We start from the raw sequence: 144179 nt of genomic DNA on the forward strand, positions 1-144179 counted from the left end.
GAATGTGCTGGAAAAGTCAAAATGGTTTCATTAGCTTAATAAACAATTTAGCCTAATTTAGACTTTTGGTTTCTGGGGGAGGAGTTAATGGATGTGATGCACGTCGTCTGCAGCTGTCTACCCGTTTCACCAGGAACTATGCATCCTCACTGTATATGCAGGCTGCAGTGCAGGCTCGGACGACATCACAGCTGACCTTTTGTTGCCAGTAGTCGTTTCTTGAGTGTTTTTCGGGTGTTTCTGTACCTAAAGGCTTTGCACAGCCTGGCATGCAGGGGCAGCAAGTTGAAAGAAGCCGATACCAACAGACTGAACAAACTCAGACGTCTGGCCGGTGGTAAGGACTGAAGCTGGACTCTGACTGTAGAGCCAGAACGGAGGATGTTTTCTAAGCTACAGGCCATCTCGGACAACATCTCCCACCTACTCTCCACTACCTGTGGAACATCAGACTTGACAATTTCTCCCTCAGTGTGAAATAAACTAAGTGCAATAATCTTTTCTGTTCAATAGAGTGCATCTATTAAGTTATGTATTATTGTGTGTGTATATTGTCTTGTTTATATTTAAACTGTGGCTTAATTGTGACGAACCCAATTTCCCACAAGGATTGAAATATATTTCTGATTCTGAGATACGTATGTAGTTGAGGACAAACAAGATGCAGAATCAACTCGCCAGTTCTTTGGCTTTTCCCAAAGAGCCTCATAGGTCACTAATTATGCCATCTCTTACTGTTTCCTGACAAAGCCTAGACCCTCCTTCCTGAGTCTGAGTTGAACAAAAATATCACAGCGGTCCTCATCTTGCAGTTGAGTCAGATGTCCACTACAGGATAGATATTAAAACAATGAGAAATGTGAACTATTGCACACAATGAGCATAATCCAGCTGAAACTGTGTGCCAGCATTAAATCATTTATTCTGTTCACTCACTTGCTTTCAGAGACACTCAGTGACGCTGATCTTAATCTTTAAATTACTTTTAAGAGGAAATGTGATACAGCTGGATTATTCATCAGGATTACTGCAGCAGCAGTAAACGCTGGCTATTTAAAATCACTTGAATGTCTTTTGTGAGTTATCAGCTGTATTCATATCCGAGTTTCTTTCTCCGTGCTGAATGAAGGATCTTAAATCTTGTTAAATGATATTTGATAATGGATTATTTCCTGCTGGAATTTCTGCCGTGTTTTTAATGTTGCTGCCCACATCGACATTGGCTCCATCATTTCAAACACGACTTGTTGTTTTGCTACCACCATGCTCTAAACTTGTCACCTGATGTTTACCCCACGTGGGGCAAGGTTGTGCAGAAATGGTGGATTTATTCCAACAAGTCTGTTCTGATTGAGGCATTTTGATGCTAATCAAGCTACTCCTATTATAATGTAGAGTAGTGGTGTCCGTGTTGACGTAGCAGGTGTTTCAGTTGGAGCCAAAGGGGTAGACTGGCTGCTCAGGCTGCAAAAGCGAAAAATATTAGACCCTTGTATTTGTAAATGTGTGCTTCGTTTATGCATCCTGCAAACTTTCAGGAGAAAATTAAGGTTTGCTGCCTAGCTATGTAGGCAAAGCTACTCATCCAGTTTTATTGTGTGCTGCAGAACTACTTAATTCAAGAACTACTTACCATCAAGTCCACACTGAGAGGACTCTGATGGAGTACCTGCTATCGGTGTTAAGTTGTTTGGTGAAATCTCATCTGAGCTTCATGGTGTCACAGAGGGACAGTGGTGTGTGCTGGTAAACAGCTGCTGTCAATCATCCATTTCTCTTTCACTCTGTGCACATTAGATGGATTAACACATGGAGGCATTTCCTTCATTTCCAGGTGTTAACATCGGAACGTGTTTACATCACAACCCTGTCTGTATCTCAGATTATCTTTGTGTCTCATTCTCATCAACCCTCTGCTCCACAATCCACCTGTCGGATCGAAGCGGATTAGCGTTTTGAAAACACATCAGCTGCCTCTGTGTGCAGTGAAGGAGGTGACAGACGGCCACAGTTTTATGGAGTGTCAGCTGCTGTCGGTGTTAAAAGCTTCGCTGTTCGAGACGCATTAAGAGGGGGGTCCCAGCAGGCGGTGTGCAGCAGGGAGGAGGAGGGAAGTTTTTAAGTGGATGTAAAGGTTTGAGTGAACCACACATGACAGGGGCCTCAAAGTCTTTGTGTCTGTTTTGTTTCGATAAACTGAATGTTTAGTGGCTTGACTGTAGCTCAGACGGTAACAAAGGCTACTAATGTTCAGGGGAAAAACTATGTTGCATAAGACTGCTGAGTCAGCTGTTATAGCTTCAGATACAGTCAGTTTTAATTAAAACTAACTGCAGAAGTGTATGTGGGGATCTCTAAGGCCTCACGTCAAGCTAAATATTAAAATGTTCTTTTGAACTTGATTGAGTCGGAAGTTGCTCTGCGAACGCTTTGGTGCTTAAAGATTACACAAATCAGGCGTAACATTATGACCACCATCCTAATATTGTGTAGGTCTCCCTTGTGCCTCCAAAACGTCAGAGAATGGACATGGGCCTTCTGAGGGTGTCCTGTGGTGTCTGGCAACACAGTGGTGTTAGTGGGGGGTCCTTTGAGAGGAGGGGCCTCCGTGGATCATCCCACAGATACTTGATCAGTTTGGGATCTAGTGAATTTGGAGGCCAGGTCAACACCTTGTGCTGCTCTTAATTTTTTTTTGTTTTTGTGTGTGTCTGTGTCAGGCTGCATCCTGCTGGGGATGGCTGCTGCCATCAAGGAGTGTCATTGCTATGGGGTGGGGGTGCCTGGTCTGGTCTAGGTGGGTGCTACATGTCTAAGTAACATCCACATGAATGAATGCCAGCTCCAAAAGTTTCCCAGCAGAACACTGAATTGTCACAAGATGGTGAATGTTATTTACTTCTACTCTCAGTGGTTTTAATGTTGTGGCTGATCGGTGTATAATACTTAAGATTAACATTAAAACTTTGATGCCATTTATGGTATGCACTTTTTTTCAGTAGTTGTCAGTGTTGGTGGGGATTAGAGTCCATCCAGAGTCCCTCAACCAAGGACTGATGTTGACGACGGTTAATCTTTACACCATTGACAATCATTCATTTGTGTCAGAGTTGTATCCATTCACTACATTTTCTTTCGCTCTATTTTCCCACCATCTGAGGGAAATATCTCGTCATTTAGCTGCTACATGTTCACCAGAACAGATGCTAACGGTGTCGTCTGCTTAATCTCCGTGTCGGCTAATCACCAAAAGGTAAAGTTGTCAGCACGCCGGCTTAATGAGCTGAAAGTCGCTGCAGATTCAGGTGATGGTTTCCACATTGTCATTTGGAACATTTTTATTATCAACAATACCGATTACAGCTTTAAGGTTTGATTTAGATCCAAGACCAAGCTCACAATTTTGAAAATTTTTGTCAAATGATTGGAAATGGAAACCTGTTGTTCACGGAGCAATTGGTGCACACTGCATCTTCAGACCACAGATCTCACACACTTCAAGAAGAGGGGTTCAAAGGAAAATAATATAAAATATCCTTGGACATTCTGTGGGTGATCTTGTAAAATGCAGGTAAAACCTCCCAAAGGAAATAAAAGTCACATCCCGCCAATTTGGATTTCCTCTCCATCCCTCCCTGGGCAGAAACCCAACCACAAGAAGACACCGCTTCACATTTCTTCCTGCCGATACACGATAAAATACTGACACCTCCATTACTTTCAACATGACAAAGTGACACTTAGCCAGAGATTGTTACAAAGACATTATTCAACATTTACATTTTAGATTATTTACAGATGCAGAAACGAGTATATCAACACGTTTTAAAGTCCAACATCGCTGCCCGTTTTCGGTGTGTATTTACAATTTCCAGTAAAGCGACAGAAAGAAAACACTGAACTGTTCATGTTCGCCTTCCACATGCTGTAGAGCCTCATCTGCCAGAGAAGTGTCCGAGTGGCTCTTAAGTGCACTGCAAAGCCCTGAGGTGTGTCAGGACACTCCCGTCCACCCAGGCTAGGCTGGGCTCCGGGAAACCGTCGGGTCATCGGGCGTCCGCTTAAATGAAATACTCCTTTGGGTTTTCAGTGGCGAGGTTCTGGGAGTCGGCCTGGTTGTTGAAAGGAAAGTCTGGGCTGTCCTCCTGCTTGACTCCCTTTACTTCCTGGTTCCGGTACGTGTCCTTCCTCTGGTATAGAAATCTGGCGGTTATCGCCAGGGCAGTCAAAACCACGAAGATGACGACGGCAATAACACCTGCAAGGTAGAGGGATTTCAAGATTTAAGATTCGTCTGATCAAATTTCATTCTGTATGAACGATTCAAATATATCAAGCCACTGCTCCAATATCTGCACAAACTCTTTCCCCTGAAGTACAGTAATGTTTCACGTTCAAGGACATTAAACGCCATTTTAAATCTTTTGAATCTCTTCTGTTCGGTTTAGCGCATGTGGGAATACGAGAGCAGGTTTCATCTAATTGGAATTTCTGAATCCGTCTGAAATCTATTTAAAACCACTTTACACTGTAAAGAGAGTGTGCTTTGATAAGATAAAAGCAAAAAAAAAATCAGCAAATTTCTGCCGAGGTTTAATTGGGGGAGCCACCCTTTGTGTACTGGACAGTTTAATGGCCAGTTGTAAATGGCTTCTCTCTGGGCCTCACCTCTCTCCTATCGGCACAATTATAGATTGAACCTCTTTTCAGTCTTCACTTTGAATCAATCTGTGCCGGCAGAGCAGCAAAGTTTTAAATGAACTCCTGCCTGGCACATCACTTTACTTCAGTAAAGTTCAACACCCGTCCTTGGCTTTGTTCTCCAGAGTAAACCTTTTGTAAATGTCCTTTAAAATGGCACAAATGTCTTAATATATATATATTTTTTTTCTAGATGAAAGGCAGTATGATTTAAGAATGAGTTTCCAAAACGGCGAGAGATGGTGAAAAAGTTGAGTACCTCCGATCAGAGCAGAGTCGGTCCTCATGGCATTGACTAAAGGTTGACCTGAACCCACTGAACCAGACTGGTCTACAGCAGAGAAGGTGGAGAGAAGGGAGGAAAAAGAGTAGGTAGCAAAAGAGGAGAAGCAGAAATTGTAAATAGGCATTGACGGAGAACAATGACAGAATATGTGGGAACAAGATCAGAAAGGGAATACTGCATTAGCTCTCCAAAGCTGGATGAGAACAAACTTAGAGGAAGGAAATCCCAAGAGAATCTATTTGTGTCCCAAATTAATCATCACGCTCTCAATAGCCTCCCAAAGATGAGGAACACAGTGTACGCCGTGTGATCAATGAGCCATTTGAGCTGGAAAAGTGGCTTTCCGTCACTTCACACATCAACACTGACAGACGATGGAAATATTATGTGCTGTAATGGCTTTGCAAATAAATCTCTCCCAAGTGGTACAACTGGTCCAGCTGTAATAAGAAGCAAAGATGGCAGCTGGTCTGAATGAGTGTCATGCTACATAATGAGGATTTTTAGATTGAAGTTAAACCTGAGATACTTTAATGCACATCTGTTGTTTCTGTCATCTACAGTGAATGGAGCTTCTACATGGCCTTCAGCCTTTTAACGCGCCAAATTAAATGTTGAATCAAAGTCCTGTCTTTTAATTGTGTTGTTCCAGGTATAAGATTACATTCAGGCAAAGGTTTCTCCATCTCTTACCTGACAGGTGGTGCGTGTTCTCGGCCGCGTAGGGATTGGCTGAAGCTGCAGAGCCGCAGTTGGACCAGACTAAAGGTCCGGTGATGACGACGGGGCTGGAGTCCGGGTGGAGCAGGGCAGCTTTCAGAGGGCTGATGGTGTTGAACTGAACCACCGAGAGACAGCCGGTAAAACCCAGAGACGCCAACCTGGCCAGGTCTGGATCCAAGTCATCAGACTCTGGAGAGAAAGAGTTGAACATTTATCAATGTTACAGCAACTTTGTATAATCTGGTGTTTGCCCTTGAGGCCTAACTCTGTCCAATCCTAGTCCTCATAGTACCACATCACCCAATAGACCACTTTAACGTATAATAGGAGGTAGAGCCTTCAGCTATCAGGCCCCTCTCCTGTGGAACCAGCTCAACAATTGGATTTAGGAGGCAGACACCCTCTCTCTACTTTTAAAGTTAGGCTTAAGACTTTATTTTTTTTGATAAAGCTTATAGTTATGGGCTAGCTTCAGGTCTAGGCTGATGGGGGACTTCCCATGATGCACAGAACACCTTTCCTCTAATTTCTTCTCCCTTACTACTCATGCTAAACAGTAGTAGTAGCACAATGCATGTTATTAGCTGTGTGTCCCTCTCCCATCTGCGGGCGGCTGTGGCTCAGTAGGTAGAGCGGGTTGTCCACGAACCAGAGGGTTAGCGGTTCGATCCCCGGAATGTGCCACATGCCGAAGTGTCCTTGAGCAAGACACTGAACCCCCAGTTGCTCCCAGTGCGTGGCACTGGTGTGTGAACGTGTGTGTGCTTGTGTGAGCGAATGGGTAGATGTGTCTATGACTGTAAAGCGCTTTGAGTACCAATAGGTAGAAAAGCGCTATATAAAAGCAAGGCCATTTACCATTTACCATCTCCCTTTACGTCCCCTCCTCCACATCTTCTTGCGAGTGTCTGTGGGCTGGACTACTTATTTGTGGTAATGACCTCACAAAAGCACAGACTGTTCCCACAAGGACAGAAAGTAAGGAGAAGGAGCGAGAACATATGGAACATGTGGCTCCAAACTGGGCTTTTGTCAAAAGCACAAAAAGACGTCCCAGAATGAACAGAGGAGTAGACTAACAAGAGGAGAGTGGCTGGAGTATCAGAAACTCGGGAAATTTTTCAGAAAACACTGCCTTCCTGTTCACCTTAAACCCAGTAACACACTGACACAGAAACTTGTTCAGCCCAAAGACAAAACACCCTGGAAAAAACAGAGCAGTGTAGTTCATGCTGTGCAGTCCAGTGAGAAATTTACAGACTTGCACAATGGGGGAAACAAATCAACCCATCCACAAACCCATGTCTCAACACAGAGCCAGCTAACAACCCACTTCTCCTCCTGGGTATCCAGCCGAATGGTGGCAAGAAACCAAAGGCCTAAAGCTCAATCAACTGGAAAATGTCTTAGCCAAAGGACTGACCTAATCATTAAGAACAATTTGACTAACACAGAGGCGGAACAACTAAGGTCAAAGGTACTGACTGCCCACGACTAAAGCGCTTCCTTGCAACCTCACTGTTGAATAATGGAAGGCAATGGTGTCACTTCAGAGACACTTCCATCTTACTGGCCGAGAAAGATGTACAGTAGTTCTAATTAAGGTTGATTACTCACTCCAAATGGACCAATCTTCTCTGTGACAACCCCACATTAGACAGTGAGGCGAGAGCCCACCAACACAAACGACAAAAAAATGATAAATTACCTGCAACAACTAGAAACGGAAAAAGGTCAATTGTGCAACCGGTTGTAGCCTGGGGAGGCCACCACCTTCATTTATATTTATAGGCTCTCAAAGATACACAAGGAAGAAGCCCCACTCATGACATGTAACATTGCTAAGCACCTAGCCACGGTCCTGTTAGTGGGTAAAGCTCCACACGACATCCCAAACTGTCAAGACGACCAATCAAAATGGATAAAACCATTGTGTGCCATGTCACCTCACTCTTTACAGGTATTCCTGCCCCAGAAGCGAAAGGAAAAGACTACTATAGGACAACACTGTGGCCAATAAACCAACCTCATCCCAAACCATATCATTGTTTTATTTGACTTTTACCTGACTACCACCTATTTCCAATTTAACAGGGGGTTCTACAGGCAGAGGTATGCCTGTGTCATGGCATCACCTATAATGGCCAATCTCTATTTTATAGCCATGAGAAAGTAGAGCCCAGGCTTTTGTCGAAACCACAAAAAGAAACCTAGAACAGACAGAGGAGACCAAAACGTCCCATATGTGGCGTTGGCTGCAAGCAGGCCTTTCTTTGTCTTCCGCATGAAGCATACGAAGCCCAACCAACATTCGGCGCCATCAATAACTGCCTGGTACTCTGCTTTGAAGTCTGAATCCATCAATCCGCTAGACAGATGCACACTCTCCACCTATTTCTGTCCATTTTATTGATCTCAATCCCTTCATCATTCACCCCCGCTCCTTCACAGCGGCGTAAACAGCAGCTGTGAAAGCCGACATTACGGCTGTAAGCAGCTGCATCAGTGTCAGTGTTCGGATGACTGAGAGGTGACCGTGGCTTTTACCGGGACACATCTGCATGCTGATGGGAGCAGCAGGAAACATTACTGCAGCTGGTGAGGTCCTCTCAGCTGATCCATCACCCCTCTACCCCCCCTGCTCTCAGCCTCTATGTATTCCTCCTGGGTCCATTAGTTAGGGCTGATGGATGACGGGGCAGGAGGGGAGCGACAGAAAATTCACTTTCCTGCTGCTTTTCTGATCATAATCTGACTCTCTGCCCTCTCTCGTTTGACAGAGGGTTGACATGCTGACATGATGGGGTTGAAACACTGAAACATTCTGCTTTATAATGTAGAATTTAGCTTTTAGAAATGTAGTTGATTTAATAGTAAGTAAAATTGTTAATATGAAGACTTGCAGTTGAATGCAAAATGAATCGTTTCCTTATATAATATAACTCGATAGTACTACAGTCAAGCTGGTATGAATAGATTGCCTCTTATCTGTGTGCTGTGACGGCAGCCTCTCAGACCCTGATGCTATTCACAGCTTATAGCTCAGTCCGTCTTTGATGGAGTCGGTCAGAACATAAATAAGTCAAGGCACACTCAATTACGGTTGTCACTTTAACCCTTATACTGCTCCCCATCTAGGAATTACACAGTTAAGTGGATAAATCGTGGCTCTAGATCTACTGAATGGAAAGGTGACGAGGAAGAGCCGGTATGTGATGATGGTAGCTGGAGTCTTACTAAATAAAAGTCTCAAATGTAATGAGGCAATAAACCATTTGGGGGCAAAAAAAAATGAGGATTTGGACTGAAACCTAATTATGCATCATCTTGCTTTAATACACCGTCTCCCACTACAAAAAAAAATACAAGTAGCTTTGTAACTTAGTTCATGAGATATAAGCCGGAGGTACTCTCTTAAGCCCCTGGCTATTTTTTTTTCCACCTAGAAAATATAGGGGGAAACAAAGATGTCCTCCAATTCAGTCGGTAAGAGCTGAAACTCTGTAGGACAAAACTGAACAACCTTGGGCTCAATGAATAAGAGGCACTTGGAAACGTTTTGAAATGCAGCGAGTGTCTCTTTATAACCAAAATAGAGTGACATTTGAAACACTAAAAAATTGATGGACCGAATAAACTCAGTATAATAACCCCCCTCTGAATAAAAATGCATCATGTAACCGCTTCAATCAGACTAACATGATCTATGTTTCAGATTGAGAGGGGGTGATGTGGACCTTTGATAATCCGTAACAATAAAGGAATTGACAATCAAACACTTTAGTTGTTTCTCTATCGGGTTAGAATAAATCCATTCTTTTTGTGCAGGTTTGAACAATGCGGGATTAACATCAGGCGACGTCTGGGACAGGAACATGAAAATAGGAAAACGAGTTGTTGAAACATGGTTGAAAAGATGGATGAAGCTGGACTTGATATGGGACACCACATTGTAAAAGAGGGTCCATGTTGATCATCTTCTATTGAATGAATTCAGTTTTGTCAAGAAAACTGGGGAAACATCTTCTGTCACACGATGTTGTACAGCTGACGGAACTAAACTGTATCTGATCAGACTATTTTAGCATCTATAAACGGTTTAGTTGAAACCTTTGAAAGACATTTGCACACTGTAAACATAACCAGCGACAATGATATTATTCTCAACCACAACTTGAACACATCTGACGCAACAGGAATGAAGCACAACTGATGCTTCACCCATTCTAAATCATGGTGGTACAGGGTGGCCTCTTCAGATGTTTTAACGAATACATGCCGGTGCCTGCACAGTTGAAAGGGAAATGCTGTTTTACAACCTGGACCTTATTTCTGGCATAAAATATGATCGTTTACTCACCCATATAACCTTGGTGACATTTTTTTGTCATTCGAACGACATTTACATCTGCATATATCCATATAGTGGGAGTGAATGGGGCACCCAAACGCAGCCTCTAAATAACGCATTATCTGCCGCGAAACTCATTAATTTCACCAATATTTTGTTATGATAGTTTTATTCCCCGTTGAGTCCAGAGTTACCTGTTATCATCATCCGGGGTCTGTAGATTGACCTACTAACCTCTGACCTGGATGATGTCATCTCCGAGCGCCCGTTTATCTGTAATTTGCTACTGCTAGTTTTTTGCAACATGGCTGAATATTTTTCTGATTCTGAGGTTGTGGACGACGACTTTTGTTTTTTGATGGACGTCTTCCCCTTTAAGACGAGGGAATCTGTTTTCACAAAAAGAAACTGGATTAAGAATAAACTGACCTTTTGAGCTAAGGTATGACGTCTGGTGTGGCTTTAAGAACTGACTGAAAAACGGACAGCTGTAGGGAACACAAGATGTATCTGCCCACAGGATTGTGCTAGGTACACTTGGAACGGAGGCTCTCAAAGGTCTTTACTATCGAAGTACTTCCATTTTTTTACATTTTGCCTCAATTGAACACTCTGCATGATGAAGTGATATTTTCATATTAGTCCTAACAGCATTTACTCCTGTAGATTCTCCCTAATAAATCCCCTGCCGAGTGTCAGATGAGGCCAAACGTCTCTGAGTTGTTATTCAAATATGTGTCTGAGAGCTCGCAAACCAAAAAGGCCTTCTCTCCGCTTTTACCGCCTCCCCACTTACCGTGCAATCTACCCAACCCCAGCGACTTGATGGCGTTGAAGTCTCTGTCAGATGTCAGGTTGAAGTCTTCTCTGGCATTTTGATCAATCTGAAAGGGAGGGAGAAATGTTTTAATTAGTCTGGGTGAAACGAAATATTTAAACCAACGGACTAATCACATTTTCAAAACTTTTGTTATTAACCAGCTGTTACCTTGATGTCAAAAACTGCCTGGACACAACAGGTCAGCTTTGCCTTTGTTTCATATCAGTGGGAGAAATAAGTGACAGTACTCCAGGGTGAAATTCTCCACTGGAGTTCATTTTAACGAGGGCTGCTCAACAGACTGCACCATGGGACGGTGAAGCTAGTTGGATCCAAAATGGAGATTTTCCAACGAAACTTTGTAGCACAAAACCTTTTTTATGTTCAGCTACCTTTAGAGTCATTTCTGACGCTGAGCGGTGACATGTAAAGATCAGGAGCTGCAGATTAAAGTAGCCGCAAACAAAAGCCTCTAATAAATGGGGTTTATAAAGGAACGTTAAAGTGGGTGGAAGATGCCCCAAAACATCCCGTTGATCCATGAATGTCAAACCTCCATCCATCCATTTCAAAACTAGTTGAATCGCCTTAGATGTGCAGACCAAAACTACCATCACTAAAGCGTCTACAATCATTAGGCTTCCTCCCACCGTCCAAAGACATGCTCCTTAGGTTCATTGGTGATTCTAAATGGTCTTGTCTGTCTCTCTGTGTTAGCCCTGTGATAGACTGGAGACCTGTCCAGGGTGGACCCCGCCTCTCGCCCAGTGACAGCTGGGATAGGCTGCAGCCCCCACAGATTAAAAGTCAGATTAGCATCGACTCTAGAGGCTCCTCACGGATCAAGACCCTGCAGTGATGCTCGCATACACAGCCGAATACCTGGTTATTGCACCACGTCATCAGGTCTTTTGGCTGTTAATTTTGTTGTAATTTAATAAATTGCAGCCAGGTTTAGGAAATATGTACCAAGTAACCACAATATAGTCCCGGGTTTGAATCCATGGGCCGACTGGGGCCTTTCTGTGTGGAGTTTGCATGTTCTCCCTGTGTCTGCGTGGGTTCTCTCCAGGTACTCCAGCTTCCTCCCACCATCCAAAGACATGCTGGTTAGGTTCATTGATGATTCTAAATTGGCCGTAGGTGTGAGTGTGAATGGTTGTCTGTCTCTCTGTGTTAACCCTGAGATAGACTGGAGACCTGTCCAGGGTGTGCCCCGCCTCTCGCCCAATGACAGCTGGGATAGGCTCCAGCAGACCCCGCGGCCCTTCACAGGAACAAGCAGTTACAGAAAATGAATGAATGAACCAGAATATAACTCAAACAAGTATTTTCTGGAATTTGACACCGAGCCACAACGATTGAAACTAATCTAGGACCCACTTGGGTTTTTGAAAATTGATTCATATCAAAATGCTGGCATGGTCGAAGCTCTAAACCAGGGAGGGCAGTAAAACGCCCCCTTTTAACCTGGTACTCGGTTGGGTTGGATGCAGTTTGCTGGAAATATATTTCCACCACATAAAAATGTATTTCTACAGTAAAAAACGCTACAAACGGCAGAACAAGCAGCTTCATTTGTCGTACAGTAATATGATTTATTTTACAATTGCTTAACACATATAATAACCTGGAGTAGTTTTACTCTGTCTATACAGAAAAGACTCTCGATTAGGTTCAAATCACAGAAAAAAAAACTCCTTGACTTATTTAATATCAAACATCAGAGTTTGAGGAATAATGATGGAAATATCTAATGGATTGTTGTCGGGGAACCTTAACACTGGCCTCTGATAATGCCACAGACACAAAGACACAGCAGCCCGGAGTTATTCAGGCTACGATGAGTCATTTTTCAACAGGACACCTGCTCAGATGACAGGATACGATGGTATCTACTTGTTAGAGCAGTGTAGAGGCCGTGGGGAAACGGCTGGGTGAAACTCTGGTCTAAGTTCACCTGATGGTCCCTGGAGCATGTTGCTAACAATGTAATGATTCAAGGTGATGGAGACCAAAGGGATGAGATGCAGCTCATATTTCACTAGAAACCACACACGGTGAATCCAGACAGGGTCACCTTCTATTTCATCTCAGGGTGTTAGTCATGGAGACGTTCAGGCTGAAGTTTACCTCGTACATCATTTGAGGCCGTTGTTAGATTCAGATATGATCAGGTCGCTTCATATTTCATCTGGACTTGTTTTTTAATCTGTAGTTTGTTCCCGCTTTGCTGTGAGCACTGAGGCTTTATTATTATTGCGTCGCTGAGAGGAGCAAGGCTCTGATTAAAATGACACACTTGATCTTCCACGTGTCATCTTGTGGTGACAATCAGCAACTCATTATCTCATGAGTGGGAAAACAAATCGCTTTCAACGTCCACCGCTGTCACGTTTGTGTGAAACGTCTAAAGTGTTGACAGAAGTGGCTAATCACCATGTTTCCACTAGTGCTGAAGGAACGGACTGCACAGCTGTGTTAAACCACAAATGACCATATTCACTATAGAACTTGAATATGTCAAAGTGAAGACCATCGGCTTTGAGGGTATTTTACATTCAAATTGTATGAAAGGTGTAGGAATTATAACCATTTATATGTGCAGTCCCATATTTTCAGGGGCTCAAAAGTGATTCTACACTTTTAAACTGGATGTTTTCTGCTACAGAGACTCAACACATTAACCCTATATACTGCTATAACTTCAGTATGTTTTCATAAACAGCTAAAATAACAAATGCCAGTGTCCAGACATGCTGTAAACATCGATCAGCCACAACATTATGACCACTGACGGGAGAAGTAAAGAACATTGACCGTCTTGTGATAATTCAGTGTTCTGCTGGGAAACTTTTGGACCTGGCATGCATTGATGTGGATGTTACTTAGACATGTAGCACCCACCTAGACCAGACCAGGCACCCCCACCCCATAGCAATGACACTCCTTGATGGCAGGAGCCATCCCCAGCAGGATGCAGTCTGACACAGACACACACACAAAAACACTTTAGGAACAACTAAAAAAAAAACAAAAAAAACCCAAAAAACATGAAGAACAGCACAAGGTGTTGACCTGGCCTCCAAGTTCACTAGATCCCAAACTGATCAAGTATCTATGGGATGATCCACAGAGGCCCCTCTTTCCCTCAAAGGCCCCCCACTAACAACATTCTGTTACCAGACACCACAGGACACTCTCAGAAGGCCCATGTCCATTCTCTGATAAGGAAGACCTACACAATATTAGGAAGGTGGTCATAATGTTATGCCTGATCAGTGTACATGGAACTTGCTGTATGACAAGATTTCGAGGTTGCACAAAATGAGTTAAAGTGCTTGTCTGAAAGTTTCAAATCCACTTTACGGGACACGTCCACTGCACACTGGGAAAACCAGTCTGGTAGAAACTGCCTGAAATAAGGCCATATGGGAAATTCTGTTTCAACATATGAAGAATAAAGTATATATCTCTATATTACTCTTACTTTTGATTTTGATCTTCTGGTTTAGTTTGTTAAAGTTGAAGGCATCCAACAGGATGACTGTTGAAAGTGCTCTTTGATAATTATGAGAGAAGACTGGTTGTGAAGACGGAGTTACTTTTGTGCATGAGTGAGTGTAACAGAGGTTTTGAGGCAACAAATATAAAAGAATAGTTTAGTGTCTTTCATAATAAATCCTGAATTAGTTTTTGCTTTTCTTCAAATCATCGTCCTGAAATGTATGGAAGCAAACAGGGACACAGTGTCACGTATTCATCTGTCCATACCGTGTACGTAAGTGTTTCCTGTTACCTGCACAGACACGGCGTCCGCCAGCCTCCTGACGGTGACGGCGTGCAGCTGTCCGTTGGCCAGACCCCTCACGCCGCTCCTCAACACTTCAGCGTTCCTGCTGCTGTCCAGTTTGTATCTCACCTCCAGCTTATCTTCACACACAGAGAGAAAGTTTCACCAATTTAATCTTTGTTTTGTTTTGTTTTTTTCTCTTTGTCTCTCGATGAAAACATCCAAGTCTTTAATCTTCAGGATTTATTTTTCACCTCGGCATGAAAAGCTTTATTAACTCGGATGCTCATCAGTCTGATTCATCACTAAGAGGATTAGGAGATAATTCCCTATCGATAACAAAACTCCACATCTAATTAATTTTGCTAATATTCAGAGCATCAAAAGAAGACTTTAATGAAAGCGCTTTTGTTTTTTTTGAGGGGGTTTTTAAGATTGCAAAGGAGAAGAATTAACCTGCCATCCTTCAAACGCGTCACACTATTATGATTTTTCTATCTTGATTAATCCCAACATGACATTTCATGATAATGATTCACCATTTATTATCACAGAGTTGTATTGAGCAGAAGGAAATCCACCCACTTGGTCCCTTTTAGTCTTGTTTTTGAGAAAGGTAATCTTGCATATTTTATCAAAAAGAACTCAAATGCAGAAATTTAAGTGCTGCAGAGGTGCTAAAGAAATAAGTGGAACAAGGTTTAAAAAAAAAAAAAAAAAAGCTCAACTCTGAAGGCTGGACACTCTGTTTTGCATTAATGCCCTGCTGGGAAATATATTGTGGCTTTTAACAGTTGAAGAGATGCTTTAAATTAAGAAATATAATTAAATGACGTAAAATTTCCGTGCATATTGAGCAGTTGTTCAGTGACGAACCGGCCGGACACCATTTCGAATTTTTCTGCAGTGTCACTCAGGTCTCAGCAATGAGGAGCAATTTTTATATATATATATTTTTTTTTTTTTCCTCTCGAAACTTAACAGCCGACCCAGCTGGATGGATTAAAAGGCAGCAGAGGCCGACGAGGTGAATCGAGAGAAGAAAGGTCTGACGGATTCTGATAGATCTGCTGCAGCTAAAAGGCAGAGGAGGAGGAGAGGTCGATATCAAGAGGAGATGACACGAACGGGGGGAGAGAATGATGGGTGGGAGGAGACGAGAGGATGGCAGAGTAATTGGAAAAAAAGTTGCGAGAGGAAGGGTGTCCAAAAGGAACTTGAAGAGATTTTGATTTTAGGTGTAAAAAATGATGTAAAAGAGGAGGGAGCAATAAATAAGATGGAGACGACTGAAGGGATAATTAAATGGGAATGAGAGGATGTTCTGAGCATATGAAGTAAAAATGAAAAGAGGATTTTTATAAATAATAGAGGACATTAAATCTCGATGTCTCCTCTCCTTTAGCTCATTTAGACTCTTAATCAGAAATGATGGAATAAAACCAATAGGATGAGGGGTGGAAAAAGAAATAAAAGCTCTTCATATGAAGTGATAGCTTAACCTGAAGCTAACAAAGTAAAAGCCTGGCGCGCTCCTCCTCACCGTGCTTGTTGATGAGCAGGGCCAGGTACTCTCTGTAGTAGGAGCTGACGTAGAGCAGCAGAGCCGGACTCTGGCTGGTCCTGAAGCTCAGGGAGACGTTCTCTCCCCTCAGCGTCACGTCGGAGTAGATGGAGGACGGCAGGGCGCTGCTGTTCCTGCTCAGCTCGTAGGGCTCCTTGAAGGTGTAGCTGACGGACGTTCCCGACTTGAAGCTGGCCGACACCTCTGGAAGAAGACGGGAAAGGAAAAAAATGAAAATAAACGCGGAGAAGTTCTGATACAGACGCTGGAAAGGAATCTTGAGAATTGAATCTCATTGTATTTACTTGGATTTTTCAGGATCTAGCAAGATGATTGTCAACACACTTTGTGAAAGATGCACAGGAGGGCTTGAACCTATCCCACCAGTCATTGGGTGAGAGGTGGGGGACACAGTGGACAGGTCACCAGTCTGTCTCACTGTGATAAACAACTATTCTCACTTGGGTTAACTGGCGATTCTAAATTGGGCGTAAGTGTACATCTAAGAAGATGCACTTATGATTTCTGGGAATCTGGTAACCCATAATCCATCGCCTTGATGATTCAAGGATTCAGCATCTGGGCGGAACAATGGCCAGCGTTTTATGAAGGTAACGGAGTATGCAGACGATCCATGAGCCGGTCAAATTCCTTATAAAGTGCAATCATCGACCCACTCCCTTGCTTGAAAACCATTTATATTTCATTTTGTTGCATCTGTTGCTTTTCAACATTACCAGGAAAACTAATTTATATTCACAGTAACTTGTCTCTATTAATATTATAATAAACTGCTCAAGGTTCTTTAACTCGGTAAGATATTTACAGCTCCCCACACGGCCTCAATCGGGTAAAACTGCGCTGGCATTTTTGAGAACAACCTTTTCACTTTCAGTTCGTTTCCCATCTCTATCTATTCAGTCTCTTCACTTATGCATCAAAGCAATTAAAAAGTGCTGTCTCAGCTTCAGCCTGCTGAGGTAAATGCAGATAACTTTGCAGTAGATGCCAGCAGCTATGGATGGATGCCGAACAGAGTCCTCTGGAAAGACGCTTGAACCCGACACAAAGTTGATGGTGCATTGAAACGAGGTTGATTTAACATCAAAAAGAAGACTGACCGAGTCTAAGACATCAAACATTGCTACAATGAGACAAAGCTTTCATGCAAAGTACCTTTTAATGAGAGTTAAGTGCAGCAAAGGTATTTTTTTTTTCTAAATTCTCAATGCCTGCCTCTAAATACTGTCTCGTATTTATAATTTTCTTCTATCCTTTGGACTTTTTGAAGTAAAGAAAGTAAAATATGCCGACTGTCTACGTGCTCTAAAAGACTAGACATCTTGGAGACATGTCTGCGTCCAATCAGACTGACGGACTTTGGTTGCACAGTTTCCTGATGACGCTCTCTCACTCTCGCTTCTTAAGGAACTGCAAGTCAACAGCTTTAACCTAGTCTGAGATATACAGTATATGAGCTAATGAAGGCACATGTAAAGCTGAGGGAGGTGGCACTGTGCAGCAAGTGGTGAGAGGGGTCAATGCCGTTTAAGCCATTTAATGCTTTTATATACTAGGAGAGAAGTTTGTCATCAGATTGTAAACTATTCCTGCAGCTTGCTTAAGTCTGTTTTTTGGGTATGACTCTCGGGAAAGTGTTTTAAATCCAAACAAACCTAAAACTGACTGGATTTCCCCAGCCAAGTAACGCCTTTACAGTTTGTAGACGCAGCATGAGGCTCACTACATGATACTGCGGTTTAATATATAGATATATAGATATATAGATATATAGATGTGTGTGTGTGTGTGTACCTGTTTGGCAGAAGACTCCGGTGTACGCCGACCGGCTGCAGTCGCACTGGAAGCCGTTCTCTCTCTCCACACAGCGGCCCTGGTTCTGGCAGAGCGACCCGTAGCTGCTGCAGTGACCGGGGCAGCCGGGTCGGACCCCGGGTGTGATCCTCGCCCTCTCCTCCAGGTCCAGGGTGACGCCGTTGAGCTGCAGGGAGCGAATGCAGCCCCGGAAGCCCTTCTGTCTGGACGCTGTGCCTCCTGGAAACAAAGAAGTTGCACCGTATTTTCCACATTTTTGTGTAGAACTAGCTGTAGCTGCACCAGAAGATGGAACACACATCCCTCCATATGTCTCAAGCCTTCATTTATTTTTTCTGTGTGTTGACAGGTTTGTATGTTTTTTCTCTCCCCCCTATTTTCACTTCTCCTCCTCCCGTCATCTACAGCAGATCCAGATGTCGCCTCTTCTACTCCAGAAGCGCCAAACTGTCAACACTGCTCTCATAAAACAACACAATGATGAAATGGTAACAAGCTGTAGGTGGAAGACTGATGACTTTAATCAGCTGTCTTTTTTTAGATGGCATCATTCCAGCTGTAGGTGTTTGGGGTGCAGGAGAGCAGATTTCCTCCCCTATCCAACACATTTTCTCCATTACCTCACTTGCACTTAAGATTTTATTTGATGGCCACAAACCTTGAGATGGAGCATCTGATGGACAGTCGAACAAGCCGAAGTGCATGTCTACCACCCACACACATCCCATCTGTCACAAACCACCATGTCTGCAATGATCATGTCTTAAAATCTCATAGTTCAGACGGCACTTTGCTCTCCGTGTTCAAAGCTAAAAACACTTCCTACGGTTCAGCAGCAGGGGCTTTTATCACCAATAAACCCCAGAGCTATTAGTCTGCTTTCTCTGCTCTGATACAAGTCATTGGCTCTGACTTGATTTTTCCTCACAGAAAACTAAACTGACTTGCCAGTTCATTAGGTACACAGAAAACAAATGCATTCTAATACTAATAACGGCCCTGGAGTAAAATAAAGGTTGCAGCATTCAGCATTTGTTTAAATATAACAGAGCTGTTAATCTGTGCTGTGTTGTACCGACACGCGTTTCTATTATTTTGACGGCCGCATTTTTGTCAGTGGTCTAGGCTAAATAACAGAAATCTATACGCAGTGTTTAATTCAATAAAGTTTAACTGCACCACAAACTACATCCTCCAAAATAATCATCCAATATTTTGGCTAGTGAATGCATCTCACTATTTCAGCCACATTTCCAGCTGCACACCATCACTCGGTGTAGACAGATTTCCTTGTCTCAACCGAAGACGGAGCTTACGGGAGTCCCTTCTGGGACTGTGGGATCATTTAGAAGAAGCGTAATAACGGATCTGTGGAGTTGAGATCAAAGAAGAGATCAAAAAAGCCAAATGCAGACAAATTCCACCTCCGACCGGAGGAACATCAGAGGATTTCAGCCTCATATACAACTCTAACAAGACTGCTACACGAGATCACAGCCTGAGAGCGTACAGTCGGAGACCTCGGTGTGAATGGAAAAACAATTTGCGAAATGAAGCTCAAAGAAATCATCAGAGACGTGAGTACGTGCCTCAAAATACAAAGAGCCTCGACGTGAAAGGCTCAGGTGAGAGGGTGAAGTCAGAAGTAAAAGGAAAAAAACAAACTCTGCAGCAGCTGAGCCTCTCTGCTGAGCAAAACATATCAGTGTATTATGCAAAGAGGATGGAGTGATCAGTAGAGATCGAAAAATGATTGCTAACTAATCACTAAATAACAGCAGGACTTGTGATACTCAATAAAATACTTAAATGTTTGTAGAAGTGTTCACTGCAAGCCAAAGCGATATTTAGTCAAGCTTGAAATTTAAGTTCCTAGAGGAAGAATCCAAATGACTCCAAAAAAGAAAAATAATCCAGATGTCAAACATTTTTAGATATAATGCCTTGAAATTTGGTACAACCATTCATTTCCACTCCAAGATAAAATCCAGTAACTTCCCATATTAAAACTTTGACTTGATGAAGGGTCTTGGAGAAAAGTGTTTACGTTCATAGAAGCAAATCTGCTAAACTGGTGGCATTTCCATGTTAAGAGGCAACTTGTCGCCCACTATTGCTTTTGTGTTTGTTTGGTTTCCTTTTCTTTTTTTCTTTTTTTGGCTCAGGTGTGCAGAGTTGAGCTGTTGCTGGTCGTTATGCTGGGGCTGGGCTGCCATCTCACCTGCTTCTCATCATCCAATCAAACTGAACCCTACTTGAGGACGTTCCACTCTCCCACATCATCCCCAGTTTTCTTTGCTTGCTCCAGATGCAGCTCACGCTCAAGCCTTAATCACCAGCCAGCTACTCCTGATCTTTTGGTGTCTATCTGGAACTCCGCTCGAGTTTTGTTTTCATTAACATCCCGTCCTTGAGCCTGAACCCTTGAGTCTCGAGCTTGGGTTCTTTCCTTCAAGTCGTCCACACCGTAACATTCCAACATCCTCAGCACTGTGCATACTGTCAAACGTTAACGCTTGCAATGCCAGCTCTCTAAGCTAAATGCCAATGCAAGCATTGCGGTGTCTAAATACAGCCAAACACTCTGAGCCTCGACTGTGGCTGTAGACTCCTACTCCCGTTACACTGGATCAATTGTCTAATCTACAAAATTATGGCCAGTCTAAATTGAAATTTTAGACAGTCTTAGACAACAAGCAAAGATATTCAGTTTACAAGATAAGCAAACCAAGCATTTTTGATGAAAAGGTACCTACACATTTTTTAGACTAATTTATGCTGTGTTCAGTGTTGCACATCTTCTCAGTGGAAGCCAAACAAACATCAATGCCTGCAAATTATTTGTAGCAGGAAGTTGTTTTGGAGTCTCTCTGCTGGGAACTGATTATGCTCCGGCAAAGATCTGTCAGGCCATTGAAATCATGTGGGCGGGGCTTTATATGGCAATGGACAGAAGAGTAATAGCAACGCACTCGTCATCTGAGCGCCGAAAGTTTACAACAAAATATATCTGATTGGTTGGAGGACTATTCAATAGGCGTCTAACCAGTCTCATATTCTGATAAGAATCGAGTCTGACTACGCTAGGCTACAGTAACACACAAGAAAACAAGAATATACAATCTATCTACGAGCAAGCATGATTAGATCAACAGATTTAAATACGATTTCTCTCTGGGACAACACTGAGCATTTCACGAAATCAGACTCATTTGATCACACCATTTCCGCTGCTAAACAAAAAGGAAAAGCAGGCACTCTCTGTGAAAGGAACCACTCGCTGGACGCAAAGCACAAATATATGGGCTCGCTGATGCCTACGCAGCACCAATAAACCACGGCTTATCTGTCCAAGCCAGGCAATACGACAAATAATGTGAAATGCAACTGCCGATGAATGCGGGAAATCTTTCACCTGAAACTGCTGCGTGTGGATATTTGTGCAGCAACAAATGGCAATAAAGAGAGCTTGGAAAGGCCAGCCTGTGGCTTATGCAAAGGCAGTAACAAGGGTTATTAATCGAAACAATGCAATTTGCTGCCTTATAAATCCGTACAAGGAATAATTAAGGCTCATAAATACACAAGTTATGGAATCATGGCTTATGAATTTAAAAGACGACGATAACTATGTCCCTTATTAATTCGTGTAACTAAGTGCTCATAACTCTGTGTGCTGCGTGTGATGAGATTATTTATTCAAAAGGCATACGAGGCTTAGGAAGCCAAACAAGTAAACATTTCTCCTTATGAATTTGTCCAACGCAGGATTACGGTTCATAAAGAAGCCGTATATAATCGTATAGTCTCTGCAGCTCTGTTGTGGCTTATAGCTGCATACATGCCTGGCTGATATGAATGCTTATTTCTACATGTATTGTGTGCTCTACATTTATTTCTCAGGCGCACAGCCGATGAGCCGAGCGGCTTTCTCAAGGACACAATGGATTACTGTTCTTGGACTAAACGACATTTTTGACAAATCATTCCATAAAAACGCACATTCAGACATACAAATCTGTCACATTTATTCCTGCGCGCCGTGCTTATTAATTATAGCAAACACGTATGGGCTTATGTGCTGACGGTGGCGACTTGCCGGTTATTCAGAGTGGATTATCGGCTGAACACACTGAGCAAATCAATATTCACCTCTGCTGCTGCGGCGGCGGCGGCCTTCGTCCAGTCTCATCAATGTTTGGTGGTTTGTTTTCCTTCCAGTGTGTGTTTACTGATACGAAGTGACATGCATAATATTTAGAGAATGATAAAACCTGATGATAATAAATGATGGATTTTTATTTTGTCCTTCGCCGGTCTTCAAACTAACTCGGGTCAAACACTGACCTGATGATGAGATAAACAAGGCTACAGTATCAATGAAGATTTGCAGCCTGCCTAACGATAAACCTGCAGGTTCAGATTCATTTACAGATTAATACTAGATGTGCATCACTGCTCCTTGCTGCACGCCTACACACTGATTGTGAATGTTGCTCAGCAGGCAGGAAACCACCGTCTAAGCACTTTCTGGTGGAATTCAGCCAAAGCAGTTTAACATTTTTAGCACCGTTTAAGAAAACTTCTCAATTTTCTAAATATTCCATCATGTACTGGTCTCCTTTACCGTCTTTAAATGCCACTCTATCAGGAGTTTATGCTGTACAACTGGGAATGAAGATGTAGCAGAGGCCCCCTGTACAATAAATGTGCACGCACAGCACATTTCATGTCCAATACAGCTGAGCTAGACGACGGGATTCAGGCAGCAGTCGATTTAACACGTGTGGGGGAAACGCACAATTGTTATCCTGCTTGGGGATCGATGAGGAAAACGTTCGATTGTGGAAGGAGGGGTGTGTGACCTCCTGTAAAACTTGTCAAATTAGAATGTGGAGTCAATAACGGTGCAACACAAAACAACAATGGTTTTAATAGCAAAGATGTCGGCCTCTCTTCGGTAGAAGCTGAACACAGCACATGTTGAGGGGAAACGTTGTTTTTAGTTAATTTCTTCTTGTAAGTTCATTAAAATCGAGCCTCAACTCCAGGTTCATATCTCGACTTTGAACATGCATGAAAAAAAGTTGCTAATTGGCGTTATATAAGAAGGTTTCTGGGCAACGGCAACCGCATTAGCTTGGTTTAACCCTTTACAGGGCACTCACTGAAATACTTGGTACCTAATAAAGCAGTTATGCTCGGCGTTCATGCAGAGGTGGACCTTGCAGACCACATTTGACCTGAGGATGTCGCCTTGACCTTCTCTGATTGGCTGGGTGAAAACCACATGATTATCAAACTCAGAAAGGCACAGGGACACAATTTAAAATGTCTCTTTGCAGACATATCACTCTTTAAAACGGTCTAGCTGTGAGGATCTTTCAGATGCGTTTCCGTTTTTTTTGTAACGAGCATTTGGCGGCAGCCCTGTGCCAAGGCAGGGAAGAAAAGAAAACAACGGTTGCAGGAGCCTTATACAACATGCTCTGCTAAAGTTTTCTTTATTTATCATAATTTTGTCAGGCCTTGAGGATGCACACATCATGGATTTGATGAGAGACGGTGGATGTAAAACAATGTTTACCTTTTAATTGGGACAGAATTTAATTGTTTGTTTTTTCCTTGTAGATGCTTTTGAGAAGTGCTTGTGTTATACAGTAAATAAACTCAACCTGGAACATTTGTTAGCAATGTACTCCCTGGTACCAAGGGTTGAATGCTGATGCAGAAGCAGAACTGTACTAATGTTTCCATGAGTCTTACTTGGAAATTTAGTAATCATTTCACTGAGAGAAATCCAGTCATGCTGCTGACTTCGGGAGGGTAAGCAGACACATAGTGGTGGTGGGTTCAAGGCCCTTTCATGTGGGACTGAGACTGAGGTAAAAATTCGAACAAAATACAAACTAAATCCAACACCATCACGCCTCACCTATGAAGAGCTGGCTGTTGAGCTGCAGGTGGAAGTGCCCGTCGGCTGGCGCCTCCCGCGTGGCGACGGGGAGTTCGTCCAGCCGCAGGGTCGCCTCCTTGACGTTCCGCTCGGCTCGGACCCGATGCCACCGGTTGTCATTCAGCGGGACGCTCGAGTCCACGTGCACCTCCAGCGGGCCGTTGCCGACGTCAAAGGAGAAGAGAACCTGAGTGGAGGCTTGACATGGGAAGAATGGGAACATATATTTAATATGGTGTTGTGTTAGCCAGTTTCACCAGACGACAAATCAAATGACTGTGATGAAGATGCATTTGAATTCCTGTTGAAGAAAGCAAAGCGGCAATTCTAAAGATATGAAGGTTACTAAATTTAATTAAGGAGATAAACTTGTGTTAAATTTTTTGAAATAAAAAAAAAACAAGTAACTGTCTTTTTAAATCCTTAAACAAAAAAAAACAATATTTAATGACAACTAAATGCAGACCTAATGACCATAAGTCTGCAAGTGTCTACTGAACGCTCATTAATTGCTGCTGTCGAAGACAACTGCATTTAATTTTCCTCCCTTCCCGCTGACAGACCGACCATCAGCATTTCATCTATGCAAACAGGGCACAATCACTGCGTCTCAATTAATGGAAGATGGCTCAAACTCCTCTTTTTTTTTAGCTTGAGGAGACGGGTGTTTGTTGCCAAGCGCAGGTGGAATCAATCGTTTCTCATAGCTGCGTGTTTCCACAGTCGGAGTACGGCCTGCCAGCGCTACGGATGGGAATAGAAACGGGGGCTTTTAACAAGCAGGTTTCAGTCCAGTGTGTGGAAACAAAGCAGGCAGGCAGGCAGCAGGGATACAGGGCTCCCTGGAATGAAGTTTAATTACTCCTCTCGCAACAAAACAACAAACACAGAGGCCAAGAGAGCCTCTAACTACGCAGACTGGGAATAAGTTCAGACAAAAGGAAAAACAAACTGGGTTTACATGCTGATTAGATGGAAGAACTAGACAATGGTCTGTATCTAGATTGTAATAAACTTTGTCGATTGCTGAGGCAAAAAAAAAAACATACACAAGGTCAGACGAGCAACGTTTCAGGAAGAGGTAATGAACTGACTTTAAACTTTACTGATAATGGATTAAAAAGTGGATAATTATCATCAGACTATATCCAATCTGAAGCAACAGCTGCTTACTACCTAAACTGTGGTGCTTTTTGCTGCTGCGTTATTTTATTGTTCATATCGGAACACTAATTGTGTATTACTGCTTGTTGAGTACTTATAAACAACCAGAGGTGGGTGTTTTGTTGGCAGCAGACCGTGGCGAACAAGAGAGTGTCTATAAAAGTAAAATGACTGCAGCAAAATTGAGGCGTCAGAAAAACCTGATGCAGAATAAAGGAAACCTGTGATTGTTCTCCAGTTCATTACGAAGCCAAACAAATAGTTTAAAAAACAACCGTTCTGTGACACAAGACCTTAATCCAGTACTAATAATTGTTTGAATTTGAAAAAGATTGACGAAACTTGAGCTCTTTGGCGAGGCAGGAGTCCAAAATGTGCACAATGAAGACTAACAGCTGCCGTCAACTAAATGACATCTTAGGGAACGAGTGCAATTTACGTTTCGTATTTGCAGTGAATTTGAAATCATTTAACCTTTTTAAGCGGTATCTCAAAGCAGGTGGGCCTCTTTTTCTGCAGCATGAAAATGAATTAAAACATCAGCAGATTTTCAAACAATTCCTGAAAGTAAGACAAAGGGAACCCAGTAAAAGCCTGTTTTGTTTAAAATCAGGGCTGTCAAAATTCAAAACGCAGATCTTCATGATTAATCTGATAAAAAATTTTAACACAATTAACCCATCTGCAGCGAGGAATGAGTCTGAACATCTCTGGCAACGCTTTTCAGGCAATTTGTCCAAGTAGAGTTACCACTGCGCATGTGCAAATGGGCAGTTGATCCGGTAGTGACATTGCAATATGTATATTGTACACATATAGATATGAGTATCTATGACAGATGTATGCTTATCTTGCTGTTCTCTTCTCTCTTTCTTCTGTCTGTACCTGGCTGGCCTTAGGCAGATGGGTCCCTCCATATGAGCTGGGTTCTGCTCAAGGTTTCTTCCTGTTAAAAGGGAGTTTTTCCTTGCCACCGTCGCCTTCAGGCTTGCACTGGGGGTTTCAGGCCGGGTTTTTGTAAAGCGTCTTGAGACGATTTGTATTGTTATTGACGCTATATAATGAAATTGAATTGAATTGAATTGAACCAACTGATAACGTGCCGTTTGTCTTTACTGGTTGGTCAAATACAAATCGAATAAAATAATATATAAAATTTACAGAGGTAAAATGGTTACAAATAATTATAAAAGAGTACAAAGTGTTAAGAGTGACCAGCACTCGGCAGGAGGAATGACCTGAGCAGTGACCTCCTGAGGCGTTCTGTGGTGCATTTGGGAAGGATGAGTCTATTACTGACGGTACTCCTTAGACTGGCCAGTGTGCTCCTCCTCTCTGATGCTGTATTCAAAGAGTCCAGCTCCACCCCTACAGCGTCACTGGCCTTGTGGATCGGTTTGTTGAGTCTATTAGCTAGTGCATTAGTCATACTTTCATGTTGTATATTGCAGTATCATGACGCAGGACCAGGGCCTGCACCTCAGCCCTGCTTCAGCACCACGGACAGCGCCTCAGTCCCGACCGTCTGTATTTAATCTCTCCAGCCCGTCGCCTCTGATCTCTCTGCACCGACGGAAGATTTAGGAGAGTGCAGACGAAGCAAACCACCATCCTTCATGTTCTGCCGGTAGGAGGGTTCGGGGTGCATTACTGTGGGGGCGCAGCAGAACAAGATGAAACAATATCCCAGCACCCGGCTGTAACTTCATTTAGCGAGTGTTCTCGGCTCACTCCGAGCGCCGGGTTTTACAGAGCGATCTGAGGCAGCGGCGCTCAGACTTAGAACAATCACACTGACAGTGATTTCCCCCGAGTAGCGACGACGCTGGTTAGTGTCCCTGATTCTGTGTGTCCCTTTTTCTATATAATTTCTAAACCAACTTCCTTTAAGTTGTGTAAAAGTGAAGTGAGGTCAAAGAGACTGATTCAAAAACAGATTCAAGATGGAGTTCACGTGCTTCATGCCATGCCGCAGTACAGCCCGTAATCATACAGGCACAATTACAAGCAATTTTAAGCGACACAATCTATGGTTGGTTGTAAAAAAACACATCTGGCAAGCAGCCACAGTTCTGTGGCATCCATAAACTAAAATAAGACCCTATTGGTTATTAATGTCAAAACTCAGATGCCCATAAATGTGTACATTGCACAAGAGGCAGGAATTAATGGAAGGTCAGTGTGAAAGAGCCCCCAGAGAGTTCATAACACGGCTGTAAAAAAAACAAGGGCGTCTGAAAAGCCTTAGGTAATTATGAGTTCCCTTTTTTATGGCTGTAATCATGTTCACATTTTAGTGCTCTGTGGTCAGTGTAGTGCTGTGTGCCAGCATACAGCCATCAGGCATAACATTATGGCCTAATATTGTGTAGGTCTCCCTTGTGCCTCCAAAACAGTTGTGATTCATCAGAGAGTGGACATGGGCCTTCTGAGGGTGTCCTATGGTGTCTGGCAACTTTGAGGGGGCTTTGAGGGGAGGGTCCTCTGTGGATCATCCTACAGATACTTGATCAGTTTGGGATCTAGTGAATTTGGAGGCCAGGTCAACACCTTGTGCTGTTCTTCATGTTTGTTTTTTTTAGTTTGTGTGTGTGTGTCAGGCTGCATCCTGCTGGGGATGGCTGCTGCCATCAAGGAGTGTCATTGCTACGGGGTGGGGGTGCCTGGTCTGGTCTAGGTGGGTGCTACATGTCTAAGTAACATCCACATGAATGAATTCCAGGTCCAAAAGTTTCCCAGCAGAACACTGAATTGTCACAAGATGGTCTATGTCGCTCCCTTCTCCTGTCAGTGGTCATAATGTTGTGGCTTATTGGTGTACACAAATGGTGGAGAGGTACGACTGCAGAAAAAAAATATTGAAAATGCACAAGCAGCATTAGAAGAAAATACAACACAAGAAGGATAGAAGCAGTAGAGAAAAGACCCACTAATAGAAATAAAATGTTGTAAATAAACTCTTCCTGTCATTGATTTGGACTCAGCGTTTATCATCCAGCTCCTACTCACAGCTCAGCTCAATCCGGATGAAGTCTCTGATGCCCAGGTTTTCCAGGAACACGCCAGACGAGGCCGTGGTTTTAAACAGGAAGGAAATGTCGGCGCTGAGCTCTGCGTGGAAGGTGGGGAAGTGGAGGTAGGACGTCTCCTTGTCAAAGAACGCGGCGTTCCAGAAGTTCTCTGAAAAAGAAAAAAAAAGGACTCTTTGAACTAATGAAATGAAAAAATGCACAGTAATTTTGATTTTACTTTGTAATTTTAAGTTGTAATTACTCCCGGTTTTGACACAATGCCAGTTTGCATAAAAGAAATAATTACTTTTTTCCACTTTCAGACATTAAAGGAATAGTTTGAACTGTGGAATAAAATGCTTTCCCCTTGTTTTGTTGTCTTTATTGTAAGCTACTGTGAGCTGTCAATTTACAATAAATGGAAAGTAATTTGCCAAAATGTTGAACTATTGCTTTCAATGTGTTTCCGAGCCGACTGAATCACACTGTCACGGGCGGACTGAAAATAAATGCTGCTACGCGTTTGTTCCGTCACACTGCACGACTAACCAAAAACATTTAAAAGAACATTTCTATCATTTCAGAATTACGTGTAACCAGCAGGCTTCCTACACAGTCTGATTTTTAAAATCACACTTTTCCGACAAGATTAATATTTGGATATTTGTGATGCTGTGCGTACATGCAATCCAGAGATATTGCCTTTTCTCTGTCGAAATGATTCAGTTGGGGATGTCTGGATTTGAAACGGTTATCAAGCACTTTGGGAAGAGATGCTTTCAGATTGGGAGGCCAACTGTACGCTTAGCCATATTCTGATAGGTTGTAGGTAGGGGTGCACGATAATTATCGGTCCGATATCATAACGAATGGCCCCGATAATATATGATATATATTTTTGTCAGTACTGCGGTGTGAGTGGTTGTTTTAATCAATCGCTCCAACTCCCACATGAGACCTGAACGGCCTGAAGTGAATGCTGCGTTCAAGTGGAATCGGTATAATCGGAAAAACAACATTCTGGCTGAAAAAAAATCGTTAAAATACTCCCTCATGTCGGAAAACAACTCGTCATCTCGGTCATGATTTTGGTAGCAGCTGCCATTACCCAGGATGTTACACATAAACCACAGAAACATAAAAGGTCGGAAAAACGACTCTCAAACCGGGAACATGGAACTTCCCTCACCGCTTGAATGCAGCGCAACGTGCATACGTTTGTAAACAAACAACATGGCGGCGGCGGTGGTGGTGTGGGACTTTTCCAAAGTTTCCGAGGATGACATTTCTCTGGCTGTTTGTAATAAATGTTTAAAGAAAGTGCCACGAGGTGGAAAAATCAGCACCAGCTTTAATACCTCGAACATGAAAAGTCATTTGAAACATAGCCATCGATTTGATGGGGTTTTGAAGGCGTATGAGGACGCCAGCGCTGCTTTTGCTCATTAGTATTCCTCATCTTCAGGTATGTTATTGGTTATCGGTATCATTTTTTAAAAACAGTTATCGTGCATCCCTAGTTGTAGGGTTAGTCTTTCCCAAGGACGATGCACCTGGCGTCACAACCAGGTAGTGAAATGTTTAGCAGCTGCAATTAAGGAAAAACGATTAAAACGGCTGCCTCATTGTCAACTTGTAAGCCTCATAGATGATGTTATATCAGCTGCCGGTCATTACGTCATTACTTCAGTCTTCCTACTGGTGGCAGAAATGGAAACAGAAGAAAAGCCCTTGAAATTACAGAGATCTCCTGGAGCTCCCTGATGGCTAGTTAAATTCAGGGACTACTTTGAGATCACTGCCAGCTCCAAAGGCCATGAAAACCACTCTGCAGTACGCTCAATTAAACTTGGGAGAAATTCTGAACGACCACAACATTTACGGGGACTTACTGTCTCCATGACAACGAAGTGGTCCCACCCTGTAGGCGCCCTCAGACCCTGGCCTCTGGATGTCACCCAGCACCAAAGCCCTCACAGGGAGGCTCTCCTTATCGGTCAGCAGGCCTGAGTCTTCAGTCCTGGATTGTTAAAAAAAAAAACACAAAGTGTAAGAGGAAGAAAAGGGACAAGAAGGATAAAGAAGCAGGAGATGATTACAACGTGAAGGGAAAGGGATGAGGAGAGTAAACAAATGCACTCTGACAGACCGTTAACGCCACTTGTTTGTTTGGATTTACTGGCGTGTACATTTCTGATGTTACATCACTCCTGTAATAACGTTTCACGCTTTGACTTGCTGATGCAAACGCTGCAGCGCGTAGGTGCAATCTCTTCTTTTTAAAACCAAATTAGAGCCATCCTGCCAGTCAACGCTCCGTCCCTGGCCGTTTCTGGAGCAGCTACACCCAAAAAACAAGACGCTCCCCGTACATTTTACACCCACATTCGGCTTCACGCGCTCTGGATAATCTGCTCCTTATCCCTTCCTGCTGTGGGAAGCTGTGCACAAAAATACGTTCAGGTCTGGAAGAGCATGCAGCGCCGTGAGTCTGATGAAATATTGAGGAGCAGCAGCAGCAGCTCCAGTCTGTAAAAATAGAGTTGTTGTTGTTGTTGTTGTTGTTGGACAAAGTGTTTGGACAGAGAAATAATGGAAGGATGTGATGCATGGTGGGGTTGTTTACAGCCGGTGGAAAGGTTAAACTGTTCTGATTTCTTCCTCTGCTGCTGTTTGTCCCCGTTGATTTGGTGTTTACTAAACTGCCAAAGTTACACGTCGAGCTACTCGGTCAGCGTTGGTGTACCGGAGTTAAAATCTGTCGAGTCGCGTGTGTGTGTTCCTGCTTGTTATCTCAGTTCAAGTCCTCCTGCTGTTTCCTCCAGCCAGTCATCTTTTACGCCGTCTCTGTGATTAAAACACAAATGTTTCATTCAACTGTTTAGTTCTTAAAGACTGATGGAGAGTCGGGGTTTAATGAGAACATCCGTGGGTGTTGCTCATCAGAAACCGGCATGACTAGTGTCTGTTAACAACCAGATATCTACCTGTAGTTGGAGGAAACTGTTTAATCCTGTCTTATTTCTCCAGTGACTGGTACAATAATGAACCGTTAATGTCCAAAGGTTTGAGTCTCATCGTGTGAACAGGGATGAAACTTCTTGGTGACAGATGTTCATGCTGTGTAGTAAGTTTGACAGTAGATTTTATCTCGGTCGACGTTTCCCGTTCAGAGAAGGATTTTCCAATTTGACATAGATTTCTTCTTCCTTTGCTCTTCTTTCAAACCATCTGTCTTCTCTGGATTCTTTGTCCTTTGTCCTTCAGGTGTAGGCGGACCGCTGAATTCCTTTCCTGATCAGCTGGCTCTCCTGTAGTTGAGCAATATGTTTGTGAACGGGTTGTTTTTGTTTCCGCAATGTACAAATCTGTACATCCTTCGACACTGAACTGCGTATTAATATATTAAGACAGGGGTCTTCAACGTTTTCCAAGCCAAGGACCCCCAAACTGATGAAGAGATGGAGCAGGGACCCCCTACTTATGTATATGTGTATTTAAAGACATTTAAATTTATGGAAAGTTTCGCGACCCCCCCTGCAGTACCTCTGCGGACCCCCTAGGGGTCGCGGATCACCCGTTGAAGACCTCTTTATTAGGGTATTAAAACCCCAACTCCCTACCAGCCTTTTCAAACGGAAGAAATGAACTTGGATGAAACGTCTTCAAGAATCTCTACTAGTTTTGGATACACTATGATCTGGATGACCAATCACCGTCACAGACATCAGATGGGATAGCAGCTAGGGCGCCAACATTTTTTCGATTTGTCGATTCATTTTGTGCTCAATTTATCTAATGTTTGTAAGGTACTGAGTAGCTGAGAAACTCCTCCTTGAATAAAAGTTAAATAGATAAAGTCCTTTTGGTAGTTGACCACCACAGTTGAACCTTATACGCAGTTGTCTGGCTCATTCGTGTTGACGTTAAGCCACTGAACTCTCTATTCAGACATTTTGAACCAAAGTAATATGTGTGGCAAGACTGTTTACCACGACACATTTCACTTCTAGCCTTTACAACATAGTCATTGTCAATGCTTAAATTAAAGTGTGTCTATGTGTTCATAGAGGTCAGTACCACTCCATGCGGTCGGCGTCACAGTTGCAGTAGTGCTGTAGATCCACACAGTCTCCCTGCAGGCCGCAGGCACACTGCTGGCTGCCTGGATGAGCTCCGCCCCAGTAGTTCTGGACGCGACCCGGACCGGGACCACCGAGCCACCAGCTCAACGGAGAGCCCTCTGAAACACACACACGCAAAGCAGATTTAACAAAACTGTTCTCCGATCGTGTTGGCTTCCCACTCTTTGTGCTCGCAGACAGTAATTTTCTTTGGACACAAGACGGGCTTAGTCAAAGAAAATTAGATTTGCATTTGCAGTGATCTATCCTTGCTCTGGCTCTGTTCTGTGACCTCCCTGTCCTTCCACATGCCCAGATAGAAAGCCTAAGGCAGGGAGAGCGGCGGCAAAGCCCCCCAGGATACGGAACCGAACAGAACAGGCATCAATGACACAGAAGTGACATTGATTCAGACAGACGCAGCATAAAAAGGAGGAGCTGGGATGCGAAGTGGCTTGGCAAGCAGACCGCAAAAAGGCAGCCTAAAGCAGCTTACGTAAGACGCCCTGAATGCAGATAACCTGGGTTATCAGCTGATGTAGCTGATGTGGATGGTCTTGTGAGCTGAGCCTGACTCCGTGTGCTGTCTGCCAAACGCTATGCTCAACGTGTGCTGACAGAAAAAAAAAGATTCTCTTGCTTTTTGAGTAGATGTGAAAAATTGAGTAGATGCATATTTACCTTTTTCTGCAGTGCTAGAAACACAAATACAAAACACCAAGGTTACAGTATAATGTGGTTAAATGACTCTGGCTTTTATGACCTGTGCCACTTGTTAGCTTTTTATTATATCGAAACAGGACAACAGACATTCAGAGACGATGCACATTTGATGTTGGTGCTGTAACTAAAGCATCTCTTGAACTGAAAACGCTTTTTGGACAAAACACTGCAGCAAATATCTAACATGTGAGCTTCATTAATATGAAAACTTCAGCTGTTAAAAGAGCACTTGAATGGAATTTATTTCGATTATTTTTATTTTACTGTAACTGCTGGAGCCGGAATCCAACTTTGACCAAAAAGCTTGTCTAAAGGATTTGATTGGCCTGGCAGCTCTAGCGTTCTTTCATTCATTTTCTGTAACTGCTTGTCCTCTGGAGGGTCACGATGGGGTTGGAACCTATCCCGGCTGTCATTGGCTGAGAGGCGGGGTACACCCTGGACAGGTCTCCAGTCTATCTCAGGGCTAACACAGAGAGACAGACAACCATTCACACTCACACCTACGGCCAATTTAGAATCACCAATGAACCTAACCAGCATGTCTTTGGACGGTGGGAGGAAGCTGGAGAACCTGGAGAGAACCCACGCAGACACAGGGAGAACATGTAAACCCCACACAGAGAGGCCCAAGTCGGGCGATGGATTCGAACCCAGAACCTTCTTGCTATGAGCCACGCCGCTGCCGGCAGATCTTTGCCAGCGCATAATTAGTTCCCAATGAAAAAGAAATCAGAAGTGAAAGTTTTTGACCATTGTGATGGATGAAAATGGATTCTACTAATGGGATTAAGGTCTGTGTTTGGACACAATTATTGTCAGTAGGGAGAGCAAACCTGATACAAGAAAACACGGTTGTTTCCACGCACTATAAAAACCGATGTGTGACGCCATGAAATCAGTCTGAACTCGCATGGCATCCAAAATCAGACTCCAGTTTGTATCTTTTTAAGAATAAACTCTGCTTGCATCAAACTTTGTCTTCTCCAGTGATTCTTTTCAACTCTGAAGAAATTCCAGATACCAGTAGACTCCAAGAACCTAAGTTACGTGTTGAAGTAAAGAGGTACAGGTTACAACTGGCCCTGCCCGGTACCTTGAACTTTTCTTCAACATCTTCCACCACAATAATTTTGTGGGTCTGATTGGTTGTTGGTTGTTGCTTTCTAATTGCCAGAGATCCAGAGGTATTTCTTCTCCGTTTCGGTTGACATACGCCCCATAATGAAATCTAAATGGCGTGTTACCAGAAACATATACTGATAAGAACTGAGTCTGGCTACATAGACATTTTTCCTGTTGTGATATGGATGTACCGTGCAGCCTTTTTCAACAAAACTTTTACTCCAAGACTTTAACCTAATGCCAAGAATACGCCAAAACTCCCTCCACCCTTTAATTTATCCCTTCCCTTTTGCCCTGAACAGTCTTGTTGTCCTGTTTTCCTGCCAGTTACCAGACAGAAGGTCATTATGTACGTGCACTAAAATATCAGCCACTGCTATCCACCCAGTGCCTTGCTGCTGTTCTTGTGCTGCCTGCATCCAAATAGGATTAATGACAAATGTCGAAATGATATTTGTACAACGTCAAACAACATCGTTCACGGTAATTTAACTGATTGTAGCCGACTCGTTTGTATCGGCTAATGACCAAAACAAAAGTAATTGGACTTAATTCTAAAATCTAAAAGAAGACATTTAAACAAATTGCCATCCATTCGTCTGGCTCGCTGGTGAACGGGAAGAAAAGTTGAACACAACAATCCCTTTATTTAATCTACTGGAGCGAGAGAGAGGTTTTGTTTTTGTGCAGAATGATATGTGCTTCGTATAACCTCGGGTCTGAATGAGCACAGTAAAAGTTCAAAATGAAAACGGGATGATTCAGTAGTTTCTGTGTATCTGTCATGGACATGTTGCTCCCTGTCCTCCAATCTGCTCACCTGTTTCCACACAGCTAATCAGTCCCTCGGCACACGGTAAACATTATATTCCTCCAGCTCTCTGTCCACTCGGTTGTCAGGCTGTCTGTGTTGCTTTGTGCCTTAGTGTCTGTTATTTATTTAACTCACTTGGAGTCCACCTTGGCCTGCCCCCTGGGTTTGTTTCACTGCCTGTATTTTTTTGTATTTCTACCAACTTTTAAATATCACTTTTATTTCGTCAACCTCCCTCCTGTGTGCTGTGCATTTTGGTCTCTGGACTGTGATTTAAGTATAAATGTATAAATTTTCGTGGTTTCAATCTGTTCATGTGGCTTGTTTTTTTTTTAAACTGCATAGTTGGCTTCACCTGGAGTGTTGAGGAGACGGGACTTCCTGCACTGGTAGGACAGTTCCTGTTCGCAGTGCTCCGATTGGCTGATGGCGGCCGGCAGTAGCTCATCTTCCGAGGAGTAGTCGAAGCGAACCGTGTGCCGGTTTACACCCGGAGACGGACGGACCCTGGTCAGCTCCGTGTTGTTGTGGTGCATCACCATCCATGTGTGCCCCTCTGCAGACAGACATATGGATATACATGTAGACGTGAGGATGCAAATGGAAGGAAAGGTCTCTCTTATTTGTCCCAATCTCTTGTTTTAACTTTAAAGGGTGACTTCTCCAACCTTGTTCTGTTGCAGTGTTGCAAGAGAGGAAACTCTGGCACGGTGCTGATTCTTACTGATATAATTCTAATTCTATTTAATTTTAAGTCACCAGGACAGACTTTAATAATTTATTTATCCAACACATGTATAGTAGTATAGCATAAATTATCCAATAAGAGGACCACAGGCAGTAATTGTTAAATGAAACACCCACTGTCATCCACAGATCGGAAGACGTTCAATATGATTGGAGGTCAATAAAATGTGCCGATTTTGACCATAAACCCCCGGAACAAGCTCTAAGGTGACGGTGGCGAGGAATAACTCCCTTTAACGGGGAAAAAACTTGAGCGGGGACCCTTATGCTTGAGGCCGGACAGAAAAAAGATGGAGGTGGTTTCAGAAGAGAAGGGAATCAATACCTCGGATTGTGTTAGCTACTTTTAAAAGCAGTCCTAAAGCGAAATCGTATGAAAGAATTAATCCAAGTCTGTGGTAACTGACTGGGAAATCCTTTTCACTTTCAATATGGCGATCCACACATACACACAAGTTAGATCAGCGAGTATCAGTGCTGAATGTGATCATGCAGCCCGTTAGAAACCAGACTCATGTTTGTTTATTTGGCCTTTTGTGCATTTATTGGATAGTTTTTCAGTAGGAAGCAACGGGATGAGAGAGAGGGGACTAAATGCAGCAAAGAGCGCAGGCTGGAATCGAACCTGCGCCCCAACAGTGAGGACTGAAGCCTCATTCAATCAAATCGGATGATAAACTTTTTCACAATATGCACAAATGTACCAAAGCATGCGGACACGTGAACATTACAAAAGAATCGGTGCATATTTGCGCGGTTATGTAAAGCATCAATCACGCTGACAGAAAGATGTACGCTGATGTACAGTGTACATCTTTCTGTCAGTGTGGTTCATAATGGAGGAAAAAGCACAACAAAGACCTGCATCATTACGATATGATACAAATGATAGAAAACAGCAGGACCGAGTGGATGAGACGAGCATAATCATTTGGAATCATGTAAATATACCATGCATAAGGCTGAGTGCTGATGGGAGGAAGATGTGGGGGAGTAAAATTGCATCACCTGTCATGTTGCAGTAGACCGGCTGCGGTTTGATCGGCCCGCTGCCGTCCACGTCGATGTGAAAGTGTCCCGACGTGTTTCCGTTGTGTTTGTACGCCTCGCAGGACGGCTCGTACACAGCTGGGGGGAAAATAATGAGGCGGACAGGAGATGTGAGGGGACGAAGATTGTAGGTGATGCTTCGCACGTATGTATCAGAAAATAATCAGAGGTTTTATTTCTGCAGCAGCAGCGTATAAACTGAAGTTTAACCCAACTGGAGATCACAGTAAAGACTGATGGGAATAAAACATAGACTGTAAAAAAAGATGGACGACAGGACAGCTCCTCTAAAGTGAAGCCAAAGCAAGTAGAGCTCCCCCTGGTGGCTGGCTGCAGTATAGGTCATAAGCTCCACCTCCTCCATGTTAGCAGATGGGACGAACTAAAACACTCACACTAGTTTTTAAGAACAGTTTCAGTCATTTTAGGTAGCTAATATAACTCTGATGCATAGTTAAGTGTTCATTTTCTGAGAAGTTTTGTTTTAGTTCGTTATTTGACAATATAGCAACAGGATGTGACATGGTGATGAAAAAGTGCAGCGTATAATCCAACATTTCTTTGTAACTGGTGCAGGTGGTATTAATTAAATGAAAAACGTGAGTGAGTCTAGACGGAGTGTGGGCGGGTCGTCGATATCGTGGCTCCACTCTCGGACCCTACTGCTCAGACTCTGGCTCCAAAGTCACAAGATGGCACCACCCGCATACCCAGGAAACTAGCGTCAGAAGTGGAGATGCATATTTATATACAGTCTATGGAATAAACACACTCAATAAATAAAACTATCAGCGTTGCCTCTTCTGCTTATGACTCCATAAGAGCCCTTTAAAGTCAAATCCATATCTTAAAGTTCCCACTGTTCTACTCATCAAGTCCTCTCAGTGTTAGGAAAAACATTAACAACTCAAGAGAACTGACTCATCTTATAGCTTTATTCATTCATTCAGTATCTGTCAGTTCAGTCTCATTAAACTATCACATCACGCACACACAAACAAACACAGAAGGGCGGGGGAGACTTGGCAGGAAGCTCCTAGAAGAGTCACTTTATTTGAAAACTTTCCCCAGTCTGCCTTTGTTCTGTCATAACTCCCAATTTGCAGCACCTATGCTCGGAGTTAAAAAACACACAGCGCTGTAATTGCTGAACAGCGTGGCTGGTAAGTGACTGGCACCATCACAATGACAGGTTTTCTGGGTATTAAAGTTGGAGCTGCCAGCTTGACGAGTCTTTCATTACCGCTTTGAAAACGGTAATGTGAATGAAGGAGAGACGGACGGACCTGGAAGCAGCACAGCACATTGTGAAGAGCCCTCATATTTTTATAGATTTATTCACTGAATGGACTTATTCTATTCAGTCTTTCACTTTATTTTGTGGGTCTCCCGGGGTGCAACTGAATGTTGTTAGTGAGGGGAGGGTCCTCTGTGGATCATCCAAGAGATACTTGATCAGTTTGGGATCTAGTGAATTTGGAGGCCAGGTCAACACCTTGTGCTGTTCTTCATGTTTTTTTTTAGTTGTGTTAGTGTTTTTGTGTGTGTGTCAGGCTGCATCCTGCTGGGGATGGCTGCTGCCATCAAGGAGTGTCATTGCTATGGAGTGGGGGTGCCTGGTCTGGTCTAGGTGGGTGCTACATGTCTAAGTAACATCCACACAAATGAATGTCAGGTCCAAATGTTTCCCAGCAGAACACTGTATTGTCACAAGATGGTCAATGTCAGTGGTTTCCATGTTACTTTTGTGTTTAACTCCACAACCCTAACCCTAACTCGGAAGCTTCTAATGTTAATGCGTCCCATGTGACTCACAGCTGTGGCAGGTCGCCCCGCTGTAGCCGCTGCCAGAGCAGTTGCAGTGGAAGCCGGTCCAGGACTGACTGCAGCGTCCGCCGTGTTCACAGCGACTGGGCGAACACCTGGTGGAGAGGCAGAGAGACAATTTCAGTTTTTTATTATTATTTCACTCTCAGATATCATACTCATGGACGCGTGTATGTGTGGGAGGAACTACAGGGTTTTATTTTTCCTGTCAAGCCAAAAAGAGAAATGTATATACCGAGCTGGCAGCTGGAACACTTGGAAACAGTTGGCCGTGTTTTTTACTGCCAAAAAGCTCTCAAAGAGGGCAGAAACAATCGATGCCAGAAAACACCTTTCATCTGTTACTGTCAGGAGAAGTACGTTCTGTTTCATTTGGAGCATCTTTTATGTTTTAGCCGAGTCACTTATCTTGTGGTGAGTGAGCATGCGTGACGTGTTTGTGGACACACACACACAAAAAAAACAAAACTCTCAGGATCAAACTTTCCACCATCTGGAGTTGGTTAATACATCACATGATGCTGGACGCTGATGACTGGCAAAAAGAAAAGCTTTCAAACTCTCACTATCCACTCGAAAACTGAGCACGCTTGAAATTATTTTCAAAATGAGTCTGTTACATAAAGCTACTTCATTAAATGGACAGAAAGCATTTTCAAAGCTATGTTTACTCGAGCATGTTATTGGCTTCACGGCCAAATGTGTGTGGGAGGGTCCGGAAAAATGTTTTATTTTTAATATTTGGAGGAGGTCATATTTGTCCATTTTGGAAAGCATGTCATTGTGGGAGGCTAAAGAGGAGAAAAAAAACCTTGACTGGAAAAATGCCACAGCGGAAACCTCATCCTGTGAAATATTTCAAATCCCTTGGCTTATTTGAAAGTAGATTTGTTCTCCTTGCTAAAAAAAGAGCATATGTTTTAAGATCCTATAAAGGTCCATTGCTTTTAAGAGAACCTACGGTGGCTACTAAAAGAACCAAAAACCTGACAAGTCCTCTCTAGAGCCAGGGTTTGGTTTTTCTGTTCTGTTCTAGAAAAACTGCTTTTAAAAGGTAACAAAAAAAAACAACACAATTCTTATTTTCTGGCAGTTATACGCCAATGAAAACATAATTATGACAATTATATTCCATATCTGCTTAAAGGTTGTTTATTACATCTTAAATCTCAGATGTAGGCGGCACGGTGGCGAGATGGTTAGCACTGATGCCTCACAGCGAGAAGGTCCTGGGCTCGAATCCTCTGGCTGACTGGGTCTTTCTGTGTGGAGTTTGCATGTTCCCCCTGTGTCTGCCTGGGTTCTCTCCAGGTACTCCAGCTTCCTCCCACTTTCCAAAGACATGCTGGTTAGGTTCACTGGTGATTCTAAATTGGCCGTATGTTTGAGTCTAGCCTTGCAACAGACTGGAGACCTGTCCAGGGTGTACCCCGCCTCTAGCCCAATGACAGCTGGGATAGGCTCCCCCCACGACCCTCCAGAGGGCAAGCGGATACAGAATGAAATAAGTAAAACTCCCCATTGTCACTGGGAAGATAAATAAGTTACCTGGTTCTACTCAACTGGCAAAGAGGAAACCGAGCAACAGCAGATATAGAGAAGAGAAGTTCAGAATTACAGCTGCCGCGTCTTTTGCTCCGTGTGCGCTTTTCTGGACTTGTGGGAACCAAAAGATTTGATAAATGCATTTCGCCTGCAAGGTGTTTTTTATATCGATCGTGTCTTGGTCTCTTCTGAAAACCCATTTTCTTGCTGCGCCCGACCTAGATAACACTTTTATCCACACAAACCGCTTCCCTGTCCGTTCAGATTTCGTTCAGAAAGAGTTGCGTCAAACACATAAAAGATAGAAAGATTTTTTAACTCTGCATGTTCATATTGTAATGTTAAGACATGCCCGATTTGAGTTGAGAATGCATGTGAGTGCGTTTGCCCAAACCTAGGCAGGAATGCTGAGGAGAAAAAAACGGATGACGGCACAGAATCTGCAGCCTCGTCTTTAGATAAAAAGCTCGGAGTCAGCAGTCCATCAGCTTCAGAAGGATTTCTTTTGCCTTCCACTTATCTCCATACTGCTTTTATGTAAAGTAAACTAGTTAAGGCACAAACCTATTAGCCGGCTGCTGACTTATTTTGCATGTGCATGGGTTGGGTTTTAGTGTGTGCAGTGATTGCTGCTCTTTAAAATTAGCAGACATAATCAGTGCTGTCATATTATTCTGCATGTTTTCTGTTGATGGAGTTTGTTTTTGCAGATAAAAGAAAAGACGACTTCTTATTAGTCTTCCAAAATTCATCTTCATTGTTTCACAACACAGGAAAACAATTGAGACCCTAACCCACCCGCTCCTCCCCTCAGTGCAGACACACACACACACACACACACACACACACATTCATCATGAAAATGTCAATAGCTGCTGGCAAAATGTTTCTTCCGGAGGAATGCAGTTTCAAACACCGATCACCACAGACGGATGACCAACGGAGTCCCCTTCAGACTGCAAACAGCCTCATCTAAATTCATCCACAGTATGCATGCTTCGCCCCGAGGCACCGCGGCCCTTTAAACACTAAATCAGGGGGTCCATCAGCCCTCCACCTCACCGAGCCTTGAGTGCCACATGGCCAATTAAGCCAGACAACACGAAACAACTGCCCCAGTGTGTCCAGCGCTGCAGAAAACCCCATCCTAACTCGGGACTGTGAGCCATGCATGCACCGAGTCTGCAGGGACGGCCCAAAGATTAATATGAAGAGCAAGAAGGAAGAGAAGTAGGGGAAGAGATATATTTGAGGAGGAAGGAGAAACATGCTGGAAGGAGGAGGAGGAAGGAGATAGTGAAGAAAGTGGAACAAGTGGGAAGAGGAGAAAAAAGTTGAAGGAGGAGGCGGAGGAGGAGCAGAAAAATGGAGAAAGAGAAAAGGGAAACAAGTTGGAGGAGGAGAAACAAGTCGGAGGAAGAGGAGGAGGAGGAGAAACAAGTCGGAGGGGAGGAAGATGGGGAAGGAGGAGGAACAAGTTGGAGGAGAAGAAGATGGGGAAGGAGGAGGAACAAGTTGGAGGAGAAGAAGATGGGGAAGGAGGAGGAACAAGTTGGAGGAGAAGAAGATGGGGAAGGAGGAGGAACAAGTTGGAGGAGAAGAAGATGGGGAAGGAGGAGGAACAAGTCGGAGGAGAAGAAGATGGGAAGGAGGAGAAACAAGTCAGAGGAGAAGAAGATGGGGAAGGAGGAGGAACAGAAAGGGCAAACAAGTTGGATGAGGAAGAGGAGGGACAAGTTAGATGTGAAACATGCAGGAGGAAGAGGAGGAGACACAAAGAGGAAGAGGAGGAGGAACAGAAAGAAATGGAGAAAGAGCAGGTGGTGCAGAAGAAGAGGGAGGATGAGAAGGAGGAGGAGAAACAAGTTGGTGGAGAAGAGGAAGGAGGAGAAAGTGTAGGGGGAAACAAGTTGGATAAGTAGGAGGAGTAGGTGGCAGCAATGCCATCAGATCAGTAAACTGTTGCAGAAAAGACAATCGTTAATATGTAAACTGTTCTCTGTAATAATGTTGACAGAAATGAAACACAGCTGAAACATTTGTGTTTCATTTCTAAGAGTTGAGCTTAAAAAAGCAGGAACGTTTGGTTTAAGACGAGGCCTCCAGTCAGTGCTGAGCTCCTTGTGTGTTAGAAGTCAATTTCTCCTGTTAATGGAGTGTTTGCTTTAGCTAATAATGCTCTGCTCCTGGCAGTGACACACACACACACACACAGCAGACAGTGGCAGCACACATACAGTAATAACCTGCTCTGAAGGATGACCACCACATTGAATTGGTGTTGCTGAGTCTATTTTCTCCCTGACTTTACAGTACAATAAATCCCCAGAGCACAAAATTCAATCAGCGGGATAACGGCGAGGCAGCATATGGTACGTGTTCCTTTCTGTCTTCTCTGGAAAACAGATTTTTTTTTTTTCTTCCAGTGAGCAGTCAGATCTGTGGAGACGCTACATTCAACCGAACGATAATGCAGAAACGGGGCGACATTTAATTAAAATCACTCGAGCAGATTCTCCTTATTTGGCAAGGATGTTTAGCTCGATATGTGTATGTGTGTGTGTGTAGATGGGTGTTTACGTTAAATTTTCTGTATATGCGGTTGTGTGTGTTTTTGTTTGTGTATGTGTGTGTCCTTCCATGCCCTAGAGGCAGGTTTATAATTGCTGTAATTGTCTCATTAATTGTACCGCTATTTGGCGTGACACCAAAATGGTAAACAATTGGTTCTGCTCTCCCTCCTTCCCTCGGCTCACATGTTTCTCTCACTCTGCATATAATCTGTATCTATCGGTATTATTTTCCCATCCATGATTACCACACAACTAATCTAGACCTTGTGATTAATACTTAAGGCTGCTTTAGCCTAACTATGGGTTTAACGTTTTCATATCAACCATGGATCACATGATCATGCAGCGACGAGGACGAGAAACAAGTTTAAGGAGAAGATCTTGCACCGTCTTTAACGTTTGGTTAATTCGTGTGGCTCTCGTCAGTATTATTTCTGGTGTAGGAAGCTTTTTTTCTGTAAAATACTTTCCTTAGAGGGTGGTGGAAACCAAATCAGAGCTAAAACTAGAATAAATATTTGATTGGGTCGTGTCTATCGTGTTCAAGAGATAAGCCCCTCTCAGGGTAGTGACAAACTTCCAGAGTTACGTTGTGTTGGCTGATGTTTTTAGAAATGCCAGATGTTAATTACAATGTAATTTAGTCACATCATTTGACAGCATCTGAGGGGAAATTATATTCATCTCCGCATTGTTTGGCCTTTGTATTTCTTACATTGTTTTACCTGGTAGCTTCCCGTTAGCATCTGTGGCTTCTACACACTAACAGCTGATGCTACCGCTTGTGAACAAATGTGAACGAGCTCACGAGATCCATTTCAAAGCAGCATTATAACAAAAAAAGAAACACAAGGGGAAATAAGAGCTAATATTGCTCCGTAACATGTGAACTGTAAAGGTCAATGACTCCAATGCAGAGATCAGACACTGGGAGCATCCAAAGTCCGGGGTTGAATACACAAGCTAAAGTCCGTTCACAGGTAAGCAGTCCAAAGGGAAACCAGTATTGAGTAGGATTCAGGCCGGAGGCAAAATCCAAAAACAAACAAAAAAAAAAACAGCCCACAAGAAAAAAAAAGTCCAGCAGAGCTAAGTGAAGACCAAAGTCAGGTACAGACAAGATTTCAACACAAGGAGAAATCATTACAAGGGAAACACTGCAATGCTCGACACCAAGGCACAATGAACGACAAGGAGTACATATACACTGGCAGGTGATTGGCTGATACTAAACAAAGTCAGGAAGCACATTCAACTCAAGTGTGTGGAGACCTTAAAGAGAGTCCAAAAGGATCATCACAACAACAAGTCTGCTGCAGAAAGAGGCTGAAAACACAAACGCTGTCACATCATCAGTCCAGTCTCTGAATGTAGACTCAATGCTTTTGTTTTCTTATTTTCTCCATTTTGTCTTTTGAAGATTAAAGACACGTCTGTAATCGTTTCAAGATCTCGCCGTTTCTACAAGGCTTCTGCAATAGAGGGAATACATCTTTTCATGTATTTTACATGAAACCATAAAGTCTTTCAAATGGAGGTCTGAGATGAGTCCTTATGAGAGGGTTTAAGTTTGAATTAATACATTGCAAACTACACTTCTTTTGTGATTCGATCTCAGTGTACTTTAGTCATTGAGCCTAAAATCCATTAAAATATTGATTTAGTTTAACGGCTCCTTTGTGTTTTCCTATTTACCACTTTATTGATAAAAGGTTGTTTTTTTACCTGGTCAGATAATTACACATCTCACCACCGTGTTTAAGGTGCTGCATTTAAGATGCAATCAACATTAAGTCCCTTGTGGGTTCAAGAGTAGAAGTTTTATATTGTGAAAAGGTACAAGTGTGACATACTATGAAAAAGACTCGAGGTTTTATAGAGAAACAGTGATGTAATGTTAAACTAATGAATACTCTCCCATTGGAAAAGTGTATGAAATTCAACGGGTGTATTTTCACGAAAAGGTTAGTAGAGACTAAATGAGTGCTCTTGTGTTGTTGTTGGTTTAAATCTCACTCACCAAGCATCCTGTCAGCACAGTATGGCTTTTAAAATGGAAATCTACCAAAATTCTCCTCAAATGGAAGAGGACGAACTCAACTTGGACCTGTCTTACTACCCCTGGTTGTACATTTTGTCACCAGGATGGCCGAGTGGTTAAGGCGTTGGACTTAAGATCCAATGGGCAAAAGCCCTCGTGGGTTCAAACCCCACTCCTGGTATATGGTGGTTAAAAGACCCACTCACCTTTACGTCAATTTTTGAGTTTCTTACTTCACAGTACAAAATTTCAAATGTTAAGCACCCCAAGTATGGTTGATGATCAGTTTGTAAAGCTTTATGTCCATTTGTGTTTCACTTTTACCTGTTTGGTTTTACCCATTGACCCAATGACACATGACCAAGCCCTATTGGCTTATACTGTATGTATATGTACATTTTTCACTTGAGACATTATTTAAATTCTCCTTTGCAGTGCATTTCTTGATGACTCTGATGAAGACCACATGTTGATACGCGTCAGTGAAATAAAGTTGTTCCATTTACTACAGGTGCTGCTGGAGTCTAGATCTTTACAATCACTTTTACCTGTGGACATTTTGCTATGGTTTTTGTCAGCACAATAGCATAAAAGGAGTATAGTTCACAGCCATTGAGTCTCAAATCCAATGAAATATTGGTTTATTGTTGGTTTTTCGTAGCCTGACTGTTGACCTGGTGAGGAGCACTGACTTGCAGCTTACCAGGGTGGCCGAGTGGTTGAGATGTTGTACTCAACATACCATGGACACAAGTCCTTATGGGTTCAAATCCCACTCCTAGTAGATGAGATGAGTTTTGACTGAACTTTTTCACATCATTACAATGAAAAGTTCTGCTGCATGGTTTGTAAGGCTGTTACTTCATCTAAGGCAATAGAAGACTAATAATACTGTCTCTTAATAAATCAACGAGCATGTTTATTTTATTTTTTATTTTTTTAAACTGACCTGTCGATGATTCCACACATGTCAATCTGCAGGCTGCTGTAGTTCCCCAGCTGCTTTTGCTGCACCATGATCAAGTCCATGTTGTGGTTGTCTAGGGTGATTAAACGCATGCATCCCTGGAAGATGTTAAAAGGGTTTCTGCATCCCTGAGTGTAGTCTTCAGCAGGACACCCTGGAGAAGAGAATCAGTTAGAGTGAAATACACATGAACATGAAAATATGAACTGAAATGACAAATGCTTGAGATCTATAGAGAGTATTTAAACAGTATTTCCTACATGGTGAAAAATCGATAAACTGTGATTGGCGGAAATTTCATTCAGTTATTTTTAGATTCTATACACCGTCGGATGTTCAGCAACTTCCACATGGCTGTTTGACGGTTCACAGGGTTTAATAGCTCATAAGGACACAGTTGATCTGTTCTATTCTTACCGCCAAAGAAGAGGTGACTTTCTATAGCGACGGGAAACGGCAGGCTGGCTTGCGCGCTGCCTCCTTCCTCTTTATCCACAGCGATGGTCAGGCGACCTCGTCTGGAGTTCAGCTCCACAGAATGCCACTGGCCGTCATTCAGAGCAGCACCTGGCGACCGAAAACCAATTAACGAACACTGCTGGAAATTAGATTCAGTCACGTGTTCATGGTTGCACATCGAGCTGGCAAGATGGTTTTTCCACGGCTGATGCCAAGCACGGGCACTCGCGTACTAATGAGCAAATTAGACATCCTGTCACACAGCAGCCTTCTACACGTGCACCAAATTTCTCTTTGCAGCTTTATAAATCACGTGTTTCACTGAGACGGGATTTAGAAAAATGCCACGATTGTACCAATTGATTGCAAAAGCCAACCGGCGCAGGCATCCTACATCTCCTGTGTGATTGACCTGTATCTGCTGTGCCAGCCTCATGGATCTGTATGTTGTTAGGGAATAGATCAATATCTCATTACCTCCTCTGGTTTTCTTACTGCCAGTGCTTTGCTCAAGAACCAGCCTCAGTCAAGTGATTCAGCTGCTCAGAGGTCACACAGGATCTACAACTAAATGCCTGGCAATAAGGTTACCAAAGCAGATAATCATGGAAATACTGCAGTTAAATGTTGCACTGCATTAAAGAGGAACTACTGTTTTTTACAACCTGGACCTTATTTCCTTATTGTTTCGTGGTGGAAAGTTGGAACTGCTCCGTATCTGAGTGCCGCAGAGTTGAACGAAATGGCTCTGATTGGTTGTGGGACTGAATCACGCCCCAAAATAAAATCAAAATGCGGACCATAGACTGTATAAATATGGACAGTGGAACAGCACCTCAAAAGTGAAGCAAGTAGAGCTCCCCCTGGTAGCTGGCTGCAGTATAGGTCATAAGCTCTTCCTCCTCCATGTTTTTGAACAAACATAATTTTATTTTTCAAGGATGGTTTCTGTCATTTCAGGTATTTAACACAGTGCTGATGCATGTTCAAGTGTCAGTTTTTTGGGTACGTTTCATTTTAGTTTAGTCATTTGCCAACTGCTCCGTACAGCCGCGGGACCGTGAGAGTTGAAAAAAGGAAAATTTAAAAACAAGTACAGTGTAGCAGATAATATGAAGCATTAGAAGACATTTGCTGCCTGGAAACACCTCAAGGCCATTTCATAATTTTCCAAATATCATGTTTAATTAATCTAAAATACTGGAATTTGATTTATAAGAGCTAGGGGGAATTACTCACTGATTGTGTAATGACCCATTTAGATGCGAGAGCTCACTTAACCTTTAGTGGTTAAGTGGCTCTGAAGTGTTTTCTTTTAGACCGACCTGCACTGAGCTCCAGCAGCGCCCGGCCACCTTTATGAACCTGCAGCCGGAGTCTGGCGTCGCTCAGGTACACCCAGACCACGCCCCCTTGCTGAGGGAGGTCAAAGGTGAGCAGAAGCCCCGCCTTGTTCCACGTCGTGAACTGGAACCCCACAGACACGCCCCCCGAAGAAGAGGAGGCCGCCACCGTCGCTGTAGTCCCTGGCAGCTGCAGGAAGCTGTGAGGCCCGGGGAAAGTCACGGCAACGGAGACTGGCTCAGCACAAGAAAAGGTCACATTGCCCTGAGAGAGAGAGAGAGAGAGAGGAGGTGGGACGAATGATTACTAGAGAGATAAAACAACATGAAACATGAATATTAATCGGTTGCAGAGGGCGTGTCCGTGTGACCTCATGTCGCTGTGATCTCATCAGCAAGTCTCCTTAAAGAGGACATTGGTATTACCATAATGATAACCCCAGAGATTTGGATAAGACTAGGAAAGCATACCTAAAAAAAAAAAAAAAAAAAAAAAAAAAGTCCCTTAGCTAGGATATAAAAAAAGATAAAAATGAAATGAGCTGAGCATACACCATAGCCAAGACTGCAATATCTTGCCATCTCTGTTACGGCCCATTGTTTTGAGTTGTGGTAATGACACTGTGTCTATTGCAAAGGCTGCAGCAGTAATATACGACCGTCCAGACTCTGCTGGGACTTTCGGGCTGCTATCTTTACAGTGCTGCGGAAACACAGATGACATCTAAAAGCCCTTTGTGGTGGAGTTAAAGTGATGGACAATAATTCATGTCGGGGCTGTGCTGCTGCACAACACAGAGTGAAAAGTTTACCTTAAAAACTCTCAAAAGCCTCAAGGCACAGCAATCCTCTTCCACCCACGCTCCCATTTTCTTTGTGTTACAAAGCCGTAAGACTGCTATTCAGTCCCTGTATTAAACTGGACCACAACCTTGAGGTTAATACCAATTTAAAACAGCCTCTATTAGATCTTCAGTCATGCGTGTGAATCTCTGAACCTCTTAACGGAGAATTCATGTTTTCTTCTGCTGCCTGGACTTTTACAGTAATGAGAGAGCATTCATTACTCCACTCACCAGCGCTTCACAGACTCTCTAACCCCTCATCGCAACTGAAACCTCTGAGGGTCCTAATGGCCAAGACGAGGGGGCATTAGTGAGACTCTAACTGCTCTGCGCTCCTTTGTCTGGCCTGCACAAACCAGCAATTGTCAAGTCAGAGAGTAGAAGCCAATATTTCATCACTGAGACTGAATCCCTGCAGAGACAAAGAGAATATGAAACACAACAATGTTTCATGCTGTTTTTATGTTTTATGGGAGCTGTGATGAATAATTGGTTTGGATTTACTAAACTAAAGTCATAAAAAGTCTACAAAAAGAAAAAAAAAAAAAGCAGAATTTTTAAAGGCGTCTGAATGACCAAAAGGGATTTTACTAAGGGCCACAATCTGGGGCAGGTTTCAGTTGCTCAACTCCCTCAGATGAAAGGATAAGAGCCCGGAGCTAAACTTTAAAAAAAAAACAAAAAAACACAAAGCTGCTATTCTATATGTGAAGCATAGACAGGCAGAGTCGGCAACACCTTAGACCAGGGGTCTTCAACGTTTTCCAGGCCAAGGACCCCCAATCTGATGGAGAGATGGAGCGGGGACCCCCTACTTATATATATATATTGTATAAAATTGTGTTTTATATTAAACCGGTCCTATAGTGCCTTGTAGAAATGTACCTTGTTGTTCTGCATTCAATACTAAGATATTAAAATAACAAACAGGTTAATATATTCATGTTTTTATTTTGAACATGCAAGGTACAGTGGTATGGGTGGCCGTGCCACTGCCATTTATAAACATACCTCAAACTGATACCTACCAAGATTATCAATGTCAGTCAATTGCATGTAACCATGCACAAAAAATATTGAAATTGACATTTTTAAAACATGTGCATATGCATACAATACTTAACTATAGCCTAACATTGACAGATTCTTTTCCCCATAATCCCCAAGCTGTATAACATTTAAAAAGAACTTCATGTGTGTTTAAAAAAAATTGTGGAGGTGAATATAAAAAAATGTCTAATCAATCAAAACATTTTCGCGACCCCCCTGCAGTACCTCCGCGGACCCCCTAGGGGTCGCGGACCCCCTGTTGAAGACCTCTGCCTTAGACTTCTGCACCGCTGAGTATGCTTCCAAATTAAATACTAATAAACCTACGGCCTAAAAAATACAATTTGTACAAAATTCAGCTACAATCGGCTTTAAATTTATCCCGGTTCGACATGCTTCCAAGTATATAGCCTGTATTCTGTGTTTATTTTTTCTCAGATCTGCTACCATTTTGGTAGCCGTTAGCTTAGCCGAGCTCTGACGTGTGCATCAGTGTAAGCGGTGTACCAGGAAATCGTGCACTGACAAAAGTTCCGCATTGTTTGGAATACAAACTGCGATTAAATATGTTAATTTTTTTAACGTGTTATTTTTTTGTAATTAATTAATAGCAATTGACAAGTTAAAGTCCCACCCCTAATCACAACCCTAAAGTTTAATTTATAAATCAAGTCTGCTTGTTTGGAAACGGTGGTTCCCATGTACTTTATGCTAACTGCTATGCTAACGTTTAGCCAGAGCTACCTAGCTGGCTGGCAGGAGGACAAATAAAGTTACTAAAAAAATAAAACGACGTTTCACCTCCACCTATCCAGCTCACATCACCAGCAAATGCCTTATCCTTTGACCGTTTTTCTTCCTCCAGTTTTCTTTTTCCACTGAGATAACTTCCTTTTTTTGCTGTGTTTGTTTTGTTTAATATTCTCGCTAACGTGAGTGATGGGTAGCTGTCAATCATTCCCGGCCCGCTACGTCACTCACTTTGCGACAGTGCGGTCCACGACGGTTGGAAAATTTCATCAGCACAAGAGTAACCATGGTAACACCCTGCTTCATACGATTTACATGTGAATTTAAAGAATACGTCAATGTACATGTACAAACTCTATAAAAAGTGAAAAGTTAAATTATATGATACACGGTTTGAAGAGGAATAATGTATATGTTTTAATTTTACATTTTTATTGTATTTATTATTTATTTACTTCATTTATTTAGATCCATAATTTTGCTCTGCCTTATGACCACTGGTTGAGCAAGTCTGCATTGTTTGTATTTACATGTTTTTCCAATAAAGTAAAAAAAAAACAAAAAAAAAACAGCTTATGATTGCAGTTTATTTTATTTTATTTATATCCTACGTATATCCTACGTCTGGAGCCTCATTGTGTCATTGGGCAAGACTCTGGTCTTTTGCAGTTCTAACACAGAGACAGACAACCTAAACTGTCTCATGGTAAGACGATCATTAAAACTACAGTTGCCACAATGGCAGCTCCAAAAGCCACAGCGTGGAGCGCATTTATCCAGTCCCAGCGGGAGAAAGGTCTGTTCTTCTGCTTCGTCGAGAGATCTATGATGTGAGCTGTGAACGCCTTTACGATCGCTGCTTCTACAGACGGGTCCTGCTGTAAGATCATGGACTCCAGAAGGTTCTTGTCTTTGTACTCCTTTTTCAGGTGTTTGAGAACAGCCTTGCGGATCTTTTTGTTGTACTTGAAGTCCGGGCAGAAGTCTTTGTAGTCGTCCAGTTTCTCCATCGTCTGGTTGACGAGGCGCTTGAGTTGAGGGACCCAGTCGTCGTGGTGGAGCTTTTGGAGAACGTTGCACTTAGACAGCACTTTCATCGTCAGCATGGTGACAAACAGTCTGAGCTGGTTTTCATCTTGGGCCTCAGGTACAGAGTCAAGAGTTGTAGATGCTGGAGGCTCAGCAGAGTGTTGGTCTGTGGAGACCTCAGAGTCTTTTTCTTGCTCCAGCATGATGGTTGCAGTTGTATCTTCAGATACGGAGGGGTTCTCTGGTTGGTCCATTACAACTTTAAAATGTCCGTCTGGATGAAGAACGTTGATTTCGGGGTCAACTTCAGGTACAGGAAAGTTTTCTTTTGTGTTGTGTATTTTGGGTTGCTATGCAACCAGTAGCGGGATCCCCAATGCATGCTGGGTAACCTTGTCACTTGTTGATGGGAATGTTAGCCATGTGTCATGTTAGCCATGCATTAATTTGCTTAAACCACTGTGTTAATAAACGGTGAAAGATATAACATTTTGGGTCCATCAAGATTTTAAAATCTTTGTCTGCATAAAGAAACCTGGCTTAAGGGTTGACTTCAGATACAGAAGAGTTTTCTCGATGTGGATGAATGCAAAGTGGTTTTCTCGCTGAACAATCTCTCAAAATGAGTTATGAGTTGAGGTAAGCGGAGTTCAGTCCTATTTAAAACATTGGAGGTCAAAGTCAAAGATCACAGAACACCATGTGATCTCATTAAGGTCACATGACATTCCGTGACACAGGCCACACCCACATCATTCCGATGTCACATGACATTCAGTGTCTTGCACATCTGAGCTGTCAGCGATTGAACCATCGACCCTGGTACCAAGCCAAAGTGTTTCTTTGTGCAAACCAGCCTAAAACTGTTCCAGGAAGTGAGCTTACTAAATAATGAAAAATTATGAATCTCTAGTTCACAATAAACTGACACTGTGTTAAGTTATATTTAAGTCTGTAATGTTTCTATTTATTTATTTTAAGGGACGTCCTGATCAGCATCCATGCAATCTGGTCAGGCTCCTCAAAAGTATATCATTAGTGTTTGAAAAGGTAAATGAATAAATAAGTACAGTATGAATCCAACATTTGGATAATCTATAATCCAACATTTCTTTGTAGCAGAGCGTAGTATTAATTAAACGTGAACACGAGCGGGCGGGGCATCAATGTCATGCCCCCCGACTCTGGCTCCAAAGTTGTGCTAGTGTCCCCGGGAAACTAGCGTCAGTTTGGGCAATGAGAGGAAGTAGAGACGTGTAGTCCATATTTATATACAGCCTATTTGGATCAGTGGTCACTAGGAAAATAACTGAGCATATTATCATAGTTGTTAGTGCCCTGGTGGCTGTTTAGATTCTGTAAATGAAGTTGACTTTATTAACTTACCACCACAGTAACCTGGTGGTTGTTGTGTTTAGCCAGTTCTATCAGTCTGTGATTATTGTAGAGCAGGTTTTCCAGGCAGCCATGGAACTTCCTCTTGGAGACGACTGGTCTCCGAGAACCGAGGTCCTGAACTGCCCCCACACTCAACTGTATGGAGACAGGAAATACACATAAATACACATCTGCACATTTATCACATGGATATCTGGCACTTGTGAGCAGCTCTGTTTGCGCACACGTTTGTTCAGCAAGTTTCAGCAAACCTGTTCAATGTCCCAGTGGCTGAACTCCGCAGGGATCTGAATCCTCTCGGTGTGCTTGTCCACGGTGAGGTTGAGGTGCGATCTGCGGCGCTCCACCGCTACATGGTGCCAGTGCTGATCGTCTAACAGGCTGCCGAGGGAAGCGAGACGCCGGGGCTCAGAGGACGAAGCCCCACCTGGAAGAACAAGCGCAATAAAAGATAAATAGTCACCCTCAGCACAAAGGTGAATATTTATTTACCCAATGTGCCAAATAAAAGTTTCCTTGTTGTTGTGAATATTTTTTCACAGTATCCCATGGAGAGGAGCACGGTGAGGTCACCCTCGATCGTCTCACTGGAGACTACCGGCGGTATCTGCAAACTTTGAAAACTGAAGCCGAATGTGTGATACTGCCTAATCGGGGAAAAACTCCAGAGGAAACACAGTGAGACATCATTAATGATAGATGAGCCCCAGCAGGTCTAAATTAGTGGATCCATTTCTGCATCTCCCAAACAACTAAGAGGGGAAACTTTGTGTTTCTGCTGAGAGAAGGGAGTGTAGAAAGAGCTGAATACAGTCAGTCATTAAAAATGTATTAGGGATTCTTTAGGGAGAGAGACAATGCCGACTTCAGAGAGAGAAACGGTTTGAAAAACGGCGGACAAACCTGTCTTTGATATTTTGCACCGCGGCTCAGAAGAGAAACACAACTTCACCCGGAAAGATTGCTTGATGATAGAGAAGAAGTCTGTCCTGTCAACAGAGTCACCGCGTTGACTTGTTTCATTACAGTTTGGCTAAATAGAAAGAGCCGGCTCAATCAATACGAGAGGAAAGATAGCAAGACTTAAAAACAAATAAGATCTCCTTATCGGCACTGATTAATGGAACAATTGTTGCGTTGTAGGCGGTGGAGAAGAGAGGAAGAGGACCTCGTGAGTGGATGAATGATCTGACTGCCGCCCGGGTGACGGAGAGAAGAAAGCAGGAATCAATACGAGAGATCAGAGAGCTAACAAACGGAAAATGAAGCAATATTAATACACAGACACCTCGAACAGTTTCCTCCTCCTTCTCTGTCGCTACGTCTTTATTTTTCTTTGTGTCTCTCACTTCACTTTCAGCCCTCGCTGAGCTCGTCGGGAAGAAAATATCAATCACATGTTTCAAGAAGTAGCAACACATGTCAGTTTATGACTTGAAGTGCTGTTGAGTGTGAACAATCATGGAATACGAAAAAGGGCCAACGTCAATGAGTCCTTGAGCTAGATTGCTGTTTGAGTTGTGACGGTTTGGGGTGGTGGAGCGGGGGGATGGGTCACCAAAAATCAATAGGTTACCTTCTGATGGCTGCATGAATGTGCACGGCAAATATTAACAAGGAAGGAGTCAGCAGATGTGCAACATTTATGAGTGATTAGTGCGACAGGGTCACAGGGTCTTTCGAGCCTCAGGGTGCACAGTAAGTTTTGTTGAAGCGCTACAGAACCTCGACATAGTACGAGATATGCTGAGCAGCAAAGCCTTAAAGAGATAATTAAATAAGAGATGAAACCCTGCTAATGACTACGGCATTTTTTATTAATGTCAAGATGGGTCAGACTGGTTGTGTTTGCCTCTTTTTTGCTGCTTGTGCAGAGCACTTTCTGCAGAGTAACACCTTATCGTATCTGTTTGCTATTATTCATTCATCTTCTGTAACCGCTTGTCCTGTGAAGGGCCGCGAGGGAAGGGGGGCTGGAGCCTATCCCAGCTGACATCGGGCGAGAGGCGGGGTACACCCTGGACAGGTCTCCAGTCTATCGCAGGGCTAACACAGAGAGACAGACAACCATTCACACTCACACCTACGGCCAATTTAGAATCACCAATGAACCTAATGAGCACGTCTTTGGACGGTGGGAGGAAGCTGGAGAACCCAACTTAAAAAAGTTGTGTGAATACCTGTGTACCTGCGTTCACATATAGATGGTAAACAAAGCTTCATTGGATTAGACTTTTTATGAGTATACCAGGGATCACGTTAACCGAATATGTTCTGTCATTGACCATTTTTTTAAAACGGTGACGGAAAAATCTGAATTCACACCCCAGACCACTTGGTGGCGAGTGAGCATATTAATTGGGTCATATCTCTCTTGATTAGTAGTGTAAGAGTCGGTTAAGTTTCGTTTCTTTGCCGGTCGAGTGAGTGGCTGCTGACTCTCAGTTAAGCGGGGATCCACGAGCAGCAGTTATGAGTCGGTTAAGTTTCGTAAGTGAGTGACTGTGTGCCTTAATTTGCTCGTGGTCAAGTAGTTTTGTTTCTCTGCCGAGTGAGATTTAAGATGTTTGAATGGTGCCGTTTATTGATTATATATCAGTCAAACGTGGTAGGACTCAACTGAGCCGGTTAAATAGACTCTAGATTCATGATTCTTGAGTCGTCTTTGATGGCCGGTTATATGAGCCGAATGTTTTTTTTCACCGCTACTGAATATTAATTAAAAATGAATGATAATTAAATGCTATTGAATACTGTATGTCATTATTATCATTCAAAAAAAAATAAATAAATAAAGTGATGGTTAAAAATAGGTTATGACGGATTTTTATGACCCTGTCAGTCAAAATGACAGACAATGAAAAAGTCTAGCGCAACCTCTGGGCTATACCCACTAAACTTTTCTCCAGAATGCGGTAAGACCAGCCCAGACCATCACCAGGTCAGAGCTGCCAGCCATCCAAGACATTTACAGCCAGCGCTGCAGAAGGAAGACACAGCGGATCACGTCTCTGACCCCAGATACCCCAGCTACAGACTATCCACACTCCTACCGTCTGGCGGGCATTTTTTTTTATCCACAAGGCTACTGAACTGCTGAATTACTACACAAACACACACATGCACAATTCAGTTTTATTCTGTTTCTATATATTTATCTTATTTTGCCACATGTTTCTTTATTTTATTTATTGTATTTTTGCTTCTGTGGTGTTGAGTGGGCTCCGTGCACCAACAAATTCATTACTGGTAACAATGCTGCATTATTATAGACAATAAAGAATCTTGAATGCAATGAATACTTTGAATGCAAGTATCATGTAGTCTTGTTTGTATCATTTATGCAGTATATGCTGCAGGTGTACTTTATCCAGATGTACGTAGGTATGGTTCCTTCAGCTTCTCTCTTCTCATCTGTCCCACTTCCCTCTTTTCTATCTCTCTCTCTCTCTCTATCTATCTGGTCAGCCTCAATCAGATGGACTCATATGAGGGGGGTTCTGCCAAAGGTTTTTACTTGCCATCGTAAGAGGATTTAGACTATGGGCTAACCAAAACATTCAAATAAAGCACCTTACTTTAAACAAAATGACAAGAGTGTCACAAACCAACACTCAGAAGACTGGTAGAAGATAGACAATAAAAACATGTTAAACAGGGACTATATATTGCACTGTGCAGAACACCGGTTACAGTGTGTTGCCTCACTGACCCTGCTGCTTATTTCAGTCCGACCAAATTCAACTTAAACTCACATGACAGTAACAGTAACTCTGGGCTTTGTTTCCTCCAGTTTTCCAGGACATTGTTCCCGTTTCCTGTGCGGGACTGTTACTCTCGGTTGCCTCATAAAGCAAACGCGGTTCAGCGCCGCAGAGCAGACCATGTGTGAGTCCGGGGTCAGTGCACACAGCAGATGAGCTAAATCACAACAATCTGTAGTAGCGTAAAAAGGCCGAGGCGAGTGGGAAGCGGGAGGAAAAACAGAGACTGAAATAACGAGGTTGAAAGACCGGAGAAGAAAGGGCGTCCAACCAAGAAAAAATAGAACATCCACGAGGCCAAATACACAGGGTCGATATCAGAGGAAGAAAAACAGAAAATGTGAAACAAGGAGATGAGGGGTATGGAGAGAAAAAAGGCAAATAGTCTCTTCTTGTGTTGTGAAGAGTTATTAACATAAAAGCATAAATTAGAGGAAGAAGAAAGAAACAAAAAAAGTTACTTCCAGTTTGACTTAATGTCATAATTAAAAGTTGACAAAAATGCAATGGCTTTTCATCGACTAAAAATGACAATAAGGATATTCACCTGAAGACTAAATCAAAGATGGCTGTCAAAACTGAAACGCTCCCGCAGACAGATGCAGTTAGAGACTAGCTGATGACCACGGTGGAACAGTTAGCAGCTAAACAGATATCTCTTCAGAACTTGGCAGAGGCATAAAACACAGGGAAGGGAGAGTGAGCACTGGTGGAGGGAGGGATGAAAAGAGAGGTGTGGGGTTTGAAGTATGAGAGTTCTGAGAGATGTAAAACAGAGAAGGAGAGGGAGGATAGATGGATGCAGTATTTCAGCAGCCAGATGGGGCTCATGATGAGAGGTGTGCCATATGGTGATGATTCAGCATGGCAGCCCGACAACCTCTGGTTTAACCCCGTTTACACACACGTGCACGCACACACCCGCCGTGCATCAAGCCTCGAAGAGTCCGGCCCTAACACATGCTACAGTGAACGGAGACCATCCATCATGCCTGTAACTAGATGGAGAAGCAGCAGCAGCAGAGTGGGAGCCAAGATTTAAACCAATCAGATGTCGGCGTCTGTGTCTAAACCACCAATAAATGATTTTGTGGCTCGTTGGTCTAGGGGTATGATTCTCGCTTTGGGTGCGAGAGGTCCTGGGTTCAAATCCCGGACGAGCCCCGATCTTGTGCAATCATATGGTGGTTGTGGTTTTGGGCTGAAAACTAGACTGTTTGCAGCCAGTGTCTGGGAGTGGAGCCCATACTTTTCCTTTTGATTAATACAACGCTCTGCTCTACCTCCACCAGTTATAAAGAAATGTTGGCCGCTTCAGTAAGTGGTTTAAGCATCTAACTCAAACTAAACTTCTCAGAAAAATGGACACTTGAACGTATGACAGCATTATATCAACTGAAATGACTGAAACCATCCTTGGAAAAAAAGTTATTTGACGTGTACTTTAGTGTTTTAGTTTGGCCCAAGTCCCATCCATTAACATGGAGAAGGTGGAGTTTATGTTTACCTATACTGCAGCCAGCCACCAGGGGGAGCTCTACTTGCTTTCGCTTCACTTTAGAGGAGCTGTCATGGAGTCCACTTTTATATACAGTCTATGCACCGAACTGTCACAACGCCACATGACCCCGCATCCATGGCTGAGGTGCCTTGAGCATGCACCTAACCTCCAAACTGCATCCTGGGCATTGTTTTGAGTGTGCACAATACTGTGTGGGATCAGTACAGTAACATTTATTTTAAATTATTATGATTATTAACTGTGAGGTACAAATCCAGCAATTTAAGCTTCTTATGACATACCAGTACAAGAGTCGAGCCCATGGCCCTGGCCCTAACTTCCTCCACGTCAAGCCCCATGGCCATAGCCATGCCCCTGGGCCCAGCTCGCTCTGCCAGCCCTAACCCGAAGCCACCCCAGCCCTGACAGACACTAACCTCAACCCCCTAGCCATGCCAGCCTTAACCCTACACACCTCTAGGTCCCCCTCGACACACTAATCCTAACCAGCGTTTGGGAGATGGGTGAGTGTGGTTGGGCCTCTTTGGAGGATCCCCCTGAGTCTTGGTTTAGATATTCGAGCATTCTTCTCAGTGCAAACCTGGTGTTTCTATTAAATTTCATGGTTCCTCTCCAGTGCAGTAGATATATAGATTTCTTCATACCTTGTCTGAGCAGCAACAGTAGCTTTCCTCTCTCTAACTCCAGACTGAGGCCGAGTCCTTCCTGGCCCTCTGCGTGCAGCAGCGTCCCAGAATTCCTCAGGGTTTTAAACTTCAGAGTGACAACATCCCTAGACGTCCGCCTCTGCCCTGGACTCAGCTTGTACAACAGACCGCTGTTGCTGGCGCCGTCGAAACTCACCACATCAGAGGCTGAAAATCACATAACAGGAAACATACAGTCAGAAATGTTACAGGGCAGTGAAGTACTGAATGCAAGACAAACCATAATCATAAATTTGACCTGATTGTCTCAACGTCTTTCATTGTTGTCTTCAGATGATAGTAGTCCATAACAAGACGACCACAAAAAATACAGATATCTGAATTTTTTTGCCACTGCCTGTGACAAAGTGTTTCCTTTTTTAGCAGGACGGGATCTGTATTCTGAACAGCACATTTAATAAAAAATGAAGTATCTCCGTTCGGTGGGGATTTGGACAGAGCTGTGGTGAGGTGAATCCAGGCGAGATGAGCTGTAGGTGTGAGTGTGTGTGTGTGCAGGAGCAATGAAGTGTAAAAACTCCTTAAAGTCCCAGATTGTGAATCATCTGAATCCCAAAACAGCAGCAACTGACTCACCTTTAAACAAATGCACGTACACTGCAGTGCAGTTAAATAAAGAGCAGCTATGATACTGTTGCATGGGTCGAAATAAGCAAAAAACTGCATGCACTTAACAAATCCCCCTTGGTCAGACTGAGCTGCTGACCTTTGATAGGTCCTCTACAAAAACACAATCAAATAAGTTCAGTTCAAGTTTGTATGAGACACGAATGAGTTTTACTTGTGCAAAAAAATTAGAACTCTTTAGGCGTTGCAAAAAAAGTTTAAAAACCTTTATAGTCCAGTAAAGATGTAAAGTCGGGTGTCATCTGCATAGCAATGAACGTGTACTCTATTTCACAAAGACAAAGAATAATTCCAAGTGGAAGGAGATATATGCTAATAAATAAAAGTAGCCCAAACACTGACCCCTGAGGAACGCCCTCAATCTAAACAGCAATTCACAGCCCACCAGTGACATGCTAGTACTGATGCAAGAAAATGTGCCAAACACAGGAAACGAATAAAGGCCGTTGGTCAATTTGGATAGAAACAATACAGGGGTTTAAATATTTAATCCATACAATCGATTCTTTCCTTTCACAACTAAACACCCAAGAGCCTTCAGATGGACAGGTCTCTGTGAATGTGGGCTTTTATCCCCAGTTGATCAGGCAAGTTCACAAGCAAGTATTTTATCATGTACCACTTATTTGTGACACCCTGTCTAAATAAAAAGCTTTCAGATATAAAGCTTTTACAGTCAACTCATTAAACTGACAGTGTTTACTTTAAAAGCAAATGGAGGATGAATGCAATTGAGAAACCGTGTTACGCTGAACGTAAATCCAATGGAAGCAGGTTTGAAGTAAAAACATATTTTCGCAGCTAGTTCAGTGTGAGGTTGTTTTCACATTGCTGATGCAGCGTTAATACTGTGAATCTGTTGTGAAAAATGCAAAATGGAAACGGAACCAATTAAACTGTTAACACAACATGTTTGCTGAGTTATTAGGGAGACGTGTGAAAATGTGATGCTGGTCAGTGTCGAGGTGAGAATAAAGAGGGTGACAATAGCTGGCGGGCTCTGTGTTTATTGGTGTGTGTGTGAGAACATGTGAAATGCATAGGCAAATGGGATCACAGATGTGTTATGGTGTGAAAAAGTGACATGGGAAGACTAAATTGTACACTAGAAAATGCATTTCCTGCAGAAAATACAGTTTGATTACTGAGCAGTGAAAGATTTTACAGCACAGAGATGACATCATCCAGGTCAGAAGACATCATCCGGGGTCTGTAGGTCAATCTACAGACCCCGGATGATGATAACAGGTAACTCCGGACTCAACGGGGAATAGCACTAGCATATCATAACAAAATATTACTGAAATGAACGAGTTTCACGGCAGATAATGCGTTATTTAGAGGCTGCCCTGTCACTCCCGCTATATGGATATATGCTGATCTAATTATCTGATGAACGAGTGCAAATGACACAAAAGTTATATGGGTGAGTAAACGATCGTATTTTATGCCAGAAATAAGGTCCAGGTTGTAAAAAACAGTAGTTCCCCTTTAAGTGCTGAATTCAGAGCGAGTTGCGGCAAATGCTGAAATCTGAATTGGCACAACATGCTGAACATGGAAGCTCAAATGTAAAACTTGACTTTCTAAAGTGCATCAGCTAAAGAAGCCGAGAGCAGAAATGCAACTCTTAAACAGCTGGAGGGTATATACTGAAGCAGGGAATTGGGTAAAATGTCTTAACAGGTGCAGAGTGCAGTATTATTTTGAATAATAGCGCAAGACCTAAAAGAAATTAAAGTGTCTGTGGATTGAAGCAAACACTGAATTAAAGTAAACACAAGCAGCTGTTGTTGCAAAAGGATTACTGCAATGTACAATAAACCTACCGCAAATAAAAGACTTGAATTAATGCAATTTGTCTCGAGGTTATAAAATAAAAAACATTAACGCGAGCTTGGCATTTGATTTCTATTGGCTGCGCTTTAATTTTTATGGTTGTGATAAACAGACAGTCTACTTACAACCTCATTAAAGCTGGGTTTCATAGACTAAAGATGATTTTTACAGACGGGGAATCAGAGCTTTTATTATATCAATAATCTAATCAGCCTAATCTGGCAACTAACATTAAAAGTGGCCCTGCTTGGCAGATAATCCTTTTTATTACGTTCATTCAATATTTCTCCCTTGTACACTTCATTACTCGTCTAATTCATTTGAGTTCAATATTTTGGATCGTGTCTAGTTTTGTAAATTAATGTGTTGTGGTGAGGGATCCTTTAGGAACGCTTCATTACTTTATTATTTTTTTTAAAAAAACGATCCAATCAACTTGATGTGAGATGCTCTGGCGGGGAGTTGCCATGGTGATGCCGAGCTCCATTCATACAAAAGCCCCGCAGAGTCCGTTTAGTGGAGTGAAGAAGAATGGACTCACTGTAAGGACACCCGTAGGCCTCCAGCCGCAGTCCGATGCGCCCGTTGGGGTTCCAGCCGAGGGGAATGAGGCGGAGGAAGCGGGCGACGGCCGGCTGCTGCAGCTTGTACTGAACCACGCTGTCTGCATTAGTGTTACCTGGAAAAGACTGAAGACACACAAGCACACAATGAGAATATGTGAACAGACTGCTTCTTTTTCCACATTATTATTAGACATGAATGATACTTTGATCCGAGGTCGCCGTGCCAAACACCCTAATCAGATCCTAATGAGATCCTGTCTATGAATATAATAAAGAACATGAAGCAGTCTGTCCTGAAAGTTATCCAAGGATATGGTAGCTGTGCTCTCAGTGCTCGATAATACCTCAGTAACCAAAGTCGAAAGCACTGTCCGAGTCTACATGTAGACTTGATAGTCAAACTTCTTTGTTCCCCTGAGCAGCTCTTCAGTCGTACAGATCTGGTTCATCCTGGTCAGGTCAGAATCTGCATTCCTTCTCCTTAATCTAAGGCTGGACAATTGATCGGAGTCTTTTACCCCAGATCATAGCACTGCCCCCACAGGCTTGTACAGTAGACAGTTGCTCAAGTCCCCATTGAGAATCTTTGGGATGTGCTGGAGAAGGCTTTGTGCAGTGGTCAGACTCTCCCATCATCAATACAAGATCTTGGTGAAAAATTAATGCAACACTGGATGGAAATAAATCTGGTGACGTTGCAGAAGCTTACTGAGACAATGCCACAGAGAATGTGTGCTGTGATCAAAGTTAAAGGGGGGAACAATGAAATACTAGAGTGTGTGACCTTTTTTTTGGCCAGGCAGTGTATGTTAAGCATCAAAGTGAAACACAAACAGCAGAGAGTGCATTAAACATTGCTATTTTTAAACTAAGACACCTGATGCACCAACCAAATATTGCATATAAAGCAAAAAGCGAGACAGAAAATAAGCAGAGACATAGAGGGGTACAAAAAAACTGGTGCATTCCAAGATTCAGTGTAGATCCATGTAGTAGTTAAGAGGAATTTCAATGAAGGTTGACATTTTCCTTGGACGACCAAAGCCGCGAGCCAACCGAATACCAATAAACAGCCTGTTTACTAAACCTGGAGTATGAACATGAAACAGTTTGTCTCTTTCTGACTCTGGGCTGACTGCCAGGTGGATCGTTCTATTTATCTCTTTCCATCTCTGCTATCTATCCGGCCATCTATCATAATTACAGTCCTCCTTTGAAGCTGACACGCAGGTTAACGAGCTCGGCGGTCACTGTAAAAAAAAAAAAAAAAAAAAAGCTTAGACACATAATTAACTTATTAATTCCTCCCTAATCACAAGAGAATTAAGTCTGATCTGCTCATATGATGAAGAAAGATGATGCTGTGTAAATATACGACGTGTGTGTATTTATATCTGGATGAACACTACGTCTTTTGTACTTTCTTTCTTGTTAATACTGCAAATATTTGGCACGTGTGATTACTGTGTATTACGCGTGCATCCAGTACATACAGTATGTGAATATACCGTCCAGCTGGGAGTCATGAATTAGAGTTATTAGGGATTATGGGTGAGATTTATATTAAGGCAGAGCCGACTGAGCACAGCTTTTTACTGTCAGCAACATGAACCCGAACGGCCTTCAGCTCGGAAAATGACTTTGAGGACAGATCAGCATCTCGTTCACTTTCAGAAAGTCTCCCAAACTGTGTGAAGGACGGACCGGATGCAAAAGGGATGCAGCACTGTGCATCGCTTCACCTGTTCATCTTGCATGAATTCAGCGACATCTGTTAGCAGCTCCTTTATTTATTTCAATGATTTAAAGTCATTTTAATTATGCAAATCATTGCAAAGATGAAAGAGGACACATAAAGACGATGTTGGTATATCATCCTCTCCTCAGTGCTCGGGTCTTAAAGCTGAAGATGAAAAACAGGGAAAATCTTCACCAGTCGACAACCTGCAACACCGAGAGGAGAAGCCCAGTAGAAAACACGCTGGCGTTGATCCAGCAGCTCTGCCGTCAACTTTCTCTAAGCCTGGCTGACTCATCCACAGAAGTTCAGAAGCACTTTGAAATGTGGCTGGGATTTTTTTTTTATTATTTTTTTTTTTTTTTTAGCAGAGTTAATGTAGAGCGTCAGATCAACATGATTTTAAGCTGTGACGAGGCGTTCTCTGCTCTTGCTCAAAGAAGAACCCTCGGTGCTGAGATTAGCTGGATTCCCTCCACATGAGGAAAATGCCTCGGCTCGACTTCTAATCAAAAGCTCTGCAGCACTGCAACGAACGTGGCTTCGCCCTGGATAAACGTCCACGCTCACAGTGGGGGGTAGTATACCCTGTTTTACATGTTTGTCGCATTACTAGATTTGGCATGAAGGCCACCAGAAACATCAGTGTATCCTCACTGCACAGAAAGACTCAAAACTACTTCCGCTTTACCAAATTTTATTCTGATCTATATGCATCAGATCATCCTCAGATTGACGTGGCCAATACGTTCAACAATATTGAATTTCCCAGAATAGATGAGGAGTTGATAGGAAGTTTAGCCAGCCCAATTTCACCAACTGAGGTTGCGAACGCTATTAGAGCTTTACAAAGTGGCAAATCACCGGGTCCTGATGGATTTACAGTGGAATTTTATAAGAAATTTTCCCCACTTCTTTCCAGGGTCCTAAGCGATGTATATAATGAAGCACTGTCTGTTGGCCGACTCCCCCCAACCTTGACTAATGCTACTATTTCTCTTTTGTTAAAAAAAGGCAAAGATCCTTCACTTTGCAGTAGCTTTAGACCCATATCACTGTTAAACGTGGATTACAAAATTCTTGCCAAAATTTTATCCCTTCGTCTTCAGCAGGTTCTACCGGGGATCATCTCATCAGATCAAACTGGCTTCATGTTAGGAAGACATTCATTTCACAACACCAGAAGACTTTTCAATATACTTAACATGCCCAGCTCCAGCACCCCAGAGGTTGTGGTGTCACTGGATGCGGAGAAAGCCTTCGACAGGGTGGAATGGAACTTTCTCTTTGAAGTGATGGACAGATTTGGGTTAGGCGCGGGTTTTATTTCATGGGTGAAATTGCTATATTCATCTCCAGTAGCGTCTGTACAAACAAATTACACAATCTCACCCCCTTTTCAACTCCACCGTGGCACAAGACAAGGGTGTCCACTATCCCCTTTATTGTTTGCCATAGCTATTGAACCTCTAGCCATTTGGCTAAGATCTGAACCAAAATTTCAGGGTATCCTTCACCAAGGTACTGTACACAAATTGTCACTTTATGCAGATGATCTACTCCTTTACATATCAAATCCTTCCACATCTCTCCCGGTAGTCTTAGACATTCTAAAACAATTTGGCCGATTGTCTGGCTATAAACTCAATTTTGGAAAAAGTGAACTATTTGCGATAAACAACTTAGTTGGTGACCTTCCAGATAATATAGCTCCTTTTAGAAGAGTGGATGAAGGTTTTCAATATTTGGGCATATTTATCACAAGGACCCTGGCAGATACTTTCAACAAAAATGTTGTCCCCTTACTTAATAAAACTGAGGAGGACTTTGCTAGATGGTCAACCTTACCCCTGTCCTTAGCTGGCAGGGTGAACCTCATTAAAATGACTGTTCTGCCAAAGTTCCTTTACTTTTTTCAACATATTCCTGTACTCATCTCAAAAAAGTTCTTTGCTAAATTGGATAAATCCGTGTCAAAATTTATTTGGGCCAGTAAACCTGTACGCATGCAGAAAAAGATATTGCAGCTTCCTAAGCAGGTAGGGGGTCTTGCCCTCCCCAATTTTTTGTACTACCACTGGGCAGCTAACATTCATAAATTGTTATACTGGACTGACGAATCTATCACCAATCAGCCTGCCTGGGTCCAAATTGAAATGTGTTCATCTCATACCTCACTGAAGGCATGGCTGTGCTCTCCACTTTCGGTGTTAACCACAGATGTAAGCGCTAACCCAGTAGTCAACCAGTCGCTCAAAATCTGGTTGCAATTCAGGAAGCATTTTGGCCTGCAAGACTGCTCTATTTATGCTCCCGTGTTGCACAACCACAATTTTAAACCATCAGTTATGGACTCTGCCTTTCAATTTTGGTTTGAGCGTGGCATAACCTCTATTAATGATCTTTACAACAATGGTACTTTTATGTCCTTTACTGACCTGTCTTACAAATTTAAGCTCCCCCCCTCCCACCTTTTCCGTTTTTTTCAAATTAGGCATTTTGTCCAGAAAAATTATCCTGACTTCCCAAATCTCCCCCCACAGACATTGTTAGATACTCTTCTTAGGATGAACCCCAATCAGAGAGGGAATATTTCACATATTTTTAGTGCCCTGGACTCCACTACTTCAATCTTCCCACAACAAACAAAAAAACTATGGGAACAAGATCTAGGGCTAACTCTTGAAGAAGAACAATGGGACAACATTCTTAAGTTAGTACACAATTCCTCTATCTGTGCCCGACATGGGCTAATCCAATGCAAATTTATACACAGGATCTACTATACTAATCATAGATTGTCTAAAATCTTGAGGGTGAAAACTGAAAATGTGAGCATTCTGTGTTTCATGTGGGGAATTTTTTTTTCCTCCCCATTTTCAATCTGTGGACCTGTATTGTTGATGCTCAATAAACATATTGAGAAAAAAAAAAAAAAACTACTTCCGCAGTGAAAGTAAACCATATATCTCCACAGTGCAAGTCCAACGTGACTCTCGTGTGATGGGAAAACACTGAAGAGAAGTGCTGTGTCTACAAGGAGGCGGGAGGTGAGGCCTCGTTGCCTCAGCTGTCTGCCTGAATGACCTCCTCATTCATCAGTCCCACAGCTGAATTACCAATGTGAAAACACATTCGTCTTACATGATGTAGCTATGACTCTAACTCAGACCAAATAATCTATTGTTAATGGAAATTGGACCGGCGACCTGTCCAGGGTGTACCCAGCCTCTCGCCCGTTGACAGTTGGGATGGGCTCAAGCCCCCCCGTGACCCTTCACAGGAACAAGCGGTCACAGAAGATGAATGAATGAATGTTAATGGAAATTTACAGACGCTATAATGTTATTTTTATTATTATTATTTACCTAAAGGGCACAATAAGTTAGGGTTAGGGAAGAGACATGAATTTACCCGTGACTGAATCCACTTTACTGTCTTTTAGTATGAATTTCCAGCTAATTTAGCTTAGCATAAACACAGGAAGTGTGGTCAAGTGGGATTGTGCCGTGTTCACAAGAAAAGTTCCTATGATCTCTCTTGTGGTACTCACAACTTCGCACCTGGAAAATGTTCCATAAGGTCCAACTTCAGGAGCCGTGACGTTTTCGCTGATGTTTTCTTTGTAATTTCATTCCCAACCGCCTTTGCGTTTTCTTCATTAAGCTACCTGGCCGTTAGCTTGCTAAACTGTTAGCCTCCGTGGCTTCTGGACACCAACAGTTACCTAGGCGCTGTGTTCTCGTGACTTGAAGCCAAAGCATTGTGTGCACACAACCTCCAGTGTAACCACAGGCTCATTAGTTCCGTCTGGAGGCAGCAGACCTCCAGAGTTCTTTAATAAATTATCCATCCATTCATTATGGCTCATCCTCTAGAGGGTTGTTGGTGCCTATCCCAGCTGTCATTCGACAGGAGGCGGGGTACACCCTGGACATGTTGCCAGTCCATCACAGGGCTAACACAAAGAGATAAACAACTATTCACACGTATCTATGGCCCATTAAGAATAACCACTTAACCTAACCTCTGTACTGTATGTCCCTGGACTGTGGATGGTGGGTTTCAACCTAGAACTCATCTTGCTTTGAGCCATCAGTGCTACACATTCCATAATTTTAGCAAACCAACAATTAGGGCAACTATTTAAGGAGAGTCAGATTCCACACTCTTAAATATTTGACCTAATTGTAGGTTTGCAAAGGCCGCTTTGAACTTATTGCACTGCCAATTTAACCAATTACACAGTATCTAATTTTGTTCGTATTTCTTTAATTCGTACAATAAATAAGAAATAGTTTGTTTCTTTAGACCCATTAACCATTAAATTCGATCATCGTTGCACAGATTAAACAAATTAAACACAACTGCTCCAAATTATTTCTCCTTATTACGTCTCTTAACCATACAAATAATAAAAAATATTTTCAGGTAACTTTTATCCTCAGTGAAACCAATGTAATGCCTTTAATGCAACTCTTGTGTCCATACTGTACATTTAAAACGACACGTTATTTTAAATGCAGGTGGCATTGAGCATAAAAGCCTTGAATCTTTTATCCGACAGACTCGCCGGTGTTTTCCCTGACTAAGTGTAGCAGCCGGTGGTGCTCCAGACTGCGCCGCATGGTCTCGGCTTCTTTGTCCCTCTCTGCGTCCATCAACAGCAGCTTAAGTGGTTTGGCAACAGGTTCGCAGAGTCAGCAGAGCTCTTTCATCGATTCATCCATTATTAATGAAGAGTCAAAGGCGTCTGATGACTGTGATTATCTCTGCAGGATGGGCTGCTCCCTGCAGACTGGCACTGCTAAACACAATAACCGCTGTAAATATGACAGCGGCGGTCCAAGGAAATTAGCTCTAATGAACCTGGTTCATAATTATTTGATACCTATAGTACAGTCTGTCCTCCGTTTTTAAGGTGGCATTGTAACACAAGTCCTGGTTCTACTTGGTTTAATTACTAAAACTTTTAAAATTATTTCTGCTGTGTTTGTTTGTTTATTATAATAAACAAGTTCAGGGCTGTGTATTCAACTGTGAACTCACCCCTATGCTGTCCTCCTGTCTGAGCTGCTTCCAGTTGTGTCCCGTGTCGCTGAACATCAGCAGGTAGGACGTCAGCCAATCAGAGCTGCCGTAGCGACCCTGCGTAGCGACCGCTGTGATCTTGGTCCGTTCGCCCAAGTCCACCTCCAACCACTGATACCTGTCTGAGACGAGAGGGGACCAACCTCCGGCTCCTGTAGAGAGACGAAATCAAAGATCAATTTTTTACATTTCAACCTGTGAAGGATACGATGCAACGAGCTTTTTAAATCAACTTGTGTGTGTGTCTTTGTTGTGTGTGTAAACAAAGAATTGCCTGACCTTTAAGTCTGGGATTGTTGTTCCCGATACAGAATTAAAACACCAACATCTTTTGTGATGAAACATGTTAAAACCCGAATTTTTTTTATCCAACCATCATTTCATCTTGCTGTTCTAAAACAAATGAAAAGTGCTTTTTGTGTAGAAATAGGAATTTAAAGAGGAAAAAGGCTGTTTATTAATGTTGCGCCATCCACATGTAAAGTGACCATCTCTCTGTAGCCGACAGTTGGTCGCTAATGGACGGTGCAGTTTCTGGTTTCCTAGGTAACCCTCTTGTACACCAATCAGGCATAACATTATGACCACCTTCCTAATATTGTGTAGGTCTCCCTTGTGCCTCCAAAACAGTTGGGACTAATCAGAGAATGGACATGGGCCTTCTGAGGGTGTCCTGTGGTATCTGGTTGTTGGGGGGGGGGGGGGCCTTTGAGGGGAGGGGCCTCTGTGGATCATCCCACAGATACTTGATCAGTTTGGGATCTAGTGAATTTGGAGGCCAGGTCAACACCTTGTGCTGTTCTTCATGTTTTTTTTTAGTTGTTCCTAAAGCATTTTTGTGTGTGTGTCTGTGTCAGGCTGCATCCTGCTGGGGATGGCTGCTGCCATCAAGGAGTGTCATTGCTATGGGGTGGGGGTGCCTGGTCTGGTCTAGGTGGGTGCTACGTGTCTAAGTAACATCCACATGAATGAATACCAGGTCCAAAAGTTTCTAGTTTCTAATGTTGCTAGTGTATGGACAGAGCTAGATGGAAAATACCATGAACAACGTCCCCCTTCCAAGCCTGCTATCAGCATGGTCAATTTAGTGGTTGGAACCAAAGTCATGGACCTTGTTTCTTTGTGGTGAACATTTGGGGGAACACTTTGTTTGTGTCGTATGTTAATCAGCTTTCACTTCCATTGGTTGTTGCATCAAAGTTGAGATTAGTTCGTTAAAATGCCTATTAACAGTAAACACAAAGTAGAGCAGTACACCAATGGGAATGTAACTAATCTTCTCGGAAATGTTGGAACTAAATCTGATGCCAAACAATCCCGCAAGCTAGCTGATGAGATATTTCTCTCTCATACAAATCTTTATATTTCAACTTGTACAATGCATGTTCTTTCAGTTTTTTTTTTGTTTGTTTGTTTGTTTTAATTGCATACTTGTCCGAATGCCCTTTGGAAGCAGAGAAACAATAGAAGCTTAAAGCATGAGGTGTTTTCAACGTGTATAGTTTCAATTACTGCCACGGATTTTGCTCTTAAATGTCAAAACAATAATGCAGCACACACACACTGTCATGTAGCCCTTGAGCATCATCAATAAAAGGTTACCGTGCCATGTATTGATTAGTTGCACATAATGCCAGGGCCTTTGCTTTCTTTCCCAAACGTAGAGCTGCTAAGAGGCTGATCTATTGATGGACTGGACCCACTGCTGTATAAAATATCATCAGTAAAAGGTTGTGGTGTCATGCATTGATTAGTTTTATAGTACACATCTGGGTTTGTTTCTCCTGTATTACATATGACCAGCAAAGAAGAGCGCTGTAGTATGTTGACCAGTTGGAATCTGGGTCAGTTTGTCAAAGGTTTGTCAATAGATGTTGGTATTTTCCTGTGAGAAGATTGTTATGATTGCTGCTATGTGTCTCATCCAAGCTCATTGTCATTTGCGTTTTCAGATACAAAGGCTACAAGATAACCCTAACCCTAACCCTAACCCTTGGAGGGTAAAACCAGTTAAAATGTTTTCAGTTTAAGGATAAATGTTACAATTAGGTTATGGTGAGGCACCTGGTTGAGATGGTCAGGTTTAGGGTAAGGGTCCAGGTAAAGCATCATGTCAGTGTAAAGTCCTTTCAGAGACAGAAACACGAGAGGTGTGTGTAGGAAAGTGCTTTGTCAGGCCAAAACAATCCCTCAGAGCTCAAACACCAGATGGACGACTCTCAAGAAGGAGGAGGTTGCTGACTAGAGTCCTGCAGAGCACACACACACACACAAACACACACTTTTAACATTTAGCCTTTCAGGGGACACTACACTGACTGGAGACTTGCTGTAACCTTACCATGAACCTAGATTTCAACCTAACACATATTGTGAATACTACAAAAGAGTGCCGTTCATGTACTCGTAAGGTAAACACACCACAATTTGAAGGCAGCTTCAACTGCCAGATAAGGGCTAGCCTGTCATTAGCTACACTCAGTTCTTAACAGAATAAGAGTCTGGTAACATGCCATTTGGATTTGATTATGGGGTATGTTTGAACAATACACTGCATATAAATATGGACAATGTGTCGCCACTTCCTTGCATTGGCCAAACTGACGCTATTTTCCAAGGGACATGGGCGGCGCAATCTTGTGAGATTGGAGCCAGAGTCTGTGCAGTATGATCCTAGAGTGGAGCCACGTGGAGCCGCGGTATCATCCACTAACATGGAGGGGGCGGAGCTTATGACCTATACTGCAGCGGCGAGCCACCAGGGGGAGCTCTACTTGCTTTTTCTTCACTTTTGAGGAGCAGTTCCACCGTCCATCTTCATACAGTCTACAGTTTCAACTGATACAGTGAAAAACCTCCAACCAATCAGAGCAATTTTGTTGTAAACAAATTAAACTCCACGGTGCTCAGATGACCTTTTTGACTAAGTCCCTGTTACTCTTCTCCCAGACAATTTGATTTACCCTGCAGTTGTTTGCTGGAGCATAATCCATTCTCGGCAGTGACCATAGACCGTCTTTCTGCCAAAAATATATACTATTCTTATATTATTTATTTTTATATAATACTAAGCTAACACTTGGGATTTAGATTGTGCGCAGGAAAGGTCAAGAATCGTCATTCATCATCTTAAGATGGATATTTAGTGCAAGAGGAAAATGCACAGTCTCCGTTTTTCCTTTTTTTTTCATTAACAATCAAAAAGGACTCTGAACAATGAGCGGAGGCCGGGCCAAGAAGAGAAAAGCTCACAGTGAAAATAAATGAGAGTGAGACGGGCGGCTCAAGAATGGCTGATCTTTAAAGAGCTAAAGGCCAAAGCTAATAGGCACTTGACTAACAGGCGTGTCAAGTGACAGCCGAACAGAAAAGAGCAGACACTCTGACCTTTACCCATGACGATTAGACTGTGGAGGGAAAGAGAAAGAGATCAGAGACTGGGAGGCATTACAGGGATTTACTGTGTCCATCCTGTCAGATTTAATTGAAACAGAAGTGAACTGACAGTCGGGACACCTTCCGTTACGGCCGTCACTTTAAATCCAAGACACCGTTTCTGTCTTGGTTTTACGTCAAGGCAGCAGCAGCCTCTCCACGGTGGGAAGAAGTAGCAAAATAGTGTCTATGTAAAGATGGTCAGTGAGTCTGTGCTTCCATCTCATCAAACTATGTCAATCCTCCTGTTGTTTTCTACAAGTTTTACAGACCTGCTTCTCCTCTGTCTGACTGTCATCATAATACCAAACAAGTAAAACCTCTCTGAGTTTTACCTGCTCTGACAGTCTGGGTCTTCTTCCCTGTCGTCCCTACCGTGAACTGTGAAAGGCCATAGATTATTCCAAGTGTAGCATGCACCACGTCAAAAATATTGTCACGAATATGGCTAATAAGTTTACGGAGATGTTAGTTTCAACTTTCTGCTGCTTTTTTAGATACTGAAGTTACGTAATCTTCGGTTTTGTACAGTCAGTGAGCTACAGAACAGAACAGTGAGACGCATCCCACATCTGAGTTTCTGTGACAAACCATTAATCAGTTGCTAAGCCTGTAAGGAAATTATAATACAGAATTACAGACTGACGTCGAGGGCGACAAAAGCTGATTTGAACTTTCTGTCGTTCTGGAAGACGGATGCTGAGAAATCTGACAGCCTCCCGTTCGGGGAATCAGATACTATTGTGCTGGCTTGTATAGAAAACAGCAGATGCACGTAATGTATTGTCACCCGTCAATATACACTCAGCGAGCACTTATAAAGGAGGCACCTTCAATCAAATGCAATGCAATTCAAATACACTATTTTTCCATGCACCGCATAAAAGACTCTCCGGGCTGCAGCAATTAATTGGAATCTATTTTTTAATTGCGATCAAATGACAAAAAAAGTGGTTTCTTCTTTTTAAATCTGCAAAATTTTGTTAATATGTCCTCATTTCTTCCTTGAAAGCCCCAAAGGCAAATTCTGGTGGGTTTACTCTCACTTCATCCCTGACACTTGAGCGATCCATTTCCCCTGTAAGGACTGTGACACCTGAAACCCTCTCAATTTGTCTCTCTCTTGTTACTGGAGCAGTACAAGTATGTAAGAGGTGATGAGGAAAGCTGCTCGGGCTGCACGGCTCTCCGCTGAAGGGAGACCGAGCCTGACGCGAGTCCATTGTGGACATCAGCACCGCTGTAAGAAGCAGATGGATGGAGGGATAAGTAAAGAAAGGACTGCTGGATCATTAATAATGCACTGATATTCCACCTAACAGGAGCATGGAAATGAAGAGACACGAGTAAAATGAAGAGTCGAGCGGAAAGGAAAAGGCCACACGAGCTGAGGAAGAGGGAGGTAGTTCCAGTGAGAGAGGGATAGCTGAAAGGCAAAGACAGGCCCGGAGTGAGAGCGCATCATTTCCATGAGAATAGCACGCCTAACATGTCAGACAGACAGAGAGCATAATGCAGCAACAGCATGGGAAATATCGAACGTCTCCTGCAGGCAGGTGCGACACATTTCTCCTCGAGCTTCAACACTGGAACTTTGTGGAAGCGATAAAGGACACACAGAACGACGCAGGCGCGAGTCAATACACAATTAGTTGGCAGGCCGTACACGCACGACCACAACAGGTTCCAATTAAAGCTAAACTCCGCTTTTAAATCAAATTCATTTAGAAAGCGGTTACCGAAGCAAAATAACTCCCTCCAAAGTCTATTCCAGCGTAATTGCGGCTGCGTCGCAGATAATTGTCAGTGTCGCCTGAGAATGAAAACGTTTAAACACAAAGACTGCTATTACCATTAGGCGGGAAGACACGGCTGACTACATTAGCTCCTAAAGATGAAAATGTGACGGAGGGAAGCTGACAGAAGACAGACGGTACAGAAGAAAAGGAGGTGTTCAAAAAAGAAAGGAGCAAAAGCGACAGGCAGATGTGAAACGACAAAATAGTGACGGGATATAAAGAGGCTGTGGAAGAAATGAGAGATAAACTGTGAGAGCGGGAAATCAAAGTGAAGACGGATCTAAACGGAGAGGTGGGGAACGTAGTGTGTGATTCATCATGCAGGTTCCAGGAAGGGAAGACATTCATCTCCAAACGGACTTGCCAGAGCTTTCCAGCCATTTCAGGGGCCCCGATGTAAAAATGATGTGACTGTGCGAAATAATGAGCGTGCCACCTTTCAAAAGAGTCTGCTAGGTATAAAAAAAAGGAGCGTGTGCATATCGCTTTACACCAGACATAAACACATTTATCACTGCTGAGCGGAGCGCTATGAGATAAAACAATGTGCCAAAAGAAGAGCTTCAAAGAAAGTTTGCAGCCATTTCAACTGAAGCTTTTATCTGAAGCTCTGGGAGTGATAGAGGAGAAGAAGTGTCTGAACATCAGTTAAAGGTCTTACCTGAAGAAAGTCTTTAAATGATTATCTACTAAGGACGCAAGTGGTACATCACGGGTCTTAACATGGTCATAAGCATGAATGAGAATTGTCTTGGGCTGTCCCTTTTGCCTCCAAAACAGTTGTGACTCATCAGAGAATGGACATGGACCTTCTGAGGGTGTCCTGTGGTGTCTGGCAGCAGGATGTTGTTGTTGGGGGGGGGTGGGGGTCATCCCACAGATACTTGATCAGTTTGGGATCTAGTGAATTTGGAGGCCAGGTCAACACCTTGTGCTGTTCTTCATGTTTTTGGAGTTGTGGATGGAGTGTCATTACTATGGGGTGGGGGTGTCTGGTCTGGTCCATGGGTGCTACATGTCTAAGTAACATCCACACCAATGAATGCCAGGTCCAAACGTTTCCCAGCAGAACATTGAATTATCACAAGATGGTCAATGTTGTTTACTTCTCCCGTCAGTGGTCATAATGTTGTGGCTGATCGGTGTGTATACTGCATATACAAAGGTAATGGGAGATACATTTAACCTGTAAGCACCAGTTAAACATCAAACCTTGGAAGTACAGCTGCAGCTAACGATTAACTTTAGCTCAAGCTTCCAGTATGATGACCTCTAGCCTGGAAGACGGACAAAAGTTGGTCTAGAATCTAGACCAACTTTTGTCCATGAAAATAAAATGGACCGAAGAGTAACAGTGACGTAGTCCTACACGTCATCTGTGGAGCTGAATTTGCAGATTTAAATGGCTCTGACTGGTTGACGGAGTAAGAACAACAGGGTTTATGGTGGTGGTTAATATTCAGCCATGTGACAAATCACGTCCCTGCTTTGTTTCATACCTGTCGGGGCGATACGATATAAAAGAATCTGTATGGAAAAAGCCCACATTTAATAATACATATGTGTATTTTGTAGGCGGTATTCTGGGGCTGTGGTAATCTCCGCTCATTTAGCGAGTAAATGAACTGAAAGTGAAGCTGCTCCACTGAGAACAACTAGAGGAGGCAGAGTATTAGGAGCAGCAGCAGCAGCAGCAGCAGCAGGGAGTTATAAATGAGACGCAGGCGTTCCTTTATTCATCGATTTCCTCAGCAAACAGCTGGGATCATCGCGTGTGCTTTACACCGCTTACACAGCGGAGAAGGAAACGTGACGCGAGCGGCTCTCCTGATCTACCAACAACAAGGTTTGAAAAATGTTTGTCATGAAATGAGAAGATGAACTTAATTCATGATGTTATCATCGGCAATTCATTACGCTCCTACTCCTCATTATCTCATCTTGACAGGGTCATTACTGATCACTTATTACTCACATAATCCACAGTTGTAGTTGGAACAAAGGGGACCGCCATTTTATCGTGGTAATCCAAGACATGAGGCTCATGCTGCTGAACTTAAAGCAGCATATAGATTTATATTTACAAGTTATTACTTTATACAGTTGTTGCAACGTCAGCATTCATTGTGGTTGGCTTCTAGTGAACTGGCAAATACATCTTAAACTCTCTTTTGGTCTCGCTCAACTAATAAGAAAATATCTGTTTCTTTAGAAGCTAAATGCCCCACTATACTGATCCGGCATAACATTATGACCACCTTCCTAATATTGTGTAGGTCTCCCTTGTGCCTCCAAAACAGTTGTGACTCATTAGAGAATGGACATGGGCCTTCTGAGGGTGTCCTGTGGTGTCTGGCAACACAATGTTGTTAGTGGGGGGGGGGGGGGTTGAGGGGAGGGGCCTCTGTGGATCATCCCACAGATACTTGATCAGTTTGGGATCTACTGAATTTGGAGGCCAGGTCAACACCTTGTGCTGTTCTTCATGCTTTTTTTTGTGTCTGTGTCTGTGTCAGGCTGCATCCTGCTGGGGATGGCTGCTGCCATCCAGGAGTGTCATTGCTTTGGGGTGGGGGTGCCTGGTCTAGGACTAGGTGGGTGCTACATGTCTAAGTAACATCCACATGACTGAATGCCAGGTCCAAAAGTTTCCCAGCAGAACACTGAGTTGTGTGTTTGAGTCCTCCTCCACCAGTTCCACACCAGACGTCTCGCCACTGGGATTTGTACTAAGCTCACTCAGTAATCCAAAACTCCGGGAGGGAGGGGGCATGTCTTTAGACAGTGGGAGGAAGCTGGAGTACCTGGAGATAACCCACACAGACACAGGGAGAACATGCAAACTCCACACAGAAAGGAACCAGTCGGCCGATGGATTCAAAGCCAGAACCTTCTTGCTGTGAGGCCTCAGTGCTAACCACCACGCCACTGTGCCGCCCTGTCGGAGTGCAGTTTTAAGCAAAACTTCTAGAAATGTAACAGAAGTAGGAAAATTGCTTTCAAACAAGGGCAGAAACCATTGAGATAAACTGGCTTCATCCCAGAATATACCCCGGAACAGAATAAAAATCAATCCTCTTCAATCCACCTCATGCTGTTTCCAGAGACCATTCATCCACCACCTGCCGTAGAAACTACAACTTGCCCTTGATTGCACTCTGCGCCCTGCAGACTCCCCCCAGCACATTTCCAAATAACTCAATAACGTCACCTCCAACAATTTCAGTCCACTTTAAGCACCGAGTACGCCGTGACACCGAGCCAGAAGGCACAGTGCAGGAACCCTAACACATCCATTTAACCATCTACACCCATGCTTTTCATACTGTGCGGCGCCAAAATAACTATAACATACAAAAAGGCTCCATGTTGTAATCGCTCAAGAAGATTTCAGCCACTTTTTAACGCACGGTTTGCTCACGCGTTAACGAACACACGGAGAGCAGACCCGACCGCCGGCAACTTTCTCCACGCTCGGCTTCTTTCAGTTTCCCAGGTGGTTAAAATCATTCAGAGCCAGATTAAACCCGTCTCCACTGATTCGGGGCTTTGATGTCGGGATAAAGCAGCGAAGGCCGCTCCCCGCAGAAAGCCCCACAACAAACCGCAATCTTCGTTTTATCAAAGCCTCATATCAGCATCCAGCACGGGGCTCCCTGGTGGGTCCTCACGCTGGCCCAACAAACACCGTTCACATCTGTTCTTCTGCTCTAATCCTCCCATCTCAATAAAACAACCGTTGCTTGTTCTCGCTTTTATTTCGTCTCTCAGAAACAATCCTCCGGCTGCCTCTGGAGTAGTCATCGGTGAGTTGCGGAGTTGTCTGAATCTAATAAATCTGTGATGTTTTGTGCTTTGTGTGGTGAGTTTAACAGAAGTGTTTCCTCCACTGAGCTGCAGAGAAACTCCTTAGCTGTAAAGTTGTTAAATTCCCCACTCAAGAAGCATCGCATACCGATAAAACCGATCCAAGAGATAAGCTACATCATCCCTAATACACATTTAGTTGCTTCATCTCAATATTCCCTGCCTGCCTTTCAGCGCAGACTAAAGACAGTTAAAAGGAGGTCATTTATTTCACTTTCATAAGTGCATAGTTGCTGGATTGATTGATTGATTGATTGATTGATTGATTAAGTTTATTTAAGTGTCAAACACCATGGTGCCCAGCCCACATGGGCTTATTAGACACTGAAGCAATAATTTACACAATAGTCTCCAGATAGCCACGTACACAGAGATACCCAACATAACACCACTAAAAATAAATACAAAAATAAAAAAGCTTGTTAAACTGGATACAGAATACTTTGTCTTAAATACCAGGCCTTTTCTATAAATTTGGCCAAAGCAAAAACATCATTTTCAAACAGCCAGCACAAAATCTCTCCTTCATATTGCCAAAATATATCAGGGTTTTTTAACTGAATTGATTCAAAAAGTGAGATCCTTAGGTCACAGTATAAGGGACAGTAAAAAACAAAATGAAATTCATCTTCAACCACTTGGAGGTCACAGAATTCACATAAACGTAAATGTTCAGGTGTACCTTTAAATCGACCCACTTCCACTGCCAGAGGTAAAGTACTAGTACTCAATTGAGAGCTGGAAACTTTCTACCAGTCTGTTGTTGCGAGCGTCCTGTACTTTGCTGCGGTTTGTTGGGGGAGCAGCACCAGCAAAAAGGACATCAGTAGGATTGAGAAATTGATCCAAAAGGCTGGACATGTTATCGGGAGAGAGTTGCAGACGTTTGTCTCAGTGAGGGAGGACCCTGGACAAACTGCTCTCCATCATGGACAATCCGTCGCACCCACTACACCAGACAATAGAGGGACAGTGGAGCTCATTCTCTAACAGATTGATCCAGCTCCACTGCCACAGTGAACGCTACAGGACTTCATTCATACCAAACTCTGTCCAGCTGTACAACAACTCACCTTTCTGTTATTAATGTTAATGGACACTATTGCACCTTATTAATCCTTTCTATGTATATAATATATATTTAATTCTGTCTCTATTTCTTGTACATTTGTTCACATGCTAATTTTGTAATATTTTGATTATATTATTTTATTTTACTAGATTTTATGTTATATTTTATTTTTATTTTATACCTGTCCAGGGTGTACCCCTGCCTCTCCCCCGATGACAGCTGGGATAGGCTCCAGCAGACCCCCGCGACCCTTAACAGGAACAAGCGGTTACAGAAGATGAAGATTTTTATTTTATTTTACTAGATTAAATTAGATTTTTAATTTAATTTATTTATTTTTATTTTACTGGATTTTATTTTATTTTATATTTTATTTTTCTAGATTTTATTTTATTTTATTTTACAAGATTTTATTTTTTATTTTATCTAGATTTATTTATTTATTTTTATTTTATTTAAATTTTTCTTTTTGGTTGGTCTTTTGATTGGTCTAGTGGTTCTCAATAGTGTTTTTTTATGTGCAACTAAGCTACTGCGACCAAGCAATTTCTCTTGTGGATGATTTAAGTCTGTCTAAGTCTAAGTCCAAGTCTACACATGACACCCCTCAGTTTCCTCTCAAGGACTTTCTGTCCGTCTCCAAAACAGTGAAAGAATAAAAGACATGTTTGATCTCTCCAAACTTATTTTATACCATAGGCACAGATGAAGCACACATGCACTCATGATGCACACATGTCCAGTAGTACCATTTAGGTTGAACATTTCAGGCCACACTCAGATCCAGCTCCAGTGAAAATAACGGCCACTGCTACACACAGGCACACAGGAAAATCACAAAAAGGGCAAAATTAAATGGAAATCCTTTCACTTTAATTGGGACGAGACAACGCTGCATTAAATGCTGCTCCAATTAAAAATTCTCAGCCTGTAAACGTCCAGCACAGGAGGCTGTGGTTTGCCCTCTTGACCTGATCAGCCTGATCACAAACACTGAGGCATGACAGAAGCACTGGGTGCAAGTATTTCAGCTTCTTCACAGTGAAATCCAGGAAGATCTTTTTTTTTTTTTTTTTTAGGCTGTTTGGCAACTTTGTTAGAAGCTGCTGACTCAGTCTACAACTATAAATGAAATAAAGTGAAAGCAGCAGAGGGAACAGAAACTGACTGTGATTCATTGAAACCAAGAGTGTCAAATGATCGTTTGCACAAAGAGCCTTTGTCGATCATTTTCAGCTCAAACTGAAAGAGCCTTAGAAGATGAGGTGACGTGGTTGTTGGTTGTTTTACGGTGTTTCATTGCACTATAATTTTTCTGTCCCAGCTGTCATTGGGCGAGAGGCGAGCTTCACCCTGGACAGGTCTCCAGTCTATCACAGCATCCCCATACAACTACACATTATATAAATATACTATAACACCCTGTCTGGCCCCAAATGGACAGGCATTGTTATCCATGCGTGCGTCTTTATCATTCACACCTCGGCTGTATCTCAACTCATGCATCAACTCCTCACCGTCTCTCCTGTTGAGTTTGGCGTATCCCGGCGCGTGGCTCCCGGACAGCTGGGAGGAGCTTCTGAAGGACGACGGCGGCAGGTTGGACACCAGCGAGCTGTCACACGCTTCTGTCAAACAACAAGAAAGCAATGGTTAGAGGTTCATAAATTCTTTCCAGTCTTTTGAAATTCTGCTGCTCAAAAAAGAAATGAGGCGGAAAGACTGAACAGGTGGTCTGTCAATCACTCAGATTTGTGCTTTTAAAAAAATGTTCAGCACTGGAAGACTGTGAGAGGAACGTGATGATCAGTACATGTCCGATTAGGGATAGGACATGCTCATATACTTGACCTCGTCGTCATTTGCGCTTTACGTAGACTATACGCTCACGAACCACTTTATTAGGTACACCAGTGAAAACGAATGCACTCCACTATAACAGACCTGCACTAAATCTGGAGGATCTAAATGGCCTTGCTTTTGCTGATTCATTTCTCTATTATTTTCTATTATATGTGTCGGTACAATACGATTCAATAGTTCTACAAACCACAGCCTCCACAAAGAAAACACAGCTGAATCAACTGCTCTCTCTGTTATTTTTTTTTATTTTTTTAAACAAATGCTGAATACCATGACCTTCATGAAGTTAAGACTCAGTGCAGGACTGTTATGTTAGACTGCATTTGTTTTCACTAGTGTACCTAATGAACTGGCCAAGCCGGAGTATATCGCAAGAGGAAATAAGTCGTGAATCAGGGTTACTCTTTATAATCTTCATGATGTTCTCATAAGGATCTCCATTACACACACCGATCAGCCACAACATTATGATGGGAGAAGTGAATAACATTGGCCATGTTGTGACAATTCAATGTTCTGCTGGGAAACGTTTGGACCTGGCATTCATTGGTGTGGATGTTACTTAGACATGTAACAGCCACCTAGACCAGACCAGGCACCCCCACACCATAGCAGTGACACTTCCAGCAGGATGCAGCCTGACACAGGAACAAAAACAGTTTAGGAACAACTAAAAAAACAGCACAAGGTGTTGACCTGGCCTCCAAATTCACTAGATCTCAAACTGATCAAGTATCTGTGGGATGATCCACAGAGGCCCCTCCCCTCAAAGGCCCCCCCACTAACAACATCCTGCTGCCAGACACCACAGGACACCCTCAGAAGGCCCATGTCCATTCTCTGATGAGTCACAACTGTTTTGGAAGCACAAAGGAGATCTACACAATATTAGGAAGGTGGTCATAATGTTATGCCTGATCGGTGTACAAGAGGGTTACCTAGGAAAACAGAAACTGGACGGTCCATTAGCGACCAACTGTTGGCTACAGAGAGATGGTCACTTTACATGTGGATGGTTCAACATTAATAAACAGCCTTTTTCTTCTTTAAATTCCTGTTTCCACACAAAAAGTACTTTCATTTGTTTTAGTACAGCAAGATGAAATGATGGTTGGATTAAAAAAAAAATCGTATTTAAGCATGTTTCATATATTTATGTCGTAACATTATGGCTGATCCAGTGTATATGATGGGATGAATGAAATCAGCGTAATTGATTCGTGTTAAAATCCGATTCAAACGACATGAAGTGCAGGAGAGGCGTAGTGGAGAGTTATCAATCTAATGTTATATGAGTGAAAACCCAGCCTTTGACATTACACTCCTGTCTCTCAGCGATGAAATAAACACCTTCAAAAATAGGTTGGAAACACAGCTGTGTGGTTCTCAGATCAATAACAGAAACCACGCCGAGCATCTCAGAGTATCGGGCGCAGCAGGATGTGGATTACTCTCCACCTCTAAGCCGGAGTGAAGAGAAACAGTCGGGCGGTTGAGAGCAGCAGGAGAGGAGCGGCACTGTTTCACCAAATTACCAACTTCTAAGGATCGAGGAAGCGCAGCGTTGCTTTCAGTTTAGCTTTTAGAATTACAGAGTTCATCCAGAAAGGCGTCGAGGAGCGGATAGCTCGCAGAGAAGCGAGCGGCCCTTGAAGTCAATGAACATCAGAGCAATAATAAGAGTTTCACACGACGGCAGAGTAATCGCTCAGGAGCAGCTTTAACGTTCCCCAGGTGGAGGCAGGTCTTTCAGCTGTAATGGCGCCATGTTAGATGAACGAACAGAGTCCAGCTGGATGAATGAACGGTGTAATTCTGCCTCGATGGACAAATGAACGTCGTAATGAAGTTGTGTTGTGGAGATGAATGGCGTCCTGACTGACTCATTACAGACTGAGTTCTGATGGAGATGAATCAGTGTTGTCAGAGGAAACCTTTACACGTTTAGTTTTAATGGACGATTGGCCGCAATAAAAACACCATGTATTATACATTATGTTCACTAATTAATCTTTTAATTGGGTTTTTCTTTCACATATGTGTTCTGTCAAGTCTTTAGAGTGAAAAGAAGAGCTTTGACAAAACGCTTGTCATGCACTTAAATGTAATTAGAGCAATAGTTGTTACTACACTTGTATGTAGAAATAAAATCCTAAACCATAAAAATAAGTGTCTGTTTTATGAGGCCGTCTGTGGTCTGCACACATGTACACACAGATCCATGAATGTCAGCTCCATAAATATTCATCGTTTTCCTCTCGCGCTGCAAACTGGAAGCTAAATCCAAACTAACTAACTAACGCTGCCTCCGTCCGAAGCCTCTCTGTTAATGGATGTTGTTCTCTGACGCCGAGACGAGAACCAATTACTATGATTGAAGCTGCAGCCTGATCCGGGCCCACCGACTCTGATCAACGAGCCGTTAGCTTCCATCACTTTGTCGACAACAGCGCGCTGCACGATATTCATATTCAACACCTCCCGTGCTCTGCGATGGACTGGCGACCTTTCCAGGGCGCCTCTCGCCCAGTGACAGCTGGGATAGGCTCCAGCAGACCCCGTGACCGTCCAGAGGACAAGCAGTTACAGAAGATGAATGAATGAATGAACATGTTCCATTCTGCTCCTACATTCCCAAATTTTGTACAGGTAAAAACAAAATGATTTCTAAAACAAATGCACATCACTTAACATGACTTTCTTTTAAAATCCTCCACTTCAGCCAGTCCTCCAAATTAACAGCAAAATCCAATATGTTTTCCATTTTCAACCTCGTTTTCTTAGTATTTCTTGCTCTGATTTAATTTGTCAGCGCGACTCATTCAGTCACATTCAGTAGCCACACGTGTAAAACGGAAGACGTGAAGCGTGTGAATTTATGCTCGGGGTCGTAGCTTTGGACGTGTGAAAAATGCACAAGATGTTGAGAAGCTGAGGCGGCCGCACTGATTAAAATACAGGAGTATATGTTATACGAGACGTGTGTGAGATGGAGAGAAAATTAGTCTGGAGAATTCAACAGTCAGCTGATTAGAGAAGAGGAAAGAGAGCAAGAGTTATAGTCAAAAAGAAGCTGAAAGGAGCTAAAATGCTGGGTGGAGTTATGCTCTTTTTTATCAGTGCACCAGTGTGAGGCAAAACCCAAACACTACATCTCAGACAATGATTTTAAACAAATAAAAGATTTCTGTCATTTAAAAGCGTCTGTCCTGCTTGTTGATGTCAGAAAATACTAATTTCTCAGTGGAGTTTAGTGTTTCTGGGACTTTTAGACAAAAAAAGCGCTAAAAAGCTGATAACAGTGATCTGCTTAACAATCAGTTCAGCGCTTTATAATGTACATATTGGCCTCAGTGTAAGTTTCTCTTTTATTGTGAAATTATCTGGCATTTTCTGAATTTGACATTTAAAAAAGTTTTAGAGCAGTCTTAACATTAAACATCCTGCCGTAGAGTACAGTTAATCTGCTCCGCTAAAGAGTGTCTCCTCCATATTTAATTCCACAGTTTTAAATGCCATCCAGCTCCTCAACAATCATCAGAAGGTCTCAGACTCTCTGGTCCTCACATGGTATTTATCCCTGCAGGCTTTGCCCGGTCAGACACCCGTCACTGCTGGTGGTGAGGGAGCTCTCGGTGTAAAAAAGCAGGTGAATTGCAGTCGTCAGAAGAAGAAAATATGAGAGGGATGGCTCTCCGACGCAGAGGGCTGTAATCCCTGAGGAGATAATGTGAGGAGGGAGCAGAGCCTCACTGAGGTAACACTTGACACAGAGAGAGAGAGAGAGAGAGAGAGAGAGAGGGGGAGGGAGTTTAAAAAAACACAGGGCCAGTTTTCCTCAGCGGAGCTTTGGCATTTAAGAGTCGACGTCCCCCGACAGCGTGACCAGTGGAGCACAAACACCGAGACAGCTCCGAGGAAAACGAAGCTAAATGCTGAATACCTGCTGGCCTCTGCAGCCGGTGAACCTCAACACCGACCCTGGCTGTGTTGGACGCGGAGCCTTCCCTGAATATTAAACCGCTGCACCTTCCTCCAACACCAGCGCACCTCCTCCTCCTCCTCTTCGTGCCAGCCTCAGCTTTTAATCGAGGTATTTCTTTCGACATTGACACAGCAGCTGGGAGGGCACCCTTTTATTACGTTTGAAGGACTGGACGTTTTCCCTTCAAGATAAAAGCACTTCAGGAGGATACTACACAAGAAGCGTAACTTCAAATACGGCGGTGCAAAATAACACCATTCACTGATCTAATACTAGCCAGTAAAGCGTGATCTTTCTGCCTGAGGTGGCAATAATAAAAGAAGGAAAGTCTCCCCGTAACGCAGAACTCCGCTGACTGGAGCAGGAAACCATTACGTCGACATATGAGCGATGGGACAATACTTTTCATCTCAATAAAACGTACTCCCACCGAATGAAAGTTTAATCGTTCCTGGTACCTGAGGAGGATTTAGAGGGAGTAAAAGAGTCAAACCTCTCTCCTGCAGCCCATCCATCCATCCACGGTGCCAGTTTTATCATTCGGGGTGAACAAACTGTGACTCTGACGGCAGTTAAAAAGTCTCTAAAGGTTTGAAGGAAAAAAACTGCAGAGTGCCAAGGCCTCGGCACCGTTAGGCACAATTAATCACCCCTGACATGACGGGCACACTAATACTTGGCACTGCTGAGATGGGGGGGGGGGAGACCGACCGCGGCTCATTCACCTGCATTGTCCACTTCTTTACTGTTTTACTGAATAACAAAGTACCCACGGAGTCCAGGACGGAGCTGGAGACCCTGAATACTGATGAGCTCCATCCATCACCTCAGCAAACAGCAGTGAACACAAGGTCCTGCTCTTCAGAGCTCCATAAGCCGCACAAAACCCAGAGTTCAGCGCTTCCCAGTTAGAGCCAAGCCGACCCGTTTATCTGTTCAGAGCACGTAGCGGCGAGCAGGATAATGAGGCTCCTGGACGGCTGTTTTTGCTCCAAAGCGCCAACAATCATCCTCAAGCAGGAGTAAAAAAAAAAAAAAAACGTCGATGTTCGTTTTACTAATATGCACAAGTTCTACATCTAGGTGCATGTTTCCATAAACTTCAGAGATTCTAGTTAAAGAAATCTCAACAAGGTTCCGTGATGAGGTGAGCTGATTTTGAATTTTTAGCTTATTAACAAATATAATCGATAACTGTTAGATTCACGGTGAGCAAAAACTTAGGCACACAACTTCTACATATTTTAGAATAGTAGAAAAATTCCACCCAAAAGCCAAAACCAGTGTCTTAAATCTCACATCAGAGGTGTCTGGACCAAAAACGTTGCACTTGAACAAACCACAAAGACTACAGCTAATTGCTAACTGATGCATATGTTCTGCAACTGCATGAAAAGAAATAACTCTTCACACCAGCAGGTGGCAGTAGTCTGTATTTGGCATACTACTATTAACTGGGAAGCTGGGATAGGATAGGAAGGGCTAGTGGATTTGAATGCTCAAATGAGATGAAGATGTCAAACGAGATGGGCCTGGTTTCACGTCCGTTTCTTTTCTCACGCTCTCTAATCACCCGCCTTCCTGAGGCCCGTCACGCTGAGCGTCCCTGTGAACAGCCGTGTGGGAGGCAACTAAATGAAGTTATCAAAACGACGATGAGGCAACATTTAAAATGTCTTCATCTATAAACTGCTGATTCTCTGACCGACTCGCTCCGCTTCCGATTCAACATGCTGAATCGGCTAAAAAGCTGCGATGGATGCTCCTGGACGGCCTGACACTGTCAAACATGGACTGTATAAAATATGGACGACGCGTCTCCACTTCCTCCCACTGGTCAAACTGAAGCTAGTATCCCAAGGATACAAGAGGCGCCATCTTGCGAGTTTGGAGCCAGAGTCTGAGCAGTACTGTCCGAGAGCTACATTATCGATGACCCGCCTATACTTCCTCTAGACCAGGGGAGTCAAACATACGGCCAAACGGGCGCCAAAACCAGCTCGGCGGGATGAATTTTGTAAAGTGCAAAAATTACACTGAAAATATTAACTGCAATTTTTCAGTAAAAGTATCTGTTATTCCTAGGGTTTACACCGTTATAGTAAGAGCTGTGGACATAACACAACGCTAAGACCTAGAACTAAACAGAAATTGCATTTCTTGTTCTTAAGAAATGTCAGGTTGCTCATTACATGTTTTGTAATAGTTTAGTTTTCGTTTTATTAATACTGTGCACTACTCTTCATCCGCAGGTTACAAAGAATCTTAGATTATATTTTTTATACTTATTTTTTCCTACTCTCACGGTCCTACGGGACAGCTTCACAGAACAGTTGTTATGGCAACTGATAGTTATCATGATGTCCTGTTTCTATAGCATCAAATGAACCCTTGAACATGCATCTGTATTATATTAACTACCTAAAATGACAGAGAGCATCTTTGGAAAAAAATGAAAATTATTTGATGAGTATTTTAGTGTTTTAGTTTGGTCCAAGTCCCATCCACTAACATGGAGGAGACGGAGCTTATGACCTATACTGCAGCCAGTTAATCAGTTCATCAAGTGTCATAATTATCGACCGACTTATTATGCAAGTAGTTATTTCAGCCCTACAATTTAATCAATTACAAAAAAAATGTATTTCTGCACAGTGTGCAGGGGCGGGCGGCACAGTGGCGAGGTCGTTAGCACTGATGCCACACAGCGAGAAGGTCCCGGGTTCTAATCCATGGACCGACTGGTTCCTTTCTGTGTGGAGTTTGCATGTTCTCCCTGTGTCTGCGTGGGTTCTCTCCAGGTTCTCCAGCTTCCTCCCACCGTCCAAAGACATGCTGGTTAGGTTCATTGGTGATTCTAAATTGGTCGTAGGTGTGAGTGTGAATGATTGTCTGTCTCTCTGTGTTAGCCCTGCGATAGTCCGGAGACCTGTCCAGTGTGTACCCCGCCTCTCGCCCGATGACAGCTGGGATAGGCTCCAGCAGACCCCGCGACCCTTAACAGGAGATGAATGAATGAATGTGCAGGGGCCTGGTGGCGTTCACCGGGATGAATTCTAGCTGATTTCAAGTTGCGAGCAAACTGCTAACAAGCTAGGCAGTGCAGAAATTAGTTTTATTGACTTTAGAGTGCAAGACATTACTCTTTTGATAATTTGGAGCATTTCACATTAAAACAAAGCCGGTGTATAAATCTAAGAGGTGCAACACAGCTTTCTCCATTTTAGACTCAAAAGTCAATACTGTCAAATGTGTCACTGAAGTTGAATTTGACAAAAGATCTGTAGGGATTTTATTTTAATTAACAGAATTTGGAAAGTTTTATTTATTTTTTTTTTGCTGGGTATGAAAAAAGGACAAAACAGCGGGAAATTAAATATCTGTTGTTGCTTTTTTTTCATCTGCTTTGTTGGATTTATATTCTAGCCGTGATAGAACAAGCTGATTAAAGCTGCTGAATTATTCAACAGCAGCCAGTATCTATTCTGAAGCTGCCTGTGGCCCGACTTGTTAATTGATTAATTGAAATGCAGAGCGGTGAACGGAGCTAACTAATACCCTGAAGGTAAGGACATGGCAGGAGCGCTCCTCTCCTGGTTTAATTAGCATTACTTTGACACATAATTAATAGCACAAGACGAGAGAATCTGATCAGGCTTCAGACCGGCATATGGCACCAAACCGCACCACCTACAGTACAGCCACGCTGCAGCTGCACACCTCAGTCATTTAATGCACTTTACATATTTTAGGGCATTATTTATGAAGCGACTGGGGCAGGAAAGGCAAAGAAATGGCTCAAAATATGGATGAGATGCTGATGCAAATCGGAGAAACAAGGACTGTAGACTCTGCAGAGGGAGTTCAAGATGACTGAACTTAAAGAATCTCATTCACAACACAGAGCTTCCTTTCACTACCTTTGATTCCTGATAACCAAAATTAATTATTCATTCTTGCAAGAAACTCAATTGAGCATTTTGTTTCCCTGCACAGAGCTCTGGTAAACATGCTTTTTCGGCCAAGGGTTAGATGAGAAGATCAATATCACCTTCACGTCTGCACCGTATATGAAGGTGCACCTAGCCGCTGGCGTAGCTTTGCAAAAAGACTGGAAGCGGAGGGAGTTTGTGGGGGAACAAAACAGAGTTGGAGCAACTCGAAGCAAATCAACTGCTTCGTACTCCAGCTCGTGGGGAAATGTACCTGCAAGCTCAGTTACAGGCAACGTATCAAAGCAGAAGAAGATGAAGAAGGGAAAAAAAATAGTAGAAGAAGAAGATGTTGACATTGAGGGGTATGAGCAGGAAGATATCCAGGCCAAAAGGCAGTGAGAAGATAGACCTTCAAGTTCCCATAAGCAAAACAGAAGTTAATCAAATCATGAGCAGATTCTGGCCGGCCTCAGGCAGATGGGTCCATCCACATGAGCTTAAGGTTCTGCTCAAGGTTTCTTCCTGTTAAAAGGGAGTTTTTCTTGCCACCGCCGCCTTCAGGCTTGCTCTGGGGGTTTCAGACCGGATGTTGTAAAGCGCCTTGAGACAATCTGTGCTGTTATTGATGCTATATAAATAAAAATTGATTCAGTCCGGAGGAGAACTCAGATGGAGAGTTACGAAACAGGTGTGCGAAGAAATCATCTTTAAAAAGAACTTTAAAATGGATCTTTATGTTCAGCACTCAATAAACATGATGCTTCTTTTTCTAGATGAAGATTTTCAAATGACAAACGCTCAGAGATTGTCAGGACCACTAGTGTCTTTTGTGTTAGTGTTATTTTTTAGTTCAGTTTTCTATCCTTTTTGTCACTTCCTGTTTTATTTTGTAGTCTGAGTCTGCTGAAGTCTGTCTTCCTGTCTAGTTCCGTCTGTGATTGCTTTCCCCGCCCTCATGTGTTTCACCTGTGTCTCATTGTCTCCCTCTTGTATTTAAGCTGTGTTCCCCATTCCTCCTGTGCCAGATCGTCTTGTAGGTTCACCTTAAGTGTTCCAGCTAGTATCTTCTTCAAGTGATTTCTTGTTGTGACCTTAGCTTTTCTATATTACCTGAGTTTTTGCCTGTCGGACCTCTGTACCTTAGCCTGATTCCTGAATTCCTGGGCCCGTATTCCTAAAGATTCAGAGAATCCTCTCAGAGAGCGCCTAAACATTCCTAGCTAGGAGTCTTAGCTTAGGAGTGATTCCAGAAAATTCTCAGAGAACTCTGAGCAAGGAATGGACAGAAACTCTTATCTTAGTGAGGAGGTGTGGTTGACCCTGTTGCTAGGTATGAGTCATCATTTCAGAAGGTGTGATTGGTTGATCCTAAAAGCTAGATAAAAATACACTTTTGGTGATAATTGGCCTGGAATGGACCGTCAAATCAATAGACTGAATAACAGAATCTAATCTCTATGAAGACTGTGGAATTGTAAATAATACTTTACATAAAAGTAAAAAAATAGTACGCTATACTTTAAAAATTATCCTACAAAATGTGTGAAAACTCCCACTTGCACAGTATTCACATGCTGATAGTTCTTTTTATTTGCTTCCATTCATTTATCATGCTGGTAATTTTTCATCCTTTTGGTATTAACGAGGGTAAAATGGCTCAGCTTTCATCAATTTCTGTGATTGCTAACCGGCCTAGAAGAAGCAGTGTTGGCTGGCGTTCAAATCTTCCACAAACTGAACAGCAACGGAGAAGAAATGAAGTAGGAAACCCAACTGGACAGAGGAGCAGTTTTTGCTTGAGAATAAAAGTGTTTAGAGACGTAGATTTGGCCCCAAGTCATCACTGCTGCATTGTTGCATTGCTGCATTTTTCCTGTTGCTAAATACTGCAGTGTTATGATGACTTTCATTTCCGGTGATATTGCAATTGTAACAAGCTTGATTGTCATTCAGTGTTCGGAGAATATCTCTCCTGTCTCTTCTTTCAGCCTCTGCTTAAGAAACTCCTAAGGCTCCTAAAAGTCCTCCTCCCTGCTCTTAACAGATCTCACCTTAGGAGCTCTCTTAAGAGCTAAGATTCTTTAGGAATACCTTTAATCTTTACTAGGAGCTACTCCTAACTTTGAGAGGAAATTCTTAGAAAGCGTCATGATTCTAAGAATTTTCTTAGATTTTGGCCACTGGGAGCAACTCTTAGCGCTAAGAATCTTTAGGAATACGGGCCCAGGTTTTGACCCTGCATTTGATTAAACAACCTCTGAGCCTGCCTGTTCCCTGACTCCTCCATTTTGTGTCCACCTGATTGGTACATGATAGAGATAAATTCTGATGACATACCTTGAGTCATAAAGTCTAAACTTACATCTGAATGTTGTTCTAAAGTCATGTCCGTAGTCCATCTTGACCCACGGAACAGTTTTTCCTAGAGAGCTACAAAATCATCAACTTCTTTTCTTCATTTGTGTCATCTTTTTCTTCTTCACCTGGTTTTATATGAATCAAATAACTGTTTTCTCGTTTAGTTGTTTTTATTTTAGAATCTAAAACCAAACTTGAAGTTCCATAAAGTACAAGGACCCTGTTGTGTGTCTTTGTTTGACTGTATTTAACTGAGAGGTTTGTTCAGTCTGTTAAGCTGCTCTTTAAGCACTGCGTACAATATGATTTTTTATTTTTTTTTAACAATAAGCGAATCACTCTAACTCGGCCCGATCCGCTTTAATCCCATCTATAATCATACCGACAATGCACATCTAATTATGTGCAAAAGAAAAAAAAATTTGCACTTCCTCGATTTTAGAATAATGCAGAGTAATCTGGAGAGACTGTGTTTAATAACAGCTTTTCTCTTTTGGTGTCAAAAGACCTGTCAGCGCCAGAGGGTTCCCAGATGCACTTAAATCCACATATGCACCGAGCGAGCAGCCCACACAGAGCGCATCCTGGTGTTTACAGCGCTCTGCATTACAGTAATCTGCTGCTGCTGGCTTTGAAAGACGAGAACAATCATCCTCCTTTCTGAGGCTCGTCACACTAAAGACATCGAGACGAAGCCGAAGGAGGTGACGAGGCAACGTTTAAAGTGTCTTCATCTTTAAACTGACTGGTTTGACTTGAAACGAGCTGCAGAGGAGCGCAACTTTTCACCGGGGTTCAGATCAAACCGCAGCTGAAAACCCCACAAAACCTTCACTGAGAATCATAATGGCAGAATTATGCAGATTCAGAGGGAGCTCTGCAGGCAGCATCATTCGTACTAATGACTCCAGGGTGTGTAATAAAATATCTACTAATCTGCCCAGCTGCAGTAAGTAAATGATTTGAATATATTTGCCTGTTAATTGAAAATATCAGCACATCTCCATAGAAAAAAAAAAAATAACTTAAAAATCCACATCATTCAGGCATCTTGGTAAATTAATTTATTTCAAAAGGGGCATATTAATATATTTAGTCCCTCCAGATTCATAAAATAAAATAAAAAACAACAATGCAGCTTCAGATGAGTGGGTTGACGATGCCAAAACAGCAAATCTGAGTGGGTTTTCTGTTTCAAGACATTTCTGTTTCATAACAGCTACGGCAAATATTGAGCACCTGGTTAAAAGACCATGGTTTTCATGGTTTCAAACACAAAGAATGAACCCATCCATCCACCTCAACCTCCTCCCATTTAAATAACAATGTTCATCGTGAAATCCGCTCGTTTGTCGAGAAATCTGAAGTGACAGAGCACCACCATCTGCAGAGGTGCTGAATGTGAAAAATGCAACAGCTTATCAGCAGGCGAGCAACTGCTCGGGGCCCCAGGCCAGTAAGGGGGCCTCCCCGAGGGCTGAACTTTAAAACTTCAGCAGTGGCAATGTGCTGAGTTTTCAGTGATAGCAGGACACCTCCCTAAGGGGCTCCCACCTGACAAAACTCTGAACACTAAATCCCGTTGCATATCGTGTTCATGACTCTTTCAGGTAGTTAAGTAAGACAATGAGACCCAATTCAATTGGAGAAGAAGTTATTCCCCCAGAGAGTGAAGAAAGAAAGCAAGGGACCGGCACGTGAAGAAGTTAATGACTATTAATAATAATACTAAAGTAAACTTTGATATGTTGTCAATTTAGCAAATAAAACTAAAGAAATGCATAAAATGAAACATCCAAAATTGGGCGTCATCTCTATTGTTACTATATTGGGTCAATAAAAAGACTCTGGAGAACTCTATAACCGCTTGTCCTCTGGAGGGTCACAGGGCGGGCTTGGAGCCTATCTCAGCTGTCAACGAGAGGCGGGGTTCCCCCTGGACAGGTCGCCAGTCTATTGCAGACAACCATTCACACTCACACCTACGGCCAATTTAGAATCACCAATGAACCTAACCAGCATGTCTTTGGACGGTGGGAGGAAGTTGGAGTACCTGGAGAGAGCCCACGCAGACACAGGGAGAACATGCAAACTCAACACGAGTTGGATGGATTCAAACCCAGAATCTTCTTGCTGTGAGGCATCAGTGCTAACCACCACTCCACTTTGCCCCTCTCTCAGTTTAGACATGTGCAGCTCTTTCATAATTGGCTTAAATTAGCCAGTGAAGCTAACAATGCAATGTCAGGTTTAGAAGAACCGCCTTTCTCTCTGTTCGTCAACCAGTCAGCTTGATGTTATTGTCACTGTCGCTTGGTATTTACACTCAGCGTGAGCACCGTGGTGGTATACTATTACACTTGTTGTTCTGGTGATCTAGACAAAACAGACAGTTGCATGTGCCCTTCTTTTTGGTTGAGGCACACCACACCAGTCTGTCAACTCAAGATAGAGAGAGAGAACTTTTCTTCAATAAGTTTTACCACTTTGACTGAAAGAAACTTCTTCAGATCTTTAGGAACACCTGCGGGTGGTGCCGATCTGAAACTCACATGACTAGCATCTATTAACGACACAATTCTCACTCCTTTACACCTTAACTAAACCACAACAGACGGTGCAGTCACTTTGCATGTGCTTATTTTTACTTTACTGCCACCCTCCCCTTGGGAGATGTAAGTCGAAAGCGCTCTTTTAAACTTAAATCCGATAATGTTCTCAATCTACCCCTGCTTCTCAAACACTTCCCTAAGGCCTAAAATACAAAGGGACACTTTGATTTCCTCAACTAATACTGAGAAGACTTTCTGTCCTTTTGTTGATGCAGAACTTTTAGCTGAAGACTTCGCAGGACGGCGTAACTGAGGGTAGCCGGGGATAACAATGCTGACCAATTATACCACTGCCCAGACACGTTGGATGCAGTCAAAAGATTATGTGACTGATCTTAAAAAGTCCGACTGAGTCCAAAGAGATCATAGCTGCCTTTTGTATTTATAGCGAGCTGGAAAAATCACAAAAAGACTCGTGTTGATGGCGGTTAGGGAGCAGAGGCTTGTCGGCGGCATCCCTCCACATCAGCACTACATTTGTTCCCTGCCTGCACTGAATTTAATCTTTTGCTGGAGCTTGAAGTGTTTTATCTTTGTTTTGATAATGCACTTTGCAGAAATTCAATTTTTTCAGTTTGAGAATCTCCTGCAGCTACTCCCCTGTTCCCCGAGCACTGACGTAACTATAACGGACTGCTCTGTGAGTCTGAACATGTGCTCGTATGAAAGTGGAAATTGTTTTCAGAACTGCGTGTGTTTATGATGATAACTGATATAATGCAAACCCCTGCAGGAACACGAGCTCCCTCTTCCTCCCGTTAGAGCGATAAGGATGAGAAACAGAATGGAGTTAATGGGGATTTAGTGGCATTACAGCCGAACGATGACCTCTCTAATCATGACAGTGGTGCCCTGTTATGCGATTTTCTGGAATATGACATGATGGTCGAAACATTAGCAGATGTAACTGCATTATATGGCTTATTCTTTAACTACAGGCTAAAACTACAAAGAATATCTGACAATGGGGTGGCCTGCAAGTCAGAAGGTAGCCTTGAATGTGACCGAGCTGCTTTTAAAGAGAAAACTTCATGAAGTCTGCATTCTCATCCAGCACTTGTTGCATTTGCGTGGACGCTATTGTTCCATCATTAATCAGAATAAGAGCCAGTAACCACCTCGGTCAAAAGAGACTTCTGGGATCTTCAGAGGGCGACTGGGATTGGTGGTTTTAACCTTTTGACATTATTTATGATAAGTCTAAACGTACCCGCTAGGGGTTGTACCGGCTAGTCGACTTCACTGCTGTGCCATGACGCTTTAAGCAGGAAGTCAACTGGTCACTGATCACGTGACAATAACAACACGGACGCCTCCGAGAAGACAGGTGAGGAGCTCAGCGGGTCGTTGACTGACATAAAAGAATCCTGTCATAACCTATTTTTACCCGTCACTTTAATTTTTTAAAATGATAATAATGTCATATTCAATAGCACGTTTTCATCCGATTCCTCCGTTAGCCGAGCTCTGACGTGTGCATCAGTGTAATCAGTTTACCAGGAAATAGTGCACTGACAAAAGTTCCGCGATGTTTGGAATGCAAACTACGATGAGAGATTATTAATAACGTCTCTGGCCACCAAGTGGTCAGGGGTGTGAATTGCAATCTGTCAAAATGACAGATAACCTTCAGATTTTTCCGTCACAGTTTTAAAAAAACGGTCAATGACGGAAAATACGCGACCCCTGGTGTGGAGATACTTTAGATGAAGCCCATTCTACCGTGACGTGTCAGTCCTGAAATACAACTAAAGTACCACTGCAATGCATCTCAAAAGACGTCCGCTAACGCTAGCATAGGAACGGTCCAAATCCTCTCAACGGCAGTCAATTAACAATTTCTCCTGCGGTAGCACAGAGAAGGAGGCTGCACATCAACTATTTGTTGGTGAATTTCTAAATTTCTAAAGTTATTAGACCTTTACCTGCTATACATGGAAAAGGCTTTGGAGATATACAGCTGTTTTTTATCCCGGCTACATTATCCTATCTTGCAACACGCTGTGAAGTGCTATTAAACGTTATTGACGGTGCCGATTTACAGACTGTACATGTCTGCAGAACACAATATTGATAAGCTCATGTGTTTATGTTCAGTTCTGTTGTGTTCTATGAGTTGACACTGTTACCATGCTTATTTTTATTATTTGCCGAGTGAGACCCGCATATTATTAGTGTCAGAGTGACGGTGTTTATGGTGTTGACGTGGTCTACGGCCGACAGTAGTTTGTGTTCAAGCTTCAGTAAACTTGCAAAAAAGACTCCGTAGCTTCTCTTGTGTGAGACACTACAGTATGTGTTCAGGTTAAGAATATAGATTTAATTGTTGCTAAGCATTACTTAGCAACGACGTCGACTTTCACCACATATTAGTCGTTCAACACAAACTTAGCTCTTTTTAATTATTTTGATTGAAAGTGATTCCTGTTAAGTCTAGGCTAGGTGGGTGAGGTAAGATGTCAGCCTTGAGGGACTCTAAGGTGGAGGCTTCAAAAAGTATCACTCGACAGCTGGGAAGTGGATTGTGACGAGCACATTAAGGCAGCTCGAAGGAAGAAACCTACTGTAACCTTGACTTAATGCAATCTTTAATGCAGACGAGCGCGGAACGTGAAGCCAACCGTCACCCGAAGAAGAGACGAAACCTTGAACTATCGTCTACAGATGTGCTCACTGGAAACAAAGTCGGAACTATCCTCCGTAACTGCCGCTCCAGAGTTTACTTCAAAACTCACTTTAAAATTCCTCTTTGCAACTTTGAAAAAGGCTGCCTCTCCACATTTCAAATGTGGCGACTTGTGCCAGCCTTTAATATTTACACCAGTGCTGTCTTGCAAAAAAAAATAAATAAAAAAAAAGCCCATAACTTGCAGGGCTCTGCAAAACTGAGAGCGGAACATGAAAACAGACACGGACTGGAAAGCGAGCGGGGGGTGAAATTATCGAGGCAGCTGAGAATGTCAGCGCTGGGGAAAAAGACAAGAGGAAACGGCTAAATTCATCCCACAAATATCTTCTTTTTCACCTCCTTGTTTCTCCCTTCACCTCCCCTGACCTCTCTGCTCCCCTGTCTACCTATTCTGTCCTCCCTCTCTTTCCTTTTACACCTGCGATCCTCCCCCGTCGCCCCCCTCCTCCCGCGTCTCATAAAGTCAGCTCATCTCTGCATCCAGAAAGCAGATGGTAGCTCGTGCACACACACACACATACAGCAAAGTCAGTGAGGGATAAAATGGGAAAGTCAGTAGAAAATGTCGCTGCTGTTGTGAGAAACAGAGAGGGAATACTGCTATCAGACAGCCGGCAGACTCTGACCACTGAACTTTATCATTTCTTACTTTATATTCCACCTCTCCCGCTCTGTCCATCCCTCCTCCTCCTCGTCCTCCTCTGTTTCACCTCGAAAATGCTTTTCTCTGATTTACGCCGTCTTGTTGTGTTGAAATTCAACCTCGCCCTTTACGCCTGTAATGGCCACTGACTCCGTCTTCCTCTCTAATACAAACAGACCAGCCCTGCTTCTTCTCATCAGCAGTCGCTGCAGACAGTCAGAGCAGCAGGCTGCAGAGCTGTGGACGCCCGGTGCTGACTTCATAAAAAATACACAGCGGTGACAGCATTAAGCTGTGATCAGGGTCTATTTTTGAAACTAGGGCACACTGGAGCGCGGACTGCGTGGGATGAAGTGGATGCAGTGATGCCAAAGGCGCACATTGGCTAATTAGCCTTGCAAAAATTGAGAATAATGCACGGGTCACACGTAGCATATTAACGGGCCATCTTTCAGATTTTTCAAGGTTAAAGTTACTGTTCTAATGCGCCGAAGACGTATGAAAATGTGACATTAAAATTCCCACAGCAAGTGTGTGTGTCTCCAGAGTGCGGTGACACCAGCTGTCTCTTTTCTGTGGCTTGATGTAGAGGCAGCATTTCATCATTTTCAGACGGCCCAAGTGAGGGTAAAGGCAGTGGCACAGCTGGCACGGAGGACGATTTCCATATTCTACTGTTCTAGTTGCAAACTAACATGACACAATGTAAGTGGCACAGAGTAGTACACGTGAGCAAATGTTTTCTCTTGGGTGCACTCGGTTAATATTTGACGATGAAACATGAAATGCCTTGTTTAAATAAATATCGTAGTCGTATCGATTTTCAACAACGAAAAGTTGCACCTGCATCCTTGGATGCTTTCTTTAACCATATTTATTTAGAACAGGGATGGGCAACTAGTGGCCCGGGGATTAATTTTTGATAATTATAAAAACGTATCCTCTGCGGCACTGAATCGGTTGTAATAACACAGTTGGCCACTAGATGCAGAAAATGCAGACGCCGCCTCGTACAAGCTTCCACCGGTCTTCTCCACCAGTGAAGAAGAGATGTTGAGCCGTGGCTAAGAGTGGAAGAGAGAGAAAATTTGATCGAGAAAATCGTGTGTGTGTGTTTCAGGTGAAATGGGAAGAAGATTATCTGTTCAGAGAATTTAAAAGCAAACCTGCTTAGTCTGCTTAGAGACGCTATCTGCCATGAAAGATTTCAATTTAAGTTGCTGCTACAACACGTTGCACAAAGCTAAATACGAGAAGTATACTGAAGCTGCAAGGGCTGCTATCGTAGCGGACCTTAAATCAAAAGTACGCAAACAACAGCGACTTTTTACCAGTGCCCACTGCTGATAGTGGTGAGGTAGAGTGGGTATACAGGGAAAATGTTAAACTCTTTTGTAGTGTACAAATACACAGATTAGTTCTTGCAATTAATGTTTGTCTGCTGTTCTGCAGGTTTCTGCCATCCTTGAGATGGATGGTGATTTGTATGTTTTATTTTCACAAGCCCTTTGCCCTGGAAAAAATAAATAAATAAATAAATAACAGTAAGTGGTCATTTTCTGTAACATAACAACATATATACACACACACACACACACACACAAACATATTTAAAATGGCAGTTTTATCATATATGGTTATGTGTGCGGTCCTATGTGGCCCTCTGGTAGTGTCGATGAAAAATTGTGGCCCCCTCCATCATTTAGGTTGCCCATCCCTGATTTAGAATTATGTACATGTTGTTGTTTTTTTGCATGCATCATTTAAGTCTTAATTTACATATAAATAAGTGTCACTTTCTATTACCAAAATGAGGTAACGAAATAATGGCCAAGCCTAATGAGCAAATTATGAAATTATATGAAAGTTATCAGTAGTCCGATGTGCGTGTGTGTCTGTGGTGACATTCCCAGAGTTAGTGATTCATGATCGTCAACCAGCAGTTGATTACTGGAGGATGTATTTATTTACATGCTCCAAAACATCACTCTGTTTTTCTACCTCCATGTTTCTGTCCCTACTGGAAACTCCTCACCTGACGCTTGAGAAGAGAAATGGATTTGTTCCAACCAGAGAGAAACCAGCAGATTAACATGGTTATTAATAGGAGCTGATATTTTCCAGTTCAACACATTATCAAGGGTTTACGCCACCCCTCTAGCCTGGAAGCACGCCCTGAACTTCCCACTTCTTGGGGAAAGCTGATCTGGAGTCTCTCCGCTGGGAACTGATTATGCTCCCAGCTTTTTTTGGGGGGTGTTTTTTGCAATGATGGATAGAAGTAGCCTAGTTTAGCCAGATTGGTAACATGGGATTGGGATTTCATACGCGCCAAGATACAGAGGAAAAAAAAATAAAAATAACCTCAGAACTATTTTGTTGGAATCAAATTCAGACCAACTTCCTCTCAGACAACTTTTGCAAGGCTGGCTTCCAGGCTACAACAGCAGAGCTACAGCGACTCATATTCTGACTGAAATCTGAACCTGATTTAAAATTCCTCCTGATTGAGCCAGCCCATCCTGATTCGGTTAGATTTGGCCTTTTTTTTTTTATATATATTTTGACAGGACTATTTGGTTCTCTTTGTGTTTCCAGTTTTTTTGTAAAGTTCTTCCTTGGCGTTTCTTGCCTTGTGTTTCCCCTCCTTGTTTGATTGGTTCCTCCTTCTGTGTTCCTCCCTCATTAGTTTCTTTTCACCTCTCTGCCCACGTGTATGTATATATAGCCCTGCCATTCGTTTTGTTCTCTGTTGCGTCGTCTGCAGTCTTTCCCTTGCTTTGATATGTTTCCACAGTTCTGCTTTGTGACGTCGCCCTGTTTGTCTTGGACTTGTGCTTCTTTGTGTTCCTTAGTTTTCATCTCGGTTTTGGTTCTTACCTGTTTTTCGTGTCCTTGGATTAAACATGCCTCTCAACTGCAACACCTTTAGCTCTCTGTTTTGTTTTCATTAAATACATTTTGCTTCCTGCTCCTGCCTCATCCCACTGTGTCTTGCATTTGCTTCCCACCTCACCGGAAATCGTGGCAAGCTCTTATTGCCAAAGGTGTACCCTTAGCAAAAAGTAGTATATTTGAAGTTCATTTTATTAAGTATCCTTGAGTATAAGTACAGTAAGTATACTACAGACCATGTACTTGTAGTGTACTAGAAATTATACTAATTTAATACTTCTTCCAGCTAAATTGGAACGTTTTAAGTATATAAAAGTATACTTTAAGTTTACTTATAAAAGTATACTTTAAGTATACTTTTATAAACTAAAATGTGGACTAGAAGTATATACCTAGTACACTAGTAATATATAGATGAGAGTACTTGTGATATACTTGAAAGTGTACTTTTGTAAACTTAAAATGACCTTATAAAGTATACTTAAAGTATACTTTTATAAACTTAAAAATGTTCCAATTTAGTCCGAAGAAGTATTAAATTAGTATACTTTCTAGTACACTACAAGTACTTGGTCTGTAGTATACTTCCTATACATATACTTACACTCAAGCATACTTAATAAAATGAACTTCAAGTATACTACCTCAATTTTAGTATAAAATAAGTATACTTGTAGTACACTTGAATAAACTTCTTTTTGCTAAGGTGTAGCTACAGAAACTGGGGATTGACCCATTTGATTAGGATTACTTTCCAGTTCTAATGCAGTCTGAGCCTTAATATTCAACAAATGGATCTACGAGCATCACTTGGAAGTACATAATAGTGTATCAAAGACAGGCAATTAACATAATCTTTACTGTATTTATTTGTGTTAACAGCTGCTTACTCCAGCTGTTCCTCACCACCATCCCTCAACATCAGAAAGACAGGGCATCATGAACCACAAAGTAGATCCAGAATCTGAAGCCACATCCAGTTAGGTGGAGACGGCCTCACATGATGAATGGTCCTATTGTTTTGGAAGCCAGGAAGCCAGGCTTCTCCTGTGGGGCGGCCATGAACAAACACAGCACGAATGGACCGTAGTCCTCTGTCAGCGCCTCGCTCACTTGTTCCTGAGTTATTAAATCCAGATTCATGACCGCTGGTTTCCCATTTGCTCTGTAACCTTGACTTCATCAGGCCTCATTCATGCCTCCACTTTTCCCGCACACATTTCCATAAATGACACTAAAGAAGAAATATGAAGGGAGTTCATCCTCAGCTGCTTTTCCCCCCCCCATCCCGACTCTATGATGCCGCCTTCTCGTGAATCATAAATGAACAGGGAGGATTTCACCACATACCGTATATTCACACCCGGAATCTGTGCAAACAACCGGCTCATTGCACAGCAGTAAATCCCCCCGAGACGGGACTACGCTACACCTGAAATAGGCTCCTGAATTTACACCATCTCCAGTGTTTTCCCTCACCAGATTAATCCTGTAGGATATGCAAGATACTTTTTGAGCTCTGAGATTAAATCAAGAACCCATAATATCCCCCCGAAGCCCCCGTGGCCTAAATTAACGCACTCTTTTTGAGCAGCCTTAATTGAGTTTGTAATAACGTCCCTGATTTTTGCCATCCAGCCTCCAGCTTCTGAATAATTCTCTGTGAGAATAAGCAAAACACGCAGTCTTTAATTCGATGTAATTAGCAGGAACACCAGAGCCAAGATGGGAGATAAAGAGGTCATGATGAGATGAGAGCTCGTCATTTTTAGCGTCATCACTGGGTGATTCGGGAACAGGTGGCGACAGAAATCGGGAATGAATTTCACCTCCACTTTCCTGGCAGTTTGTTTCATCTAACAGCACACGTGGCTCCTACGTAGCGTTTAAAACTCAAAGACAGGACCACGTTCTTCCTCTCTGCAGGAAGAAAGTAAACTAATAATAACAGCTTCAGGTTTTAAAACCTTTTCTCGAGGCCACAATCATCTGACTCAGAGGAACCTGACACGCCATCGTTTAAACAGCCAAGGAAAATGCAAATTAGCACACACGCGCAGCAGGAGTGTAGCGGTATTATCTGTCATTAAGCTAGGATTAAAGTAATTTAGTGTCCTTGAGATTATCTGTCATTAGGCTATGATTATAGCACACACTCCAGTGGATCTAAAATCATCTCAGAGGGGAGATAAAATCCTTAAGGAAGACAGATGAAACTGAAAAGGTGAGGGAAAGAGGGAGTCTGAGAGCATACCTGAAGATGACGACCTCAACCATCAATCCTTGTGATTGAATCAACGTGATTAATGTCTTACTGGACGAAAACTATTTCATCCCCGCCAAAGCAGAACCTGCGAGAGGAGAGGGCTTAAAGGGAATAAATGATAGGGTGGGAGTTATCACAGCTGGGCCGTCTATTGATCGGGACCTGACCCCATTTTCCTCTCAACTTTGCCCCACAGTCAGCAAGCAGAGGAAGAGAGCAACTCTATTTACAACTCCCTGCTGTGACTTCAAGTGTTTTCATTCATAATTTTAGTTGATGAACGTCTTAACGTCATGAGATTAGTTCAAAATCAGCAGCACAGGTGTATGCAGCTAGGAACTGGGACACGGTGGTTCTCTTCCTCCTGATATTTCTAATAATACGTGATCATTATTTAAATTAGTCTTCATGTAATGATCGTTTTGTGGGACCTCTGTTCAGGTCTGCCTTCAAATCTAGATCTTCAGAGAAGCGGACGCCAGACAGAATCCGTGTTGTGCGCCCACTAACTTCAGCTTCTCGCTCACCCCATTGTGAGGGTGTCACCAAAAATGAAACTCTCTCTCTTTTAAGGAAAAATCCTGAGCAAAACTCAGCATAGTTTGCAGTGGTAGGTGTCTTTTCTACTTTACAGCTTGACAGATGCCTCTTTTATAACGGTCTTGGGTGAAAAAGCTTTTTGGACCAAAAGGGGTTTTTTAAGGTTATGGTTGAGCGGCCTAAGAACAGCACATAGAAGGATTTTTCTTTTTGATCTAATGCCCCTTTCAGTATTTGTATTTGCTTTTTGCAAAATAAATCCATTTTACGACTGGATGACACCATGTTTAAAGTTTGGTTAGACGTAGGGAAGCACTGTGGCTTGTACTAACATTACTGGACCTTATGGTTAAGGTTTGGACACGTTGCACTAGTTCTGTTGCACCACAAATGTGAAGAAAAGATGCAAAATAACAATAAATTACAGTTGTTCTCAGGCATTAACTTATAGGTCCAAGATTGAAAGCCAACCATTCTTATGAATGATGCTCACCAGGTGCATATGGCAGAAAATACTTTCAAAGTTTCAGATTGTCATTAACACGTTTACAGTCGCAGTTTTTAGTGTCATTTTGGTCCAGTGCGACTCACATCATACTACAAAACACTTAATACGTCGATGCTCTGAGGCTGGAGCCTATCCCAGCTGTCATCGGGCTAGAGGCGGGGTACACCCTGGACAGGTCTCCAGTCTATCTCAGGGCTAACACAGAGAGACAGACAACCATTCACACTCACACCTACGGCCAATTTAGAATCACCAATGAACCTAACCAGCATGTCTTTGGACGGTGGGAGGAAGCTGGAGTACCTGGAGAGAACCCACGCAGACACAGAGAGAACATGCAAACTCCACACAGAAAGGATTCAAACCCAGAACCTTCTCACTGTGAGACATCAGTGCTAACCACCACGCCACTGTGCCACCCGTAATTGTTACATGCAAGGCAAAAAAAAGAAAAGTTTAATTTAGAACTTTAATCACGGAAATTCCCCAGCTGGCTTTTTACAATGGGTTTGGGTTGGGTTCATTATCTGATAATGCATTTTTGGGACAGTATTTCTGAAGAATAATTTTATAAAACGGCACAAACTTTGAAGGGATGCAGCAGCACCACAAATAATCTTCCTAAAATCTAATAACCGTACGACAGTAATAGTCGCCCATCACGATGTTCCAGACTGAAACATCTTATCTACAGACGCAAAAAGTGTGAGAAATGAATATAAGAGCCTGCAAATGCCTTTGAGTGTTTCTCCAACTTGACACAATCTAAGTAGGACCTTCCACTGGGGGATAACTGGACAAAATTAACACCATTTGGTGTTTTTTTGGGACTGCACGCTTTTCTGGTGCACATCTTTAGAGCACAGATCCAGTATGAACTGAAACTTGTCATTAGTGGTGCTTCAATCACTAATAACTCCATAAAACCTCCAGCTTCGTCGCTCTGCTCATTAGTCATCGGAACAAGTGTTTCAATTACCGTGAGGAAATTTCCAGACGTCACAGCAGTGATGAGAAGTATTTTAGCTCCCTCGGTTCACGCTGATAAACAGCTTCATTCAGACCTTGCCCCCGGCGCTGAAACAAATGAGGAGCGGAGGCGAGCCGTGGACGATTATTAAGTGAACGATGAACAATAGCTGAGCTCTCTTCTCTCGCTGAAGGACAACGTATTGGATCGAGCGAGTCAGGAGCTCTTGTCCCTCTGTCCAAGACAACTCTTCACTCGAAGGAAGCCAACTCTTAAGTCTTTGCTTTTTGATTTTCCTCTAAAACCGTCACTTCTGTGTTCAGCAGTTGTCTGTCACTACCAAGGCGATACGGTGGAGCGTATCACGTGTGCAGTCCATTACTCTTTCCCTTCATTTGCTCCTCCTGCTCTTTCTGTCTGATCCATCAGCAGCCACTTGCTTTCTGAATTCATGGCTTGTCGTGTGCATTTGTCATCCATACCTTTTATAGCATCGATCCATAATGACTGTCTGACTGAATATATACACAAATAGACACACTCACCCACAACCAAAATAATATCATAACCTGTACTCACAACCTGTCGGCCCTTTGCACACATCTTTGCATCTTTTGCACACATTTACAGCCACACTAACTCACACTCTGTTTGTCTGCCAAGTGTTTTGTTCTGTCTGTATTGCACTGTTTGTCTTGGCAAGGTCGTCTGCACTGTTTGCACTGTTTGCACTGTTCGTACTGTTTGCATTGTTTTCTGTTCTATCTGCATAACCTTGTGCACATGCAGTTTATGCTCAGTCCCTTGCATGGTACTTATATCCTGTGTCTTTATGCAGCTGCATGGTCCTGAAGGAGCGTCCTCTGATCTCACTATGCACTGCGCCTGCTATATGTGGTTGAATAGACAATGAAAACCTCTTTGACCTTTTGACCTTTGATGTGTGTTGCCAGGATTTAACCCTTATTTAACCAGGCATGTTGAAAGATCAACATTTTCATTCAGGTGTTTATCCTGACTGGTCACATTTGTGCAAATTACGCCGACAAGCTGCAGTACTTATTTGACCAAATTACCAAATAAGCCTTAACCCAATTGTCAAAAGTTGGGGGGAAACTTTAAAAAGAGACCCAGTAAGATGCACGCTTTAAAAAAGGAAAGAATCCACCAGTGTTCTGCAAGAAGATCTGCAAAAGGATCTGCCGTTTTTTATTTTTTTTTTACCTTTTTAACACAAAGACAGCAGCTTTCAGCCATCACAGACAGTTTTATCTGATTGTTGAAGCTGGTGCTTTACGAGTGTGTGTGTGTGAGTCATTGTCGTTTCCTCATGTCGTGTCTCAGAAAAGAACTCATCAAAGACTCTCTAGAGTAGAAGTATAGCGTGGCAGCGCTGCTTTCCGGTGCATTTGTAGCAGTTTCTTTGTGTGCGGATACGGCTAGAGAACTAAACCACACTGATTTCCATCCACTTACACTCTAAGTGGGACCAAGAACCCTTAAGCAGGTAAATAATGCTGCATGTCTAATTACAAATAGTACAAACCACTAAAGTCTTTGCTAAATAATGACAGAACGTAATCTAGACTGTTTACGAATTTGCTGAATAGTATGTGTAGTTCTTTGGAAATGGGTTCTTCATTCATAGATTTTATGTTCAAAAACTCTGGACAGGTCTCCAGTCTATCTCAGGGCTAGCACAGAGAGACAGACAACCATTCACACTCACACCTATGACCAATTTAGAATCACCAATGAACCAGTGCACAAAGCAGAGTCCATAAAGACATGGATGAGAGAGTTTGGTGTGGAAGAACTTGATTGGCCTGCACAGAATCCTGACCTCAACCTGATAGAATACCTTTGGGATGAATTAGAGTGAAGACTGTGAGCCAGGCCTTCTGGTCCAACATCAGTGTGTGACCCCACAAATGTGCTTCTATAAGAATGGTCAATAATTTCCATAAACAAGCCTTCAGAGAAGAGTTGAAGCTGTTATAGCTGCAAAGGGTGGACCGACGTCATATTAAACCCTAAGGATTAAGAATCAGATGTCACTTAATTTGTGTAAAGGCAAATGAGAGAATACTTTTGGCAATATAGTGTATTTTCTGTTGAGTTCTACATTTCATTTGTGAATTTATTTGTTTCTTATTGTTAAAGATCCATCTCAACTCTCTTCTTTTAATTCCCTCTCCAAACAGCCGTGGTCTGTTTAAATCTTCCTCTCATGTGGTTGTATAAATACACACAGAGGAGCCCTCACGTACATTAAATCCTCTGCTGCACTTAAGCAAGCCTTTAGACTGGTGATACGTTGTAATTTACAGCATCAGTCAGAGGAAGCTGCGGCGGAGGCAGGTCGCATGTGTCTCGTTCCCTTCAGGCAGCTACGCATCTTCATATTAATGTGCTTACATAAACTTTAACCTCGTGTTTGCTTAAAAACTCCCGGGGACAATCTAATTAATTTAAGCCTACGGTGGTGAGAGAAGCATTTATTACATGAACCGACTCGCTGGAGGACGCTCACGGACACGTTTGGCCTTTGTTACGTTGAATGCAGAGTTTTTCAGTGGCTTTGGAGGTAAGGTTAAGGTTATCAGGTATACTGTACATGCTCCACTTGTGTTGGATCTTGAACCAAATTATAGACCCTGTCTCAGTCTGATTTTGTTTCAACTATTTGAAAAAGATTGGTCTTGTTGTTTGGCTTTGCTTCCCAACACGGAAATGAGGCCAACCCAGGAACTCCTTCACCTCACACACAGTATAATATAGAACAGGAAGATTGCAGAGGAACCTCCAGGTAAACATATAAAATCAAAGTAGATATGCTAGGAAATGAAAAAAGTAAAAAAATCTGAAACAGATTCATATAATAAGCGCTGGAACTGGTGGACGATCGCGTGGTGTCTGGTGGAATTTATTTCCTTTAATTGGAGTTGCCTTGTACCCAGCGTTGAATAATACAGGTGTTTGTGTTTTATTAGTAGTGCACAGCTGCCACTGGGAAATCAAACCTTGGTTGATCGATAACAGAGCTTGCCTCGGTTGTATACATTCCTCAATCTGTTTGTCCCTCCAAGCTGATATTGAACTTTTGAGGTGTTCAGTCGCACGGTTCACAATAACAACAAGCGTCAGTGTTAATAAAAACCTGGCTTGATGCGTCTGCACTGAATTCATGCTTTGAATGGATTATTTTTGAAGGCAGAAAGGAGACCTACTTTTTAATGCTACAACAAAATGAAACACTGCCTAATTAATGTAAAAATCCCTCCAGAGCTGTGATATACTACTACTACTACTACAATAATGATGAAAGAAACAGGACAACACAACAATATAACTCAAGAAGAAAACTTTCTGAGGGCACAATTAGAGACACACCAGACTACTGAGAAACAATACCACTGTCTCTCTGCCTTGTAACACATTACTGCTATTATATTAATGTTATTCTGGGATATAAAAGCATGACTTTATTGATGTCAATCTCGTTCAAACACTCTGGTCCAAATTTCCCAAAAGCTACTGAACTAATTTCCTTGACATTTCAGATATTCGTGGTCCCCAGAGGATGAATCCTACTGGCTTTGGTGAAACCCTGACTGTTCATCTATGACGGGGGTGTCAAACTCATTTTAGTTCAGGGGCCACATACAGCCCAGTTTGATCTCAAGGGGGCCGGACCAGTAACACAATAGCGTATTAGCCTATAAATAACGGCAACTCCAAATGTTTCTCTTTGTTTTAGCGCAAAGAAGTACAAGTACGTCATGAAAATGTTTGCATTACGTATCGTTAGCCTCATAGCATAATTGCCTAAGTCATTTTTGGCCACGGTTACAATATCAATAAAACATTCCAATGTGCCTGCTAAAAATTGCAAACGTTAAAATATGACTTAGGCAATTATGCTATGAGGCTAACAATATGAAAATGTTAAATTCATCAAATTCATCCCGCCGGCCAGATTGGACCCTCTGGCGGGTCGCTTTTGGCCCACGGGCCATATGTTTGACACCTGTGATCTATTATGTTAACCTTTATGATTTTGAATTATGGCATCTAAATTGCATCAGGATGAACTGAAGCTACTTTGGTGATCCTAAGCCAATGATGGCAAACGGTGACAACTCAAAATTTGCAAAACTTAGAATCAAATGTTATTCTTGCTACACATCAGCAAATAAGCTATATTCTATATAAGTCCAGGGTTTCCCAAACAATGGTAACACTATGGCCGAACGGCAGGGTCTAATGTGCTCATAAGGGATTGGAAATATGTTTGCACATCGCAAACAACGTTGTGTGTGCGTTGTTTTTCCAAACCCTAAGTGGTCGCTCACCTGCTCTGTACTGAATTTAACCTGACGGAGAAAAGGTCACGTACAACTTGTAGCATGTGAAGCTATTTGTGTCGTTCACTAATAAAGATTTACGTTACCGCCACCGTTTTAAAATCCGATGTTTGTGCTCTTGATTTTTTTTAAAGAGTTGGTCAAAACCCAGAAGAACGACTGCAGATGTAACGTGAACTAGCTTAACTTCGTAAGCGCTAGCTAGCAAAGTTAGATTGAAAGTCAACTGTTTATTAAATATCTGATTTATTCGCTGATGCTTTATTTAATCTTACATACATTCGCCCATAGAATGCCACGTCTCAACAGCTTATGTTTAGTATTCCTGTATATAAACCGCACAGGCTGCTGCTAGTTGTCGTTAAATCCAATATCTGCGTTATTACGGTAATTTGAAGACAGACTGATGCAAAACACATGATCTTATTTGATATGCAGACATTTCATATACAGTAAATAGTTTTTAATAGCTGGGCAAACACTGAAGTCATTATTTCGCCTGAAGAGATGCTAGCATAGACTCTTAAGGGATGTATAAATAGGAAGCAGCTTTCAATAATGAGGTAACAAGAGACTGTTTTGATTAAATTCCTTCATAAGTTATAGCGACAATCTAGCAAAGCAAAGTTGCCGCATACCAAATGAAACTAATCTCAACTTTGACGCAATGACCAATGGGGGCAACGAAGGGATTTCTCAAATGTTTACCACGAGTGTGTCTGCAGTGTTGACGGTGTTTTCTATTCAAACAGAGAGCCGTGACGACGAGCAGAGCTAACTCTGTCCATACACCTGCAATATTTTAATGTCCGGCTTGTTTCGCTCGGAAGCTTTTGGTGGATGGTTAACATGCAAGAGGTTTACCTAACAGCTAACTATCGGCTACAAAGTGATGGGCAACAAACTTTAAATGTCAATTAAAGTGGTAGTCTAGTCGTTTTTTACTGCCAGCATCTCAGCAACTGGAATAAGCTGGAAAACTCATTATTACAAATTACGAATTCTACGTCCACAGAGTTGTGCTTTTAAGAGACAACTCTAATTTATGTTCAAAAAGCTGTAGTGATTTCCTTTCTGGTTTTACACATTTTTTTGTTTTTGTTTTACCTCTACTCGATTTACCAGCTTCCTGATAATTTTGCTTTGCTTTGCTTCAAGTTTGGTCTGGCTATCTGTGATGACAACCACATGCTTTATTCAGAGCGCAGCGCGCCTTCAGGCAGCATTGGATTTTGGTTTGTTGGTGGAAAAATTGCTGTGCTGCTCTTTACCACGGATTTTCTCAATGTAAGATTTCTTAAGCGCAACAGTTTTACTGTTTTTATGCTTAAGGGTGGACACACACGTCTGGTTTTATTACCACTCTCTGACATCTCTGCACTTTGCCCACCTGCAACCAAAAACTGCAGCCTATTGCTGTAGGCTACAACTAACAGTGATAACGCAGCTGTGCCACACGTCATATTTAACTGACCACAGTCCAAAGCAAAGGAGCGTCACCTTGCATCCACTCTCAGGTAGGAGGGGTGAGGAGGCAAGAAAAAGAAGGGAAGATGTACAAAATGGTAAATGAGACGAGGGGATTAACTTCCAGGTCACAGACGACAGCAGAGAGGAGAGAAGGTGTTGTCTTGTGTCTTTGTCTTCCATCTACCTAGACCTGATCCTGTTATCAGTTCCTATGTTTTGATCTGTTCCCCACCTTGTTCCTGGTACATGTAAGCTGCTGTAATATTTAGTACATGGCTAGAGGCTCTTTTGTGCACCGCCCTGCCTGTCCCCAACCTGATGACCCATGCAAAAACCACAGAAATAAATCATGGACTAAATGAAGAGTAATGTGAAAGATCCAGTCTTTTAAGGTCTTCATGGCCACTGGTCACCGCTCTGATAAACCTACTGTGCACTCACTACCTTCCCATCAGCAAACACCAAAGAGACAAAGCTTTAGATCAGGGGTGTCAAAGTCATTTTAGTTCGGGAGCCACATACAGCCCAATCTGTTGTCAAGGGGGCCGGACCAGTTACACAACTGCATATTAACCTATGAATGATGAGAAAGTACAAGTACGTCATGAAAATGTTTACATTTAATGTTTAGTTCTAGGTCTCAGCCCACATCTCTTACTAAAACTGTGTGAATCCTTGAGTTAGCAGCTGCTTTTATTGGAAAAACTGCAATTAATGTCTTCAATGCAATATTTGCACTTTGCATATTCATCCAACAGGCCAGATTAGACCATCTGGTGGGCCGGTTTTGACCCCCGGGCCGTATGTTTGGCACCCCCGTTTTAAATTGTGAGTCTCAAGCTTTTAGCAGAAAAGGAAACTAATATTTTCCAGGAATGAATGCTACTAGACCGTTATCAGCGTATGGACAGAAACAAATGCTAATGTCTGCTGGATGTGTGAAATGACCCCTTTTTAGCCAACACACACACACAAACACACAAAAACACACACTGCCCAGTTACCTCCACTTACCTTCCCAGATCCAATTACAGTTAGTGACTAGGGGAAACATTGCAGAGCAAGCAATTATCTGCCAAAACCACAGCTAAGTGGAGAATAAATTATACGTGTAATAGCCAGGTGGCCAGAAAAATGCCTCTCTTCGCTAACATGCTTAGAACTAGGGGTGTCATGAGAACCTTTTACTGTACCATGCCACAATGATCTAAACATTACAGAACTCATATTTCTAAACAGTACTGAGGGAACTGTACAGACAATCATAACAACACGGGCGATCGCTGAAGCTATTTTGACAATTGTGCACATAATTTAGCTCAAGTCCTAACCACAAGTCAGAGATGTATTTGCTTTTAATCTATAGTAAGGTGCACATGATTGCTTCCTGCATCCGTTTTACAAGCACACAAACATAATGGCATGCGTACTTGAACTCTAAGGGGAAGTGAGACCAATGGACTAATTCTGCAACGGACAGCATCTGTAAAATGTCACAATGCTGCAAATACGTTTGTCAAAATAGCTATGGTGAGATCATTAGCATTTAGAAGAAGAAGACATAGAAATCTGCAAAAAATAAAAAAGAAAGTTACCTCCTTGCATTATGGACAATACTAACACGTGTAGAACAAGTACGAGCACAGTAAAACCAGATTTATTTTTCTATGTCAGATCACAGAGTGTAGAAAAATTACCACTTCCTCCCACTGGTCAATCTAATGCTAGTATCCCAGGGACACCGGGGCTTTACTTTTGACGAGTTGTCATGTCGTCCACTACAGTCTAGGTGTCACATCAACACCTCAGACCACGGCAGCTGTGATTGCTCATTTCTTCATTCACGTCTCTCCGCGGCCCTGCACAGAAAATCCTTCCTCCTACTGCCTCCTACACACCATCCACTCAGACGTCTTCTCTCTCTTTTTCTGCTTTTCTGAGGTGATTATAGTAAAAATAACTGCTGTTCAGCTTCAACACGAGTCGCTCAGCTCCAGCCGGCAGTCTTTGAAGAACACAATGAAACTCAACACAACTGACCAATTATATAAATGCTTTGGTACAAAGGCAAAGTGTAAATGTGTTAGCTTGTTTAGGCTAAAATAGCAGTGGTTCAAAGGATCAAGCGGATGCTGCAAGTAACATACACCGATCAGCCACAACATTAAAACCACTGACAGGAGAATTAAATAACATTGACCATATTGTGTCAATTCATTGTTCTGCTGGGAAACTTTTGGACCTGGCATTCATTCATGTGGATGTTACTTAGACATGTAGCACCCACCTAGACCAGACCAGGCACCCCCACCCCATAGCAATGACACTCCTTGATGGCAGCAGCCATCCCCAGCAGGATGCAGCCTGACACAGACACACACACAAAAACACTTTAGGAACAACTAAAAAAAAAAACATGAAGAACAGCACAAGGTGTTGACCTGGCCTCCAAATTCACTAGATCCCAAACTGATCAAATATCTGTGGAACGATCCACAGAGGCCCCTCCCCTCAAAGGCCCCCCACCAACATTGTGTTCCCAGACACCACAGGACACCCTCAGAAGGCCCATGTCCATTCTCTGATGAGTCACAACTGTTTTGGAGGCACAAGGGAGACCTACACAATATTAGGAAGGTGGTCATAATGTTAACATTGTGTGCCCACTAACTACATTTTGTTAATCGTCCTTAACAACCCTATGAAGGAATCTCTTTGCATTGTTCACAGCTTATTTTGCTGTAGTACTCTACAAACCCCTCATTAATATCTTATTCAGAAAACTTTATTTGGGGAAATTTAATCTGACACGTTTTCACCACGAGAGACGACGGCTGCTCGTTGAGATGCGGATTAAACCTTTCACTTACAGGTTGGTCTCATCTAACACAGCACCAGCCTCCCTTCACTCCACTACTTGTATGAAAGAAACACTGTGCAGAGACCGTTAAAATCAAAAAGGTGATTATACGCGCAGTGACTCTAAGGCCCTGCCGATGGCTGTTTCACACCCTGACTTCCCTGAATCTCATCACAAAAACCGCAGCACGTCGCTCCTCCGGCTAACAAAGTCACCCGTGCACCATCTGTGCCTGTTAAAATATGTATTCCTACTTTGTTTTCATTTAGTAGCGCTGCCACTACGAACGGCGAAACTGTCTCCGGTGGGGATGGAGATGTGAGGCTCAGTCGGAAACCTGCTGCTGGAATCCCTCCACCGCTGCAGCAGTCTTAACTTATTATGCTGCTGAGGTTTATGGTGCGTGCATGATGAGTGTGTAGCTGGGACAGGCTTAACCAAGAGTAAATGGATATACTGGCACACGCTAACGAATGATATGCTGTTTCAGGGCTTTTACAACATATGGGGTTGGTTTGAGCCTTCAAAACCACCTGATAATTTGAACATGTGTAGAAATGAGCCGACATGAGGCAACTGGAGAAGCAGAAAATAACTCAAAGAAAAAGCAGAGAGACAGAAACGAGCAGCAGGAGAATACGGGGAGAGGGAAAGTGACATGATGTGGTCACGAAACATTAAGAAAGCATTTAGGAGGGAGGAGAAAGAAGCGAGACAGCGGCAGCTCTCACGATTCGGATGCAGCAGGAGGGCAGAGATCCAGGTAGAATGCGAGCTTGAAGAGACGAGAAGATGAGAAAGAGAAAATCTGTCGAGAAGAGAAAGAGGCTGACGGGAAAGGAGCTGAGAAGAAGCTGAAGGAAAAGCACGACAGGAGGAAACCAGGCAGAAAGGAGAAGAAAACTATTTCTTTAAGGACGAAATAAAACAGAAAAGGAGGCATGCACTCCTTCTCACATCACCATCTCCCCCCTTTATCTGTCCAGCAGCAGCAGAGGAACATGGGATCTGCCTCCTCCTCACTCTCTTACTGTCTCACAGACGACTGCTTTTCCATTAAAGTGCAGCAAAACCATCAACGATCACCGTGCATGCCACTGCAAATGGCATTTTTATGATAATGTGAGTGCACCACGTTGGCAGGCAGGGTGAAAGCAGGTTAGCGATGGTGATGACAGAAGATCTCTACTCAAGAAGAGGCAGGGGATAATAAAAGAAAACATGGAAGAACTTTATTTTTTTTATCCGCTTCAGTTACTTATGAGCATGTGTCCTGAAACACTGAGGTTCATCTCCATTTTCCTTTAAGGCAGGAGCTCACATGCCTTCACATTCACAGCTGAGAGGGAAATAACTGGACTGAGTTAAAAGAATCAAACCACCTCTCCAACCTGCATCCTTCACACCTGACTCAGTCTCGGAGCTGCATGGGCACCAGATCAGTCAGAAAAGAAAAATGTTTTACGCACAAAGCAGCTGAACTGGAATCTACCACACACCCTGAAATGTGATATTCTTTGTTGGAATTACGTTTCTAATCATGGATAGAGGTTATATTATTACCCTGGGGGAGAGGAAGAGTGTTTAAGCTCAAGTTTAAATCACTGTGTCCACTCTTAATGCTGATATTTGGAGTAATAAAGGAGTAACAACCCTCTTCTGCGCTGATGCGTAACAGAGACGCACCAAGCAAACCCCACATCTTCAAGATAAACTGAATCCCAGCGTTTTTAACCACAGCAAGTTTAAACAGCTACACGCAAATACACTCAGTAAAGAAAAGGCTTTGAGTTTTCCAGAGGGGGTGTGAAAGAAGGAGGTTTCCTCTCCGGGTCTGCGCTGCCCGCACTCCCTCCGTCTCCTCCGGGGAAAAGTATTAAAAAGAAGACGGCTCACCTTCTCCGGTCGTCCCGTGCGAGCAGCAGAGAAGCAGGGCGACCTGAGCGATAATCCCGGCGACTCTTTTATTCCCCAGATCCATGGTGGAAGCGGCGGGAGGCTGCAGAGAAGCCCGGTGGCTGCTGGAGGAGAGAGACGAACGACCTCTCCTCTCCAGCTCCAAGAGAGATCTCCTCAAAGCCGAATGGGAGAAGGAGGGAGAGAGAGAGGGAGAGAGAGAGAGGGAGGGAGAGAGAGAGCTGTGCAGCCTGGTTTTATCAGGCATTCAGTCTCTTTGTGCTACAATTAAAATGAAAGTCTTTATATGCATACATGCACAACTCAGCTGTTTAGTTGTTATCTTTATTTTAATTCACCATGTAAAGAAGCTTAGGTCAGTTTCCTACATTGTGAGGAATAACCTAAAGTTTCCAAATGAATTACAACATTTTTAATTATTTGTATCATCATCAGATTCTGCATGTACGCTTTAATCAGATATGTGTTTATCTCGTTCCTCCTCCTGCAGCTCTCTAATCTCTCCTTTTCTGTCTCTAACAGGCTGGACTTTGACAGATGGGTCCCTCCGTATGAGCTTAAGGTTCTGCTCAAGGTTTCCTAATGTTAAAAGGGAGGTTTTCCTCGCCACTGTCACCTCCATGCTTGGTCTGGGGGTTTCAGGCCAGATTTTGTAAGGCGTATTGGTCTAGGTTAAAAGAAAAGTCCTGAAGAAACAAACAGTTGGGCCGGATGTGTTAAGCTAATATGCTGACATGTTGAAGATGCCTGATGTTTTTAGCTGTATGCTAATATAGAGACGCAACAGAAACCCAAAACATCTCTGGAAAGTTATGAATAAAGGATTGCATGATTTATTTTACACCGAATGCATGTAAAATATTAAGATAGTAGTTCTATCGTAGTGAATTTAGGCACAGTCTTGCTTTTGGGTATGCTAACGTGATGTAGCGAGTGTTGTTCAAGAGATAAGTTCACATGAACGCTGCCCTCTTGTGGTATTTATGACTTCGTAAGTTGACATTTTCAGTAAGGTCAGAGTTTGCTGATGTTTTCAGAAATGATGGAAGTCAATGGTACGCTTATATACCGCTGTTTAGGTTTAAACACGTTTCTTGTTTGCTAACATGCTCAAGAAAGTTGCTGCAATAAAAATCAAACTTGTCTGCTCCTGATTACAAAATTGGACGTATTCATAACATTCGGTGTTCAAGGGCTAACATCAGCCTTAAGTCACAAGAACAAAGCTATATGCTAATAATATAGAGACACAACAAAAACCCAAAAGACCTCTGGAAAGTTATGAATAAAGGATTGCATGATTGATTTTACACCAAATACGTATAAAATGTTAAGATAGTAGTTCTATCAGAGTGAATTTAGGCACAGTCTTGCTTTTGGGCATGCTAACGTAATGTAGCGAGCATTGCCGCCTTCAAATGATGTTTGTGATTACCTTGTTCAAGAGTTGCAGCATGTTTGCAGACGCTTTCAGAAGTGATGGAAGTGAATGGTACGTTTATTTACCGCTAAGACGTTTCTTGTTGCTAACGTTAAAAGTGGAACCTGTGTGGTCGTGATTACAAAGTTTGGAGTTGCATCTTCAAAATGTTTGGTGTTTAAGTGCTATCATCAGCCTTAAGTCACAAGAACAATGCAACAATGCAAGGCAACTGTTGGAGGTTAGAATCAGAATGTCAGAATGTCAGAATGTCTTTATTTGTCATTGCACAAGTACAACGAAATTTAAAGTGCCTTCTCTTAAAGTGCATAAAAAAGAGAACATAAAAGAAAGAAAGGATAAAAAAAACAAAAAAACATACCACATGTATACTAGCATTCACATTCACACACTCACATTCTGCAGTATTGCACGAGTCATAAATAAATATGGCACAGCAGTTAATTTAATGCGGTTATGGCTTTTGCATAGAAACTGTTTTTTAGTCTGTTTGTCCGTGCTTTTAATGACCTGAAACGTCTGCCCGAGGGCAGCAGTTCAAAGTAAGAGTGTCCCGGGTGGGATGAGTCCCTGAGAATGTTTTTAGCCCTCCTGAGACAGCGTGAGCTGTACAGGTCTTCCAGGGTGGGGAGAGGGCAGCCGATGATTTTTTGGGCCGTGTTGACAACCCTCTGGAGCGCTTTCCTGTCTGCTACTGTGCAGCTAGCAAACCACACACACACACAGTAAGTCAAGATGCTCTCTATGGAGCAATGATAGAAGGACACCAGCAGTTTCTGAGTGATGTTGTTATTCCTGAGTACTCTCAGGAAGTACAGTCTCTGCTGTGCCTTCTTGATGATGGTCGTGGTGTTGATGCTCCAAGTTAGGTCCTCCTCAATATGAACGCCCAGAAACCGGAAGTCTGTCACCCTCTCCACCTGTTCCCCTCCGATGAACAGGGGCTGAGTGTCCATTTTATTTTTCCTCCTAAAATCAATGACCAGCTCCTTGGTCTTGGTGGTGTTCAAGGCCAGGTTGTTGTCAGAGCACCACACTGACAGCCGCTCCACCTCGTCCCGGTAAGCGGACTCATCCCCCCCAGAGATGAGCCCCACAACAGTGGTATCATCAGCGAACTTGATGATGGCGTTGCTGGAGTATGCGGGGGTGCAGTCGTGCGTATAGAGGGTGTAAAGTAGGGGGCTCAGCACACAACCCTGGGGGGAGCCGATGTTCAGGCTGAGGGCTGTGGAGATGTTGTGGCCTATCCTCACCCTCTGGGAGCGGTCTGACAGGAAGTCTTTGATCCAAAGGCAGATGGAGTCGGATATTCCCAGGTCTGACAGTTTGGTCACCAGTCTGTTGGGGAGTATGGTGTTAAACGCCGAACTGAAGTCCATGAAGAGCAGACGTGCATAGTTCCCCTGCCGCTCCAGATGGGACAGAGTAACGTGGAGAGCTGTGGCGATAGCGTCCTCTGTGGACCTATTGGTTCTGTAGGCGAACTGGTGAGGGTCAAACCTGGGTGGGAGATTTGAAGTTATGTGTGTTCTGACCAGTTTCTCAAAGCACTTCATAATGATTGGAGTAAGTGCTACTGGACGGTAATCATTTAGGCTGCTGATGGTGGTCTTTTTTGGGAGTGGAACGATGGTTGACGACTTGAGGCAGGGAGGGACAGCAGCCTGAGACAGTGACTGGTTAAAGATCCTGGTGAAAACCCCAGCCAGTTGATCTGCGCAGTCCCGGAGCACCTGTCCTGAGATGCCATCAGGTCCCGCAGCTTTCCTCGGGTTCACAGCCCTCAGCGTGCGTCTCACCTCGTGCTCCTCCACTGTGAGGATGTGGCTGCTGTGGGCTGGTAGGTGTAGCATGGCTGTTTCCTGTGAAGCTACCTCAAAGCGGGCGAAGAAATGGTTCAGCTCCTCCGCCAGTGAGGTGTCACTGGCATCAGCTGAGGTGTTGCTGGGTCTGTAGTTGGTGATGTGCTGGACCCCCTGCCACACCTGCCTGGAGTTGTTGCTCTGGAAGCAGTCCTCGATCCTCCTCTTGTAGACAGCCTTGGCCTCTCTGATGCCTCTCTTCAGGTTGGCTCTGGCAGCGCTGTACAATGCCCCATCACCAGACCTGAAGGCGGTGTTCCTCTCCCTGAGCAAGCACTGCACTTCTTTTGTCATCCACGGCTTCCTGTTCGGATAAACACGGATGCGTTTATCTACAGTGACGTTGTTCGTGCAGTAGTTGATGTAACCCAGGACAGCTGTTGTGTACTGCTCCAAATCCTGGTGTTCAAAGACATCCCAATTTGTTGACTCAAAGCAGTCCTGCAGCTGTTCAGAGGCACCTTCGGGCCAGGTTTTAACAGTTCTAGTTGTAATAGGAGCACTTTTCCTGAGAGGGGTGTATGCTGGAATTAGGAGCAGGGACATGTGGTCTGACTGGCCCAGGTGAGGAAGTGGTTTAGCCCTGAAGCCCTGTTACTTTTGAACACTGTAAACATTTGAAGGCAGCATACGGGTAGCTTGTAAAGGACTAAATGCATGATAGTCCAACTTATCCATCAGTCTTTACAACCGCAAAAGCAGATGATTTAAGACTTTTGATACACAAAACAAAGGGACAACAAGACCTGGAGACGGTCAAATTTTATATGACTTCTTCACATTAAAAAGGATGCAGGTAGCTTTATACAAAATGTTAAGCTAGCATCTCTCTGTAACTGTATGTGCTAAATCAGAATGCTATCAAGATCAAGACGGTAAAAAAAAGTATGGAATAAAGCACTGCATGTGCAGAGAGTCGCGTGGCAGTTGTGAGGGATGCGGCAACACTGAAAAACAAGCTTAATCAGTACAAACAAGCCCCGTAGGAGGCTTTAGATGTAAGTGTCCACAGTGTTTCAGAACAGATAGAAGGGTTAGTGCATGAATGTATTGCCCCCGGGCCGATTTCAGAAATCATGTACAGTGCAGATTGTTAGCCTTGAACGCAAATAAACGAGCGTGGCATGTACAGCAGAATGAAAGACAACGAGAATAGCAGCGAGGGGGAGGCTGATCATACAGCCTTAACGGGGAAATAGCAAACCCAGAATAGACATGAGAAGACTTGCATTCTCATATCCAGGTCAGGAGAGAGTATGACAAGAGAGTATGACAGGAGAATCTGAATAAACCACAGCAGATGGGTTGGGTTGGCAGCTGAGCAATAGCACATGATTCATATGAATGTCCACTGGATTTCTGCAGAGGATGGTGGAAACAGACAAGCAAATTCAAGCAATGTAACTCTCGTGTTCAGTTTCTGTTTGATTAACTTTTGACTTGTTGTTTAGGTTTATTAACTTCTGACTTTTCTTTGCAGATTAAAAACATAAATCAAAGCAGAAAATTAATCAGGGCCGGACCTCGGCGGCAGACGTTTTAAAAGTCGACGATAAAGACGTCTGACTCGAGATAAAATTAGACACCACAAATCTGGTTGGTTAATGGCAATATGAATTTAACATGGCATCATTATTCATGCCTGCACAATGATGAGACCACACTCACTTATGACTGACTGGCCTGTAAAGCTGAAAGCCTAATCCGACTTGGGGTCTTTTGGTTCCAGTGGATTCCAAATTACGTTGGAGGGAAAAATTATCGAAAGACCCAAAGAAACTTCCTACACTAGTGGATTCCAGACCTTCACAGTTTCACCAAGTTATTGCTGAATATACAGAGTTTCAGAGCTTTCAAAAGGGCAACAGCAAAAAGAGTTAAACAAAAAGTCTGTAGTCGCTGGCTAGTTGGTGACCTCAGCCTTTAACGGCTTGCAGAAGGTGAGTGTTGGATACTCAGAATACTGATTTTTGGATAATTTTTCACTTGCAATACACTTTCACTGTACACAGTATAGCTGCAAACACAAACTTTCTTTTCTTTAGTGAGTCTGGCAAGGCAAGCTGCAGCTTGCTGTTGTGGAACATAATGTACTTATGACCACCTTCCTAATATTGTGTAGGTCTCTTTTTTGCCTCCAAAACAGTTGTGGCTCATCAGAGAATGGACATGGGCCTTCTGAGGGTGTCCTGTGGTGTCTGGCAACAGGATGTTGTTAGTGGGGGGACCTTTGAGGGGAGGGGCCTCTGTGGATCATCCCACAGATACTTGATCAGTTTGGGATCTAGTGAATTTGGAGGCCAGGTCAACACCTTGTGCTGTTCTTCATGTTTTTTGTGTGCGTCTGTGTCAGGCTGCATCCTGCTGGGGATGGCTGCTGCCATCAAGGAGTGTCATTGCTATGGGGTGGGGGTGCCTGGTCTGGTCTAGGTGGGTGTTACATGTCTAAGTAACATCCACATGAATGAATCCCAGGTCCAAAAGTTTCCCAGCAGAACATTAAATTGTCACAAGATGGTCAGTGTTATTCACTTCTCCTGTCAGTGGTCATAATGTTATGCCTGATCAGTGTATATGGCCACCTTTTTTTTTTTACAGGTTTGTGCAGTACTCACATTGCACATTAGGCATTACAACTGCATGTATTTGAACCAGCAAATATATCAAAGCTGGACATTTATTGAAATGTAAATGAGAGTATTTGGAGCAATGCACTTGGAGTTGGGATTCAGTGTAAAAATAGTGGAGCAGTGAGATTTCCATGCAGCTCACGCGGCTGGCCATTAAAAAGCAAAATAAAACGGCCCTGTGTTAGCTCAGATGCACACCCCATTCAGTGGACAAGAGAGGTGACTGTGATCCCCCGGGGGAGAGCAGCCCTTAGTGGCAATGAGTGAGGTTTGTACGTTAGAAGGAAAAGGTCTGAAAACAGAGAGGAGAGGGGAAGGCGTGCAGAGAGAGTCAGCGGGGGAACCTGATAATGAAAACCTACTGAGAGCGCAGACAGCAGGGGAGTCTAATGATAAAATACCTGTTCAGAGCAAACACAGCGGGGGGACCGGATAACACCGAACCCAGGTTCTGTGAGAAACAATGGATTGCACCTTACTCACATTTAACATCACGCACCTCATTGGCACGCTGACACAGCTCACACACAGAGAGAGAGAGACGCTGGCTGTTCAGCGTTAAGATCACACGAGTTAAACCATGCGAATCTGAGTTTGTGCAATGGTTCTGTCGGTTTCATTGTCTGAAGCTGACGTCGTGAAACAACCACACAATGCCACATTTTTGTTCACAATCTCCAGGGTTTTTTTTCTTCTGTGAAGGATGCGTATCTGTTTTGTTAAAGGGAGATTAGTTGTTGCAAAGGTTTGACAAAAAATCTTGAGTGTCGCTCGGCCACAAAAGTGAATGTGTGGAGAAAAAAAAACAATTTATTTCGTTTGAAAGAGAAATGTCCTTTACCTCGGAGCTGACTAAGCAGCGCTTTCACAGAAATTGTGTGTAAAGTGGCATCATGACCGGAAGACAAGGCACGAGTTTTTGTCACCATCAAGTCTTGATTGAAAACTTAATTAACAAATTCCTCACTGGAGGACAACTTTGGTTTGCAACCTGAAAACTGAGGCGATTGTTCTTTGCAGAAAAATTGCACCATTTGCAAACTAAACCAAATAAAGGAGTTTAATTTCCTCGCAGGTCTATTCATGAGACGTGATTTAAATGAGTGTATCAACAACACCGCGCCTGGAGTGCTGAGGTCAAGAGGAGGATGCTCTGATTAACAAAGAAACAGTTAATTTTGTGAGTGGTGACAGAAAAGACAATACCACAAAATAAGAAGTAAAAAAGAGCCCATTGAGTTTAAGCATCTGATCAGCATGTCTCCAAATAATTATGGTCATATAATATCTTTTTAGAGGACGCCCAGATTTGTGATATAGCCATGGATAATGACCACCTTCTTAATATTGTGTAGGTCTCCCTTGTGCCTCCAAAACAGTTGTGACTCATCAGAGAATGGACATGGGACTTTGAGGGTGTCCTGTGGTGTCTGGCAACAGGATGTTGTTAGTGGGGGCCTTTGAAGGGAGGGGCCTCTGTGGATCATCCTACAGATACTTGATCAGTTTGGGATCTAGTGAATTTGGAGGCCAGGTCAACACCTTGTGCTGTTCTTCATGTTTTGTTTTTTTTTAGTTGTTCCTAAAGTGTTTTTGTGTGTGTGTCTGTGTTAGGCTGCATCCTGCTGGGGATGGCTGCTGCCATCAAGGAGCGTCATTGCTATGGGGTGGGGGTGCCTGGTCTGGTCTAGGTGGGTGCTACATGTCTAAGTAACATCCACACCAATGAATGCCAGGTCCCAGCAGAACACTGAATTGTCACAAGATGGTCAATGTCATTTACTTCTCCTGTCAGTGGTCATAATGTTGTGGCTGATCAGTGTATATACACTCAGTGCCCATTCCAAACTCTCCATCAATGACGTCACCAAGTGCTCGACACTCCAACGGCGACAATGACACTGGTTGACTCCACACCATTGGAGTTGTCTTGTCTACTAACACGTTCAAACCTCCATCCACATTCTTCTGGATGCAGCATCTCATTTGTGGGAATGTCAAAGTTGGGACAAACGTAGACTTGAGAATAAACTGAGTTTGGAAAGGCAAAGGTCATAACACAACTCAGCCTCTGATTGGCTTATCCAATCCTAAACCTTACTAATCGTCCCTCCATGTGCCTACAACTGACCAGTCCAACCAATACGACCAATGGAGGCAATGAGTACTGGCCTATCAGAGCCAGGATAGGGTGGGTCATGACATGTTTTGCCATCCGAGGAAAAAAAAAAAAAAAAAAAAAAAATGTTTTATGCACCACTCCGAAGGTTACCTAGGCAACCAGAGCCTGCAGCGTCCACTAGTCACCAACTTCCAGCCACAAAGAGATGGTGTGAGCAAACCCATCTACATGTGTTTCAGAGTGGCTTTAGAAGCCGGTATACACAACGCTGACTACAACCTTCTGCCTCTGCACCAGTAACAAGACCTCCATTACCTCCACATGTCACAATCCTGTTCAGCCCCAATTTGCCGTCAGGACAGCCGTCATTCCTAATATGCATCAGTTAACATTACACGCAAGGCTTCTATCTGCAACTTCTCTCGCTCTCTTTTCTGGCTCGCAGGAGCTTGATCTCGTCTCAACTCTCAAAGAAACTTGAGTGCCTTTTTTTGCCGTAGCCAACTGGCCGGCCGGTCAGGCAGCAGGCCCCCCGGCAGCCTGCAGCTGCTGCAGTGAATTTAAAGCAGAGTCAGAGCGCATTGATCACCAGCTCTCTTTATCTGGTGTTCAGTACAAATACGAGCATGGACAAAACAACAAGGCGTTGGCTCAGGAACAACTCACATCTTTCACCTGCAATCCCACAGAGCATTTAACGCTATAAATAACTGCTGTTCTGATAGTTGACTGTGGCTTTTACCCCCCGAGATTTACACCGATTGGCCACAATATTAAAGCAGGCACCACAGGACACCCTCACAAGGCCCAAGTCTGTTCTCTGATGAGTCACAACTGTTTTGGAGGCAAAAGGGAGTCCTGCACAGCAAATATGGTGTTACAGTGGTGGTATGTCAGCGTGTCGCCTCATATCACTGGCCTCCATTGTAGCTCGTTGCTCTCTGACTGCCCGTGTGATCGCAGCGTCTCCTACCACGTTTGATGACGGCATGAAGGCACATGAGCCGAGAAGACATCAATAAGTAGCAGCTAAATAGGAAAATGCTCAAGGAAGCATTTACTAATGTGTTAAAGTCACACTGTTAGAATGGTGTGAGCTGAGATGTGTTATTGAGCTGAGATTTGTTATTTGTACCTCACACTGCTGTAAGCACCACAGTTGGCGACGATTCTACAAGACTGAGTGGATATTACTACAGTTATTCCAGTCTCCAGATGGAAGGAGCCAAATGGTCCAAACACATGGGAAGAAAACCGCCTTTTGGGTTTATAAAGTCTCATCATTAAACTGAGCATTGTAAAATGTAATTTAACAATTTTAACAGAAGTCCAAAATGGAAATGAAGAGAAACGAAGGAATCTCATGCTCCATCTTTTCGGCAAAGACGCAACGTTCAAAAGTGGATGTTAAAGAGGAAGTGGACTGGAGCTTGTATAGTAATGGACTAATGGACAAGACCACTTAAAAGGACGTATTATGCTGTATGACAGAACGGTGATGAAAACACCCTCAAGGCTTTTCTGCTCTCACTGAAATATTAACAGGCGACAGAGACCCGTGAGTGCACACACCGGCCTGCCGGAGAGCACTTTACAATTAATTTCCTTCAGAGTAGCGGGATGTTAACTGCAGGCTGTCAGACGTACGAGGAGGGTGACAGGCCGCAGAGTGACACGTTAAACCCCCCAGCAAGCCAAAGATCAGTGGGTGGTTGCCTGAAATGGGACAGGTAATGACATGCTGTAGGTTTAAGTGCATATAGGGAAAAATAAGTGGAGGCTGCATGTGGTTTTAGACACGACAGCGGAGTGAGCGGTACAAAAAAACTTAATCTTGCTTGTGTTATAGGTGGTTAGGCTACGTGCACCTTACCAGAAATGTAACTATGCGCCGTGGCAACGGAGACTGCAAGAGCTGTGATTGGTCCGCTTGGTAGTAGCGTGTTTCCACTTTTCCGGCTGCTTCTCCATCTCTGCAGTTTTTGAATTGATTGTTCTGGATCAATGAAGATGAAACACATTGAGGAAAAAACTGAGGAGGTTTGGAGATGCAAACACTTGTACGACTTGTCTACGTCGAAATTTCTGCAAAATTACGGCAAAAGTTTCAGTTGCCATTGTTGAAGTAGAAACAAAAATTAACCAGACGGGCAAAAAAGACACAGCGTCGACTAGTGTTCGAGTGGTGTTTTTTTCAGAGCAAGACAGACTGACGAGCGCACAAGTATGGCTTGTACTGCCTAGGCTACGTACATAGGTTATGGCGTCTATGTCCCATAGTACCTTAAATGAGCCTTTACGCAACAAAAAACAGAATCAGAAAAAAGATATATGTAAATCTGACACATGATAGTTGTAGAGTTTGCATGTTCTCCCTGTGTCTGCGTGGGTTCTGTCCAGGTACTCCAGCTTCCTCCCACCGTCCAAAGACATGCTGGTTAGGTTCATTGGTGATTCTAAATTGGCCGTAGGTGTGAGTGTGAATGGTTGTCTGTCTCTCTGTGTTAGCCCTGTGATAGACTGGAGACCTGTCCAGGGTGGACTCCGCCTCTCGCCTACCTTACAACTGGTTATCCAAGTTAATCTATTTTGTTTCTCATTAAATGTAATATAAAATTATAAAAAGACTCTGGCTCCAAACTCACAAGATGGCGCTTCCCGAATCCCTGGGAAAATAGCGTCAGTTTGGTCATTGCAAGGAAGTGGAGACACTTTGTCCATATTTATATACAGTCTATGGTCCAGATACAGCCTTCAAGTGTCAATCTCAAGTGAATTTTAAGTGTCAGATACTTAATTTTGTACTTTTCAAGCAAAATGTACAATTGAATGATGATGTAATATTATAACCTACCAGCCATTATGCTTCTGGTGTATAATGACATGATAACACACTGTTTTACCCAAGCGGAGTCTACAGTGCAGTGATACGCTAAGATTACATGACAAACATAATACGATCAAAAAGAGCATTTAAATATGTATTAATTGCATCAGCTAGTTTCAAAACGTCCTTTCACATATCCTCGTTACACATGGAAACGGAAGCAAATGTGAAAATAACTGGATGACACATTTATTTCTTTTTTTTGGCCTCAGCCTGTTTCCGAATCTTCAGACTCCACTTGTTCCACTTTTACTTAGAGTTAATTAATTTATTCATGTGACAGATTTTATTTTGGCAGAACAGCACAGAAAGTTCCCCACTGGGCTTCGGTGTCCCGGAGTCATGTTGTCTGCTGCCAGCGCACTTTGATGAAATCACTTTCTGTCCCGAATTATGGAAACTATTTCAGATTTATTTTGTCACAAACACAGCCGAAGTTTCAGGCGCAAAGATCAAAGTGAGGACTCTGGCAGAAGTAATCCATCACTAGTTGTTATAAACGAGGTGCATTAAAGAAAACATGAATCAGTATTTGGTGTGATCTCCTGTGTAGACGGATTCATCTGAGAGTGACAAATTCTTTCATTTTCAGCTCTGAGTGATGATCATAATGGCACCATGATTTAATTAAGCAGATGTCTTTAAAAAATTTAAAAATAATAAAGTGAAAGGCAACATACTGTGTGCCAGGCCTGAATGAGTGTCACGGCTTGAAGGGAATCTGTGTTTCATAGCCTTAAACGACATGTGATTAGCCTCAGTGTCCTAATATGATGTGACTACTGGAGGAATCTACATGTGATTGGACTGAGAAATGGAAATGCATAAATTTGAACAAAAATTCTTTAATATCCATGCAGTTGGCAATAATTCAAATCCCTAAAACCAACCGAAATTCAAAATTACCGTTTTTTTACAACCTGGACCTTATTTTTGGCATAAAATACACCTATATAACTTTGGTGTTGTTTGGAGTCGTTCTGGAGATATTTAGATCAGCGTATATCCATATAGTGGGAGTGAATGGGGCACCGAAAAGCAGCCTCTAAATAACGCATTATCTGCCGCGAAACTCATTCATTTCACCAATATTTTGTTACGATACACTAGTGCTATTCCCTGTTGAGTCCGGAGTTACCTGTTATCTATTTGCGGACATGCAGCAGTTTGTTGTTCTTTGGCCAGCTGTTCCTCTCTCTGCCTCCGCATCCTCCTTTCAACGAGCTCCTCATCCATATAAGAGGATGCATTTCGGTGCCCCAGTCACTCCCACTATACGGATATACGCGGATGTAAATATCGGCAAGCTTGGAGACGTCTCGTGAACCCGAATGAAGCAAATGCATCAGAATTTTATTTTCAAAAAGGGGATCAGTGATGGCAAGAGGAGCTAGATCTTGGCAGTCCAAAATGAATTAAATTAATTATGACTAATTATAAACTGATGAAAACATGATTAGCACTGGCAATATTTATTTATTTATGTTCTGCTTTTTTCACTCGGAAACATTTGTCGATTGATTTGGGGCTTGCATACTGGAGCAACTTCTATCACAGGGACACTTCCTGGATATTTTGGATGGCAGATTATTATTATAATTATTATTATGAAGAAAGAATACAATCTATACTGTAAGAATACATATGGAAGTCAGACGTACTATATTTAATTAGCCTAGAACCCAACCTGAACTTTCTCTGATCACAAAACTTTATGTGGGGGCAAGTTGGTCTGGAGTCACTCCGTTGGGAATTGATTATGCTCCAGCAAAGATTATATCATTTAGTTTGGTTTTATGCTATGATGGACAGAAGAGTTAAGTCGTACATGTCATCTGAGCGCCATGGAGTTGAATTCTTTCACAACTAAATGGCTCTGACTGGTTACAGGACTGTGCAAATTCGTGCAGAAGTAATCAAGGCCAAATGTCGTCTCAAATTGTGATAATGTTTAATTACGATGCTAAAGAAAAAGGTAAAGGCCACATGTTCCCACTCATGTCTCCAGTACGTGCTACGCCGTTTTATACAGTTTGGTACTTTCCACTTAACAATCCAGGAAATTTCTTCATATTTTTTGTTTTTGCTTAGATTTTGTTCCATAAATAGATAAATAAATAGTCTTACCATAAATACTTTTTAGAAATAAGATGGATTTTTTGGGGGCGCCGCACACTACAATCCCAAATACAAAGAACCCCTCCAACCAAGTATGATGAAAGGTGCCTCCTCGTCTTCAAACAACTTCTGATCACAAAACTTGCAGCGAGGGCTCCCCGCTCCAGACGCTGCCTTTAAAATGTCAGGGCGCCTGCCGAGCCTTAAATTTGACTTTATTTACTTTGCAGAGTAAACAGCAGTGGTCCTGCCACATCATATTACTCGCTCATATTTACAAAAACAGCCAGACGAGATGTCAGCTGTGGCTAATAATAAATAGATTTATTAGCAGTGGGATGCATTTCCCGTTCTATGACACTTATTCAATCAACAGTTCTTTGGATTGCCATGCAATTTAACACACATCTTCATGTCCTACTAACTTTATAATAATAATAACTTTTGGAGATCCTTTAACTTTTAACCTGGAGCAACCATGGGGCAAAAAGTGTCTGGCCCGATGCTAACAAAGTCCGCTTTTGAAGGTGGAGGGGTAAATGGATGAGTGTAGTTTTTTAACCTTTTTCTTTATCAGTTTAGGCTTCAGGCACCAAAACTACCACAGCTACAACTATTACAGAACTACCTGGGAAGTCGTCTTTGCAAGAGTTTGGAAAAGGGTCTAAAAATACTTGGCAGATGATTGAACAAACCATTTGTCCATGACTGTACAACAACAACACCACAACAATCCATAGTCTGAAGAGCTCTAAAAGCTAGGGAGCTCTCAGTGTCCGTCGACTAGAGGCAACTCGCTGGATGACGCACACGATATACAGATCCAAAGTCCTATATATTAAACCAACATTAAACTGTACTAGGTTTTAGATTCTCTATAAGATCATAGTTCAGCTAAAGTCACCTTTATAGTTTCTGACTTTGGACTGTATATATGTATTTTGAATATTTTAAAGTAATTTGGGCACCGTACATGTGCATCAAAGCAAGGCCACCTGGCAGTTTATTAGATACACTAGTGAAAACAAGTGCATTCTGATATACCAGTCCTGCACTAAATCTTCTCTTCATGAAGGTTATGGCATTAATTCATTCATTCATTCATTTTCTGTAACCGCTTGTCCTCTGGACGGTCGCGGCGGGGCTGGAGCCTAGCCCAGCTGTCATTGGGCGAGAGGCGGGGTACAGGTCTCCAGTCTATCGCCAGCCATTCACACTCACACCCACGTCCAATTTAGAATCATTAACCTAGCCAGCATGTCTTTGGACGGCAGGACGAAGCCGGAGTACCTGGAGAGAACCCACGCAGACACAGGGAGAACATGCAAACTAAACACAGTACACATGTTCCTATCATTTTTGCCATTTTAGTCAGTGGGCTAGGCTAAATAACAGAAGCACGTTTAATTCAATCCAGTCTAACAGCACCACAAACTGCATCCTCCAAAAATGATCATAAACTGAGCTTTAGAAGAGTCACAAAGTAGGTTTTAGTGCAGGACTGTTGTATTAGAGTGCATTCGTTTTCACCAGTGTACCTATTGTTTTGTCAAATGTTACTTCACTGAAACAGGGATGGTTAGGATAAGCCAGTGGTTCCTAATGTCAGAGTTGTCTTTCGTAAGAGGAACTTGGTCATAAAAGGCCTGTCCTCACATCTAAAGCAGGAGGATGCTGATTGATCCAGCAAGATGGATTCCTGTGTAGTCTCACAAATGTACCAATGATCCAGACGCTTCGCAGCTTAAACTTGGTTAGGCTTTTAAAAAGGTTACGGCTTAGGTGGAACCTTTCATGCTGTTAAACAAACGTCAAAAGGCAGATTTATCCCATCTGCAACAAGCTTCTCTGCTATTTCCTTGGCTGTCATGGTGACTAGTCCTGCCCTGGCACCGGCAGAGAGATTTTACATGCTCTTCATTCACACAGGTGGAGGCATGAGTAAACACTGGTTGCTTTAATCACCTTCAAATATTGCTGCTGTTTTCATCAGCCTCCTCGGCGCCCGGGTTTTTGCTCCAGTGTTTAATGCGTACGTACAACTGTAAAAGGATGAACATGGTAAACGCTGTCAGCACGATCTTGACTCACCTCGTAGATCTGCTCCAGGCTGCTGCTATAAATATGAAGGTAGTTTTTTTGCGCACCGCTGTTAAAAACAGCATCAAGGATTTATGAACCTGGATTTTATGAAACCAGCCAGAAGAACAAAAGAGATCCATACTGCATTAGAAGTGAGCTCACGATAACTTTCCTGAGCGTTGAAACACTCGTGTTAAACAAATACAGACAGCAGCTTCACTAATCCTGTTGGTTTCTCTTTCACAGTATTTTTTTGTTGTTTTGGAACAAAGCAGATCAGACTGGCAGCAGCCTCCTGGAAGCATCAGACATCCGAGTTGTTTGTTGGTCTACAGCTGCTCATCTCTTCCAGGAATTAACTTTCTTACTGCTGGATTACACAGAAAGAGGCATCAGCTCTTACATGTAAATTCTCCAAAGGCGCACGTCAATAAAAAAACATCAAAACACAAGACGGAAATAAAAGTAGGTTTTAATGTCAGTGAAGGATAAATAAGAGACAATAACAATGTGATTAGTGATGTTAGTTTTGAACAAAACCTCTTATGTATCGCTAGGTGTATACACACTGTGTGTACATCAATCAGCCACAACATTATGACCACTGACAGGAGAAGTGGATCACATCGACCGTCTTGTGACAATTCAGTTTCTGCTGGGAAACTTTTGGACCTGGTATTCATTGGTGTGGATGTTACTTAGACATGTAGCACCCACCTAGACCAGACCAGGCACCCCCACCCCATAGCAACGACACTCCTTGATGGCAGCAGCCATCCCCAGCAGGATGCAGCCTGACACAGACACACACACAAAAACACTTTAGGAACAACTAAAATAAACAAAAAACATGAAGAACACCACAAGGTGTTGACCTGGCCTCCAAATTCACTACATCCCAAACTGATCAAGTATCTGTGGGATGATCCACAGAGGCCCCTCCCCTCAAAGGCCCCCACTAACAACATTCAGGACACCCTCAGAAGGCCCATGTCCATTCTCTGATGAGTCACAACTTTTTTGGAGGCACAAGGGAGACCTACACAATATTAGGAAGGTGGTCATAATTTTATGCTTGCCAGGGATTTGAACCCAGAACCTTCTCGCTGTGAGGCATCAGTGCTAACCACCATGCCACTAAAATAAAACATCTAAACTACTTAATTTGTATTCAGTTTTGCAACACATGCACAACCTTAGGAATCTTTATTGAAGCAAATGTCACACTGTGAAAACAGAAACGAAGAAGATTAGACAAACGGAAACTATAGGGTCACGATTAATATCACATTGTGTTTTGCTGCACTGTAATTTATAACAATAAGAGAGAAATAATAACTAACCACCGCTGACAGTAATTAAGATTTAAAAACATTTGAATGCATAACTTTTGACTCACTAGTAATTAATTAGCAACACATTGGCCTCAAAGCACAAGAACAACAGCTTGATTAGCAGCAAACTGATTGCAGCAAAATTAAATGATCAATATTAATAGTTACAAAATAGCTGCAGTAAGAAAAATACCTAGAAGCTCTGCACCAAGGCACTCAGTTCATTTAGACTAAAGTGTGTTAAACAACGAGTATGCACTGTATAGTATGTGGTTTCAGAGCAGTGATACTGTACTGTAACATCCATTTACTGCAGGGAAACAATAACATCCACGTTATACATGTGAAATTACCTAGAATTAAACTTCTCATCTTCTTTAGTTGGGGAAATGTGGACGTACTTGAAGCTCTGTCAGTATGAAAAAGGATTATCAACTATTTCTTTTGAGCACAGAAGCAAGTCACTACATCAGACAGGACCAGACAGACAACAAACTTTTCATAGCAGCGTACGCTCTCTTGTATAATTACTATATGATATTTAAATATTTAAATGTACAAAGCATTAAATCTTCGATCATGTAGCGATAAGAGGGTACTTTGAATCCACCTGAGCCTCACTATTTTTATCCATTAATGACCTAATTCGATGAAAAAGAAGAAGAAGTGGGAAATGGGTTTTCATTAAACCTGAAAATAGCATTTCATTCCACCGTCCTTCATTAACAAACGTTGTTGAAAGGAGATTCATCAGAGTACAAATCATCCAGCGTTGGAGGGCAAGCAGCTCAACTACGGCGAGGAAATTAATCACGCAGATCATAATTACCACCCTGAGTATTGGCCGTATCTGTCCGTCTCCGAGTCTCCAGCCTTCAGTCCAGAGAAAGTAGTGAGTGATTTAATCGACTGTTGGTCACGTTTAATATGGATTTACTCACAGTGATTATTGTGTTGTTGTTGTTAGTGAGGATGAACTGCTGCGACTGGATTGAGCAGATCAATCTTCGTTCTGTAACATCAAATCACCACTGGTACAGCTGTGCCACGGTGCAGAGAAGAAGTTTAATCCAAAATAACTCAATTACACCAGAATATTGGCTGGTTAACATGAGGTGCAGACGGACAGGAGCACAGAAAATAGGCCAGATAGACTGCTGGACGGGAGGGAAGAAATTATTCAGGAGGTGCTCTGACAAAATCACATCATTAGTTGGCGTTTACAGTGGATTACTGCAAAGAAAATATGTCTGGCCGAGAGAAAGTCTACCACCCACAGTAAATCTCACTAGAGGTCAGAGTCATGTATCACTGGCTACGCCAAGGGCCACACTGGGAATCCATTCATGTGTTTCTCTTTAATTAAATCATTTAAAGACACTAATGTGTCCCAGAGTTCCCCCTGCAGCTGGTTTCAGAGCATCCTTCTGTCCAGACACGTCTCTAATATTCATATACATTTGAAAACATGATTTTTTTTTTTCCTAATGGGGAGTTTAGTCACACAAAAAAGCTCGAGGTTGCAGCGTTGCATGACACAAACAAACACAAAACAAAGTACTGTCATTAGAGTATTAATGGTCTGAACATATGACTCAACAGGAGCTTTTCGGGTCTGAAAATTCAAAAAAAAAAGGCTGTTACTAAATGCTTTCACGGTGGTCGTTGTCATGGTTTACGTGGTATTTGAGGAAAGTGGATGAAGGAGATTATAATGAATTTTATTGGATGCAAGACACTTGTTCTTACATTTACACTGACATTCAGACTTTGGTTAAAAAAAAGCAGGTGGTGAAGTTTTAGGCCATTAATATGAGATGAACTTCTTTTCTCTGGTTAATGATGCTCAAAAGATGGAGGAGAATGCAAAGCGACTCCGCGTGTAATAATTTATGAAGCACTTTGAGGCTGAAAATCAAACTCTACAAGCAGGTATGACCTTTCCTGTCTCTAACGCCATCGATATTTATTGAATATACGCAGTGTTGTAAGATGTCTAAATAAAATGTGACATATCTACTCTCACTACAAATGTATCTGAGTTAAGCTGAGGCGGCTTCAGGAACAGAAATGTGCTCAGATCTCAGATTTATTTCTCACACAATGTCCGAGAGGAGCGAGTGAAAGTGTACGTGAAAACAGATTGAATGGTACCTTTGGTTTATCTCACATGACACACTCACATCCTCAGAAGTGGAAGAAACGTCTCTTTCGAGATAAGAGGCGGCGGAGCTCCTCGAGCTTTCTTCAACTCCGTGAAGGATATACAATCAGATCAGGTTTTGAGATGACGTGACTGGTGTTTGGTTGAAATGTCACGTTGATCCAAAGCTTATCCCTCAGCGTCTATATCCCTTTCATTTCCTATGACACAAAGAGAACTGTAACCTTGAGTTGAGGCGTTGTCGGGATGTTTTTTGGAACAAGATGCCGTCGTCTGGCTTCAACTTTTATTTTTTGATTTATTTGCTTTGAGACATTGTGTCTGTGGATTAAATAAAAAAATAGCCAGTTATGTGGACTTCTTTTTTATCAACTCTCCTCTTTAACCTACAGCTTCAAACAGCTGTCTGCATTATTCGGAGACACAAAAGACACAGACAGAGTCAGTGAGGCGCTTCGGCGTTCAGATATTTTCCACAGAGAAAACAAGATGTTGCGATAACTCTGCAGACTGCGAGCACAATCGATATTGCTTACAGATGGTTGAGTGTTGCTGGCTAAGCAGAGGGGAGAGGATTGATTAAACAGAAATGTTCAGAGCTTATGGTTGCAGCGTATATACAGCACGCTCAGCTGTTCCGGTCTGTCAAGTGCAGATCTAGTTTGAATCACTAAAATTTATTTTGGTGAGGAGCAACTACAGTATTAGGAAGGTTAAGCGATTGAAAGCCTTTCCAATCTAAAAGCAGTTGACCTATGGACGGTTGCGGCCTAGGCTTGGAGGTTCGATTAGCAAAGTTCTTCCACACAGCAGACATGTTTAGTCACATGATTTTGGTTCTTCTTCTTTGATTTTTGGCCGCCATTAAAACAGTAGAGGAAGAAGACGTTTTGAGGCTATGAATAACTACGAAAAAAGTCTGGCTTGGCTGAAGCCCGATACCAATCCGATCGATGACCCTGATACCAACCGGGTATCAGGGTAAGGTGATATTCATTTTAAGATTGGTAGGTTACGATGAGGCTGTAGCTGACAGTGGGTGATCGTTGGTTTTGGCAGACAATACAAGGGGACGGCAGGTAGGTACGCAGGCTGGAAACGGCAGTAAATGGAGTGACAAAATCCAAATCACAGAGGGCCGAGATCTGCAAGTTGCTACACAGGTAGACACAGCGAAGCCGGGAGGAGCAGGGTAGATATACTGAGATGGATAAGCACTAGGTGTGCACAGCGGGAGATGATTGGAGACTCACCGACAGAAGCAAAACATGAGACGAGAGAAGTGAGGGAGGGAAAACACCAGAAACACGAGGAATAGGGGAGAGAACACAGAGCCAAGTGAATCAGGATTTTCAGTGCCTCAGTTAATATACACTCACTTACCATTGCCCACCCTTTGCAGCTATAACAGCTTCACCTCTTCTGGGAAGGCTTTCCACAAGGTTTAGGAGTGTGTTTATGGGAATTATTGACCATTCTTATAGAAGTGCATTTGTGAGGTCAGACACTGATGTTGGACCAGAAGACCTGGCTCACAGTCTTCACCCTAATTCATCCCAAAGTGTTCTATCAGGTTAAGGTCAGGACTCATCCATGTCTTTATGGACCTTGCTTTATGGACTGGTGCACAGTCATGTTGGAACAGGAAGGGTCCATCCCCAAACTGTTTCCGCAAAGTTGGGAGCTTGGAGTTGTCCAAAACCTCTTGGTATGCTGAAGCATTCAGAGTTCCTGTCACTGGAACTAAGGGGCCAAGCCCAGCTCCTGAAGAACAACCCCACACCATAATCCTCCCTCCACCAAACTTCACACTTGGCTCAATGCAGTCAGACAAGTACCGTTCTCCTGGCAACCTTCAAACCCAGATTGGTCCATCAGATTGCCAGATGGAGAAGCGTGATTCGTCACTCCAGAGAAACCCATTCCATGAAGCTCTCTACATTGTTGTCTGTGAAGGTTCTCAGTCATCCAGGTCATGGTATATCCAACAAAGGTTCAAAAAAGGCAACTGGACTTGTAGAGTTTTTTGAGAAGACGTTTCACCACTCATCCGAGTAGCTTCTTCAGTTCTAGGGGACTGGTGGGAAGTCTGAGGTTTAAATAGGAACTCCTCCTGAAAAAACTTGCTTGTTATGCTAATAGCCAGAAACTGGTGCAGCTAAATTTCCATGAAGCTCATTGTTCTTGAGCTAATCTGAAGGCCACATGAAGTTTGGAGGACTGTAGCGTTTGACTCTGCAGAAAGTTGGCGACCTCTGCACAGTATGAGTCTCAGCATCCACTGACCCCGCTCTGTCATTTTACATTGTGGTCGTTCCCAATCGTTTCCACTTTGTTATAATACCACTGACAGTTGACTGTGGAATATTTACCCATTCTTTCACAAATGTTTATAGAAGCTGTCTGCATGCCTAGGTGCTTGATTTTATACACCTGTAGCCATGGAAGTGATTGGAATATATGGGTGACTGAATACTTTTGGCAATATAGTGTAGCTTCCACCCCTGAACTGACTATCAGTGTTTTAATGGCTGATGAGCTAGCTGGATATTTTAATGCCGGCGGGGTACCAGGAGAGGTGTGGCATTAGCCATGACATTAGCCCTGAGGACCGCAGGACCAAATGACTGAGTCTATCTGTGTGTGTGTCTGTTTGACCGATTTCTTAGGTTTGCATCCAGCTGGGGAGCCCGGAGGAGCGTTGTGAAGCGTGATATTAGACCCTGAGGTTAGCAGCGGGAGGCTTCAGAGTCCTAACAACCCCTGAGCATTTTCCGACCCGTCATCTGTGACTGACAGCTGCTGTCATCTGGAACAAAATCCCGCTAAAAGACAGAAGCTGCCTCTGTTGTGTGAAATGACGAGGAGCCGGTCTGAGGAGTAAACCTGCTATTAGGACAGAATGACGAGAGATTAATGATCCCTTTGAGAGCGCTGATGGATTTAGTCAAAACCAAGATAGGACCATGCTAATAGCAGAGTGGACTGTAACCACAGATTTCTGGACAGCATGATGATGCAGAGAGTCAAGGTTGAGTGACTGCTTTCATATCATGGTCGTGGCTTGAAATGGACAGGAACAAAGAAGAAAGCTCAGTTGTCGCAGCATGGGGGGAAATTGGAGATTGGCCATCATTATCACCTCCTCTATTTTGGACTGTTCTATTTTTAAAGGGTGTTTTTACTGCTATTGCCGTTGTTCCAAAGCTGGGAGCGCTTTGCTTTTAGGTCAATTTGCTTGGGCTGATGTGAACACAGCAATTGCACTTTGTTGAATGAAGCAAGCTGAGTCCGGTTAGAGGGGGTGGTCTCGGGCCGATTGCAATCTCTCTCCAGGGGTGGTATGTTTGCATTGTGAACACACATTACACACGGACCACTACAAGTCTTACAATTATATAACCAAGCCGTTTACCTGATGCTTCTTTGGAAGAGTGAGCACTCCCTAAGTGAGCTGAAGATGTTAAGACGTTGGTCAGTGTTTCAAATTCACGTCCCCAAGTTGAATTCCATGTTAAAATAACACAAAAAGTTTCTTTGTCTGTGCAAACGAGTCCACTGAGAATTTCCACTGAAATTAACTTGTTCCAGGCTGTACGTTTTAACCTCCTGAGACCCTGTGTCCTCATATGTGGACACAGGGATTATTTCACTGTATGTTACAATAAAGTCACACAGTGGTGTGACAAAATATAAAACTGTTTGTTTTAGTGTTTGCAAAAACACAATTGCAAACAAACACTATTCTCCCTTGTGCAAATCCCTTGTGTTCATTTTCATGTGTGAACATCGCTGTACAAAACCAGAATTGCAAACAATGAGATCCTAATGTCCTCAAACGAGTACTTGCTAATTGGCAGCATTGTGGCTTGTTACTATTAATAAAATTTGTTTAATAGCGTGTGATCTCAAACTAGAAAAGTTAATAAGCATAAATTAGTTTCAACCGTAAAATCTGAAGAGGTTTTGTTCCTAGTCCAATTTTGTCCCGTGATTGGCTGTAGAATGGATCCACCAAAATGCCCGCTATGTTCTTACACCGACTAGTGTATTGACCCTACTATTAGATGGCAGACAAACATGTCCACTTATGAGGACAACAGGTCTAAATGAAGCAGAATATAGAATAAGGTGCCACAAACCTAAAACCTAATGTCCCCATCATTTTCTCACGCACATACAAACAAATAGAGCTGTTCATGCGGCAGTTTGCTTTAAGAGAGCTGAAATGATTTTGGAGTGGCACGTGGAGATGCATTTTAAGACCAATTTTGACCGTATGTACTCGGAGCTGCCCACTTATTGATCATATCACCCAGGACAAACGTTGATAACAGCTATGGATGGGGCCTCAGTGTGTATTTGTATAATATCAGCATAGTAGTGAAGGGCCACGATCATTCGTACGGAGGAGGAGAGATGCTGCAGGGTCGATGATGACTACTGGGATGAAGGGAAAAGCGCTTGATTAAAAACATGGTTGAAAATGTAAATATATGATGAGCGGAAATGGAAGTCAGTCCAGATGCAGAAGATTTGTGTGAAATGATTCCACTCTAGGGGGCCCCCAAGGCAAAGACATGCATGTTGCTGCATTGCAACACCTACAGTATATTGCCACCGGACTTCCACCTACGACTTGACAGTCTGACGGTAGATAGAAGGAGGGGCCCCTGGGGGGAGGGGTGTTGTGGAGTATTGTCGATGGACTTTTGGCTATATATATATCTAAAGGGGATTGTGGTTGTCATTGAAAAATATGCCAAAGGTAGCCTTTCTCAATTCTGTTAACGGGGCCACAAAACATTGTTTCACCCTACTGACAGACTAAAGAGCTAGCTAAAAAAGAAAAGTCTCTCAGATGGATTTATTAACTATTGCTCATTGGTTTATTCACCATTAATGAAGCCACTTTATCCAAGGTTTATCTTGGACTTGCAGAATGCTAACATTAACCAAACGTACTCTTGTTTGCAGTTCTAGTTTAACAACACTACAAAATGTAAACATAGATGTTTAAAAGTAAAAATGTGGGATAAAGGAGACTTTAAAAGGCGGCTCTTTAAAAGGTTGGAGTCATTTTATGAAACTGGAGTTCGGCTTCAATGATTTTGGGGCTCAAATCTATTTGAAAAAAAAGAAAATTGCCCACATATACATTTGGACAATTACTCAATTTTAAGAACCTGCTTCACACTCCTCGGTAATAACATAATTTCCTGCTCTTCACTAACTCTTAATGCATTTAGCGCTGCCTCAGGCCACATTCTCTATTGAGATTAAATTTCTGCTTCACGTGTAATTTCCTCCTCTGCCTCTCCTCCTGTCTCACTGCGTCTACACCATCTTCTTCCCGTCTCTCTCCACCTGCCGTCTTTCCGTTCGTCTCTCATTAGCATCTCCTCCCTTCTTCCTCTCACTCCTCCTCTGTCATTTCTCTCTGCAGGGCTTCCTCCTGTCACAGCTGACACTTGTTTCCCCTCCACCAATCTCCCGCTGACAGCAGCAGAGCTGATCTGAGCAAACTATTTCTCCTCCTATGTAAACATCCATTACTGACCACCAACAGAGAGAGAGAGAGAGAGAGAGAGAGATAAAGAGAGAGAGAGAGAGAGAGAGGGTGTAAGATGTCACAATGCACTGTTGGTGTGTTTCAGGCGTCTTCAACAATACAACCCTTGTGAAAGGTGTGACCTCAATTCCACAAAAGGTGAGGACATTTCCATGCAGCTTCCATTACAAAAACTCAGAGCTTTAGGTTTTTCCAACAGAGGGAGAAAACACCAGCGACACGTATGGTGGTAGTAAGCAAGAAAAACTGACATCATCGGTTTATATCACAACTGAATTGAAAATTCACTCAAAAAAAACAAAAAACAGACCCGACTCGTTCTATATTTGCAGATTCGTCTGATGTATAATCAGATTTGTTTTTAATTAGTGACTAATAAAAACCTGATCATGATGGGACACAACTCCTACAGTTAGGTCCATATGTTTATGGATACTAACCCTGTTTTTGTTATATCCTAAAGCTAAACTAGTAATATGACTCTTAACTTTAATTTGATGATGTTCTCATCCAAATTAAAGTAAAGGAGTAAGAATTTTAACCATTTTTATACATCAACTCGTATTTCCATATAGGGGTCTGTGTTACAGTCTGGGATTTATACAATGTACAGTACACGGTAAATGTTATAGACCCATCATGGCTAAAAGAAAATGTTGACTTCTGTATGAAAATGGGAAACAAACAGCCTTCTCCTGTGTGAAAGCGCAACAGTACATCAACCCATCCATCCGCCCCAATCTCCTCCCTACATAGACACTGTGGCTTTATAACTATGTCACCTTCCGCCTACTGCTGTCATAATGACAATGAGTCATAATGAGCTGCTTGCACTCATGACCTACCGTATGCGGCAGAGATGTCATTCATCCACTCTCGCTTTTTTTATTTGAATTCCACCGTGTCCCGAGGCAGATATTTTAGCTGCCAAATGCTCCGGTTTTCTCAACAGGTAGTTGCTAAATTTGTCTGCCTGCTCTTTATTTGCTGCTGCTGTGGCTGATTGCGGGTTATTTGAGCCCTTTCCCTGAAAACTGCTGGAAATAATGACACTGGTGGAGGGGAGCTAAATGATAAAGTAACGTTGGTGGGCGGAAAAAACAATACAGTGAGATGCTAAAAAAAAAAAAAAAAAAGCTCCAGAAATACAAGTGAACTCATTCACATTACATGTGTGGCCTTTTTGTAAATCTAAAATGTAATCTATTGATTAGAGCAGTTTTAAAGCTTCTGTGAAAGCAAACACAGCAAATAACTCTAGTCAGAAATATTCACTCTCTTGTTGCTAAGTTGATGAGACTGAAATATATTTCTATTTATCATACTCATTAATTAAAAGTGTCGGTGTTAAATCCTGTTTAACACCAGAAACTAATACAAATTGTGGAGTGAAGCAAAAGTTAAGTTTTGTGGCCAGGAACTGAAACAATGAGCTGAAAGATCCTAAAAATAAGTGGTGGTGGATTTAATAAGTGAGTTAGAGCAGTTTTAAACCTACTGTGGTACCACTTCCTCCTTCGGACACAAGTATTCACTCTCTTTTAGCTCACCATTGGGTCACCACCAACGTTTTTATGCGGCTGCCGGAGTGTTAAAGCCACCAGAAACAATAGTGACAATGGTGGAGTGAAGTAACACAAGTAGACGGCCAGAAAACCAAACCAGTGAGCTGAACGATGCTAAAATTCTATAAAAAGATGGAGGTATTTCTTTATGGATTCAATCTTATGAGATCACCAACTAACCTTTAATGCTGCTGCTATAAATGAGGCTGATGAAAATAAACTGAAATATATAAATATATATATATTTTTTATGTGATTGTATTCGTCAAAATGGTTGATTAGAAACGCTGGTGGCCGAGTATTAAATCACGTCTAACGGCAGAAACAATCAGAGTTAGACACGTACTGCAAAATGAACAGTGACAGGAAAGTGTTATGATTATTATTCTCTGCTGTCATTGTCAGGTTGAGCTCGAAAAACATCATTTACATCCTCCTCATTGTCTGGCATTATGGATATAGCATCCAAACAAAGATTTAATGAAGCCTCGGATGATGGAGCTTTGAACATCGGTGTCTTTTATGAAGAACGTGACGCTCTTAAAATAAACTGTCAGGTCCTTTTTTAACCTCATGCCACGCTCCTGCTCAGACTCGTCAAAGGTCGAACTTGATCTACGCCCACGCAGACTGTCAGCAGATAAGTTAAACATTTCCCAGCATCAAAATGTCAACAAGTCAGAGTAGAATTCAGTTGTTTTGTGGTGAGGCTACACCTTTCCTCAGAGCTCTGGGCCATCCCAGCGCTCGCTGCTGAACCAATCATCTGTTGATTCAGTTTCCTGACATTCGCCCTGCTCGGCTACATTTGAACTGCGACTTTTCCTCTGAGCTGTAATGATCCCTCTCCCCTCTAACTGCTGACCTGCTCTTTTAGTCCACGGGCTGTTTGAATTATTCTCTGCAGGAGCTGAACTGCTGATTGTAGAATTAATGGAGACACTAATGACTCCACTAAATCACATTGTTTGTGCTCCAGTAGCTTCGGGTTCAAAGGGTTAATGGATCATTTCTGCTTCAGGGCCGGAAGAGGCAAATAATTTGGCAAAGTGTTAATCTGAAACAATCTACGCATTCAACAAGACCATTACGTGGTCTCCCTATATTTTCCTTATGTGTTAATCTTCTCTCTCATCTAAAAGGTGCGAAGTCCTTTTAAATCTGCTCAAAGGCTTCAAATAGCAGCAGTCATTTATTCCATCATTTATGTTCCGCCAGGACTAATTCACTGCTTTATATTCTCTCTTGTAACTGAAGAATAAATTAGCACCCTGAACTGAGAAAAGAGTGAAAAAAGAAAGCTCTCACTACATCTTCTGTTTCTTTTTGCTGTGAATAAATATTGAACAGGAAGGACACCACTGCTATGCTGATATCAAGCAGATCTTAATATAATTATGCACAGTAATTAAGTACTTATTTAGAGGATTTTGAAATTAGGTTTCTCCTCTTGTGGACCCGAGAGTGTCGGTTTTACCCAAATTACAGAAGCTCGTAATTTTCCACTTAGCTCAAGTGGTGTCTAGACATCTGAATACATTTTTGACAGATAGTTACTATTGTTGGCAATGTTTTTACTACATGACATTCCTTTATCTACCACTAGGGGGATTGACGATTATTACGAACTTTGTTAAAGGGGAACTACTGTTTTTTACAACCTGGACCTTATTTCGGACATAAAATACTTTCATTTACTCACCCATATAATTTTGGTGTCAGTTTTAGCTACTTCCTAAGACATTATATCCAGCGGAGCGTCACATATATCTATATAGTGGGAGTGATTGGGGCACCAAAACGCAGCCTCTAAATAACGCATTATCTGCCGCGAAACTCGTGCATTTCACCAATATTTTGTTATGATACGCTAGTGCTATTCCCCATATCACAGCACTAGCATGAACGAGTTTCGCAGCAGATAATGCGTTATTTAGAGGCTGCGTTTCGGTGCCCCAGTCACTCCCACTATAGAGATATACGCGGCGCTCCACTGGATCTAAATATCCTCCGAAGGACTAAACATGACACCAAAGTTATATGGGTGGGTAAACGATCGTATTTTATGCCAGAAATATGGTCCAGGTTGTAAAAAACGGTAGTTCCCCTTTTGTTAATGAAACGCAAATTACGCTGTCATCAGTTTGAGCTCTAACAACTTTCTACTGATGAAACCGCATTCACATTTTTTGTGAGCTGACCCCCAAGGACACATATTTTCCTATATTTTCGATTTTCATGTTTGAATTCCTGTTTTCTCTTAATGTTCCTGCATTAACTATTAATCAAATGTGACTCCTGAGTTGCCATAAGCTTTACAAAGGTTTATGAGTGTATTTGACGTCATTATTGCGCTCACAACTTGACGAAACAACATCAGTTCCAGGCAGCTATTTTAATGCAGACAAACACAGATAACAGCTGTTGAACATTTAGCAGCTAACATAACATATATTTCCTTTAGGAGTTGGTGGAGACCTAAAATTGAGGTAAAGTGTGAATATTGGATTTACGTCTATCACGTGGACTATAGCCTGCAAAAAAATTGTCGGCCATGACAGCTCCTCAAAAGTGAAGCCAAAGCCAGTAGAGCTCCCCCTGCAGTATAGATCATAAGCTCCACCTCCTCCATATTAGTGGGTGGGACTTGGGCCAAACTAAAACACTAAAGAACACGTCAAATATTTATATATATAATGCTGATGTATGTCCATTTTTCTGATAAGTTTAGTTTTAGTTATATTACACAGGATGTGACATCATGATGAGGACAGCCATTGGGATTTGTCAAAATCTTCTTGGGTTGGGGTCATCGATGATTCTCATACAATACTGCACAGAATCTGGCTCCAAACTCACAAGATGGTGGTGCCCATATCCCTTGAATTTTAGCCTCCGTTTTAGCAATGGGAGAACATTTTTTTTCTATGGTCCATGATTTGGACACAAAATATCTCCAAATAAATGCTAATGTTGGTTTGTTGGAAGTGACAATGACAACTGTTTTCTAACATCTACAGCTTGACTCAGTGACTCTTGGTGCATATAATCAGATTGAGCTTCAGATCATCAACGAAGACTGGCTCCTCTCAACTAAAATTGGCCATTTCAACCAGTCCTCCCACCATCAGAGCAGAACTGGGCTCCGTCACATCACATTGGCTGTTTAAGTGGGACGCTCTCATCTCTGTGTAATTATCGTCCATTTGACAGGGTCTGAGTGTCTTCTCCAGAATATGAATGAGATAAAAATATAGAGATCACAGTGAACCGGAGCCTCGTACCTGAAAGGATTATCAACGCCTCGACTCCCATCATTGTCCTCGCCGAGCCCACGCTAACACACAACAATTATCTCATTTATGGCCACTTAGCTTCCTCAAATCTTCTCACTTCCTTTGAGACGTGAGTTCCTGCAGCAAATCCTAAATATCCGCCAGCGAGTCTCAGGTTTGTAAAAGGCCATGTGGCACGACGCCCAGACCTGCTATTGATGTGTCCAGGTTTTAGTAATGCCGCTAATAAGAGCTTAATGATTTGTGTTGCGTCTCGTGGGAATTCCTTTCCCAGATATCAGAGGTCAGGTCCCAGCAGTTTGTCATCACACGCTGTTTACTGACCTTTGATGAAACAAATGAGGGCTTTCAGTCGTCCTCTTTGGCCTTGACCTTCGTAAAATATGCTAATCCTAAACACACAAAGACGCCCGTGTAAATTAAATCCTTTCATTTCAGCTCCTTCAAAAGCCTGATATGTGACAAAAGACGCTAAATTGCTCTTGAAAGTAACTGAAGGGAAGCGTGTTAATTGCTGAGGCCGTTTTGGCAGTTGAAGGTTGAAAAGGTTTTTTTTAAGAACGACTCGTATCCCTGGTGTTTT

At 42.7% G+C, this 144179-nt stretch overlaps 1 protein-coding gene across 1 annotated transcript; it reads right to left on the reverse strand.

Moving 5' to 3' along the window:
- Positions 1-4061: 4061 nt before the first annotated feature.
- On the reverse strand, positions 4062-114584 carry LOC311489283 (contactin-associated protein-like 4; the record flags this gene model as incomplete). The annotated part of the gene is made up of 24 exons (XM_084546295.1): positions 4062-4258; positions 4961-5032; positions 5681-5899; positions 10858-10945; positions 14681-14814; positions 16218-16442; positions 18054-18293; positions 24010-24228; positions 28204-28374; positions 30098-30225; positions 32286-32448; positions 35347-35547; positions 36747-36866; positions 38604-38710; positions 45724-45895; positions 46159-46308; positions 47526-47808; positions 52604-52750; positions 52867-53042; positions 58546-58755; positions 61616-61763; positions 68428-68621; positions 80160-80270; positions 114500-114584. 24 exons carry the CDS (start codon positions 114582-114584, stop codon positions 4062-4064), a joined length of 3960 nt encoding a protein of 1319 aa, XP_084402421.1.
- Positions 114585-144179: the final 29595 nt, after the last annotated feature.

Source organism: Chelon labrosus, assembly GCF_963514085.1.
Source record: "Chelon labrosus genome assembly, chromosome: 6".
NCBI classification, from domain to species: domain Eukaryota; kingdom Metazoa; phylum Chordata; class Actinopteri; order Mugiliformes; family Mugilidae; genus Chelon; species Chelon labrosus.